The 144179-nt window shown below is 38.3% G+C and overlaps 1 protein-coding gene across 1 annotated transcript; it reads left to right on the top strand.

The window, feature by feature from the left end:
* The first annotated feature begins 40042 nt into the window (after window positions 1-40042).
* On the top strand, window positions 40043-130788 carry LOC126267106 (dynein axonemal heavy chain 12-like). Its single transcript, XM_049972004.1, has 6 exons — window positions 40043-40122; window positions 49315-49515; window positions 62504-62673; window positions 82540-82819; window positions 124816-125055; window positions 129928-130788. The coding sequence occupies exons 1-6, from the start codon at window positions 40120-40122 to the stop codon at window positions 130114-130116; spliced, it is 1083 nt and encodes a 360-aa protein (XP_049827961.1). The 5' UTR covers window positions 40043-40119; the 3' UTR covers window positions 130117-130788.
* The last annotated feature ends 13391 nt before the right edge of the window (window positions 130789-144179 follow it).

The raw sequence follows: 144179 nt of genomic DNA, 5'->3' as shown, positions 1-144179 counted from the left end.
GGAAGGGAACTCACTGCCCCCTGGCCGCATGCAGCCGCAACTGACGCAATAATCTGTGTTCAATGACAACTATGACTAGCCGCGGGAGACCTGTACTTCTATTGGAGGATACCTTTCTATTGATTGAGAGGGATGGTCATCCGCAGTGTGTTGTATGTCATAAAGTATTTAAATCTAAGAAGAGGTACAATATGCAATGACATTATACATGTCTTCAAGTAAATGAAGCACTCTCGGATTTGATATCACTTGATTACACCGCAACAGGATGTGACATTTTTCAAGCTGTTTGTGAATCAGTGGACAATATGAATTTGCCGTGGGATAAGCTCCATTCTGTAGCAACAGACGGTGCAAACAAATGATCGGGTGTCACCAAAGTTTTGTTTCTCATTTGAAAAATAAACTCAGGGACAAATTCAGGAAAGACATTTTCACTCTTCAATGTTTTATTCATCAAGAGGCACTGTGTGCTGAAACAGTAGAGCTAGGTGGCGTAATGAAAGATGTCGTGAAGTGTGTGAATTTTGTGCGGCGTCACGGTATGAATTATCACCAATTCAAAGGATTCCTGAAAGATATGGAAGCAGAGTATGGGGATACACCTTACCACAGTACAGTTTGTTGACTGAGTCGGGGAAAAGTTCTTGATGTTTTCTTTACCATTCGTGAGGAAGTATCCCTTTTTCTTGAAATGAAAGAGGAAGAAATGCGTTGTCTGAAAGATATAAAATAGATATCAGACCTGGCATTCCTAGATGACATAACTATGCATCTGAAGAATTTAAATCTGTCATTGCAGGGCAAAGGGCAGCTAATCGTTGACATGCAAGACCAGATCAAAGCGTTCATGGGAAAGTTACGTTATTTTGAGAGGCAGATAAGTAATGGACATTTAATGTTCTTCAATAGTCTTGCTTCTTTAAAACTACATGAAGGTACTACTTTTGGCAATTGCCTAGCAAAGTTAAAGCAGCTCATCACGTTGTTTGAAACACGATTACGAGACCTCACTAGTGTGGAAATGGAACTTAAGGTGTTCAGCACTCCGTTTTCAATTTCCTCCGATGACTTGTCATCATCAGTTCAATTGGAGATTATTGATTTTCAAAATTCAAATTAGTAGAAATTGAGGTACTACAACACGTTGGATTTGTCATGATGGTATCGTTCATTACAGCAAAAAACTTTTCCCAAGCTACACAACAATGCGGCTCAGATCATGTGCATGTTTGGATCTACGTATTGTTGTGAGCAGCTTTTCTCAGCAATGAAAAGAGTAAAAAAGTAAGGAATGATCGTTTCTTCCGGATGCAACAATGAAGGCCATCCTCCACATTAGCGCTGTGAACGCTTTGACGATTGATATTTCCGATCTTGTAATGAAAAGAAAATTTCAAGCTACAGAGGCCCAATAAATTTAGTATGCAATTTCTTGTAAAACAGTTGTTTCTTATTTATTTCCTGAACATTTTATTTCCTTACGTAGCATGTAACCACAGCTTAGCAGCTAAGAGTATGAGGTTGTCGATCCTGTAAGAGGCAGCTGGCAAATCAAAACCCTTGCCTTGCCACCTGCCTCAGTCAGCCTTGCCACGTGCTAGCGTGCTGGCCCACTTGAATGGTCACAGCAAGCGACATGGCTCCCTGGAGCAGGGAGCACTCTGCGGCTCACAACGGAGCTGACGAGCTGGAACAGCCTGACTTAGAAGAAAATGGCTGTGATCTTGGAGGTTGGAACTATGTAACTAACAAAATCTGTGGTTCTGGTGTAATTTAAGGTCTGAAATTTGTTTGTGTTCTTCCTAAACAGTATTAGAGTATGAACTGCCAAATTAAAAATAAGTGATTTTTTTTCTTAGTCCTTATGATGACTTTGGCCGTGGGAGTGTGCATTTGTGCATGATTGTGTCATGAATGTGAGTACTATTGCTAGAAAATGAGCTAGTGGTCAAAAGCTAGTGTGAATGCTGTTTTCTGTTATGTCTTCCTCTGCTCCATGCATCAATCCACTGTAGGTGAGTGGTTGCCTCACCTGTATTTTATGTATTGCTCCATTCTATGCTTTGCTATGGTAAAGAAATTCATATGCATTTATTTTGTTGCAGGTTATTTTTCTTATCAAATGATGAGTTGGTGGAATTGATTTCTGAATCAAATGACTGGGAGGTGGTTGAACATTATATAAACAGGCTTTTCTGTGGATTGAAGACATTGATTTTTGATAAACATTTGAACATTGAAGCTATGCAGAGTGCAGAAGGCGAGACTGTAAAATTAATAGAAATCATACCAACAACCAGTGCTGGTAGTAATGTTGACATTTGGCTTACAGCTGTAAGTTTGCACAACATAATATTATAGAACAGGGTGGATGAAATTAAACATATCATAAAAAGTAATTTGGTGGAAATCTGCACACAGCCATCATAACATACTATAAATGAATTGCAAAAATATACCATGAGAAACAAAGAAAAATACATAGCACATCAATGATGTGACTCATACCAAATGCTCTCAAATCAGGAGAGTACTATCAATGTCATACATTAGCAATAAATACCAATAAAGCAACCTGAACTGAAAACACAAACAAAATGTCTAGTAGATGGCATTAATCAAATGACTACCTGTACTTGCCCACTCTTTATGCATATTGTAATCTTTCTAACATAAAAATACAACATGCTAACTGTAAAGCTTTAGTGAAGATCCAATAAAAAATATAAGAAACAGAAGAGTAAAAAAAAAATGCAAACAATTCCTTGCATATTTCCTACAGTACATGAAAATATATGAAACACAATTGCATTGAATGGTCATGAGTAAAAAGAAATAAAATCACAAAACTAAGACATAATGCATCTATACATTTTTATCCTTATCAGTATTATATGAGGAATTAATGGGACTGTTTTGACATGAGAGTATGCAACAACTGCTGTCTTTAGTTTATATAGTGATGCTAGCAATTTTTTTCTTGGCTTTCAGCTTAAGCTATTTCATTCTTTTACATTATCTGATGATTTTTGTGTCTGTATACATCTGCAACTACAACCATAATACACAGACTGCTGTGAAGAGCATGTCAGAGGCTAATTCCCATTGCATCTCATATTAGTGTTTGTTCCCTTTCCATTCTCATGTTGAGCAAAGGAAGAATGACTGTGCAAATACTGCTATAATTATTCTAATCTTGTCTTTTCAGTCCCCACTGACATTATAGGTAGGGAACTGTAATATATTCCCAGAATCTTGTATTAATACTTGTTCTTTAAATTTTGCACTTGAGCGGTAGTGGGATGGTCGATGTACATCTTGAAGCATATGCAAGTTCAGGTTTTCCAGAATACTCTTCTTCCTTTTATACATTTGGGTTCCTCTGTTATTCCTAACTGGTATGGAATCCAAATATTTTGTAGTCTGTCTCTTTTGTAGATTGACTTCATTTCCTCAGTATCCTACCAGTGAACCAAAGAGTGCCACAACCTTACCTACAATTGAGCCTATGTGGTCTTTCCATTTCATATTCCCATAAACAGTTACAACCATGTGTTCATATAAGTTGACACATTCCAATTGTGACTCATTGATGTGGTGGTCATAGTGGAAAAGTACCACTTGATTGTACATGTGTCACCACAAAATGAAAATGTACCATGAAAACAACAGCTATCAAGACTTTTGTGGCTTTGTTTACCAATAAAATGTTACTAAACTATCTTTTCTTTGGTATTGTGCCAATAATAAATTGTAGTTAGTAGCATTCTTCACCAGCAATCCTTAATGTCCAAGGAGTTCAACAAGATTCAGCATGAATAAAATAACGTTAATAATTTATCAAGTGGACTTCTTCACATTATGGCATTTTGTCAGATACAATAATGTAATACTCCTACCATCATAACTATAAAGTTATTGGCCATGAACAAAAACAGAGTTTTCGTAGTCTGATGACATAATAAATTCCTGCGGGGGGCAGTCCTTCAGTTGTTAAGCTAGTCCTTCAATTGTAAAACTGTGGCCAAAAGATTAACTTCCACTGGTGTCAAGTGATAGATGTCCTTGAAAGCCCTCCCTAAGTTCCCAGTTGAACGAGTACTGACCAGTAACAGTAGCAGCTCCAATCCATCGTGCAATTGCTTACAGCTGACGAAAGCATAAAACAAGGATTTGTCACAATAGAAACTTCCTAAGCATTTATTCCACCACTCCAGATTGACTTAAGCACCAGACAGCATTGCAAAACTCTCGGAAGATGTTACACACATATACTGATAGAAAAAAAGAAAGAAATCTTTCACAATTCTTTGGAATAAAATTAATATTAAATAAACATGCCTCAGCTGTAAGATAATAATTAATGTGAGAGACTTATCCTAATCTGAAAAAGCAGTAAAAAGTAATTAAAAGGCTCCAAACTCATTCATTTTGCAGTGTTGTGATGGTATGAGACGTGAATTACTTTCCGATGTCATCTTAAGACTATGTTTGGCAGGTCAAATCCAGAAGATAGCCTAATTGCTCAATGTTCTCCATTACCTAATTCCTTTTTGAATGGGAGTTCAGAAAGAAGTGGCAATCTTAATCATAGTGTTTGACTCATGACATAGATTAAAGTCTCATCGATTTCTTTTTGTGGTGCAAAGTCAATTAAATTCAAAAAAATTCAGAAGTGACAGTAGTATGAGTATGAATCATTGCTACACAGCTGTTTGTAATTGAAATGTCCCTCTGCAATCATAGTCATTGATAAACTAGAGTGACATCCTAAGATTATGTCATTTAAGATGTAAATGTTAACTATCTGCCATATGTTTTCATTTTTCATCCTGAGCCTCTTTGTCACCCCCTCTCCTCTCTCCCATAACCCAATAGAAGAAATCATATGTGGAGATTTTGACTCTACATTTATCCTTGATAATGAGGACCACATAGAAATGTGTCAACAAGGATCTTCGTCACCCGTCCTCCTCACAACATGTGGATCCCACTTGTCCTGGCGTCTTCACAACATACCCTCCCTCTTCTCTGAGGAAGAAACAACTAGTTCTGAAAGCTAGGATAGTGCATTACTCTTAAATGTGTATGTTTCATTATTGGTGTTTCCCTTGGAGGTAAGTACTGGATAGCAATTTAGTACATCAGGATACATGCTGAACGGTTCTTGAATGTTGCATTGTTTGGTGTTGTGGAAACAGCATGATATTTCTGAGAGGCATCTGATCCCTGTTTTCAGGTGCAACTGTGGTGATCTGTAGTGGCGAGCCTATTTTTGCAATGGTTCACTAGAATAGCAAAAGCACTGGACAGTGGAACTATAATGTCATCGCAGTTGACATTGATATCCAGAGCTCCCTACCAGAGAAATGAGTCCCAGACTCCACATATGTGATACGGAGAAAGCCCTGTTAAATAGCATGCACTGCAGTATATAGCCAAAGATGTTGCTGTCCTGACTTCTATCCATCAGCAGGGTGATATAGTTGAATTTTCTTATGTGCCTTAGTGGCACCAGTGCAGGTTGCTGTGATAGATCTTATGTTGGTTTAGCTGTAAAGTATATGCCATTTAATAAGCACTGGAACACTGTGTGGGGCAAAGATGCAATATAGATGTGTCTGCTCCAAAAAGAGGTATGTACAAAGAGAAAGATGAACTTATATTTGTATTCTAATGTTTCCTTAAGCCTATACCAAATTTTCCATTCTTCAACCACCTGTCTCCGCCCACCTGTGATTCTGGGTGGATGTGTTGCTTGTCTGTTGGGCAGCTAAGTGTTTTTGTGTAAAAACTTTTATAATATAATCTTTGGAAAGAGAGGCAGTTTCTTTCACTTCTAAACTACTTATCCCGAAAATGGTACCTGGATACACCACAGCCTGCAATCTTTGTTTAGAATGGTGACATTATTTATGAATAGAATGGTGGCATTATTTACGATTGTATTATACTGTAATTATTTATTATGGAGAGGAACGGCACATCCTTTTCTTCAAGAAAGAACATGTAAATATTATTCTGTTAAAAGGAAAACTAATATATCAATCAATTTAGACTTTTTCAGTAGTAATCATAGTGAGAGACTATGGAGGTGTGAACTTAGATGTGTGAATTGCTGCTGGTGAAAGCATCCATCAGCCACACACCTTGAAATAATCCACATTATTCACATCTCCTTATGGTGCCAGTATGTAAGCAGCAGTATATTTCCATGCTTTGCCTTGCTGAAGTTCAATGTCTCTGTTGACTAAGTCATTTGGTGCGTGTTTTAACTGCTTCCATAGTATTGGAATTCCAGAAGATAGAGTTAAATGAGAAAATCTTGGTGTCTCTGAAATTTGTGGTATGTCCTGCATCATTGTTAACAACAGCACATTTTTCTGGCTGCCGTAGTTTGATGGGTCATTTGTGTTCATTGAATCTGCGATATGTCTAGCCATTTTATGATTTCCCACTCACAAGCAGTATCTTTTATATTTCTGATCTTCTTAGATCTAAATAATCAGTTTTGGAACCCAGCATTGTTTGCATTTTTGTTGAGGGACAGAAGACACTTTTTTTTGGTGATGTTTGGAGAAAATGCTGATCTAGAAGCAAACACTGCCAACATAATGCAGGGAATTCATCCTAGTGGAGTTCTATCTTCTGGCTGCTCTTTATGTTTAATATGTGCTGATCAACATGGATGATGAAGCTGCTTTTTTTGAGTATCCAGTTCGGATAAAAATATAACAGATGTGGCAAAGCTCTGTCGATAATCTCCTTGGATCTGAGATAACTCAGGCCCTGTGAATGAGTATCTGTAATACTCTGCTGCATTAGGATTTCTAATGACAGGTAGTAGCTCATAAATACAGGTCAGTGTATGTTGTTTTACAAAATGAACTTTTGCCCAAGCAGCTATCTTCTTTCTGTGAGTTGTGATGTCCGGAAAAGAGAGGTCTATTTTTCTCCCCTTCCAAGGTGAAACAAATCCTAGGTTTGAGAGAGTTAATAGTTTTCTAAAAAGTGGAGGAAATGTTGCAGATCAATGTGCTCATACAAAAAAGGTATCATATAGACATATTTAAATCATTCAGGCCTGAGAATTGATATTTGAAGTGTTTGACCTGTGAAATCTTCCATAAAAATCTTTGTTGCTGTGAGAGACAGAGGCCTATTCATAGCAACACTGCCAATTTGCTCAAATATTGATATTCAGTATAGGTGAATATCTGAAGAGACATATGATGTCCACTTTCAGTTTAGTTCTTATGAGCTGCAATGTGCAACATGCCAGGGGAGTTGCATGCACTATAAGAAATCCCTATTGTGCCTCCAAACTGAAATAAGACAGAGGAACCAATGCTAAAATCCCACCAAAGGGGCAAGTAAATAAGCTAAATGTTGGTAGATGGTTCGTCTACTAAGGGGAGCAGTGTCCACTATAGCATTTATGCCCTTATGTGCATGTTTTAATTTTAAACAAGCAGCCAGTGAAGTTCAATGATTGAAGAAAACTACATGTGAACAGGCCTGGGAAGACCAGATGATACCAACCAACTGCCGTGACATCCTCTGCTGACAGACTTCACTGGATGCAGATATGGAGGAGCACATGGTCAGCACTCAACTCTCCGCACAGTCCTGTCCTTTGCTACACTCTTCTCATAATTGTTTCCTATCGTTATACTCTCCAACATCTGGTATCTTCTGTGTCCTCTTCTTCTCATCATTCCTTCCACAGCATTCATTAGTAAACAAACACTTCTCATCCTGTGGGGAAGCCAATTGTGTTTTCTCTTCCGGATTATCTTTAAAATTTCTCTCTCTTTCCCCCAATCTTCTCAACATTTTCTCATTTTTCTCTTTATCTGCCCATTTTATCCCTTCCATCCTCCTCCAAATCCACATCTCAAATGCTTTGATTCTTCTTTCTTCCTCTGTTCTCAGCTTCCATGTCTCAACTCTTATAATGCCACAATACATATGAAGCACTCTGCCAGTTTCTTCCTCAGATCTCTGCCCATGCACCCACATAGAAGCCTTCTTTTCTTGTTAAATGCCTCCTTGACAATTGCTGTAGGTGTTTTCACCTCCTTATTACATCTCATGTCATCCATAATAATGCTTCCCATATATTTAAAAGCACCAACTGGTTCTATATCTTCCTGTCCTAACGTTGTAGTGGTCCTCACTTTTCTTGCACTTATCGCCATACATTTTGTCTTTTTCTTATTAATTCTCATTCCAAATACCTCACTAGTCTTACTAGTTCTTTTAACATTCCAATCACAGTTCTTTAGCTCTTTACCAATAACACCATATCATCCACAAATTGAATCCTCCTGCCACTGACCTACACTCCTCTAATCTGTTTCAAACGTTTCTGAATAATAAGTTCCAAATCTATAGGGTGTTCCAAAATAGTGTATACACTCTTCGAAACTGAACCTCTCTTTAATGAAAGGGATGAGAAACGCAATTTTAGTGGTGTTAGGTGCCTCATGGTCCAACTTAAGGTGGTAATTGTTCAGACTGGTATCCGTACATAGCAATACACCATGAACAATGACTTACGACTAAACTACATGCGAACTTTGTTGTTTCCAATGGAATAGCATCACAGGCTTGCTCAATTTGCTCTCTAAGATCACCCAGTGTGTGTGGTCTCGCAGCATTAACTGTGTTCTTTAGGGTACCTCATGGAAATAAGTCTAGAGGAGTTAAATCTGGAGATTGAGCAGGATACTCTACACTCACTCACAGTCCTATCCACCTGGCAGGGAATGTACGATTGAGAAATGCCCTCACATCCAGGTGAAAGTGAGGTTGTGCCCCATTCTGTTGAAAGTAATAATTTTCATTTCCAAACACAATGCTAAGACCAGGAGTTATCATTTCCAACATTTCCAAGTACAAGTGTCCTATGACAGTGTTGTCAAAGAAGTACGGCCCGATTAACCCACTGGAAGACAGAGCACACCAGACCATTACTCCTGGTAGATTATTGTGCCTTTGCTTGGTTACATATGGATTCTCCCTGGCCCAGTACATGCAATTATGGCAGTTAATTGTTCCATCAGGTTTAAACGTAGGTTCATCTGACCAAAGAATTTGATCTTTGAAATGTTGCACTTCTTCACATCTATGAATGAAGCACTCACAAAATTTGCTTTGCCTATCAGGATCATCCTCGTTTAGAGCATGGAGAAGTCTTGGATTGTAAGGCTTAAAGTTCTGAGACCACAAAATTCTATTAACACTTCTTTTGCAGATCGCCATCTCATGAGATCATTGCCTAACAGATTTCTTCAGGGATCATGTGTACACCTGGATTACTGAATCAACACTCTCGTTGTCTGTTGAACTTCTCTTTCATGTGCCATGTCCGTTCTTCATATTGTGCACCCTTCCTTCGGCTTCAAACTTATCTCTGATTCTTGTAGTTGTTACTCTTGTTAGTGGTGGTTTTCCAAATTCAACTCTCCAATGTTTGTGTACCGCACTCACATTCTCTGTTCTGCAATAACACTTCAGCACCCATTTCTGTTGTTCAAATGATAATGCCATGTTTGCTGACAATCCTGGAACAAAAGAAAGCATTGTTATGTTTTCCACTGTCTTCTAAATTATTACCCATATAAATTGTATTTCTGTCTCCTTTAATTAAAGAGATATTCTGTTTTAAAGAGTGTATACATTATTTTGGAACACCCGGTATGTTTAAGGGTATTGGGGTGAGGCAGCAGCATTGTCTCACTCCCCTTCCAATTGTGCTTTCCTCTGTCATCTCATTCCCAATCAGTACTTGTATTTTCTGTTTTAGGTAAAGGTTTTTAATCAGGCTTCTATCCCTCCAGTGGATACAATTCTTCCTTAGAATGTCCATTAATTTATTCCACTGCACTCTATCAAAGGCTTTCTACATGTCAATGAAAACAGTATAAACTTCTATTCCTCTTTCAATGTATCTGTTGCATACAATTTTAAGCAGCCCAATTGCCTCTCTTGTACCTTTCCATCTTCTAAAAACATACTTTCCTCTGCAGTACTTTTCTCTGGTCTTCCATGAAGTCTTCTATTTATCATCCTTAATAAAACTTTGGCTGCATGAGGAATCAAAATTATAGTTGTAAAATCCTCACATTTCTTGGCATTGCTTTACTTCTCAATTGGTATTATTACTGTCAACAGAAAGTCATCTTGGCATTTATCTTTTCCTTATATACCATTACATAGGTATGACAATTCTTTCACATCACTACTCCCAAGGTGCTTAATCAACTCTTCTGGTAATCCATCAGTTCTTTGTCTTGCTTAAAGCTTTTTCTACTTAATCTTCCAAAAAGCAGCATCCCTTGTTTTCTTGTATAATTCTCATCTCTTCTTCTAATTCAGTAACTTATGGTTTTTGATCAGCCTCATATAGGCACCCTACATATCCTTGCCAGCTTCCCAACTCATACTCTGCTTAATGAACCATAGTACCATCACTTCTTTCTGTTTCCAACCTTTCCCTTCTTGTTTTTTCTTCAAAGACTAGGTCAGCGGCTAATCTATAAATAATTTCATATTTTCCTTCATTTTCTAATTTTTCTATTTCTTTACATCTGTCTTTCATCCATGTCTTCCTTGCCTGGTCTGTTCTTTCTTTAATTCATTATTCAGCTTTCTGTATATTCTTTTTCCTTCTTCTTTCCATCTTATCCACCACTGTCTTTGTTGACCATAATTTCCTTACTTTTTTTAAGTTCCTTATTCCTACAATTTCTTCTGTGGATTCCTTAAGGTTTTGTCTCATCCTCTTCCATTCCTCATTTGCACTCTCTTCATTTGGCCATCTCTCCCAATTGGCATAAATGCTCTGGCATTCTTTAGGCAGATTTTGTACCTATTCTGATTTATGATACATATAATCACTTTGGTATCTGTCATCATTCAACCTAGATATCCTTGTATATCTTTGTCTTCCGTGGTGTTCAAACAATGTTTCCAATCACAAGAGAATTTTCTTTGCAGAAATTAATGAGCCTTTCACTCCTGTTGTTCCTATTATCCAATTCAAAGTTTTGCTCTTCTTTTCCCTCTGCTACCACTGCATAAAATGATGCAGGCATTTCTTGTTTCGTTATCCATAATTTCTTCAATCTTTTCATGATATTCCTCAACTTCTCATCAGTGTGTTGAGTTGGTGGCATGTGTATCTGAATTAAAGCGTCATCCTTTGTCTCGCCTCTTTAATCTCTTCATCAGTCTTCGGTGTGTTTTTCATCAGCCGCTTTCCTATCATAATTGCTATGCCATAGTGGCCACTTTTCCTCCTGCCTCAGTAAAACAATTTGAACTCTCCACTATCCAACTCTCCTTTACTCTGCCCTCTCACTTCACACATATCTAATACATTCAGTCTACTCTTTATCATTTACTGTTTGGCACTTAATAATTTGAGAGCCTACAATAGTGTGAGCACATTCCAAGTGCCAGTCCTTGACTTTCCCTCCTTCTTCCTACTTATTTCCTCTTTTCTTCTTCTACATCAACATCTACATTTCATCTGCATAGATACTCCACAAGCCAGTATACGGTGCATGGTGAAGGGTACCCTGCACCACTATTTGTCATTTCCTTTCCTGTTCCACTTGCAAATAGAGCAACAGAAAAACAACTGTCTGTATGCCTCCATATGAGCCCTAATTTCTCATATCTTACCTTCATGGTCCTTATGCACAATGTATGTTGGCAGCAGTACAATCATTTGGCAGTCAGCCACAAATGCCAGTTTTCTAAATTTTCTCAATAGCATTTCTTAAAAAGAATGTTGCCTTCCCTCCAGGAATTCCCATTTTAGTCGCCAAAGCATCTTTATAACACTTAGGTGTTGTTCGAATGTACCGGTAACTAATCTAACAGCCCGCCTCTGAATTTCTTTGATGTCTTCTTTCTATTGACCTTGTATGGATCCTAAACACTCGAGCACTACTCAATATAGGTCACACCAGTGTCCTATATGTGTTCTCCTTCACAGATGAACCACTCATTCCTATAATTATCCCAACAAATGAAAGTTCCCTACAACAGTTCTCAGATACTTGTTCCACCTCATGTCGCTTTGCCAAGATATTTGAATGACTTGAGTGTGTTGAGCAGGACACTAGTAATACTGTCTTTGAACATTACAGGTTTGATCTCCCAACTCATCTGCATTAATTTACATTTTTCCATATTTAGGGCTAGCTGCCATTCATCACACCAACTGGAAATTTTGTCTAAGTTGTCTTGTATCTTCGAACAGTCTCTCAACTTCAACACCATACTGTACTCCACAGTGTCATCAGCAAACAACCACAGATTGCTGCCCACCCTGTCAGCGAAATAATATGTGTATAAAGAGAACAACAGCAGTTCTATAACACTCCCTTGGACACTCCTGATTATAGCCCTGTCTCTGATGAACACCCTCCATCAAGGACAACATACTGGGTTCTGTATTCAAGAAGTCTTCGAGCCACTTGCATATCTGTGAACTTATTCCAGATGCTCATACCTTCAATAACAGACTGCAATGAGGCACTGTGTGAAGTGCTTTCCAGGAACCTAGAAATGTTGAATCTGCCTGTTGCCTGTTCATCCATAGTTCTCAGTATAGCAAGTGAGAAAAGGACAAGCTAAGTTTCACATGAGTAATGCATTCCAAAACCATGCTGACTTGTGCACACAGGCTTCTCAGTGTCAAGAAAGTTTATTATATTTGAACTGAAAATATGTACAAGGATTCTGCAGCAAACAGAAGAAGATTTTGCAGATCTGTCCTTTTACCTTTATTATATACTGGAGTCACCTGAGCTTTTTTCCAGTCACTTGAGAATGTGCATTGAGCAAGAGATTCACTATAAATGCAAGTTAGGTAAGGGTCCAATGCCATAAAGTACTCTTTACAAAATTGAACTGGGATTCCTTTCAAATCTTTTAGTTGTTTCTCTACACCAGTGTGCTTATTACTGTGTCATCCATATGGGAGCCTGTCCAATGGTCAAATGATGGTATATTTTATGATCCTCCTCCAGTGCTTCTGTATTTGATTTCAATGTAATGCTCTCTGAGAGATCTGATTGACGGGAAATTTTGTGTGCACATTCTTTTATGAAGAGAACCACACCACGTGTTTCCTGGGGAAAAAAGTAATGTGATAGTATCTCATTTGGGTTATTTAGTGGTCAGTCAATGTGTGATAGTGTCCGTGAGTGTTAGTCAAAGCAGGAATGTATGTGTGCTACTGTGTGAACATGACTTATCCTCTTGCAAGACAGGAGTGTCCACATCATACTCATTGTGAAGATGTAGAAGAAAAGGCAACATTTGCTCATACAGAATGTTGAAACAAGCATCCTGGCTCATATCTGATGGTGAGTAAATAAGCTGCTGCATGTGCAATAACATCAGCTGCACTCACTTGTATGCCTGTTTGGGTAGACACAGCTCATGATGTGCACTCCACTTTTTCCCCTCTCATACTGTCCCAAAGCATGATGTGTCAGCATACACAGCATTGCTGCTGAGCAGTGCATATAGAAGAACAAAGTTAGGAGTGCACATTGTGCATCATGGTATTGAAGTAGCTACCTTATACAACACATACATTATGCAATAAATAGTGTGGAAGTACAGATTAAACACGCTGAAGAATGTTAAAGCGTTGTATTTATTACTTTGTATCATATCACCTGGTACATATCAAACAAGCATTTTCTCAAACATGATAAAGACTATAAGTCAAAGAGTGAAAACCTTCTTCAGAGAGTAAATATTTTACCCTAATTCAAGTATTATGCATCAAATAAATAAATATCTTATACTACATGCCTTCTGAAGTAGTCTGTGTTCTTCCTCAGGGTTCAAGCTAACTCTGCACCGTACATCAGAATTGGTTCAGCGGGTTAGTTGTGAAAATTTCCACATTTATAATATCAGTATGGATAAAACTTTCAATTACAATGTTTTTTCCTTAGATCTGATTTTGATGAAATAACACTTGCACATTGTCCCATGCATTATGGGATGCACTAGCTCCAGAATAACGTGCAAAGTGTTGTTTGCTCTTAGCCTGAGTAATTTTCACAGTTTCACGATTTTTTGCTATTGATGTGTTGTCAATTTATCACACTTATTAAAAATAGGTTTTGATTTCATAAGTATTGCTTCTTTGCATCAGTAATGTAGGTTGTAATGGAAAATACCTAAATAGTGTTTTAGATAAATCTTTAAATCATAATGTCTATTTTCTTATGTGATCTGATTTTTACAAAATAAAACCTATATGGTGTCCGAAGCTATGCTCAAGTTACATTTGAAACCCCGTGAAAATTCATCTAGTTGTTTCGGAGATTAGTTCATTCAAATGAAGAAACAGATAGATATGGCAGTTTTCAGTTAAATTTTAAGTAACAATATCGCTTTTCCATGATCTGATTCTGATGAACTGAAGCCTATATGATGCCTCAAGCTATACTCAAGATATTTGCAAAAGGACTATGAAAATCCATCCAGCAATTTTGTAGAAGTGTGTTCAAACTGAAAAACAAACAGACAGACACAACAGTTTTACAGATTCGTACTACATGTAATCTGAATGAGTGTGCCCAAGTCATGCTATGAGAAGCACCCCCAAAATAAAATGTCACACAAACCACTGTGACCTGAACTTTCCTCCATTGAGTGTGTGTTAAATGCCTCACTAGTCAGTGCAATTAACACCCTGGATTATTTGTAAAGAAAACCACACTATGGGCTTTCAGTCAACTGCTGTCTTGTTTCTGTGTTGTTTGGCTACTGAAGACAATGCAACTTTATGTCCTGCTGCGAGCAATAGCCATTTGCTATGTACTTTCCTCCAGATATCCATTGTAAGCAGTTCCCTTGAGAATCTTTCTTTCAAAACTGTTTGAAATAACCTACATTCACTGACAGAAATTTCTGTTGCGTTTGAAACCTGTAATCAGTGATAATGTGAATTAACTTACTTGGTTGTAGGTTGAAGTTTCACTGTGGCATTAACAGAATTGAAGACTCATAATCTGAAATTGCTTATTTTAGTAGTCAAGCAGTTCAATGACTAACACAACATGCTTGACTTAAATTGTTCATGAGTTTATGTTTATTCACATCAGACTTTTTTATTGGAGTGATGACCAGTCTCCATCTGGTAAATTTTGCAAAACTCTCCTACTAATTTTCATTCAAAACAATGTCATTAAACAACCAAGTAAAGCAATCTTACTTCTCGAGATTATAAACAACAGTAGCATGTAGTGATTGCTCATCTGCACAGTCCATTCTTGTTGTCTATACTTATTTCACTTTTATATAACATTAGTTTGCAGTCTAGTGAATTCACTCTCAATAAGATAATCATAATAAGTCATTAACAGAAGTTCAGTAATTAGTGATAGCAAGCCTAATTATCTTTTGAATCACAGTTCATCAAAGTAATACAACACACGAATCCTATTCACTATAGAATAGTTAATAAGTTACTAGCCACAGATGAGCTGTAATAAACATTACTGCTAGTAATGAGTCATTGTTTCCATTGAAATAAATACCACAAAACTGTAAAAGTGGTCATGATTGTAAGCACACTTTCACAGAGCTGTTAGATTGATAATGATGGTATGTGGTATCTCAGTAGATGTTACTGAGTGTGCTGCTGACATGAACACATGATACATATATCTTACTGTAAACACAATAATCAATTATTGACAATATAATATAAATGGATATATAAAAAATCTACTCACCAAGTGGTGGCAGGGGAACATACTCAAATTGGTTTAACATTTACAAGCTTTCAGAGCCAGTGGCTTTTCCTTCTGGTAGAAGAGTTGAAGAGGAAGGATGAGTGGCGAAGGAAAAGGACTGGAGAGGTTTAGGGAAAAGGGGTACAGTTCAGAAATGTCACCTAGAATCCCAGGTCCAGAGAGACTTACTCTGTGGGATGATAAGCAAAGATTTATTGTTGGGGACTGCACTGGACAAAATTTGAAACCCTGAAAGCCAAAAAGTGGAAGACAGGATAATATGCAACACACAGATTACTACTAAAACTGTGCACAAGTTAATAAGAGTGAGGAGCTAAGTCCATTGTATGTAACAGAGGTGAGAGAGGGGATGGTGAAAAATAGACAGGTTGGAAAATGAAAGACGTAGAAAACTAAAATGGAGTGAACAAAAGAGTAGTACTGAGACGGAAAAAATTAACATAAATTAAGGCCAGGTGGGTGGCAAGAACCAAGAACGTGTTGTAGTTGCAGTGTACAGCAGTAAACCACCACTCTGACTTCAGTCTTTACTGGACATAATTACCCCAACAGTCTAGTTCTAATAGCAGATTTTCTGGCCATCACATCCAATCATCGCACTGCTGATCCCTCCAAAAAAACAAATTCGGAGCACACCACTTGTCACTCAGTATTATCCTGGTCTCGAAAGTATTAATCAGCTACTTCAACTAGGCCATGTCTTCCTAAAATCATGCCCTGAAATGAGATCCATTCTATCTGAGATTTTGCTCACCACACCTAGAATAGCTTTTGTCATCCTCCCAATCTCTGCAATATCCTTTTCAGATCACCTAGAATAGCTTTTGTCATCCTCCCAATCACTGCAATATCCTTTTCAGATACAATGCTCCTTCTGTACCCATCTCCCTACCTTATGGCTCCTATTCTTGTGACCGTCCCCACTGCAAGACTTGCCCTGTGCTCCTTCCTACCACCACCTATTCCAGCCCTGTAACTGGCAAACCAGGGATAGCCTGACACAAGTCATATTGTTCGGCCTTTTACATCAGCATGGAAATTATCAATCAGGGTGGATGGGCAGGCACAGAGGCTGTATACAGGCAACACACCATACCCTGGTGCAGAACATGCTGTACAACATGACAGATACGACCTCGGTTCCTGTTTCACCATATGCATTAATGGATTCTTTCCTCAGACACTAGTGTCTCAAAACCCAGCAGGTGGGAACTAGCACTACAACATGTCCTTGGTTCTCACCACCCACCTGGGCTAAATTTAATTTTTTCCATCTCAGCACTACTACTTTCTTTGCTCCATTTTAGTTTTCTACATCTTTCATTTCCTGACCTGTCTATTTTTTACTGTCCCCTCTGCCATCTCTGTTACATACAATGGACTTAGCTTTTCACTCTTAATTGCTTGTGAACAATGTTTTAGTAGTAATCTCTGTCTTCTGTATTATCCTGCCTTGCACTTTTAAGCTCTCAGGGTTTCAAATCTTGTCGCTTGCAGTCCCCAACAATCAGTCTTTCCTTCTTGTCACATCTACTAAGTCTCCTCAGACCTTGGATTCTAGGTGACATTTCTGAACTGTACCCCTTTCCCTAGACCTCTCCAGGCGTTTTTCTTCACCCCTCTTCCTTCCCCTACAACTCTTCAACCAGAAGAAAGAGCCACTGTCTCCGAAAGCTTGAAATGTTCAACCTGTTTGTGTGTGTGTTCCCCTACCACCACTCGGTGAGTAGATTTTTATCTACCCACTTACATAATAGATCTTATTGTGCCAGAAGCTACCCACAGACTGATGGATAGGTCTTATTCTTGTGATTTCTGGGCACAGACTGAAAATTTTTGGGAAAGGAGGGTTACTTATAGACTTTTGTAATGATATTTTTTGATCATGAAAGTAACATATTGGGATTGAAGCTGAATAATGTTGACTTACCATGATATTTTGTTTGACAACCATTCATCCATCTTCAGTTGAGTGCTTTGCATTAGAGATTGCTACTTCACGTCACTATCTTTATACCAAAAATTGGTGCAAAAATGCAGGTGCATAGGCAGCTGCTATGTGTGTGACCTCTTGTCAAGTTTCACACCCTCTTCAAATATTGTTTCACCTATAGCACACAGCCACATTTGTAATGTGAAACTGCTTGTGCATTCATGGAGTTAAAATTCAGATGTCAGATTTGAAATTAAAGAAACCACCAGATCCCATGCATTATCCAATTCAAAGCCACTATCACAATTAATAGGATGTCATACCAAATGTATTTCCACTGATCCCTTAATAAATAAATCCCAGAAGGATCTCACCGAGATCAAGATTTCTGTGGCAGAATAATGCATGGAATGTCCTGTGGAGAAACAATGCTCAGCTATGGGTGACTTACTGGGCTGCAAAAGGCAAGTGTGCTAATACTGTATGTTCAGTGCATATTTCATGTACTGTGCATGTGTCTGACCAACCTAGGCTTTGTCAAACTGGCAAGAGATTCTGTAGATTACAGTCTTCCACAGTCCAAGATCATCCTTTGCCGAACTGAGAAGAGCGCAAGTCTATGTAGGTGGGTACAAAATTACTTTGACATGACGTTTCCTTAAGATTCTACCTAATTTCGACAATATATTGCCTATGTATGGGAGGAAAGCCCTGGCAATGGAACACCACTTTAGGAGGAAATGGAAGTATCTTGGTTAAGATGTCCCTCATTTTAGGCCATGATAATAGGCAATCAAAGCCCTGGAAAAGGATGTGGTTCAGTTGTTCCAGGCCAGGCTGGTACCAGGTGATGAGGGGGACACACTTTTGTGGCTGGTACTCTGCTGATTTCTGGTGACTAGAGGGAGCAGTGTGGTGCTGGTCTGCGAGGGTCACACTCCCACTTTATTATTGAGCTTACGTGGAGTTGTTTTGCCGATCTTCTTTTCATTATAGCCAGCTGCGATTGTCTGCCCAACTTCTTCTCAGAAGATAAGATGCTGTTTGGGAGGAATTTTTTATACTCTTAAAATAACTCCATACACTCAGGATACTTTTAAACAAATCTCACTATATTTTTACTTCCACAAACAAGACACCATATAAATTACTCATTTTTTGTAAGCCCAACAATGACCGTCTGACAGATACTCTTACGTACTTTATAACAAATACAATCTAGAAAGTTCTAGCAAATCCACCTCATGAAAGTAAGTGAATAAGTAGTGTCTTTTCTTTTCTTTAACAACATTCATCTGTTCTATTGAGAACGTAACACCATCACAGAATATGGTGCATTTCCTCCTTGTGCTGGGCATCTAACTTCTGAAGCGAGCGCTGCGACTACCTGCTCATGCTGATCAACCACCCTATACACGCCAGTCCTGCACACACATAATTGTTGCGCAGTAGACACGGTTTCACTTTCACCCACTCATCTTTAAAATAATGCATGTTTGAGATGGTGGAAATATGAGTGTTTCTAGAATTTACCCCAAAATTCTTGAGTCACTACATATCCCTCCCCTTAGCTCAAGAACCCAATATTTTATACATATTTATTATGTACATTAATATTGTATTCATATAACATTGATTTATAGTTCAATCAGTTTTCATGACATTTCTTTTAATAATTGTGTACTTAATCTATAGCTCTCCTTTTTTCCGCTTTACTACTATTATAAAACTTGAGCCTTTTGATCAATATTGGAGTCAGCTCTTTCAAAATCTAAAATTTGTGAGAACATGAATGTTTTTGTTTTCTGTTCCCTTTTCCAATCGTAAATCCAAGTGCGCATGACCCATGCATATTCTGTTGTTTGCTCTTAGTTTTCTTACTGCTTTTTCTAAGTATGTATTTATGCCTTACTTATTACAATTTAGAGGAACTATGGGTAAATAAAAGTGCTCTTTTTGAGACTTGTAACTTCACACAACACATAACAATGCAAGTGGAAAAGAGAATTCAAGCATACCAGAATAATCTCTACAAAATGTGTGACTTTTGTCACAATATGGACGAAACGATGTGGGTTTTAAGAGAGAGGGTAAGGAGTCATTCCAACCCTGGGAGCGGAAAGACTTACCTTAGGGGAAAAAAAGGAGAGGTATACACTCGCACACACACATATCCATCCACACATACACAGACACAAGCAGACATATTTAAAGGCAAAGGCAAACTCTTTCACGCCGATCACCTGCCACCCTACCTAAAACCTCTTTCCTCATTGCCTTAGCCAGCTTCATCCTAACTCACAATGTCTACACTTTTGAAGGCCAGGCATATCAACAATTAAAGGGAACAGCCATGGGTACCAGGATGGCCCCCTCATACACCAACCTATTTATGGGCCACTTAGAGGAAGCCTTCTTGGTTACCCAGGCCTGCCAACCCAAAGTTTGGTACAGATTTGTTGATGACATCTTCATGATCTGGACTCACAGTGAAGAAGAACTCCAGAATTTCCTCTCCGCCCTCAACACCTTTGGTTCCATCAGATTCACCTGGTCCTACTCCAAATCCCATGCCACTTTCCTTGACGTTGACCTCCATCTGTCCAATGGCCAGCTTCACACATCCGTCCACATCAAACCCACCAACAAGCAACAGTACCTCCATTATGACAGCTGCCACCCGTTTCATATCAAACGGTCCCTTCCCTACAGCCTAGGTCTTCGTGGCAAACGAATCTGCTCCAGTCTTGAATCCCTGAACCATTACACCAACAACCTGAAAACAGCTTTTGCATCCCGCAACTACCCTCCCAACCTGGTACAAAAGTAAAAAACCAGAGCCATTTCCTCATCCCCCCAAACCCAGAACCTCCCACAGAAGAATCCCAAAAGTTCCCCACTTGTGACAGGATACTCTCTGGGACAGGATCAGACTCTGAATGTGGCTCTCCAGCCGGGATATGACTTCCTCAAATCCTGTCCTGATAACCATGTGCGCATACCCATCATTATATCCACAATTTTCACCCTCCAACACATGATGGTTCTCACACACATTGCCTTTTCTGTTTGTGTTTTTGTGTTTCATTGTGTGTATGTGTAGGGGTAGTTGTGTAGCCTGATTCTTCAGCCTGCTTATTTAAAATAATTTGAAGGTTATAGAAAATCACAGAAATTGTGGACCTCAGTGATAGAAGTGTATGCATATGGAAAGAGGGAAAGATAGACCGATATTCAGATGAGAAGTAAGTAAGAAAGAGATAGAAATGGTTGCTAAGATCGAAGAAGTGAAAGAAGATAGCCCCAAAGACAGGAAACCCTTCCCATCCCCCTACTTCGTCTGTACTTGAGTGAGAAGCCGGAGGATGTATGATGTTAAACATCTCCTGCAGAACAGACATTCTCACCTTCACATTTGAAGTCCACGAAGAAAGATCTTAGCAACTCCCACAGAACAGCAAATGGTGAAGAATCAGTCACACTTGTATGTGTGGGTTGTCTGAAAGGTGGTGTGTGTGTGTTATGTTAGCCATGTTTGTGTGTACAATACACACCACTTTCAAAATTTATGTAAACCCTCCACATTCACTTCGCATCTAACAAAAGGTATAAAATATTCAGTAGTAAGTAGAAAATCCCCCCCTCCCAATGAACTAAGGACCTTGCCGTTCGTGGGGAGGCTTGCGTGCCTCAGCGATACAGATAGGTGCAACCACAACGGAGGGGTATCTGTTGAGAGGCCAGACAAACGTGTGGTTCCTGAAGAGGGGCAGCAGCCTTTTCAGTAGTTGCAGGGGCAACAGTCTGGATGATTGACTGATCTGGCCATGTAACACTAACCAAAACAGCCTTGCTGTGCTGGTACTGCGAATGGCTGAAAGCAAGTGGAAACTACAGCCCTAATTTTTCCCAAAGGCATACAGCTTTACTGTATGGTTGAATGATGATGGCCTCCTCTGCGGTAAAATATTTCAGAGGTAAAATAGTCCCCCATTCGGATCTCTGGGCGGGGACTACTCAAGAGGATGTTGTTATCAGGAGAAAGAAAACTGGCGTTCTACAGATCCCTTAATCAGGCAGGTAGGTTAGAAAATTTAAAAAGGGAAATGGATAGGTTAAAGTTAGATATAGTGGGAATTAGTGAAGTTTGGTGGCAGGAGGAAGAAGACTTTTGGTCAGGTGAATACAGGGTTATAAATACAAAATCAAATAGGGGTAATGCAGGAGTAGGTTTAATAATGAATAAAAAAAATAGGAGTGCGGGTAAGTTGCTACAAACAGCATAGTGAACGCATTATTGTGGCAAAGTTAGAGATGAAGCCCACACCTACTACAGTAGGACAAGTTTATATGCCAACTAGCTCAGCAGATGACGAAGAAATTGAAGGAATGTATGATGAAATAGAAGAAATTATTCAGATAGTGAAGGGAGTCGAAAATTTAATGGTCAAGGGTGACTGGAGTTCGTCAGTAGGAAAAGGGAGACAAGGAAATGTAGTAGGTGTATATGGATTCTGGGTAAGAAATTAAAGAGGAAGCTGCCTGGTAGAATTTTGCACAGAGCACAATTTAATCATAGCTAACACTTGGTTGAAGAATCATAAAAGAAAGTTGTACACATGGAAGAAGCCTGGAGATACTGACAGGTTTCAGATAGATTATATAATGGTAAGACAGAGATTTAGGAGCCAGGCTTTAAATTGTAAGACATTTCCAGAGGCAGATGTGGACACTGACCACAATCTGTTGGTTATGAACCATAGATTAAGACTGATAAAACTGCAAAAAGGTGGGAAATTAAGGAGATGGGACCTGGATAAAATGAAAGAACCAGAGATTGTAGAGAACTTCAGGGAGAGCATTAGGGAATGATTGACAGGAATGGGGGAAAGAAATACAGTAGAAGAAGAATGGGTAGGTCTGAGGGATGAAGTAGTGAAGGCAGCAGAGGATCAAGTATGTAAAAAGATGAGGGCTATTAAAAATCCTTGTGTAACAGAAGAAATATTGAATTTAATTGATGAAAGGAGAAAATATAAAAATGCATTAAATGAAGCAGGCAAAAAGGAATACAAACGTCTCAAAAATGAGATCGACAGGAAGTGCAAAATGGCTAAGCAAAGATAGCTGGAGGACAAATGTAAGGATGAAGAGGCTTATCTCACTAGGAGTAAGATAGATACTGCCTACAAGTAAATGAAAGAGACCTTTGGAGAAAAGAGAACCACTTGTATGAATATCAAGAGCTCAGATGGAAAGCCAGTTCTAATCAAAGAAGGGAAAGCAGAAAGGTGGAAGGAGTGTATAGAGGGTCTATACAAGGGCGATGTGCTTGAGGACAATATTATGGAAATGGAAGAGGATGTAGATGAAGATGAAATGGGAGATACGATACTGCTTGAAGAGTTTGACAGAGCACTGAAAGACCTGTGTCGAAACAAGGCCCCGGGAGTAGACAACATTCCATTAGAACTACTTACAGCCTTTGGGGAGCCAGTCCTGACAAAACTCTAACACCTGGTGAGCAAGATGTATGAGGCAGGTGAAATACCCTCAGATTTCAAGAAGAATACAATAATTCCAATGCCAAAGAAAGCAGGTGCCGACAGATGTGAAAATTACTGAACTATCAGTTTAATAACTCACCGCTGCAAAATACTAACGTGAATTCTTTACAGACGAATGGAAAAACTAGTAGATGCTGACCTCAGGGAAGATCAGTTTGGATTCCATAGAAATATCAGAACATGTGAGGCAATACTGACCCTACGACTTATCTCAGAAGCTAGATTAAGGAAAGGCAAACCTATGTTTCTTGTATTTGTAGACTTTGAGAAAGCTTTTGACAATGTTGACTGGAATACTCTCTTTCAAATTCTGAAGGTGGCAGGGGTAAAATACAGGGAGCGAAAGGCTACTTACAATTTGTACAGAAACCAGGTGGCAGTTATAAGAGTCGAGGGACATGAAAGGGAGGCTTAGCAAGATGGCGCCGATAGGTCAGTGTAATAGTGCAGCTCTCTCAAAAAAGCAATCGTTTAGCAGTGCAATGTGCAAGGAATGTAAAAAACGTGTCGTAAAAGGAATTCTGTGCGTAAAGTGTCGCTTCTGGCTACATGAAAAGTGTGCAAAATTGAACTTAAAATTCATAAATGATGATTTCTTGTGGTGCTGCCAGGATTGTTTACGGACCTGTTTAAGTGAAGAAAAGGCTGATCTCCAAAGTGAAATGTCTGCAAAAGAAACTGTTATTGAAGTGCTGCGGAAAGAAATTGAATCCCTCAAGGACAACTTGTTAGCGTTACAAAACGAAAACAGCGAACTTCTGCGCCAAAAAGTCTGTGACTGCGGGGACTACATCGCCAGAAACGATGAAAATCGGCGGATGCGGAGTGATACAAGTTGTGTTTCAATAAACGGAAATAAGGCACCCTGTGAAACAATAAAAGGGCAACCAGAAGTATTGACGCTTAGAAACGAATATGTGGATCTTATTCGTGAAGAAAACTGCGATCCGAAGAAATCCCGAAAAATGATCGATGCAAACAATGAAGCACGCCATTTGCGGAGGGATACAAATAGAGTTCCCTGCAAGACAAGCGCTTCACGTCACGTAAATTAAAGCAAAGTGCAGACTCAGTAGGCATAAATACTACGTACAAATGGACAAGTGAAAAGTTCGAGAACAAAAGATGTCATAATAATAAAAATGTAGCTGAAAAGGAATTTCTCATAATTGGCGATTCCATATTGAAGAATGTCGTAGTGCCAGCCTGTGAAGTTGAAGTGCGCCCAGGAATTAGGTCCCATCAGCTCAGTAACTATTTTAAAAACATTACAAATTCAAGAGAAAACATCGAAAAAGAAGCGAACAAAAATTACAAAGCCGTTTTCATCCATGTTGGGACAAACTCCCTCCGAGGATACAGCGAAGAGGAAATCATTAACGAATCAAGAAATATAATCCGATCAGCTAGAAATATTTACCCCGCTACCAGGATAGTGGTCAGCGGTATCGTAAACAGGAGGTCGGTGAGTGACAGTTATATCAATCGAATCAACTGCAGAATAAATGAGTGCTGTGACAGACTAGGTGCTATATTTATAGACTCAAATAAGTTTTTGGGCAAGGAATGCCTAGCCAAGGATGGACTGCACCTAAATAGACTAGGATCGATGACCCTAAGCAAAATGTTTATGAATGTTTGCAAAATCATTAAAACTAAGGGAAACTAATATTTACTGGAGGGGATGTAAAAGAAAAATGTGTGTTAGCTGAAAAGAAAACTGCTGAAGTATGTCTTCGAAAATGTATGCTTAATAGCATTAAAACAAGCGAAAATCCTTATTTGATGCACTGGAATATAAATGGCTTAAATTCTAAATCTTCCAGTAGCCTAGGCTACAAACTCGATGAGTTACAAATCCTTCTCTCAGAATGTAAAAACATAAAAATTATTTGTTTAAATGAGCATTGGCTTAGCTCTAATACAATAAATATTTTAAATAGAATTGAAAATTTCAATGTTGCAAGCAGCTATTGCAGGGAGAAAAAATCTCACGGAGGTTGCTGCATACTCCTGGACTCTTCTATAATCTATGAAGCGAAAACAGATTTTAATTTTTTAAATGAAGATTGTATATTCGAAAGTTGTTGCATAGAACTTAAAGACCTTAATATGTTAATTATTTCAATTTAAAGGATTCCAGACAGGGCTTTAGTGACACCATTCCTCTCTAAATTCCAGTGCTTGCTAAACAAACTAAAGAAAGAAAAGAAGAAAAAAATTGTAATAGCAGCAGATTTTAATATAAACATTGCAAATGACAATAAAGAATCAACAAAATTTATTGATTCAATTAAAAAGTCTGGTTTTAAACTAAATTTTTCGGAGTCCACCAGAGAAAATATTCACTCAGTAACATGCATCGACAACATTGTAACAAATTATAACTTTGATAATGTAAATAAATTCTGTCTAGACTTAGGTCTTTGTGATCACTCTGCCTTGTTTGTGTCACTACCAAAAACTGACAAACATAACATAAAGAAGACTTGTATCAAAAGGAGTTTCAATAAAACAAATATTGAAATATTCTATGAAAAACTAAGTAAAGTTAAGTGGTGTTTCAGGGATGGTGATTCAACAAAAGAAAACTTTAGTACATTCTTAAACAGTTTTATTGAAGTATTTAATGAAACTTTCCCGCCAAGATCATATTGCAACAAAACATCAAGTAAGATAAAATGGATCACACCAGGAATAAAAATATCGAGTGAGAGGAAAAGGAAGCTACACAATCAACTGAAGTACAACAAAGATCCGATTTTGTAAAATATGTTAGAAACTAAAAAACTATTTTCAAAAAAGTTGTGAAAGCTTCAAAACAAATGGCAAATAACAAATTCATTCTAGGGCAGAAAAATAAAACAAGGGCAGTATGGTCTGTAGTTAAGTCTGAATTAGGTGTCCAAAACCATAAACAAGATATCTCAGAAATCAAACTTAAGGAAAAATTGGTTGTAAATCCAGCTCAAATATCTGAGTGCTTCAATGAATACTTTATAAATGTAGCACAATCTGATTTAGACATAGCAAATTATGAGCAGAAAGTAAATAGTTTTGGGTTAAAAGACAACACCACTGAATGTCTTAAAAAATTCAACACAGTCTCAGCAAAACTTGTTGAAAATATCATACTTTCCTTGAAAGACAAAAACTCGGCTGGCTGGGATGGGATACCCACCAAAATAATTAAAAAAGTTTACAACGTAATAGCTCATCCTCTCTCTCTCATAATAAACAAATCCTTTGAAGATGGTTACTTCCCTGATCTCTTGAAATATGCGGAAGTAAAACCATTGTATAAAAAAGGTTCAAAAGATGATATGGGAAATTATCGCCTCATCTCTATACTTCCTGTCATATCAAAAATATTTGAAAAAATTGCTGCTTTACAGATACAAAGCTTCATCACACAGAATGATATCATTTCACCAAACCAATTTGGCTTCCAACAAGTCAAAAACACAGTAGATGCAATAAATGAGTTTATTGAAAAAATTACTTCATCACTAGATAGGAAAGCTAAGGTCGCAGGAATATTTTGTGATCTTACAAAAGCATTCGACTCTGTAAACCATGCCCTCATGCTTTTCAAACTCAACAGGTATGGAATAAGGGATATTGCTTTGAAATGGTTTGAATCATACCTCTCGGAGAGGAAGCAAAGGGTAATAATCACATCAAATGGAGCAGATTACTTCTCAGAGTGGAAAACTGTCACACAAGGTGTTCCTCAAGGCTCAATTCTTGGACCCATTTTATTCTTGTTCTATGTAAATGACTTGCCTCTCAATATAAATACTCATTTAACTTTGTTTGCAGATGATACTTCTGCCCTAATTGAAAATGAAAATTCTGAAAATGTACCACATTGTGTCATGAATACGTTAAGAAACCTGGAAACATGGTTCAGTCTAAATGGCTTAAGGCTAAACATTTCAAAAACCCACATGATGAGTTTTAAATCCAAAAAGTCAAAAACTGAAGAAATCTGTATCACTCACAACAATCAAAAAATGAAAGAACTTGACTCAGTCAGGTTCCTGGGAATAAACTTAGACAAAACTTTGAGCTGGAATTCTCATATAGAATATCTAGCAAATAAATTAAACAGCCTTGCTTTTGCAATGGAAATTTTAGCCTGTGCCACTGATATGGCCACCAGGAAAATAGCGTATTATAGCTACTTCGAATCAGTTATTCGATATGGCATAATTTTTTGGGGAAAATCTGGAAACGTTACACGGATCTTAAAATTGCAAAAAAGAATCGTTCGCAACATGTGCTCTGCACAGCCGAGGGCATCATGTAGACCATTATTTAGAGATCTAAAAATATTAACTGTTCCCTCTCTATACATCCTTGAGGTGATTCTTTTCCTACGCAGGAGAGCTGATCTATTCAAAAAAAATCATTTTGAACACTCGTATGACACGAGACATAAAGAAAACTTTATGCTCACCTCTCATCGCTTAAAACTGCGTGCTCAGACTCCTCAGTATATAGCCATGAAAATTCACAACTCTATAAAAGGGTGTGGCATGATGAGTATGAAGGTAAATATTTTAAAAAGCAAGTTACATGATTTTCTAATTAAACGATGCTACTACTCTGTGGAAGATTTCATGAAGGATGAAGTGATACTTTGAGCTGGATCCCTAAAATGGAATAAAAATTTCTGATAGTTATAGTAGATGTAAATGCTATAAGTTTGACAAATTTTAAGTAAGTAAATTCTTCACAAAGTATGACAAAATTGTAAATAAGCTAATTGTAACCTTGACGTGTCTCCTGTACATCAGACATATGTTCTGAAATATTGTACGTCATGAGATAAATAAAACACATTTAACATTTAACATTGGTTGGGAAGGGAGTGAGACAGGGTTGTAGTCTCTCCCCGAAGTTATTCAATCTGTATATTGAGCAAGCAGTAAAGGAAACAAAAGAAAATTTTGGAGGAGTAATTAAAATCCATGGAGAAGAAATAAAAACTTGGAGGTTTGCCGTTGACATTGTAATTCTGTCAGAGACAGCAAAGGACTTGGAAGAGCAGTTGAATGGAATGGATAGTATCTTTAAAGTATGATATAAGATGAACATCAACAAAAGCAAATAGAGGGTAATGGAATGTAGTCGAATTAAGTTGGGTGATGCTGAAAGAATTAGATTAGGAAATGAGACACTTAAAGTAGTAAAGGAATTTTGCTATTTGAGGAGTGAAATAACTGATGATGGTAGAAGTAGAGAGTATATAAAATGCAAACTCTCAATGGCAAGGAAAGCGTTTCTGAAGAAGAGAAATTTGTTAACATTGAGTATAGATTTAATTGTCAGGAAGTCGTTTCTGAAAGTATTTCTATGGAGTGTAGCCATGTATGGAAATGAAACATGCACAATAAATAGTTTGGACAAGAAAGGAATAGAAGCACTCAAAATGTGGTGCTACAGAAGAATGCTGAAGATTAGATGGGTAGATCACATAACTAATGAGGAGGTATTGAATAGAATTGGGGAGAAGAGTGGCGCAATTTGACTAGAAGAAGGGATCAGTTGGTAGGACCTGTACTGAGGCATCAAGGGGTCACCAATTTAGTAATGGCTCTGAGCACTATGGGACTTAACATCTGTGGTCATCAGTCCCCTAGAACTTAGAACTACTTAAACCTAACTAACCTAAGGACATCACACACATCCATGCCCTAGGCAGGATTCGAACCTGCGACCGGAGCGGTCACGCGTTTCCAGACTGAAGCGCCTAGACCGCACGGCCACACTGGCCGGCACCAATTTAGTATTGGAGGGGTGTGTGGAGGGTAAAAATCATAGAGGGAGATCAAGAGATGAATACACTAAACAGATTCAGAAGGATGTAGGTTGCAGTAGGTACTAGGAGATGAAGAAGCTTGCACAGGATAGAGTAGCATGCAGAGCTGTATCAGACCAGTCTCTGGACTGAAGACAACAACAACAACAACAACAAGTAGAAAATATGTATCGTATCATCACAAATATATAAATATTCATATTATATCATATCGTTAAATATTTTAGGCCCGAATCAGACCTAACTGTACGTTGGTTGGCTAGGCAAAAATATGACCTAAGTATACACGGATGGCAGGAGAGACTGGCTGGTTAGGCAAAAATTTGACCTCACAATCTGGGGAGCCTGCGGCGGCTGCTGTTGACACTACAATAGAGACCCCAGGACAAGTCACGAAGTCCATCAATGGCACCCCTGGAATAACTGAGGAGGATGTCATAAAATGTTCCAGCAGGTATATATTTTTTTATCCGTTGCCATCCATGAATATCTCTGCACAGAGTTTCGTATGGAAAAATGGTAAAGAGAGTATGTTCAAAGACTACTTTTGGCAAAAATAATACCTAACTATGATCAGATTCGAGATCCTTGATAGCTAAGCGGAGCATACTCTCAACTCACCTTTACATCGAGACTACACTGGAGCATAGTGTCAATTCACTTTTTCATTGAGACTAGAGCAGAGCATGTGTTTAACTTACGTTACCAAAAAATTCAGTCTTCACTCGATATAACAACAAATCCATCAAGGTGATTATATAACTGGGGATCCCCGTAAAACAAGTAAGACTGCGTATAATGACAAGATCACTTGCTGATACCTCTACAAGAAGCAGTATGACCTTGATATCAGTGATTTGCTACAACTCTTGCTTGTCTGCCATGCTAAGACGAGTATACTGAAGTACTAAACTATATGACAGTATAAGAGGATGAGAACAGAATACAGGATAGTATAAGACTTGAAGAGAATTCAGTTTGGGAAAACGAATATGGAAGTAACTTAGAACACAACTTGGGATCCGACAGTCGTCGCTCCACCCTTTAACACAAAATGTTAACGTCTCTGGGGAATAGATGTGACTTCGGCCGGATCCCATGGATCTGATATTAACCTCACTTGAGCAAAAGCATACCAGTACCTCTCGTGAAATTTTGTGTGAAAGTCTCCCCACAACAAAACAATCACCACTTTACCAGGTAACGCAACATTCTGTGAAGCCACCCCTTTCTCTACCTTATTCTGGATAAGTTTAAACTCTTTCCACAAATTGTCCATGCCTTTCTTAGTATCATCAAGTTCTGAAGCTAAACATGATGGAACGTTGTCTGGGTTTACCCTCTCGGCAACTTTTCGGTTAATCAACTCCTCTACCTGTTCCTCCAGACCGCTTATATTTATGGTGTCTGAGGTTGCTAGCTTTTCCTTAAAATATCAAAGTGTTGGCTTGTATATGTTATGTGTGGATGGATATGTGTGTGTGCGAGTGTATAACTGTCCCTTTCCCCCCCCCCCCCCCCCCCCCCAGGTAAGTCTTGCTCCTCCCGAGATTGGATGACTCCTTACCCTCTCCCTTAAAACGCACATCCTTTTGTCTTTCCCTCTTTTTCCCTCTTTCCTGATGAAGCAACCTTGTGTTGCAAAAATTTGAAATTTGTGTGTGTGTGTTTGTGTTTGTTATTGTTTCTATCAACATACCAACGCTTTTGTTTGGTAAGTTACACAATCTTAGAAGGATACATTCCACATGGGAAAAATGTATCTAAAAATAAACATCCACACCGGCTGTTCAAAGCATCCTCCTACAGGCCAACCGCAAATTAGAACAGCATGCCTTCCTACACCTCAAAAAACTATCCAATCTCCTGGTTTTCCACCTCCAGAAAGGCAACTCACTCCCTCCACAACCTTTCCAGCAAACCTCAACCTCCTCTCATTGCACACAAACCCAGTCTCTCCCATCTACTCAATCTCCCACTTCCAGCTTCACTCCCCCCAAAACCTCAAAGTTCTAATCAACACAATCTGGAACCACAACACCCCAATTCAGTAGTTAACCTTTCCTCCAAACCCCTCTCCCAATCCGAAACCTCTGTCCTATCCAAAGGCCTCACCTTCAGCCCCACTCCCAGGTTCAACCAAACTGCCCTTGTCAAAGATTTACTGTCCTACACTCGTAGTCTCTGCTGGAAATATCACTTTGCCACGAAGAAAAACAATCCTGATCCCACTCCTAATGATCCAACTCCCCAAGACATTATCCAAATTGAACCCTCCCTGGAACAGTTCCATCCTCCGTCACAGCGGGACCCATCTCCTCTTCCTCAAAATTACCCTCTCCAACCCTTCCAGGAATTTCTGAATTCCAGCCTTGCCTCTCAATCCTTCTTGAAAAACCTTAATCCTATTCCCAACATCACCACAGCTGAAGCCCAGGCTATCCATGGTCTGAAGGCTGACCGATCCATCGTCATTCTTCCGGCGGACAAAGGTTCCATGGCTGTGGTACTTGATCGTCGGTAGTATGTGGCTGAGGGACTGCGTCAGCTTTCAGACAAAACTACATACAAAGTTTGCCAAGGTAATCCCATTCCTGATGTCCAAGCTGAGCTTCAAGGAAACCTCAGAACCTTAGGCCCCCTACAAAACCTTTCACCTGACTCCATCAACCTCCTGACTCCACTGGCACCCCACACCCCTATCTTCTACCTACTTCCTAAAATTCACAAACCAAATCATCCCGGCCGCCCCATTGTAGCTGGTTACCAAGCCCCCACAGAATGTATCTCTGCCTACATAGATCAACACCTTCAACCCATTACATTCAGTCTCCCATTCTTCATTAAAGACACCAACCACTTTCTCGAATGCCTGGAATCCTTACCCAATCGGTCACCCCCGGAAACCATCCTTGTAACCATTGATGCCACTTCCTTATACACAAATATCCCGCACGTCCGGGGCCTCACTGTGATTGAGCACTTCCTTTCACGCCGATCACCTGCCACCCTACCTAAAACCTCTTTCCTTATTACCTTAGCCAGCTTCATCCTAACTCACAATGTCTACACTTTTGAAGGCCAGGCATATCAACAATTAAAGGGAACAGCCATGGGTACCAGGATGGCCCCCTCATACACCAACCTATTTATGGGCCACTTAGAGGAAGCCTTCTTGGTTACCCAGGCCTGCCAACCCAAAGTTTGGTACAGATTTGTTGATGACATCTTCATGATCTGGACTCACAGTGAAGAAGAACTCCAGAATTTCCTCTCCACCCTCAATGCCTTTGGTTCCATCAGATTCACCTGGTCCTACTCCAAATCCCATGCCACTTCCCTCGACGTTGACCTCCATCTGTCCAATGGCGAGCTTCACACATCCATCCACATCAAACCCACCAACAAGCAACAGTACCTCCATTATGACAGCTGCCACCCGTTTCATATCAAACGGTCCCTTCCCTACAACCTAGGTCTTCGTGGCAAACGAATCTGCTCCAGTCTTGAATCCCTGAACCATTACACCAACAACCTGAAAACAGCTTTCACATCCCGCAACTACCCTCCTGACCTGGTACAGATGTAAAACTCAGAGCCATTTCCTCATCCCCCCAAACCCAGAACCTCCCACAGAAGAGTCCCAAAACTTCCTGACTTGTGACAGGATACTCTCTGGGACAGGATCAGACTCTGAATGTGGCTCTCCAGCAGGGATATGACTTCCTCAAATCCTGCCCTGAAATGAGATCCATCCTTCACGAAATCCTCCCCACTCCACCGAGAGTGTGTGTCTTTCTGCCGTCCACCTAACCTTCATAACCTCTTGGTTCATCCCTATGAAATCCTCAAACCACCTTCCCTACCCTCTGGCTCCTACCCTTGTAACTGCCCCCGGTGTAAAACCTGTCCCATGCACCTTCCCACCACCACCTACTCCCGCCCTGTAACCAGGAAGGTGTACACGATCAAAGGCAGAGCCACGTGTAAAAGCACCCACGTAATGTACCAACTGACCTGCCTACACTGTCAAGCTTTCTATGTGGGAATGACCAGCAACAAACTGTCCATTCGCAAAAATGGACACAGGCAGACAGTGTTTGTTTGCTAATGAGGATCACCCTGTGGCTAAACATGCCTTGGTGGACGGCTAGCACATCTTGGCACAGTGTTACACCGTCCAAGTTATCTGGATACTTCCCACTAACACCAACCTGTCAGAACTCCGGAGATGGGAACTTGCCCTTCAGTATATCCTCTCTTCTCGTTATCCGCCAGGCCTCAACCTCCGCTAATTTCAAGTTGCTGCTGCTCATACCTCACTTGTCTTTCAACAACTTCTTTGTTTCTGTACTCCCGCCTCGACTGACATCTCTGCCCAAACTCTTTGCCTTTACATATGTCTGCTAGTGTTATGTGCAGATGGATATGTGTGTGTGTGTGTGTGTGTGCCAGTGTATACCTGTCCCTTTTTCCCCCCAAGATAAGTCTTTCCACTCCCGGGATTGGAATGACTCCTTACCCTCTCCCTTAAAACCCACATCCTGTCATCATTCCCTCTCCTTCCCTCTTTCCTGATGAAGCAACCGTGGGTTGCAAAAGCTTGAATTTTGTGTGTGTGTTTGTGTTTGTTATTGTTTCTATCAACGTACCAACACTTCCGTTTGGTGTGTGTGAGTTGTAAACCGTGGTTGGTCTTTTCCATCCTTAATTCATTTACTAAGCACATACTTCTACAGAGTGGAATTTTAATCACTTTAACCTTTCCCTGTAATTCCTATATGTCCATCATGTTGGAACTAAATCACATTCATTCACTGTCTTAAGTAAGACTCTTGTATGGTCCTCCCTGCATAAAACCTCACCTAGACTTCTTGATCATGGCTATAATAACATTGTGACTACTCCCTTTGTCTATACTGACAATGTTGACAAGGAAGGCCTATCTGTAACTAGAGGCCTTGGATAAAAATATGTAAACACCATGAGAAATGCATGCTTCAACATAAACGCAGATGATAGCTGAGCATGCAGGTTGTGCCGATATTTGACCACGATCTTTATCTGTGTGATGTCCTTAACACGTTTCAAGTGTTTCTCATTATCAGAACATTGTTCTGTACAGTTGTGAATGCATAAAATCAAACCTCTGTGATTTCAAACATGAGCAAATTGTTGGTGCTCGTGGGGAGGGAGCTTCTGTAACCAAGGTAGCCAAAGTGTTTGGTGTTTTGAGAAGCACTATTTCAAATATTTATGTCACATACAGGGAAAGAAGAAACAAAATCATCATCTTCCAAGTCACAATGTGAGTGAAAGTGTGTTGAGTGATAGGGACAGATAATCATTGAAGAGGATTGTGATGAAAAATAGGACTACCACTGTAGAAGTCTTTCCAGAACTGAATGAAGCACCTGCAAACCATACCTGCGCCAAAACAACATGAAAGGCGCTGCATAAATGGGAATTGCAGGATGAGCTGGAACTCGGAAACCACTCATCTTTGATACACATGCCCTTAACAGGAAAATGTAAAGTCAAAGCTATAAAACATGGGCTGTGGGGTAATCGAAGACTGTCAGATGAGTCTTGTTTCACACTGTTGCCAATAGCTGGCCGAATTAAGACTTCAAGAGTCAAGAATGGTGGGAGTTCAGTGATGATTTGGGTAGCTGTATCTCAGTATTCCATAGGCCTCATGATTTCTCTGCAAGATCGCAATACTGCCAAATATGATGTAATCATTTTGGCTGATCAGGTCACAATGGTAAATTGTTGCATCTCCCCTGGCCACCACAGTCACCAGATCTCAATATTGTTGAACCTTTGTGGTCTCCTGTGGAGATAATGGTGCACAATAACTACCCATCTCCATCATTATTACCCGAACATATCACCTTTTTGCAGGAAAAATGGTGTAAGGACCTGTATTTATTGATTCTGAGGTGACTGGACATGTGTTTTGAATACTGACAGTTTTCCTACACTGTATTAGGCATGATAACGTGTTGGGTTTTTGGTTTTGCCATATTTTTGTCCACCCCCTGTTAAGAATAGTCTTAGGAGAATGTGTTCAGAACTTCTTCACAAGACTGACTGTCCATGGTGCCTGCGCTGAATCTGTAGATGGCCCAGTCAATACTCAGTAGAAAAAGTCACCTCCAAGTAATATTGTGTTACAAGGGTACTTCTACACTACTGAGTGAAGGCTTTCTTTGATAGATTCAACTGTTACATTGGAATCAGATGGACAGTAAAAAAAATCTAAGACTGATTTGAGTGAACATAGTGTGGTTAGTCACATCCACCTAACTTTGTAGTCAGACTTTATTTCAGACTTACCAGATGTAGTTAATATCCCAACTCTTTGCCACAAGGATCACATTCCTGTGGAAGACCCAGGTGCAAGACCTTCCCAATCCATCCATCCAACACTTCCTATTCCAGGCGTGTCACAGGTTTATCCTACCCTATCAGGAGACAGGCCATCTGTGAAAGCAGCCATGCTGCAATCGTTGTACAGCTTTTTATATTTATGTGACAACTAAGCAGCTGTCCATCAGGACAAATGAACACCTTTATCGGGGATGCTTCGGGATGAAATATGGATACTAAAATGTGTTTGATTTGGTTAGAATCTACAAACTCTTTCCATTTACATCCCACAAAATATGAGGCATTATCTGTTAATGTGACTTCTGGTTTTCCTACTCTTGCAAAATAATCCTCTTTAATTCATCTTATAATTGAACTGGCTGTAGCTTTCTGTATAGCATACAGTTTTACATATTTAATGAAAATATCATACAGGCCTACTATATATTACCTCTGAGAAAGGGTCCAGCCACATCTAATAATACCTTTTCTAGAGGTTTCTTAATCACAATGGGATGTAGTTCTGTCTGTTCGGAGATGTTAGAATGTTTTACTTTCTGGCAAACAGTACACTTTCTTACCACCTGTAGTACTCTTCATCTAAGGGGAAATAACAATAGCTATTTTATCAGTGCATTTTGCAATGCCATAATGGCCCCAAGCATTGTGTGTGTATAGGATAAAATCATCCACATATTCCTCTGGCAAACACATGTGCAATTGTTCTAGTTCGGGAAGTTTCCTAGCGAACAGCACACCTTTGTGAATAGTAAAAAAACTTTTTTATTTTTCATCTTCGTTATGAGTAAGTTTTGCTCTTACCTTACTCCAGCGTGTGTCTTGCTGCTGTAATTGCTTCATATGTTTACACATGTGGATGCAGTATGGTCAGAGCCTTTTGTCCTCCATCAGCGTAGCTCTTATTTCACCTTACTGCTCTAAAAGATCCGTGAATTAAGATTTGTGATAGTTAAGAAAGAGCATCAGCTGTTACATTTTGATTTCCTTTTGTGTATACTATTTCAAAGTCACATTCTTGGAGATACATACACCATCTGGCTATCTGTCAGTGTAGCAACTTTCAATTTAACAAAAATGACAGGGACTGATTGTCACAATACACTGTTGTGTGTTTACCTGAAAGGAAATATTCAAACTTTTTAAAGGACCAAATTACAGCCGAACCCTTTTAACTCCATGACTGAATATGAATGTTCAGCTTCAGATAAGGTGCGACTGGTGAAGCTAATTACTTTAGGGATGAGATTTCCTTCTTCTTCTACCACTTGAAAAAGGCATGCACCCAGACCATGAAAAGACGCATCGGTGCATAAACAAAAATCTTTTTTCATGCCTGGTTGAGATAAAATATTAGCCTTAATTACGGCTCACTTAATGTTTTTGAAATTGGTTTGACATTGCTTACACAGGGGCTGTTTTTCCAGAGAAACATAAAAATTATCAACTGCTCTGTTAAGTTGTACTGTTGTCACAAAATTTAAACTATGCCAGCTGCTGTTGCTAACGAAGTTTGGAGTCAACTATGGAGAAGTCATGACGACATGTAGTTTTTACATGCTAAATGAATCTGTAACACAATAGGTGGCGAATGGGTCCCTATAGTTTGGTTTCGTTTACTTATTGGTTTGGTTTGGAACACTTAGTGTCATTTGTTCTGTTTTTATTATTACTGTTATTGCCAACACCAATAAATTAGCAGTTGCTGTATAATAAGTGTGTGGTAAAGCTAAGCATTGCAAGGTGTGCTGGCAACACCGATTGTGGAATAAATCAGCCTTTCCTCTCTCATGTCTTCCCTCAGAGCACCTCCAATCGGCCTAACACGTAAGCCCACCCTCGCTCCAAACTTTATTCTTACCCACCACTCGTATCTATACTTTATTTGCCCTTAGAATAAACCTGATGTTGCAAATCATGTTCCTGGGTATTGCTACGGAAATGGAAGTAGCATCTGACATTATAAAAGATTGTTTTAATTTTTTGTTGCATTACTGGGAATATTTCCAAGTTTTAATAGCAATATACAGTTTTCCTAATTGATGAGTCCAAAGCTCAAACCAAATATTTGTGTACACTTGACAATGATCTTCGCAGTGTCAATGGGGATATACAATTTTTGCCTAAAGAAGCGGTACATTCCACCATGAATGCTCTACGAGTATAATCTAAGTTTTCATTGTTGTATAAAAACTCAATGCATTGTTGAAACTGTTGTAATGTTGTAACAGTCAGTTGAGATGTTACTATGGAAGTGTGATGTGATTATGTTGTGTACTACGTGCAGTCTTCATCAGTTTATAACATAAAAAGAAGTGATAGTGCTGAAATACAATGTCAAAACAATAAATTTTAATTTCTTTCTTTCTTTTCAAAAGACACAGACAAGTATGAAAGAAATGCTAGTGATTGTGACGATGAATTGCATAGGTCTACCAAGTCTTCAGTTTCCCTTCCACAGTTAGCAAACGATAAATGTGCTAATTCTGGAGGACTGATGACCACAGATGTTAAGTCCCACAGTGCTCAGAGCCATTCTACTAATTCCGGCCGATCCACAAATCGCAGTTCTAAACAAAGTATTGAACGCAAGATTAAGTATCAGCAAAAATGGGAGTGTAAGTGCAATTGGTTGTACTTTGATCACAAGCAGGGTGGGACTTTCTGCAATCGTGTGAAATGCATTTAAAAAATGATATCGAAGCTCTACAGAAAACAGGAGGAGTATTCTTTTCTGTACCTTTAACTAAATTTAGAAAAGCTACCAGAAGCATGGGAAAACTAGAAAAGCATGCCAACTCAGAAAAACGTGCAAGAGCCATTGCACCTGAAAATTGTAGGTTACAGGGATTAAGTGCTCCAATTCATACACAGATATTTAAACAAAATGAAAATGAAAAAGCTTTAAACTGCCAAGCGTTGTCATCGTTAATTCAAAGTCTGTATTTCCTTAGTAAGGAAGAAATACCCCACACAACAAAATATGAACCTCTAATTCATAAGGTAGTACTGGAAAGTGACATTAATCTTGAAAAGTGGTTAAAATTTCAGAGCAAAAGATCCACATATCTTAGTAAGTATACTGCGTCGCAACTGTTGACTTGTTTGGGAAAGTCTTTAGACTTTCAAGATGAAACACTTCTCCATGACAAATATTTTTCATTAATGGCAGACGAATCTACAAATGTTTCCAACCAAAGTGAACTGTCTTTAGTAGTTCGATATGTTGCACTGTCTCCATTGTTTGAAATGAAGGAAGGGTTTTTATGTCTTGTTGAGCTGAAAAGCACTTCAGCTCAATCCATATTTACAGCAATTGATACTGAACTAAAGAAAAGAAAACTTTCTTATGACAGATTATTTTCTTATTCTTTCGACGGTGCTGCTAATTTTATTGGTTCTATCTCAGTAGTCCGCACTTGGTTGTCAGAGAGAAAGTGCCATAAGCTGCCATACATTCACTGTAGAGCACATGTTTTGTCAATTGCTGCAACAAACTCTAGGAATAAACACCCCATTATAAAACGCACATTACATGTTGTTAAAGACATTTACAAACGTTTTCATGGTACTTCCAAATGAGAAAATGTTTTGCATGAAATTCAGTGTGCTTTAGAGCAACCTGTTTTAAAATACTCGAAGCTGTTGAAATCTGATGGTTAAGTACCTATCACACAGTACATGCTATTTTACTAACCTACAAATCCATTATAATGGCATGTGAACGTATACACAAGGACGGCGCGGATTTAACAAGTTTAGCTGGAGGAATCTTGTTAGGAATGATGAATTCCAATTTCATTGTAGGTTTAGTTGTTTTATACGATACATTAAATGCAGTCTCAAACTTATGTAAAGTTTTGCAGAGACAATCACTTAAAATTTCACAAATCCCTCTACTTTTTTTCTGGAACTGTGGAACGTTTAAGACACATCAACTGTCTTTGTGAGTGCGATGGACATAGTGTAGAAAATGAAACTCTTAATAAAATTGAAAAACTGCAGGAGGACACAACAGAAGTTAAAGGTATGCTATTCACGAATGTAGAGGAGTAGATTCAAGCTATGAAAAGTGCAAGGAAATTTGTTAAAAGTATGATTGATGAAATTGAGCAACAGTCTGATGAGAAGGCAATAAACGTGACAGAACTAAGTGCAAATTTTGAAAGTTTTAAAAAATTTCTAGAGTTTAGCGATAAAGATTGTAAAGAACTGTGCTTGATTTTGGGATTTACAAAAGTTGACGCTGCTACTACAGACTTGCATTCTTTTAGGTACGTTATTAGTAGTAAATTAGACAATATGTCTTCTGATGCTGCTTCTTTCATTCAGAGAGCCGACATCAGCTACAAAGTACTAAGGACAATCACTGAATGTGTACTGTGCATTCCCATTTCGACTTGCAGTTTGGAAAGGTCATTTAGTACAACAAACAGGGTGATGACAAAATTAAGGAATAGGGTGGGTCAGGAAATGCTCCAAGCTTGTGTGAAGATTTCAACTGAAGGGGACGACGAGCCAACAGAAGGAGTTATTGATGAAATCATCAAGAGATATGCTGTAAAAGAGCCTCGAAGTATTAGTTTGATGTAAATGGTAAATGTGAGTTTTTGTGCATGCAATAAAATTATTTTATTATTTAATATAATTAATAAGCGCTGCTACATCTTTAGAACGCTATAACTTAAATTTTAAGCCTATAACTTTGTTGTCCCCCCCCCCCCCCTCCACTTAAATTTTAAGCCTATAACTTTGTTGTCCCCCACCCCCACCCCCACTGTCAAGCTATATATCCCCTCCCCCCCCCCCCCCCCCCCCAAGGGGAAAGTGGCTGTATTCATCACTGACTGTTCATAAGTTGGTTGGGGATGAATTTTCTGAAAAATGACACTACGCCTAGGTATGCCTTTAATTGTTTCTTGTTTGGTGGAACAGGGCAGTTCCTAATGGCATCAAGTTTCTTAGGCTCTGGCAATATGCCTTCCGAAGAGATTATTGTGTCCTAAAAATTTTACCTTATCTTCTCCGAAATTACATTTCTTGAGATTTGCTGTTACTCCATATTCGGAAAAATGGCTCAATACTTGTTCAATTAATTTTAAATGTTCTATCCAAGTGGGTGTAGCAACTAAAAGGTTATCCACTATACTGTTACCTTTCTCAAAAGTTTGGCCCCTAGTACTCTGTCAAGTGCAGAGATAAATACGCCTGCACTTACATTCAGTCCAAACGGTAATACTTGAAATTCGAAGCTCCAACCCCACATACAAAAGTGGTACACTTCCAACTTTCTTCATGTAGTTTTATTTGCCAATATGAAGACTGGAGGTTGATTATAGTAAGAAATTTAGCATTGTGCAATTTCATAAGCTGTGCCTCTAAATTATATGGATATGTTTGTACTGGTACAATAATCTTATTAATGTTACGTGTGCCAAAGACCAAGCACACCTTGCCATATGGCTTACTCACAGCCAAGATAGGACTACAATTAGAGAAAAATGATGTTTGTACTATATTCCATCCAAGCATTGTGTAATCTCTTTTTCTTACTGCTTCCCTCTTTGCCCATGATATAGAGTATGAGGTAGAACAAAAAGTTCCATTTTGTATATGAAATCCTTAATAAAACCTGGTTGGTTTTCAAATACATGTACATAAGCAAGTATCAGTTCCCTAAGTTCCACTTGCTGTTCTTCAGAAAAGGACTTAGATTCACTCACTTTTGTGCTTATTGTGTCAATGTTTATTTCTTCTGCTGATGACTGTTCATTATTGTATGTGTTGTCAAACATTACTATGGGATTTACCAATTGAACTTTAAAATCATGATTAAGTTCAGTTTTACATCTATTAGGACTTCCCCTGATTAGGTCTCTTACAAATAATTGGTTATTTACAGTGAAATGACATTGGCCTTTTCTACAAAAAAATGAGTTGCGTGAGCAAACATGTTTCAACTAAGCTTTACTCCTAGAAACTCCTGTAGCATATTAATAAACTGTCAGAACTGTATGCTTAAATCATTTTACCTATCAAATCACTCAAATCACTGATTATTTATTTTACTAATAAACTACACCATGTCAGAAATTCCCATAATAAAATCATATGCGAAAAAATGCCATCACCGAATAATTGACCCTATCAGTATGCTGATCTGAAGGAAAATTACAGGTACCAAACTAAACATTTTACTTGCTCCCTCCATTTTACACATAGTATGTTGTTGTTGTTGTCTTCAGTCCTGAGACTGGTTTGATGCAGCTCTCCATGCTACTCTATCCTGTGCAAGCTGCTTCATCTCCCAGTACCTACTGCAACCTACATCCTTCTGAATCTGCTTAGTGTATTCATCTCTTGGTCTCCCTCTACGATTTTTACCCTCCACGCTGCCCTCCAATGCTAAATTTGTGATCCCTTGATGCCTCAAAACATGTCCTACCAACCGATCCCTTCTTCTAGTCAAGTTATGCCACAAACTTCTCTTCTCCCCAATCCTATTCAATACCTCCTCATTAGTTACGTGATCTACCCATCTAATCTTCAGCATTCTTCTGTAGCACCACATTTCGAAAGCTTCTATTCTCTTCTTGTCCAAACTAGTTATCGTCCATATTTCACTTCGATACATGGCTACACTGCAAACAAATACCTTCAGAAACAACTTCCTGATACATAAATCTATATTCGATGTTAACAAATTTCTCTTCTTAAGAAATGCTTTCCTTGCCATTGCCAGTCTACATTTTATATCCTCTCTACTTCGACCATCGTCAGTTATTTTACTTCCTAAATAGCAAAACTCCGTTACTACTTTAAGGGTCTCATTTCCTAATCTAATTCCCTCAGCATCACCCGATTTAATTTGACTACATTCCATTATCCTCGTTTTGCTTTTGTTGATGTTCATCTTACATCCTCTTTTCAAGACACTGTCCATTCCGTTCAACTGCTCTTCCAAGTCCTTTGCCGTCTCTGACAGAATTACAATGTCATCGGCGAACCTCAAAGTTTTTACTTCTTCTCCATGAATTTTAATACCTACTCCAAATTTTTCTTTTGTTTCCTTTACTGCTTGCTCAATATACAGATTGAATAACATTAGGGAGAGGCTACAACCCTGTCTCACATCTTTTCCAACCACTGCTTCCCTTTCATGCTCCTTGACTATTATAACTGCCATCTGGTTTCTGTACAAATTGTAAATAGCCTTTCGCTCCCTGTATTTTACCCCTGCCACCTTCAGAATTTGAAAGAGAGTATTCCAGTCAACATTGTCAAAAGCTTTCTCTAAATCTACAAATGCTAGAAACGTAGGTTTGCCTTTTCTTAATCTTTCTTCTAGGATAAGTCGTAAGGTCAGTATTGCCTCACGTGTTCCAACATTTCTACAGAATCCAAACTGATCTTCCCCGAGGTCCGCATCTACCAGTTTTTCCATTTGTCTGTGAAGAATTCGTGTTAGTATTTTGCAGCTGTGACTTATTAAACTGATAGTTTGGTAATTTTCACATCTGTCAGCACCTGCATTCTTTGGGATTGGATTTATTATATTCTTCTTGAAGTCTAAGGGTATTTCACCTGTCTTATACATCTTGCTCACCAGCTGGTAGAGTTTTGTCATGACTGGCTCTCCCAAGGCCGTCAGTAGTTCTAATGGAATGTTGTCTACTCCTGGGGGCCTTGTTTCGACTCAGGTCTTTCAGTGCTCTGTCAAACTCTTCACGCAGTATCTTACCTCCCATTTCGTCTTCATCTACATCCTCTTCCATTTCCATAATATTGTCCTCAAGTACATCGCCCTTGTATAAACCTTCTATATACACCTTCCACCTTTCTGCCTTCCCTTCTTTGCTTAGAACTGGGTTGCCATCTGAGCTCTTGATATTCATACACGTGGTTCTCTTCTCTCCAAAGGTCTCTTTAATTTTCCTGTAGGCAGTGTCTATCTTACCCCTAGTGAGATAAGTTTCTACATCCTTACATTTGTCCTCTAGCCATCTCTACTTAGCCGTTTTGCACTTCCTGTCGATCTCATTTTTGAGACGTTTGTATTCCTTTTTGCCTGCGTCTTTTACTGCATTTTTATACTTTCTCCTTTCATCAATTAAATTCAATATTTCTTCTGGTACCCAAGGATTTCTACCAGCCCTCGTCTTTTTACCTACTTTATCCTCTGCTGCCTTCACTACTTCATGCCAAAGCTACCCATTCTTCTTCTATTGTATTTCTCTCCCCCATTCCTGCCAATTGCTCCCTTATGCTCTCCTTAAAACTCCGTACAACCTCTGGTTCTTTTAGTTTATCCATGTCCCATCTCCTTAAATTCCCACCTTTTTGCAGTTTCTTCAGTTTTAACCTACAGGTCATAGCCAATAGATTGTGGTCAGAGTCCACATCTGCCCCTGGAAATGTCCTACAATTTAAAACCTGATTCCTAAATCTCTGTCTTACCATTATATAATCTATCTGATACCTTTTAGTATCTCCAGGATTCTTCCATGTATACAACCTTCTTTTATGATTCTTGAACCAAGTGTTAGCTATGATTAAGTTACGCTCTGTGCAAAATTCTACCAGACGGCTTCCTCTTTCGTTTCTTAGCCCCAATCTATAATCACCTACTATGTTTCCTTCTCTCCCTTTTCTACTACTGTAGTAGGCATGGGCTTTGTGTCTATCTTGACCACAATATTGCGTTCACTATGCTGTTTGTAGTAGCTTACCCACACTCCTATTTTTTATTCATTATTAAACCTACTCCTGCATTACCCCTATTTGATTTTGTATTTATAACCCTGTGTTCACCTGACCAAAAGTCTTGTTCCTCCTGCCTCCGAAATTCACTAATTCCCACTATATCTAACTTTAACCTATCCATTTCCCTTTTTAAATTTTCTAACCTACTGGCCCGATTAAGGGATCTGACATTCCACGCTCCGATCCGTAGAACGTCAGTTTTCTTTCTCCTGATAACGACGTCCTCCTGAGTAGTCCCCGCCCGGAGATCCGAATGGGGGACTATTTTACCTCCGGAATATTTTACCCAAGAGGAAGTCATCATCATTTAATCATACAGTAAAGCTGCATGTCCTCGGGAAAAATTACGGCTGTAGTTTCCCCTTGCTTTCAGCCGTTCGCAGTACCAGCACAGCAAGGCCGTTTTGGTTAATGTTGCAAGGCCAGATCAGTCAATCATCCAGACTGTTGCCCCTGCAACTACTGAAAAGGCTGCTGCCCCTCTTCAGGAACCACACGTTTGTCTGGCCTCTCAACAGATACCCCTCCCTTGTGGTTGCACCTACGGTACGGCCATCTGTATCGCTGAGGCACGCAAGCCTCCCCACCAACGGCAAGGTCCATGGTTCATGGGGGGACACATAGTATATAAAAAGATTAAGCCTCAGTTGTTCTTCTATCAAGTTACAGAACAACATTTTTCAGCCATAACTTTGTGACACCAAAAATATATCAAACTGAATACAGTTGTCTTCAAAATGATTATGTGTGCTTAATAGACCAAACACAATGAAATGAAATGAAACAACTATCTCCTTTGATATTGAATAACCTCTGGTACCTTATGTAGATAACTCCTCTCCTTCCTCATAATTCTTTCACAATAAAATAACTTCTCCTTGTGCAAATTATATAATACCCTCCTCAGTATTATCTCAGAAACGTCAGAGCACACGAGAATTCATAATCTTCTACACTCAACTGCAACAAAAATCTTATAAAGAAATTATTCATTTTTTCCTCATAATTTATTCAAGACTGGTAAACAGTTCAAGAATTTAATCAAGACTGGTAAAAAATTTATGTCTTGCCCCTATTATCAGTAACAGTGAACCATTTACTTATAAAGAGGACATTTCTTTAAATTATATATGAGTTGTACAAAGATTAGTTATGAAATTTATAACTCAGAAATAACACATTTGCATTTTGTATGTTGTGGACAAGTGAGTAATTGATTTATAGGTTAAAACAGCTCCAAAATTTGTGATGTCAAAGAAAATTCAAATTTCAGGCTTGTTGTTGATTGCCCTTAACTACAATATAAGTTACTTCGACTTCATCTTCAGGTGAGCGATTGAAGACTGAAGAAGGCTTCCCCCATCCCATGTTATGTTAGCACACTGTGTGTATTCTTTTCATGCATTAAGGTAATGATGGCTGACTGACCACACCACTTTTGTGCAGTGTTCTTGGTGGTGGATTTACAGAACTTGGGTTTGTCTCACTGTGGTGATCAATGTGCTGTGTCTTCTTTGTGCCTAGTAAATCATGGAAATGCTGGGACTCCATGCATTATTCAATTGATAACTGCTGTAACAGTTTGTCACATTTTCTGTCATGCACATTTCCTTGGATTCTTTAATTATAGAGTCCCAAAATGGCATGATTTTGACAAAAATTACTGTTTTATCCAATTCATTCATTATAAAGTCCCAAAATGGTATCATTTTGACCATGTTGAATGTCTGCTGCAGATACAATGTTAAGCAATAGCAGACTTGGTTGTATGCACAAGGGGAGTGCATCATTCATGTTTAGTGCAGTCTGCATGGTCTGGCCTCTGTAAGCCATACCACACTGGCAAGGAATTTTGTAGATTCTAGCCTTCTGCAATGACAGATTGTACTTCACTGATTCCCTGAAGTATGGAAATTTGATGCTGAGTGGAAAACCACTTTAGCTTGAAATTTCTGGAGGGTGTTGGCGATTGTGAATGAAACATTGCCAAGAAAGGAAGAAGGAAGAAAAGCAATGGATTCATTCTTCATTTGTGTGGCCATATTTTCCGTAGTTGCTTTATAGTTCTAAAGGGTATTTTTGTTCTGTTGTTTCAACTACAAATATGTGTAATTTTTTTCATCAGATGTGTTTCACTTTATTGGTGCTCCTTGATATGATTTATGTAAACATTCTGCTGCCTTGTTGACCATTAATGGATAAACGCTCACATCATATTCAGAACTTGACTGATTTTATGAATAGATTGGGAGCTGTTTGTCTAAGCAATTCAGACTGTTTAGTTAGTTTTGGTGTAGTATCCCTCTGCAGGGTCCTTGGGCAATTTTTTTCCTTCATCCTATTTCATCTTCAATGAAGAATGTTTTGAACAACCTGAGGGGTCATCATGGATAGCCCTCTTTCTCCCCTGGTGGCAAACTTACTTACTCTTTTTTTTTTTTTTTTTTTTTTTTTTTCCCTCCCCCCCCCCCCCCCCCCCCCCCCCCCCGGCTGGCTTTGAAGAGCGAGCGCTGGAATCAGCTAGCCTTAAACCAACTGTATTTTATACACTGATCAGCCAGAACATTATGACCACTGACCTACTATCAATATAAACCCATCCAGGCAATAGCAGTGTCATCTGTCAAGGAATCACTGCTGGTCAGACACACACATGGTAGTACTGTCTGTATGTTCTTCAACACATGATGAAACCAGCGTGAAATCATGTCCAGATGTCATGGGGTTGGGCAGCCAACCGTCAAACACATGCCAGACATCGTAGGGTGCGCAGAGTAATAAAACAGGACACATGTGAACAATGATGGAACTAACATCAGACTTTAATGCTGGGCAGAGTACAAGTGAATCCAAGCACACAGTGCACCAAACACTCCTAACAAGTAACCACTGCAGTCAACCATCCATGCTTGTGCCAAAGTTAAGATCACAACCTTGGCAACTGTGACTGAAATTATGCTCTTGCAAACATTCACGTGGGTGTATACAGGTCCAGTGGAGCTTGTGCAAGGTGACCATGATGGCTGAGGAGCATCATACACTGGTTGCAGTCCACCACATAATGGCCACTTCATGACGATCATGTATCCCGATGACAGTGGCATTTATCAACAATATAATGCACTATGCCACAAGGCCAGGAGTGTGATGGAGTGGTTCAAGTAACACAGTGGTAAGATCCAATAGATCTGCTGGCCCCCAGCTCACCAGATCTGAACCTGATTGAACACATGTTGGATATGACTGAATGAGTTATCAGAGCTCATCACTCCCCTCCTGACCTGCCAAGGCGTCATTGCTTCCATGCCATGATGAGCTGCTGCTGTTTTCCATGCCAAAGGTGGATATAATAGCTATTAGGTAGGTGGTCACAACATTCTGGCTGATCAGTATAGGTTGCAGCCCTATAATTTGCTTTCATGGAGGAAATAAAATAACTGAGTTCGACATCTCAACTCCATAAGAGCATTCAGTTCACTATGGAAATAGGAAGATAGTTGTCTACCTTTCCTGATTCTTTCTGTTAGTCAGAAGAATTATGGTTCTTTGTGGCATTCAGTTGATTGTGGACCCACTAATACTGACTTTTAGTTGCAGTTATCAGGTTGTCACCACTAGTTGCAAATCATGAGTGTGCTCGAAATACTTGGAAACAGTGTACATTGTCTCAGGCCTGGTTTGTTTGCCTAAAGGACTTGTCAATCAGAAGGCAGTGTTCAGAGAATATGGATGTTCCAGACAGCAGATTAAAAGGGCACAGTATTTTAAAGGCATAAACCAAGAAGTGTTTCAAGAAGATCGTACTTGAGCTAAATTCCTAGGTTTTCTTCTGTTTGTTGGCAGTATTTCATTCAAGATAGCCAGAATCCTCTCTAAATTTCAAGCTAAAGCGTTTTTTTCATGCAGCTTTTAAAATTCCACACTTCATGGATTCACTGAAGTATGATTTGGCATTGCAGAAGGCCAGAATCTACAAATTACCTTGCCATGCGTGCTGTGGAAGAAAACTGCACTGAACATCATTTCTGCATTCACCCTATACAAACAATGAAATCTGTTATTGCTCAACATCATATCTACACTGGACATTCCATGAAGTACATTAAAACATAATTTTGGCCCGAGCAACATCATTTTCAGACTCTATTATTAAACAGTTAATGGAAATATACATGGCAGAAAATCTAATGAACAATTCATGGAAATATACTTGGAGGAAAATCTAATGAACCGCAATAATGACTACCAGTTGGGTGGAGAATAGAACCCCAGTATTTCCATGATTTGTTCCAGATGAAGTACATAGAGTACACCAATGGACATGATGGCGACAACCCTGAGGACTGCTGAGTTCAGTATTCACCACTGGGGTCAATGTCTGGAGGTAAAAGGGTCATCTTCCACTGCTGTATTAATGCATGTGCAGAATACTCACGTCATGCTAAAAAACTGCAGGACAGATAAGTATTCTTCAGTTTTCAATGGTGCACCAGAAGGTGAATGTGAAGGTGAAATATTATGAAGACCAGTTGCAAGCCTGAAACTTCTGTGAATATTCAGTGTGGTTGGAAGATTTTAAAATTCACGTTATGTCATGTTATATGGCACCTATGACACTGCTAAAATTAATTGAAATTGACAGCAAGAAGGCTGAACTGCTTGTACCAGTTATACACTAATGGGATCATGGCATTGTGAGCTCCCACAGTGTTGTCGCTGTTGCTGCTCAAAGCATGGAACCTACTAAAAAAATAGAGAAATAATTTATTTTCAGCTGTATTCACTTCCTGTAGTTATAAAATTATGAGAAAGAAAGACTGGTCATTATTTGGCTTCTGATCAAAGTTCTTAGTGTTGACAAGAGACACCCTCTCCTATCTTTCAGAGACATTGGTCCAGAAAAGAGTGAAAAGTTTGAAAAATATGTAAAGCAGAAGCATAGCATCTGTGTAAAATTGTAAGATTGATTGTATGTTATTTTGTTATGGACTACTCAAATAACATGACACCATTTCCATTTCACAGCTGCAGACACAAATGGTGAAGACAATGAAACAATTGATAAAGGACAATATTGATCCTTCTGATAAATTATCACCACAAGAATTACTTAATAGTGTTCCAGGGCAGATTGCCCTGGTTGTTAGCAGGCTAATTTGGACCAGTAAAGTACATACTTCCCTGGAGGCACATCGTAAACTCCAGGAGCATTTGATAGCCATGCAGGTGTGTATTAATTAATGTCTGGGGTGTTTTTGGTGTAATGTGTTTTGTGCATGAGAATTTTACTAAAGGTGTATAACAATGTTTCTTTCTGACAGTGTATTAATTCTGTAAATAATAGCAGTTCCAGTCTACTGTAATATATTTGCCTATTTTTGAAGTCTCCTGACAAATGAATAGGATAGTAATTATTGTATTCAAAGGTTGTATGTTTTTTTATATCATTCTTTCTGACATGCTCCAAACCTACAAGAATCATCTCATTTTTGGGCCTATGAAATGAAAACTGAATCTAATGTAATCTAATCTAAGTCAGTTATGTGGTGTTCATTCAATGTATTTTTCTACTTTTTAACTGTAGCATTTATGTAATTAGCCAAAATCACTAAAGGCAGTGAGAAAACATTACATAACCTTTGAAAAAAAAATCTACTCATCAAGCAACTGCACGGGAACACACCACAAAGGGATTTAACATTTACACGCTTTTGGAGCCAGTATCTTCTTCTTCTGGCAGAAGAGTTGAAGAGGAAGGATGTGGGGTGAAGGTAAAGGTCTGGAGAGGTTTAGGGAAAGTGGTGCAATTCAGAAAAGTGACCCAGAACCCTAGGTCAGGACAGACTTACCGGATGGTATGAGAAGGAAAGACTAATTGTTTGGGATAGCACTGGATGAGATTTGAAGACCTGAGAGCTTAAAGGTGGAAGACAGGGTAATATGCAAAACAGAGATTACTACTAAAACATCGTGCATGAGTTAATAAGAGTGAAAAGCAAGATGCATTGTATGTAACAGTGGTCGGAGGGGAATGGCAAAAAATAGACAGGTCAGAAAATGAATGCTTTAGAAAAGTAAAATGGAGAGAAGAAAGAAGTAATTACTGTGAATAAATGATGACAAAAGGAATTAATGTAAATTAAGGCCAGTTGAGTGATGAGAACCAGGGACATGTTGTAGTGCTAGTTCCCACACACGGAGTTCTGAGAAACTGATGTTTGGGGTAAGAATCCAGATGGTGGATATACTGAAACAGGCACCAAGGTCATGACAGTCATATTGTACAGCATTCTCTGCAACAATATATTGCGTGTTGCTTGTGTCCACCCTCTGCCTGTGCCCATTCATCCTGACAGATAACTGGGTGGTAGTCATGCCAATGTAAAAGGCTGAACAGTGTTTACACAGGGAGTATATGCAGACAAGGGAAAAAATTCTTGTTTTTTTTTTTGCAAATTTCCTAGTTAAAAATACAGTATCTCCTGGGTGAAAACACTTTTTCTTTGTTAAGTGACAGTATTTTTTCCCTTGGATCTGTAAAATGTGTCATTTCTTTGAATGGTAATGGTTTTAAACATGGCATAGAATTTTCCAGCATTATAGAAAATGAAACTAAGGGAGAAAAACATATTTTGGGGAGATCTTTGATGTGCAGCAACATTTAAACTGCATACTTTCATATTACAAAAGTGTAAATTTGAATTACTTCAAAAAGTGCATGTTACTTTCTGAAGCATTGAAATCGAGTTTGCGTTACACTTTTGTAAGCCAGTCATAGCTCATATGTGATCTGGCCAGCCAATAACAGTGGATGTTCAGAGCATAGGACATGTGATGTAGTAAGCTAATACCAAAATCACTGCTAACACACAAACAGGAAAAGTTAATGACTTAAATTACTTTTCACAATGTTGCTACAAGAAAAGCAAAGCTTTCACATATAATATTGATCTCTAAGATTAGTACGCTGCAAGAGAAGCTAATCTTTCATGCAAGAGAAGCTAATATTTCAAATATAATGTTTATCTTTTTTGTGCGTATTAGACTTTAAGATACATCACAAAAATGTGGCAGCAAAATTTTTAATAACGACATAAATGTCTGATCTTCTGGGCTCATCATCAACAAGTTGATTTTTAAATGGGAATGAAATGCTCTGTGATTTAAGAAATTCATCATACATTCTCACAAACAGCTCAACATGCATAAAGGGAAATGTGCTTTGAAAATAATGGTTTTCAAACCATCATTCACAATATTTTCCTGCAACCTGTTAGAAACAGGTTTGTTTCTGCATTTGCCAGAGAATGCCAGATAAAATGTGCCATCGCACTTGCACAGCAACAATGATGTAGAAGGCCCATATGTTCGTACATGTAAAACATTAAAAGATCTTACATTATATCATAAAAGAAACAAGACATTAGGGGATACTCAAAGATCATCAGAATTTCGTGAACCATACTAAAATGTGCACAATTGGAGTGTACATTTGTATGTCCAGATGCCAAGTGAAGTAGGCCTTGAACTGATATTAAGCAATACAGTGTGGTTTTTGGGATCTAAATTTTGTTGCAGTACCAGTACTTATTATCTCATGTTTGTTTCTTTATTATGGCATAATGCCATACATCCTAGAAGATGAAATTATGCACTTGAAATGCAGCAAGCAGTTGAAACTAGCCAATAGTGTGGAATTAAACACTTTGTTCCAAATACACTGACTGCCTCAGCAGCAAGATTAATAAAATTCAAAGTTCTTTAGCAAACTGACAAAAATAACTTCATTGTTCTGCAAGGTAATTAATGCTTGACTGTCAGAAAGGTGGGAATAAAATAATATCTGAAACTAATAACATATATTAACCTTATGAAAATAGGTGAATGTATTTTCATTCACTTGATAGCTCTTGGCCACAGAAATCCATTTTGTTTTCATTTGACGTGAGAGCAGTAAAGAAAGAGAAAACAGCAAAATCACTAAATGTGAACATGGGCGACTTGGAGACTACCCACTTTCCCCCTATAATTCAGGCTGCTCTGTGCATCAGCCCCAGATCTACAATATTTCTGAACTGGGGCAATACTATATATTGCCAAATTCTTATTCTTGAAGGAAAAACCTTGTATCACAAAGCTCTTTGCATCCAGCGCATGTTGGCCTATCGATTATTCATGTGATTTTGAAATGCATCCTTGTTGGTTTTTTAACATTTTTGCACACATTTTAAGTTGATATCTGAATGAATTATAAGTTGACTTGTGAATGCATGATGACTCTGTCAGGGAAATCCTCGTCACATCTACAAATAAACTTTCTTGGAGACAAAATGGGCGATATGAGTGGAGCAGAGTAAAGCCAAGCAGATGAATGCCAATCACTGTCTGACTAAATGTTTGATTGGGTTTGCAAATGATCTGTGTTAATAATAATTACTGGCCGAATCCATAGATTCCGTCTACCAGAGTGGAGATAAATGACTAACAGGAATAACAGCTAAGAAAGATTATGTATTATTTTCTCTGTGTATCCAAGTAAATGACATTTTGACGAAAAATGTTTGGCCAGATTGCTGTCTTTCCCCCATGAACCATGGACCTTGCCGTTGGTGGGGAGGCTTGCGTGCCTCAGGGATACAGATGGCCGTACCGTAGGTGCAACCACAACGGAGGGGTATCTGTTGAGAGGCCAGACAAACATGTGGTTCCTGAAGAGGGGCAGCAGCCTTTTCAGTAGTTGCAGGGGCAACAGTCTGGATTATTGACTGATCTGGCCTTGCAACATTAACCAAAACGGCCTTGCTGTGCTGGTACTGCGAATGGCTGAAAGGAAGGGGAACTACAGCTGTAATTTTTCCCGAGGACATGCACCTTTACTGTATGATTAAATGATAATGGCCTCCTCTTGGGTAAAATATTCCAGAGGTAAAAGAGTCCCCCATTTGGATCTGGGGGTGGGGACTTCTCAGTAGGACGTCGTTATCAGGAGAAAGAAAACTGAGTGTGGAATGTCAGATCCCTTAATCAGGTGGGTAGGTTAGAGAATTTAAAAAGGGCAGGAACAAGACTTTTGGTCATGTGAATACAGGGTTATAAATACAAAATCAAATAGGGGTAATGCAGGAGTAGGTTTAATAATGAATTAAAAAATAGGAGTGCGGGTAAGCTACTACAAACAGCATAGTGAACACATTATTGTGGCCAAGTTAGACACAAAGCCCATGCCTACTACAGTAGTACAAGTTTATATGCCAACTAGCTCTGCAGATGATGAAGAAATTGATGAAATGTATGATGAGATAAAAGAAATTATTCAGGTAGTGAAGGGAGACGAAAATTTAATAGTCATGGGTGATTGGAATTCGTCAGTAGGAAAAGGGAGAGAAGGAAACATATTAGGTGATTATGGATTGGGGCTAAGAAATGAAAGAGGTCTGGTAGAATTTTGCACAGAGCGTAACTTAATCATAGCTAACACTTGGTTGAAGAATCATAAAAGCAGCTTGTATACATGGAAGAATCCTGGAGATACTAAAAGGTATCAGATAGATTATATAATGGTAAGACAGAGATTTAGGAATCAGGTTTTAAATTGTAGGACATTTCCAGGGGCAGATGTGGACTCTGACCACAATCTATTGGTTATGACCTGTAGATTAAAACTGAAGAAACTGCAAAAAGGTAGAAATTTGAAGACATGGGATCTGGATAAGCTGAAAGAACCAGAGGTATACAGAGTTTCAAGGAGAGCATAAGGGAACAATTGACAGGAATGGGGGAAAGAAACACATTAGAAGAAGAATGGCTAGCTCTGAGGGATGAAGTAGTGAAGGCGGCAGAGGATAAAGTAGGAAAAAAGACGAGGGCTGCTAGAAATCCTTGGGTAACAGAAGAAATATTGAATTTAATTGATGAAAGGAGAAAATATAAAAATGCAGTAAATGACGCAGGCAAAAAGGAATACAAACGTCTCAAAAATGAGATCGACAGGAAGTGCAAAATGGCTAAGCAGAGATGGCTAGAGGACAAATGTAAGGAAGTAGAACCTTATCTCACTAGGGGTAAGATAGATACTGCCTACAGGAAAATTAAAGAGACCTTTGGAGGGAAGAGAACCACGTGTATGAATATCAAGAGCTCAGATGGCAACCCAGTTCTAAGCAAAGAAGGGAAGGCAGAAAGGTGGAAGGAGTATATAGAAGGTTTATACAAGGGCGAATAAGTCACAGCTGCAGAATACTAACGCGAATTCTTTACAGACGAATGGAAAAACTGGTAGATGCGGACCTCGGGGAGGATCAGTTTGGATTCCGTAGAAATACTGGAACACGTGAGGTAATACTGACCTTACGACTTATCTTAGAAGAAAGATTAAGGAAAGGCAAACCTACATTTCTAGCATTTGTAGACTTAGAGGAAGCTTTTGACAATGTTGACTGGAATACTCTCTTTCAAATTCTGAAGGTGGCAGGGGTAAAATACAGGGGGCAAAAGGCTATTTACAATTTGTAAAGAAACCAGATGTCAGTCATAAGAGTCGAGGGACATGAAAGGGAAGCAGTGGTTGGGATAGGATTGAGACAGGGTTGTAGCCTGTCCCCGATGTTATTCAATCTGTATATTGAGCAAGCAGTAAAGGAAACAAAAGAAAAATTCAGAGTAGGTATTAAAATTCATGGAGAAGAAGTAAAAACTTTGAGGTTCGCCGATGACATTGTAATTCTGTCAGAGACGGCAAAGGACTTGGAAGAGCAGTTGAACGGAATGGACAGTGTCTTGAAAGGAGGATATAAGATGAGCATCAACAGAAGCAAAACGAGGATAATGGAATGTAGTCAAATTAAATCGGGTGATGCTGATGGAATTAGATTAGGAAATGAGACACTTAAAGTAGTAAAAGAGTTTTTCTATTTAGGAAGTAAAATAACTGATGATGGTCGAAGTAGAGAGGACATAAAATGTAGACTGGCAATGGCAGGGAAAGTGTTTCTGAAGAAGAGAAATTTGTTAACATCGAATATAGATTTATGTATCAGGAAGCCGTTTCTGAAAGTATTTGTTTGGAGTGTAGCCATGTATGGAAGTGAAACATGGATGATAACTAGTTTGGACAAGTAGAGAATAGAAGCTTTCGAAATGTGGTGCTACAGAAGAATGCTGAAGATTAGATGGGTAGATCACATAACTAACGAGGAGGTATTGAATAGGATAGGGGAGAAGAGAAGTTTGTGGCACAACTTGACTAGAAGAAGGGATCGGTTGGTAGGACATGTTCTGAGACATCGAGGGATCACCAATTTAGTATTGGAGAGCAGCGTGGAGGGTAAAAATCGTAGACGGAGACCAAGAGATGAATACACTAAGCAGATTCAGATGGATGTAGGTTGCAGTAGGTACTGGGAGATGAAGAAGCTTGCACAGGATAGAGTAGCATGGAGAGCTGTATCAAACGAGTCTCAGGACTGTAGACAACAACAACAGATTGCTGTACTTGTAAGGGTCAGTTGCACAGTCCCCAGTTAGCAGCCACTTGAGTTGTATTCTGGAGTTAGCGCAGAAAACATGTTGTGCGAACATGTAACAATACCTAACCAGAGAACAGTCGCGGGATAACTAAGCTGTTAATTCTCTCAGGTGTAGTGAAGTGAACTGGTGAAGAAGTTTTGACAATGGGAGGAATAGTTACAGAATTAGCGATGACAAGATTGTTAAAACGAGGAAGGAGGAGAAATGAGGACATCACCCAAATTATGGAAGAATATGACAATTCCAAATTTATAAAAAAAATTTGTACTACCACATTTCAATCTGATGCTTGAGAAACTGGAGCATTTTTATGAAATGTGACTCTTTTTCCTAATGTAAAGCTTTCTTCTTGTAGCAGGCCTAAGAGCCATTTGCTGTTGGTACTTCGAGAATTATATTCTGACGCGTTATAAAAGTGACCATTTGTGCCAAAAAAGTATCATTTTTTTGGAGTGTGTTACAATTTCTGCAATATTAGAATGGCCAGTTTCATTTTATCTAGCAGAGGGTGACAAAATAGATAGAGAATAATCAGCTCTAGAAACCACTCCAATCTTGGCTCCTAATTGTACTAACAGCTTTTTCAGTATTACACAATGATATTTTGATTTTTCATGTAGCAAAATGTCTGACCAACTTTGATGAGGTAATAGATTCTTTCACACAAAGGAAAGCACACCATGTAAAGCTGTAGCAAAATTAGAGAGAAAAAAATGCTAGGGGCTAAGGATTGATGAAATGTGTACAGTCTTGCCCGCCTCTTGTCCTTAATGGTTTTATGTATCTGTATTTAATTTTATGTCACGCAGAGCAGCAAATTATTAGCTAATATACAATAAGAAGTGCAAATTTTCTGAAGAGTTCTTGTTCTCCCAATTACAAATAATCCCATCTAGTATTAATTGCTGTGGGGCAGGATGTCAAACCAGCTGACATGGAACAGGAGAGGCACCACACGACATTTTAATTTCCACTGTCATGAATGTAGTTTGGTGCTATCCTTTACAAAATATACATGTTTCAGTTCCACAGAGCAAAATACAGTGACATGCAATAGAAGAACGCTATGGGAAGAGGCATGGTGCTGCACTTTGCACACTTAAAACCATATAATGTGTCTTAACATTTCCTTGAACACATACACTATGTGATTAAAAGTATCTAGACACTGGCTGAAAATGACTTACGAGTTTGTGGCACCCTCCATCGGTATTGCTGGAATTCAGTATGGTGGTGGCCTAACCTTAGCCTTGATGACAGCTTCCACTCTCACAGGTATATGTTCAATTAGATGCTGAAAGGTTTCTTGAGGAATGGCATCCCATTCTTCATGGAATAATGCACTGACAAAAGGTATCAATGTCGGTTGGTGAGGCCTGGCATGAAGTTGGCATTCCAAAACATCCCAAAGGTGCTCTGTAGGGTTCAGGTCAGAAGTCTGTGTAGACCAGTCCATTACAGAGAAGTTACTGTCTTGTAAGCAGTCTGCCATGGGCCATGCATTATGAACAATTGCTCGATCCTGTTGAAAGATGCTATCGCCATCATTGAATGCTCTCTAACAGTGGGAAGCAAGAAGGCGCTTAAAACATCAATGATGGCCTGAGCTGTGATACTGCCATGCAAAGAAACAAGGGGCGCAAGCCCCCTCCATGAGAAACATGCTGGCAGATGACGTTCACCAGACATTCGCCATACCCACACCCTGCCATGAGATCACTACATTATGTACTGTGATTTATCACTCCACACATTATTTTTTCACTGTTCAATTGTCCAATGTTTACACTCCTTATGCCAGGCAAGGCGTTGTTTAGGATTTACTGCCATGATTTGTGACTTATGAGCAGCATGTGGACAGAAGTGTGTAACTGGCCTTTGGTGAGGATGAGATCAGCGACACAGAAAGTGGCTTGGGAATTAGAATAGGACAATTTGAAATGTAATTGGGAGACGGTATTTAGAGATTGCAGGAATATTAACAGATGACCATGACACTGAATCCATACAGCAAAGATGTCATCAATGTATCTAAACCAAACCAGGGGTTGAAGGCTTACAGATCCCAGGAAAGCCCCCTCCTAGTAACCAGTGAAAAGGTTGATGTAGGAAGGAGCCATCTTGGTTCCCAACAAACCTACTAACAAAGCACAATACTTACTTGCACGTAATGGACAATACCTTTAGATTCCAACCAAAGATGCTCTGTACTTTCATGTCTCGCAGTGAACTCTGCTTTCTCAGCAACTTCCTAATATGTTTGTTGTACCAAGGTGGATCCTTTCCCTCCCCTATATTTTTGCTATTCACATATTTCTGTAGCTAATGGTGGGCGATACCTTTAAATTCTGACCAAACATGCTCAATAGCTTTGTGTTCCACAGTGAAGGCTTGGAGCTGACTATGAAGATATTCATTAATGACACTTTTATTTGCTTTCCCAAACAAGAAAACCCTATGCTGTGTATTTGGTTTTTCTGCAACTCCCACTGACATGGAAACCACAATGACATTATGGTTGCTAATACCTTCTTCTGGATTAACTTCCGCAAAAAGATCAGGTCTGTTTCTCGTCAAGATATCTAAGATGTTCCCATCTCAAGTTGGTTTTCCGACCAATTGCTCAAGGTTGTATGTTGAGAGCACTCCTAGAATAACTTCACATGAGTCTTAGCTTCTGCCCCCTGTGATAAAAATGTAATTTTCCCAGTCAACTATAACTAATGGATAATTTGGATATTTATTTCCCATGTGCTCAAGACTTTCCCTGAAACATTCTGCGATGTTTCTTGCAGATGCTGGTTGTCTATAAAAATATCCTTATACAATGGTCACTTCTTATCTGATTGACAGCTTTATTCAGACTATTTCACAGTCTGACCCAGTATCAACCTCAACTGCATTTAAACAGTTTCTAACATTTTTCGGATGATAAGAGACAGTGTGGTATTGGGTTGCAAGGCACACACATCTCTCAATTCAGTTACCTTGCACATTGTGTGTAGCCAATCCGCTTCTCTGGGTAATCAGCTACGTTGATCTCCCAAAAGCTTCTTCTCCAAAGACTATGGCTGGTTAAAGGGATTTATTAAAATACTTCTCTATCCTTGAAATAATTTGGGTACTTGAAAAATACTTTTCAGTTCAATCACTATATATTTTCAACTTTCACAGACAATAACTCCTACAAGCTAACTTATTCTTTAAACATTAGACTCATTTACACATACTCAAATAGCATACATGTATTTTGCTTCGTTCACAGCCAAGACCTGAAGTAATTCAAAAGTCCCTAGTCACAAGCAATTCCAATACATGAATGAACCTATAAATCTATATTCAATTGTTCATTAGTCTTTTTACAATCAACAAAGACACTAAAGAGGACAGAATACTACATAAAGTTTCCATGTTCTTCTTGACCTGTACACGGAGACTCTGTGGACTGTACAGCAGGCACCTGTATGCTGCCGTTTGGTCACCAGGTCCATCTTTTTCTGGTAACTGTTTTTTATTTTTTTAGTCTAAAATACCAGGTGTTTGAAACAGTGGAAGGCTTAGTGGTTCTAGAATTTACTCTGAAATTCTTGAAGCACTACAAGCTTTTAACTGCAATGAACACAAAACCTCCAATAGCATCAGTCCTATCCTTCCTAAACATTGTCCAAATCCAAGTTTAAAATATCACTGCTGTTTATGTCTGGTTTCAACCAGCTTTCAGTACCTGATACAATATTGGCATTACTACTGTTCATTTCGGAGAGTAACTCGGAGATCTTGCTACAGACACTTCGAGATTTAGCATATTGAAATCTTTCGGAATGACCTAATCTAAAAAACCCTGATATGCACACCACAACTACTGTGCTACCCATGTGGCTGCTTCCTGTGGGTAGTGCACTCCTGATCTATCGAGGGACGTCTTACAACCTTCCTCCCCGTAGTGTAGGTCGAGGAATCTACAACCATTTTCCTCACAGAGTTGACGTAGCGTCTGGTTTAAGTTCTCCACTCAACTCCAAACCATCAGACCCTGGTCTACCCTGGGTATAATACCAAAGCAGGAATTATATCAAAATGTTAGAAGTAGTCACAATCAACCTATAGTAGCCCATTACAAACAGTATTGTAAGGTGCTTATAATGTTATTAGGAAGGCAAAGAGTATGTGGTACGCAAATAGAATAGTTAAATCACAGGATAAAATTAAAACCATATGGTAGGTTGTGCAGGAAGTGTGTAGTCAGCAGCGCAAGGTTCATGATATAAAGTCAGTTCATAGCAAAAATATTTCTGTTACTGATGAATCAGATATAAGTACAGTATTTAACAATTATTTTCTGAGAATTGCTGATGAATAAAATAAAAATTTAGCTTCTACAGGGAATCATAAAACTTTCTTGGTAAATGGACTCTCATGGATATGATGAAGTGCCTAGCAGAATAAAAGTACTGTGCTGCACATGTTAGCCCTGTATATAGCCATATTTTTAATTTTTCCTTTAGAAATGGTCAGTTTCCTGAATGATGAAAGTACTCACTAGTAAAGCCACTTTATAAAAAGGGAGAAAGTGATAATGTAGACAATTTTAGACCTATTTCTGTGTCATCACTGTTCGCCAGAGTTATTGAAAAAGCTGTGTATGTAAGGATAATTGATCATTTTGTATCACATGATTTGTTATCAAATGTACAGTTCAGCTTTAGAGGTCATTTAACAACTGAAAATGCTATATTGTCTTTTCTCTGTGAGCTACTGGATGGCTTAAACAAAAGGTTTCAAATGCTAGGCATATATTTTGATTTACCTAAGCCATTTGTTTGTGTTGACCACAAAATACTGGTCCAGACATTGGACAATTACGGAATACGGGGAGTAGCTCACAATTAGTTCATCTCTTACTTTAGCAACAGACAACAAAATGTCATTATTCACAGTGTTGACAAAGGTTGTGATGTGGGGTCTGAGTGGGGTACAGTCAAGTGGGGGGTGCCCTAGGGATCATCATTGGGGCCAGTCCTGTTCCTTATTTCTATAAATGATTTGCCCTCTAGTATTACGGGTAACTCTAAATTATTTCTGTTTGCTGATGACACTAGCTTGGTAGTGAAGGATGTTGTGTGCAACATTGGTCCCTTTTCAAATAGAGCAATTCATGACTTGTAGAATATAAACTAACACTAAATCACAGTATGACTCAGTTTTTACAATTTATAACACCCAATTCTAGAAAACCTGACATTTTAATTTCACAGAATGGGCATATGATTAGTGAAACAGAACAGTTAAAATTTATAGGTGTTCAATTAGACAGTAAACTGTCATGGAAAGCTCACGTTCAGTATCTTGTTCAAAGACTTAACGCTGCCATTTTTACTATTCGAACGGTATCACAAGTGAGTGATCGTCGACACAAAAATTAGTCTACTTTGCTAAATTTTCATTTGCGTATGTCATATGATATTATATTTTGGGGTAACTCTTCCCATTCTAAAAGGATATTTTTGGCTCATAAACAGGCGGTTTGGGCAAAAAGTGGTATAAGTTCATGAATTTCTTGTCGACTCCTGTTCACGAGTGTGGGTATTTTGACATTGGCCTCTCACTATATATATTACTTACTGTCATTCCTTGTTAACAATATTAGCTTATTCCCAAGAATAAGCAGCTCTAACTCAGTTAATACCTGGCAGAAATCAAACCAGCATTTGGATCGGAGTTCCTTAACTCTTATGCAGGAAGGTGTGCAGTACATTGCTGCATCCATTTTCAATAAGCTACCACTCGAATTCAAAAATCTTAGCAGTAATCCATGCGCTTTCAAATTGAAACTGAAGAGCTACCTCATGGGTCATTCCTATTCTGTTGAGGAGTTCCTTGAAAAATTAAGCTGATTCTTGTTGTATTGTTGATTGCATTTACTTAAACTTATGGATTGAGATTGTTTGGGTTCATAAACATTTTGTTTTTATCTGTTCTTTTATGTTGTAATTTCACGTACTGACATGTTCCATGACCTTGGACATTTTGCTCCTCAAATTGGTCCTATGGAACTTGTAAATAAAAATAAATATATAACAAGGCACATGTCTCTATGAACTGCTTGTATGATACTGAATTACTCTCATGGCCAGCAGTAACCCAAGTTCTGCTCTGACAGAACACATATGGGAGCAGCTCAGATGTCAACTCCATGCTAGTACCCAGGGTATCATGGAGAAGTTACAACAGTTGTGGGCCACATTGCCTCAGGATGGGATCCAATAGTTTTATGTCATCCTTCTCAACAAAACCAGTACTTTTCCAGCCCAGAGGGGTTCAACATCATGCTGATGAGTGGGTTCATACAGACAAGTACTTTGTAAATTTGACTCAATATTGAATCTCTGCAATAAAAATACATAAACTCTCCATCAGTAAAATTTCAGTTCTTTTCCTCCTGCCCTTCTGGGAGCTTCACTTTTTTTGTCAGGCAGTTTATTTTTTGTTCTTAGTACAATCTTTGATGAACAAAAAGGGAAAATAAATGCTTTGCTGGACACAGATCTCACAATAACCATTTTTTTGGATGGACCTGTGTTTTTATGGTTTGTGGATGTAACACCTCATCAATAAAATGTTCTTGTATGTTGTCATTCCAGATTCATGTTTTAGATTCATATATAATTTTCTACTGTTTTTGCTCTAGGGTCAAATGGATATATTTACAGTTGCTGTGACTGAAAATCTTACGAGACTCAAAATGCTGAATCTTCATTGTCTAATTATTCAGACATTACAGCAAAGAGATATAATTCAGCAGTTCCTGGATATAGGTGTTACATCAGATTCAGACTTCCTATGGATAGCACAAATAAGGTTGGTGTGCCATGGTTCACCAGTTTGATTTACAAGTGTAATAATTGTTTGTATACCACAGTTCAACTGAACATTTTTATGTAAGTAAATTTGCATGCAAGGAACAAGTAGTACAAATATGTGAGGCAGTTACACTTAATGATCATAGTAAGTCATGGATGTGTAATGTTACACTAAACATGTAATATATAACATGTGAACTCAAATTTCAAAACCACTAGACATTCACTTCAGAATAAAGTCTTTAAATTACAAGAAGAGAGTGATCCATTCTCCCTTATTAAATACATTAATCCCTGTCATTTCATCTAACACACATAACTTGGATTTGTTTTCACCTTCCTTGAAAGTCATACATAATTAATACATTATTTTAAAGCTAATATTCATTCTTTACCCATATATCTAAAAACAAAGATGATGTGACTTACCAAACAAAAGTGCTGGCAGGTCAATACACACACAAACAAACACAAACATACCCACAAAATTCAACTTTCGCAACCAGCGGTTGCCTCTTCAGGAAAGAGGGAAGGAGAGGGAAAGACGAAAGGATGTGGGTTTTAAGGGAGAGGGTAAGGAGTCATTCCAATCCCGGGAGCGGAAAGACTTACCTTAAGGGGAAAAAAGGACAGGTATACACTCGTACACACACACACATATACATCTGCACATACACAGACACAAGCAGACATTTGTAAGGGCAAAGAGTTTGGGATAAACCAAGAGGTTATGAAGGTTAGGTGGACAGCAGAAAGACACTCTTGGTGGAGTGGGGAGGATTTCATGAAGGATGGATCTCATTTCAGGGCAGGATTTGAGGAAGTCGTATCCCTGCTGGAGAGCCACATTCAGAGTCTGATCCAGTCCCGGAAAGTATCCTGTCACATGTTCTCATCGAACCCCTGCCCTCGCCAATAATATTGGACTCTAAATGCTGCCGAACCCTTGGTGAAAGTTTACGCTTAATGATCAAGTCTCTTAATTCACCTGAGGTAGCCTGTACGTGCAAGGCCTCAGAAAGAATTACACTAAGAAGCCCCTTACATAACGGATACAAAAGACATTACACAATCACTTGGGGAAACTGCAGGGCAATAGTATGTATTTCAAGGCTAACAGTAAGCCACAAAATTGTTTGAACTTGACTTAAGTCATCAATCATTAACTCTGAAATCCCTTGCAATAAATTCAAAATAGGATTGGGCAATTTTGCAAACACCTCCAATCCCTGACCCTTAAACACTTGACTACTAAAACCCTGATTATTGTTACCCAGGAAAGCCAAACTCTTGTCATCTTCATCATGAACATCTTCCAATCCTAATACACTGGCCTTAACCTGCAGTTCCTTTACTCTTTGGGTAAGTTGGCTAACTGATCCCTGCTGTTCTTCATTCAAAGACAACAATTGTAAGTCCTGTAAACGAGAGTGCCAATAGCACAACTGGGCCTCAACCGTCCCCTCTTTCTTGAGGTAACATGAGTTCCATGTAGAAAATTAATATTCTGATTTTATTCATAGACAGCACTACTAATGACATGTAGAGCATTTGTGACCTGCTCAATCAGTTCACTGGAAATGACTACTGGATTGTTCAGTGCACCACACAATCTAATGACCAAGTCTGCCACCATACCCTGCATAAGCTGCTGACAAATAAGCAATTCGTAGACTAGCTTATCCTTCTTTAAGAAGGTCAGACCAGGACAATCATGTTGCCCCATCACAACACATGTCAAATTTACAAGTGACATATGAAATTGAAAATCTGTACAGTAAATGCAAGACAGTGAAGCAAATTTAAAATTTCCCCCCCTAACTCGGAAGGGAAGCAACCATGTTCTGCTACCATTGAGACCCACACACCTCCCTCCAATATTTAAACAATTAAATATTATAAGTTTAGATTAACCAATGCAGAGGTAGGAAATCATGGGAACAACTGAAATAGCACATCACTTCACTGCAATTTGTATTTATTGTAAAACTTGGTAACAGACCAAGAGAATGTCACATTACACTTGACTGATAATAGCACTAGAACAATAATAAACACCTGATTCAGTTTTCTGAACTTTAGTTAAAGTTCAACAGGGGAACACACTTTAAAGTTCTCCCATAAATGTAAATATGTGTGTAGGTACATTAAAGAACTGATTATGAAACAGTCACATATAACATCGAGGCAGGCACACTCCATGTAAAGAGAAAATAATTAACAAGCTTACACATTGACTAGAACATTAAAATGAATAACAGGAAAGTGCACCATCCACAACACCTTACGGTGACAGTTAACCTCCAATAAGTTCCTTTCTTTACGGTATGATATTAAGTACAGCTCAATAGTAATAAAAAATTTAGATTCCACCCATATATCTGTAAATATATATACGTACATAAGCACAATTAAAAACTGGTGGAAAAAACAATAAATTGGAAACTGACAAATCTATACTGAAAGGAGCCACGCTTCATCTAAACCCCCCAAAAATGGCAACTTAATGGATAGAGTAACAAATTAAGAGTAACACGCTTATAGATTGACTAGAATAAATGAAAAAATAACACATACATGACTTCTGATGGCCAACTAACTGTGTTGGGCTATTGATTAGTGATTAATTTAAAATAGCCACAACATATGCTAACCAGGTTAGCAGTGTATTTAAAAACAAGTGTCAAGCAAGAACCTTGGTCAGAAGGTAATCAATACAAGCAGGATTCCCTTACATGGCAGACTCGCAAGCAGCACACCCAGAACATGAACATAAGGTGATCATTAAATAAACTGCTCCTTGTTCAGTCATTTACACACCAATGAAAGAAATAATATTCGCCAAATTACTGTACATGCTGGAAGGCCCAGTTGTTTGCAAATAACGCAAAATAATGGTCAAAATGTCTTACTTTAAGTACGATGACATCTGTAGGATAGGAGTTTCAATGGAAAACCAGGCCTCAACCCCTTTGATCCATCTGCAACCAGGACAGTAAAATTGGTTGCTATCATGGCCTTAATGGTGCATTATACCTGACACTTTCATGCCAAACATCAACAAAACGGTGTGGCCTCCTGTACACTCCTAGACGTCCACAATAAGAGTTCCAACTGCAGACCGACACGGTCTCACAAACACAATATTCAGTCTGCCTCAGCAACGCCAGAGCACCCTCTGGCTAGGGTTAGGGAACAACAGAGCACGAAGGGGGAATTTCAAAAGGAACACACTCCAGACAAGGAGGAAATGCAGAGAACCAACTGTGACATCCCATCACAGTTCAGCCTCCATGCCAGCCTTTAACCCAATATTTGCCATCCTTTCTCATCTTCAGCTAGTTACTACCTATGCTAGCTGTTGTATGGACTGTGCCTAGTCCTGATTCCGACAGAGCCTGAACTGATGCCTTCCAGCTGGGACATAGTGTAAGCTGACATAAACCAAAAGCGTCCTTGGTTCAAAGTCCATCCACAGGTGCCTCCTTCACCTGAACCATAGTCAAATTAGGATTGTAGAGGAAAAATTAGTAAAAAGCTGGGATTTTGCACAGCCCTTCCTTATACCTTTCTAAACAATCTGCTAAAAGTCCACACCTATTGGGCTGGAGCTTCATCCATGACATTGGAAAATGGCAGCAAAAAATCACCTTTTCCAATTTTCATGGAATACGGTTGCATTTATGAGCAAAATACTTCAGTACAAAACTAAGGTCTTATGTAGTGTTTTCATGGGATTAACAGTTCAGCTTCAAAACTGTGTTTAGAAATATGTTCTGGCTGTATAATATTGGGAATTCCATTTCTGATTACAGGTGTCAGTGTTATTGTTTTAAAAAAGATCAAGAGATGATACATAATAAAGGTTTAATTACCATTTATTGATTAAATGTTCATTGTTAGTATCTTATGTAACATTATGTACATAAGATTGGCTGGTTATCTTCTTGCACCTCACTATTATAAACTTCTTGAGCATTGGGATCTTGGTCTGTTGTAACGCTGCTACTGTCAGGTGCAAGTGTTTCACTGTCTTCTTCTTTCATTGCAGTAGCGGACATTTGTTAAGTCAAGTTACACCTTGACTAAAGCTGCATATTTTGGAGCATTGTAGAGCAGCCTTTCTACTGTTACTGGTAGAACCATATCCTTTTGCACACATGCAGCTTATCAACTTGCAGGTGGTCTGAGGAAACAGGATGCTTAGTAGCTTATTAAAAGATATTCTCCACCACCACCTCTCAGGGGGCTTTGCAACATCCATCCAATCTTGCACTCCATGGTACACGCTTTAGGAGTGTTGTCTAGCAGCTTCGTCTGTTGGGAGGTTTCACTTTATTTCCAATTTCTGAGGTTATGAAGCAGTGGTAACACAACCTATTCAGTGACAAAATGGTTCGGAGCACTATGGGACTTAACTATTCAGTGACATTTTGTTGACAGAAGCCCCATACAGAACTGTAAACAATTGGCAGCTGGCCTCAAAAATAACGTAATGTGATGTACTGGGTCCTTAAACACTGATGCTGCAAGTACCAAATATTTTCATTTCTTCATTACTCTGAAGATTTTCTTTTTTCCTTTCATGAATGCTGATCATGTGGTGCTATATCCACTGAAGACATGTAAAAGCAATATGTATCCTGGAAGTTCTCATTTGCTTGCAGTTCTTGTGATGAGTATAATATTTAAGCCTTGTATATGTATCCTTGTGTAAAGAAGATAATGTCTTTCTGAGGATGAGTTAATGCTGTAATCAAAACCAATAAATCTACATCCTCTCCTACTACAACTACAATTTCATCAATTAGGTTACAGTTTGTGAACCTAACTGCTGTTTGCACTAATAATGTATCAGTATCATCCTTTGCTGGTCTCACTTTAATCTCCTGTAAAATTTTCAGATAGTAGGGTTATGAGCTGCATATTCTTTGAATCATTTCCTGAGAACTTACATTGACTGATCAGAACTGCTATAGTTTCAGTGACAATCACTTCCACTGAGTGCTTCATAGTAGCTCACAGGATGCAGGAAAGTGCTGTTTCATAATAAGATGGCAAACAGAATGCCTTAGCCTTTGTGATCAAACCATTTATCCTATGAAAACAGTATATACAACTTTTTTAGTAGATAATTTTGTGCTCTTTAATTTTGTATGATTTTGTGCTGAAGCATTTTGCTCATAAATGCAACCGTTTTCCATAAAAATAGGAAAAGGTGATTTTTTTTGCTACCATTTTCCAATGTGGTGGATGAAGCTCCAGCTTGATAGGTGGAGACTTTTAGTATGTTATTTATAGAGGTATAAATAAGGTTTGTGCAAGAATGCAGCTTATTACTAATTTTTACCCTAAATGTCAAAATCTGGCCTAATTTGACTGGGCTGTAAGAGCGTGGCTGGCTTGCACTTGAGTTTGCTGCCACTGCTTGACTGAAGTCTGCAGGCACTATGTAGCTGTATGCTGTCCGAGGCACCGACATCACTCCCTTGGTGTAGCTGCTTTACAAACAGGCATCCTTGTTGCAGCCTTATGCTACTTTGTGCTTCGCTAGGCAAGAAGCACCAACCAGTATCTTCAACACCACAGGGACACTGATTGCATCGACTGTATGAATTTTGTATACAGATGTGTTGTTGTTACCACTATAGTCATGATTTCATTAGGATTAAAGAATTGGTTCTTCATACCTGTTGCCCAGCCATCCAATCTGCAATGTCATTTTAAAATTTTTCAGAGTCAGTAATGCTTGGACCATCCTGATCCCTAATAACTAGTGTCTGAAATGAACTGTGATATTGAGCAACATCATAGGCTAGTAGACATCAGGAGGGTGGGATGAGTGGAAATAAACTGTTTTTCTCTGACTGCTGTCCCTTGAATATGGTGCAGGGTAAATCAGATCTGGAGGTCAGAGTTTAAGGTGAAATTTGTGAGGGTTAATAAGGGCACATACTTGAGTGAGTGCAGAGGGAATACAAGAGAAACTTATATTGGAAATTGTGCTTTAGATGTATGCAGTGGAACTTACTGTGGCATAGTGCCCCTTGTACTATTCAGTCAACATCTGTAAAGTGATTCAGTGTAGACGATATAGGCATTATGCCAAGGAATGTGATGACTGCACATTGTTAGCAGTCAGGCAGAGGCACTGAGTTGTATCAAGAGATGTTATGATAGTCATAAGATGAAGTGTGACTGTGTTTATCCTACTGTGTTTATGCTAGTGTGTTAGATAAAAGGCTTTACAGTGAGGGAATGATAGGCATGGGTTGTTACCACTTAGAAGCAGTTCAGTCTTTATTAGATTAAGTAGCTTAGAAGAGAGCAGATAATACTGGTTGTGAAGAGTGTTAGCTGCTTTGAAGGAGGACAGAGCCTTGTCCAGTTTAATGTTACTCATTTTAGATGTTGCTATAATTATCCTAGTTGATACTTTTTCAGGAAAACCAGGAGAGGATGTCATAGCCGTTGTGGATAAGCTGTTGACAGCCTCAAAGCTGGGTTTTTGGACAAACAGACATTTGTTGCAGATGGCCAAATTATGTTTAACAGGGGACACAAAAACTTGCGTAATGCACCATGAGCACCTGAGAAAGGCTCAGACATTGATATGATAAAAGAGCTTCTGCACAACGATATAGAAGGCAGAATAGCTGTTGGTACTATTGCAAGCTTTTAAATGCAGGCAGGGAAATTCCATTAAATGTTTCATGGATGGAACAAAAAATGCTCAATGTCAATACCTATGTGTTAATATGCAGTGACAATTTGTATGGAATTCTTCTGCAGGAAGCAGAGCAGAAGGTACTGGAGGCTTTTTATGGTGGTTGTTACCAGATGTGTCAAGGAAAGCATGCATGGATTTTCCAAGGAACTTATCTGGAGCTGCAGACACAGATGGCTATAGAAGAAATAGATAGGGTAACTCAACTCTGTGACAGAAATATGTTTTTGGCTGGCAAAAAGTGTTACTGTTGTGGTTGTTGGTACCACATATGTTGAAGTTATCATCAACCACAGAATAGAAAATGTAGTCACGTTGGACATTGAGACTGTGACTATAGACAAAGTAAAGACAATAAGAACAAGTAAAATGGGATTAACCATCCATTAAATGGCAATGGGAGGCCCAGGCATGCCAGGCAGTGCTCCCAGTAAATTTTAACACTACAGAAAGGTATGCAGAGGTAAAATTTTGCTTGATTGGCATAGTGGGCAGTAGCAAACACAATTTTTTATTGAGCACAAATGTGCACATGTCTGTGGCAAGTTTGAAAAGGCACGTTTAAACCAGGCATGGTATATATTATGTGGAGTAGGGGATAATGAATTGCGTTCACTGAATTCAGTAACATTAAACTACAGATGGGAGCAAAATATTTCTGGCAGTATATGGAAGTTTTTCTCCTTGTATTTGATAGTCTGTGCACATTCCTAGTGTAAGATTTCCTATGTAATCATCATGCTAAAATTTGCCTTGGAAAACTTGTTGTAGAACTTGGTGGAACATTGTTCCACCTGGGGAAAGCATTGTCAGTGACATACTGCTGCAAGTCTGGATGTAAGCTGACCAATTAAGCTGCATGCAAGAGCCTTAAGGACCTGGCCCCTTGATAAAACACCTCATGGTACAGAGAAATTGCTATGGATGAGTGTAAGATCAGAGCTACCTATAAACGTGTTGTGTGTGATTGAAGATGGAAGGAAGAACCTTTAGGGTTTAACATCCCATTGACATCAGGACCATTAGAGATGGGTGTGAGATTGAGACACTGGGAGAAAATGTTGAGTTAGATAAGGCATCGTGTTTTGTGTGCAAGAGTATTGTACACATACAGGAGATAGATGGTGAGCATGTATTGCCCATTCCTCTTAGCTGTATTTAAGTAATGTTTATGTAATGAATATATTAACAGAAGTCAGCAAACACTAATGATGTTTACTTAGCTCTAGATACTTGACTAGCATATGATGGTACAACAGATAAAAAAGAAGAAGAAGAAGAAGGGGAAAAAAAGCAGAGGTGCAGAGTGGGGGTATGGAAGGAGAGTGGAGAGAGAATGGGTTGTGGGATACTGCCTTGATTGTTAATCTTCCTTTACAGTAAAAGTATGTAAATAGACAGTCCTTCAGTGGTGGGGAGGAGGTCATTACAAAAATATTAATGGAGTTAATTATTTAATGGGACTAATGGATAAACATTCTTAGGTTCTGAACATATTGCTTTAATCATGAATTATGCTTGTTAGCAGAAACATTGTAAGATGCCTGGGGGATAAAACAACAAAAATGACTGGTATTTCTCATTTAATGACTGAGTTATGAAAGGTTTCCAGAAAAAGAAAGAAAAACCATTTAAGTATGCATATTAGCAGTAAGCTTAGAACTTAGCAAAAGACGTTAAGTGCAAGTTGCTTTTGTCAGTCCATTAAGAGGTCACACACATTGGGAAACCACTAATTATAGACTGTGATGAATAATTGAACCTAACAGTTTGATTAGAGCAATAGAATCTCTCTCTTCCATGGTTCACGGTCTGTAGTAATGTATGTTACTGTGTGTACCTGTGTCTTGGTGAAGTTATAGGTCAGGATGGCCACTTGCCCTGGTAGCTGACTGGAGAATCTAGTAAGCCTCACATATGTTTTACACTTAAGTTAAGAACTAGTGTTTGTATTCTTCTACATGTTAAATGCAAACATGTGAAGAAGCTATAAAAAGCATACCAGTACAGCAACCCAGAAATTCATTTCCTTATCATTGACATATCTACCTCCTTAGCCTAATGTCCAAGTCATTATGTAGTGTCGCCAACTACAGAGACCTGAAAAACCAGAGCTTGATGCTGCCACCTTTTCACTCCTGTCTGCAACTGCTAAGGTACCAAGAAACGGAGAATCTAAAATTGCACACCATCTGTGATCTGAGCATGAACTACTAAGTAAGTATGTTGTGAGCCACATCAGATTATGCCACTTGGAATACTGCACAAGGTAATGCAAACTTAGAACCAGGGCTAGATATTTAACGACTGCATGCCTAAACCCAATGTACCTGGTTTCCTCATGGCGGTTGTCCTCTTGTTACTCTCACTGCCAGCTAAAAGTGCAGTTCTGGTATGTTTATCATTTTACAGATTCCAAAAAATTACAAGATCCAAGTATGTTCAGATTATCAAATACTTTAAATTTTGGGCTGCAGTGTTCACAAATAATACATCATATCAACAGTGTACTCATTTATTGACACTTCGCCATTGTAGGCAAAATATACCAAAGTCTACTATCAACTGATTCATCACTCAGTTCAAATGTATGGAGCATGAACACATGAAATCCACTGTTTAAACAGACTGTTACAAGTTTAGATGAGTGACACTGATCAAGCAATTGGCATTAATGATTTCTAGTGCCAAAACAGATTATTTTCATCAGCAATACATGACCAATCTCACAATGTGGTTGTTTGTAGATTCGGCAGTATGAAACTCAAACAGAAAATATCTATGGTCTCAATATTTTATCAACATATCAATTATATATCTTCACATTGCACTTGCCAGAGGGATAACTTGTTGATATCAGCATGCAGGATAGGCAGTGACAGTACAAAATGCAACCTTAATTTGATTAAAATATATACAAATCTGTACAGGAAAGGGAAATGATGTAAACTACAACCAAGTTGACCTTGAATCCTAATATACTGAGAGTTACTAATATTAAATGCTTTTTTGAAAAGGGATGAAGATTGTTTTGAAATAGGATTGACATAGATATGAGTTAGCTACACGCATGACTCTCTCAGTTATAGGGGTGGCATGTGTATTGGAAAGGGGAAAAAGGAGGATGTATAATTTGATCACAACTACTGTTGCAAAGTACAATTTGGTCACAAGTACTGTTGCAGTTCCTGTAATTCAGATTATTCAGTGAGCAATGCATTATCATGAATGCATATATTTGTGTATTCATTATGTTTATTAACTTTTACTCATATGCTCTTTTTCCTTTGGAGTCTCTTGTGTAGTAAAAACAGTAACACATGTCATGTGACATGTTGGATGTGTTGTAATTACAAAACATCAAACTGAAGAGGGATCACTATGAAAGACATCCACAAGCTTTCCTTAACAACTGCTATAAATAAATGAACTTTAAGAAAATACCGTGGCAGTGTCATTTATTTTAACCTTCTGTGCTTAATCCAACATTAGGTTTATGTGTTTTTGTTGCATAATTAGGTGCATGAATGTTAATGAAATGGACTTTTTTTCATGACCGCTGAACTAGTTCCAAGCATGTTACACAAATGTCTTTTTTTAATGGTTTCCACACATCTGTCTCTTAGTATTTATTTATTTATTTCGTGTTCCGGTGACCCATGTTCTGAATACATCTCAGGATATGGAACATGTCAGTTTTACAAACTTTTTATGGTATTTTGTAAGTATTGCTATTATTCATATTAAAATTATATGGCTTAGATTAACGTTACAAATTAAAATCACAAAAAAATAAAAGTTACAAAGTTAAGTATTACACACTCTATACACATACATACAGAAAATATACTACTGAAAACTTAAGCTGTTTACAAGTAATAGATATACAGGATCACAAATGAAGAGTGGGAAATGTATCTGAGACTTATCCGTACAGGTACTAGGGTACTATTCATCGTGGTTCAGGAACTCTTCTATAGTATAAAATGACCCTTGCAATAGGAACTGCCTTAAGCTTTTCTTAAACGAGAACTCATCATCTACTAAACACTTAATTTGTGAAGGGAGGGCATTAAAAATCTTACAACCACTGAAGTGGACGCCCTTCTGTACCTTACTCAGGTTTGCATGCTCATAGTGGATATCATCTTTTCTTCTAGTATCATGATTATGATAAACACTATTAGGTTTGAAGAGGGGCTTTTTTTTTCTTATGAAACACATCAAGGAGAATATATATTGTGCAATGGATGTGAAGATTTGAAGTTCTTTAAAAAGATTTCTGCATGTTGCTTTAGGGTGGGCTCCACTCATGATTCTTATGGCTCTTTTCTGTGCAGATAGCACTTTCCTAGCAAGTGGCTGATTTCCCCAGAATATGATCCCATATGCCATAATGGCATGAAAATAACCATAATAAGCTGATTTACTGGTTTCCATATTTCTGTAAGAGCAGATAATACGTAAAGCATAAGTTGCCGAATTCAGCCTTTTGCAGAGATCCAAGATGTGGTTTGACCAGTTTAGTTTGCTATCTATATGTAAGCCAAGGTACTTTGTACTATCGACCTTAGCTATCTGCATGTCACCTAGTTTTTGTTCTTGTTCATCTTCTTTAGAGACTGCCTGAAACTGGACATAGTTTGTTTTACTGTGATTAATAGAAAGACCATTTACATTAAACCAGTTCACAATATCACTAAAAACCTTGTTAGCTGTCACCTCAAGTTCATCCACTGAGTTATCAACCAGTAGCGTAGTGTCATCAGCAAAGATGGTGAATTTACAAAAATCTGTACATAGAGGAAGATCATTAATAAAAATAATAAAAAGTAGGGGGCCCAGAATGGAGCCTTGAGGCACTCCACAGGTGATTGTTCCCCATTCCAATGATGCTGATGCACCTTCTTGACTATCCAGTACAACTTTCTGTTTTCTGTTTGAAAGATAAGAATGGAGCCACTTCTTTGCTGCCCCACTTATGCCTAGATATGAAGCTTTATGCAAAAGTATTTGGTGACTGACGCAGTCAAACGCTTTTGAAAGGTCACAAAATATTCCAACTATCTTCATCTTTTTGTTGATGCACTCCAAAACATTGGTAGCAAATGCAAATATTGCATCTTCTGTTGATAACCCCTTCTGAAATCCAAACTGACTTTTACTGATGATCTTATATTCAATGAGATGATTAACAATCCTGGCATGCATTAGTTTCTCTAAAACCTTAGAAAAACTCGCCAGTAGTGAGATTGGCCGATAGTTAGCAGTATCTGCCTCATCTCCCTTTTTATACAGAGGTTTCACAACTGCATACTTAAGTCTTTCGGGCACTATTCCTTGCTTAAGTGACGCATCAAAAATGTGGCAAAGGATTCTACTTAAGTGGCCGCAGCAGTATTTTAATAATTTGCGAGATATGTTGTCAACTCCAGTAGAGTTTTTACTTTTCAGGGATCTAATTATTCTTTCAATTTCTGGAATAGTGACTGTTGTTATTTTGATTTGTGGTACTGTGCCAGGTAAGCTGGGTTGCAGAAAACTAATGGCTTGATTTATGGAGCCTTGCGATCCAATTTGTTCTGTTACAGTTAAAAAATGTTCGTTGAACATATCAGCAACTGTTTCTGGATCACTAACAATATGATCCTGATTTTTTATTTGAATATTTTCACTGTGAACTGCACTTTTCCCCGTTTCCTTCTTTACAAAATTCCAAATAGTTTTTACTTTATTGTTCGAGTTATCAATTTCTGCCTTTAAGAACATGTTCTTTGATGCCTGTATGGTTTTGTTAAGAATTTTACTGTACAATTTGTAATGCTTAATCGTATGTGAATCATCTGATGTCTTGGCTCCTGCATAAAGCTCCCTTTTTGTTCTACAGGAAATTTTGATACCCTTAGTAACCCAAGGCCTGTGATCTGTTTTATACAGATTTTCTCTAATTAACTTTTTAAGAAATGTTTCTTCAAAAATACTTGTAATCTCGTTGATAAATATATTAAATTTGGAGTTTACGTCAATAGCAGCATACACAGAAGATCAGTCCATGTGCTGTAGTTTATGTTTAAAGTTTTCCATGTTGTGTGTGTTTGTAATCCTAATGTTTTTCCAAATGAAATTTACTCTCCTTTGTACTTTTATTTGGTTTATGGTGAGGAACTGTCCATCATGATCAGATAGGCCATTTGTAACATTTTTTACACTTAAATTATTCAATGCATCCTTATCTATAAATATATTATCTATTAATGTACTAGAACTGGCTGTTACTCTAGTTGGACTGTTTACCACTGACACTAAATTGTAAGAGCACATCAGGTGTTCAAGATCTGTTCTATTCCTGTTTTCTGTTAAAAAGTCCACATTAAAGTCACCCATTACAATGACTGATTTAGTTTTTCTAGACAGGCGGGACAAGAGTGATTCAATATTTCCCATAAAAACGTTCAGATATCCAGCAGGAGCCCTGTAAATTGACAGCACAATAACTGTTGCACTGTCTGTTGTTATCTCAATACCACACACCTCAAAGTGATGTTCCACACAATATTTGCTTAAATCTAGAGATTCATACACTACATTATTCCTAATAAATATTGCGACACCACCCTTTCCCATATTAGATCTACAATAGTGGGCAGCTAAACAAAAGTTTTCAATCTGTAACATGTTGATTCCGTCTGTGAAACAGAGAAACACAATATATCAGGTTCACTTCCACATTCTTCATCACTTAGGTGAATTAACAGTTGGTCTATTTTATTTTGCAGACCTCTTATATTTTGATGAAATACAGACAAAGTTTGAGACTTGCTCACCTTTACATTTGTATATTTGTTTGTGGTATTTTTTCTCAGTAGACTAGTTAGTTCTGCTTGTGGCGCTGGAGTCCCATGTTTAATACACGAGAGAGATGTTTCACATGATTTTGACTGTTTTTCTCTTGTGTCACTCAACATAAAAAACGACGAGTTACCTTCCTGTTTTGTGTAGGACGAGCTGCTGCTTCCGCTGTGTGTGGTTCAGCTGCTAGTTCTCATACTGGAGGCACTGCTATTTCAGATGATGATGCTGTTTCAGTTGAGGATGATGTCAGTTCCACACAATGGGATAGGTGGTTTGGCCATAAAAAGTTTTTGCAATTAAACATGCTATACTCATTTGCATTTTCAGTATGTTTTACACTGTATTTGTCTTTGGGTACAATGTTTTCCTCACTGATGTTTGGTTCTTTATAACTGAGTGGTATTATGGGCCCACTTAGTGCTTTTTCTTTCATTACAGTCTCTAATATGAAATTTGTGATTTCTCTCCTCCCAAGATTGTTTAGGTGAAACCTGTTTTGTGTATAAAACTTTCTGTGAAATTCGCTTGCTTTAATTATCATAATATTTGCGAATTTTGAGCACAGTTTGTAGATCTGCAAATTTACACTGGTCACTTCTGTGTAGTGTAGTAAAAACAGTAACACATGTCACGTGACATGTTGGATGTATTGTAATTACAAAACATCAAACTGAAGAGGGATCACTATGAAAGACATCCACAAGCTTTCCTTAACAACTGCTATAAATAAATGAACTTTAAGTAAATACCGTGGCAGTGTCATTTATTTTAACCTTCTGTGCTTAATCCAACATTAGGTTTGTGTGTTTTTGTTGCATAATTAGGTGCATGAATGTTAATGAAATGGACTTTTTTTCATGACCGCTGAACTAGTTCCAAGCATGTTACACAAATGTCTTTTTTTTTTTTTTTAATGCTTTCCACACATCTGTCTCTTAGTAGTGTAGTAAAAACAGTAACACATGTCACGTGACATGTTGGATGTATTGTAATTACAAAGCATCAAACTGAAGAGGGATCACTATGAAAGACATCCACAAGCTTTCCTTAACAACTGCTATAAATAAATGAACTTTAAGAAAATACCATGGCAGTGTCATTTATTTTAACCTTCTGTGCTTAATCCAACATTAGGTTTGTGTGTTTTTGTTGCACAATTAGGTGCATGAATGTTAATGAAATGGCCTTTTTTTCATGACTGCTGAACTAGTTCCAAGCATGTTACACAAATGTCTTTTTTTAAACACTTTCCACACATCTGTCTCTTACATTTCAAGCAGTATTTCTTTGTAGGATACTAGAAGTGGATTAGTTGCACACATATATTGAAAATGTCAAATATATCACCATGGGTCATATCCTTGTGGTCCTAGAAACATCTCTTTATTTTTGTTTATTTTTTTTACACATCTAATCTACCAGATCAATTCCAATTTTTTGCTATTAAAGAGACATTTGGAAAAAAGAGAGCCACTTGTGTGAATATCAAGAGCTTAGATGGAAACCCAGTTCTAAGCAAAGAAGGGAAAGCATAAAGGTGGAAGGAGTATATAGAGGTTCTATACAAGGGTGATGTACTTGAGGACAATATTATGGCAAGGGAAGAGGATGTAGATGAAGATGAAATGGGAGATACGATACTGCGTGACGAGTTTGACAGAGCACTGAGAGACCTGACTTGAAACAAGGCCCCGGGGGGAGACAACATTCCATTAGAACTACTGACAGCCTTGGGAGAGCCAGTCCTGACAAAACTCTACCGTCTGGTGAGCAAGATGTATGATACAGGCGAAATACTCTCAGATTTCAAGAAGAATATAATAATTCCAGTCCCAAAGAAAGGAGGTGTTGACAGATGTGAAAATTACTAAACTATCAGTTTAATAAGTCACAGCTGCAAAATACTAACACGAATTCTTTACAGACGAATGGAAAAACTGTTAGAAACTGACCTCGGGGAAGTTCAGTTTGGATTCCATAGAAATATTGGAACCCGTGAGGCAATACTGACCCTACGACTTATCTTAGAAGAAAGATTAAGGAAAGGCAAACCTATGTTTCTAGCATTTGTAGACTTAGAGAAATCTTCTGACAATGTTGACTGGAATACTCTCTTTCAAATTCTGAAGGTGTCAAGGGTAAAATACAGGGAGCGAAAGGCTATTTACAATTTGTACAGAAACCAGATGGCAGTTATAATAGTCAAGGAGCATGAAAGGGAAGCAGTGGTTGGGAAGGGAGTGAGACAGGGTTGTAGCCTGTCCCTGATGTTATTCAATCTGTATATTGAGCAAGCAGTAAAGGAAACAAAAGAAAAATTCGGAGTAGGTATTAAAATCCATGGAGAAGAAACAAAAACTTTGAGGTTCGCCAATGACACTGTAATTCTGTCACGGACAGTAAAGGACTTCGAAGAGCAGTTGAATGGAATGGACAGTGTCTTGAAAGGAGGATGTAAGATGAAAATCAACAAAAGCAAAACGAGAATAATGGAATGTAGTCGAATTAAGCCGGGTGATGCTGAGGGAATTAGATTAGGAAATGAGACACTGAAAGTAGTAAAGGAGGTGGCTTACAAAACACTCGTTCGACCTATACTTGAGTATTGTTCATCAGTGTGGGATCTGTACCAGATCGGGTTGACAGAGGAGATAGAGAAGATCCAAAGAAGAGGGGCGCATTTCGTCACAGGGTTATTTGGTAACCGTGATAGCGTTACGGAGATATTTAGCAAACTCAAGTGGCAGACTCTGCAAGAGAGGCGCTCTGCATCGCGGTGTAGCTTGCTCGCCAGGTTTCGAGAGGGTGCGTTTCTAGATGAGGTATCAAATATCTTGCTTCCCCCTACTTATACCTCCCAAGGAGATCACGAATGTAAAATTAGAGAGATTCGAGCGAGTACGGAGGCTTTCAGACAATCGTTCTAACGGCAAACCATACGCGACTGGAACAGAAAATGGAGGTAATGACTGTGGCACATAAAGTGCCCTCCGCCACACACTGTTGGGTGGCTTGCAGAGTATAAATGTAGATGTTGATGTAGAAAGGAGTTTTGCTATTTGGGAAGCAAAATAACTGATGATGATGGCTGAAGTAGAGAAGATATAAAATGTGGACTGGCAATGGCAAGGAAAGCGTTTCTGAAGAAGAGAAATTTGTTAACATCGAGTATAGATTTAAGTGTCAGGAAGTCATTTCTGAATGTATTTGTATGGAGTGTAGCCATGTATGGAAATGAAACATGGACGATAAATAGTTTGGACAAGAAGAGAATAGAAGCTTTCAAAATGTGATGCTACAGAAGAATGCTGAAGATTAGAGGGGTAGATCACAGAACTAATGAGGAGATATTGAATAGAATTGGGGAGAAGAGGAGTTTGTGGCACAACTTGACAAGAAGAAGGGACCGGTTGGTAGGACATGTTCTGAGGCATCAAGGAATCACAAATTTAGCATTGGAGGGCAAAAATCGTAGAAGGAGGCCAAGAGATGAATACACTAAGCAGATTCAGAAGGATGTAAGTACTGGGAGATGAAGAAGCTTGCACAGGATAGGGTAGCATGGAGAGTTGCATCAAACCAATCTCAAGACTGAAGACCACAACAACAACATCTTATTTTAGATCATTACCATAGTAAAATGTAGACGAACAAGATGCAGCCATATTACCAACTTCAGAGGAGCTGGATCTACTTTCCACATCAATCACCCCTTCTACCAATTCAATGTTGTGCTCAGTTTGTGACGAGGTGGTTAAATAATGGAGAAGAAGTGCGGTTGCAGAGTTCTCACACGAAATATCCATATACAAATGTTGGTTAAAAAAATGTTATTGCAAATTTTGGCTCTCACGTAAGTATCAGGCCATGATTTCCACACTTGGTGCATTAGTACATTTCCACACCCACGCATTTGTTATAGTTTTTTAATTAATTATGCACTCAGACATAAGTACAAAAAATGGGCGGTTATTATAGAAAAAAATCAGTTTTTCATGACACAGTTCAATCACTATTTATGGGCGTTGTCCTTTTCTTTCACACAATGAAATTAGTACTGGTGAGACGGTTTACAGGTTTACTTTAATAATAATTTGACTTCAAGCCACCAATAGCAGTAATGTAGGCTGCTATAATCTAAAGTTATTCAATCAATTCGAACAGAACCACAAGTCCCAGTGTCGTCTTTGTTCCAACAGTTTTGGCGCGAAATAACAGTTCGCCACATGTTCACTTACAACGATGTGTACCTCGTAAATCATACTTACACAAATAATCGTAGCACTTCTTGTTCACCAAATATATGCTTGCACACTTTCACTATTACAAAAATTGTCTCAATAAATCGGTGCAAAAAATTCTTACTCAAATGACCACATGGGCCACCCTCACAGGGGGCTTGCTCACCATGCACCCTAAAAAATGACTGACCAACGACAATTTTTTTTTTTTTTTTTTTCATCTATCACTCCTTTCCGAGATGGGGGAAGGCAGGCATATGGGGAGCCTATTGCTCTTTGGTGCCTTAGCTTAGCTTATTTTGTTCTGCTGGGACTACATTTATCTGTTGGGCTCAGGAAATTTTCTCTTTAGGTTCCTGTTAATTCCTTTGTTTTCTGGTGAGAGGAAGTGACAACCCTGGCATTTGCCCAAGTGCTAAGGGAAACCTCTTGAAAACCTTAGCAATGGTCATTGTGTTTGCTGTTGTTATCTTCTGCCTTGGTCTTCTACTTACTATATGTGTTAATCTTCTATGAGGTGGCTGATTAGGTTCGCTCTGTTGTTGTTGTCATTGCTGTCATCATTGTAAGCAATGCATTCTTTTATTGTTTTTGGTGGGAAAGCGTATTTGTGTTCTGGAAAGTTAAATTTTGTTGGTGTATAGTTGAGTAGTTTAGTCGTTAGTGTTCTGTTGGTTTCTCTGTTTTTTTTTCCCTATTTTTGTTGTAAGTTGGATCCATCTGTCTTTTATTGGGGGGACCTTCGTGCTTTGGTAGACTGTGTTATTGTCTGTTCTCCTATCTAGTCTTTCTGCAATGTGAAGGATTTTCCTTTCTAGAGCTTGTAGCTTCTGCGTTTTATTTTTGTTTGTCATCCAAACTGGGGCGTTGTACTCGAGGACTGGGTGTATAAACGCCTTATAAGTGTGGATTAGAGTGTCATTGTTGGCACCATTTACTCTGCCCCTTATAAGTTTGATGAGATTACATCTGTTGTTTGCTTTATGGGTAATTTTACGAGTGTGCAGGATCCATGACATCATGTAATCAAGGGTCGTTCCTAGGTATGTAGCTGTGTCTTGTGGTTTGATGGTCTCTCCCCATAGGCTTATTTTGAGTTTTTGTAGTTGTTGTTCTCTCCGTTTTGAGAACTGTTTGTGATTGAATAGTACCAGCTGCATTTTTGGGTGTTTGGTTTGATTCGCCATTCTTTGAGCCATGTTTCTAATTGTGTAATTCAGTTGTTGTTCTTCCAGTTGATCTCCTCTATTGTTTGTGCTTGGCACCTGTATCATCAGTGTAGAGGGCCAGCTCTTCGTTCCAACTTGTTGGGTGCGGTACATCTGAAGTATATAGACTGTATAGGAGAGGTGACAGAATTGCTATTATCACCACAAAAAACCTGACCCAAAAAATTCAGATATTGAAAGGCATGGTTCTGAATATCAACATGCATTAACTTGTGACAAGTAATGCTGGGGGACAACTGTCACCCACACACTTAATTGAGGGTTAAGAAGTGAATATGAATGATTGACCAGTCTCTTATTCCACATCTTCACATGAGGATCTTGATCCATATTGTGTGTTCTTTGGTAAAGAAGAGTAATATTTTTATTTTTTATGTTTTCATGTTTCACTGTCTGTTCATTAGCCCAAAAAATTGAAGAGAAAGAGAACAACAGTGATGCTAAAGTTCTGCAGTTGAGCTCCTAATTTGTGTGGGTGTCTTCTAAAAGTTCACTAAAGGAGTCCAGACCTGGTGGCAATTCCCACTGCACTTCCTCTGTTTATGTGTTTGTTAGACTTGCAGTGATTACTTCTTAGTCAGATGTTAATATGGTGGTAGTTCTTTTCATTACATCTACTGTTACCTGTGGGCTTAAATTACATGCATCCTATTTATAAATAGAATGCTAATTACTTCATTTTTATAGTAAAATTATTATGAACTTCACTAACTATGTAATTCATGCGTACATAGCACTAACGGAACTTATGCTGTAACATTATGTCAAGTCATTGTCAAAACTAAAATGTTGATAACTATTTCTGTTAAATATAGGTACTACTGGCAAAACGATGTTATAATTAACTGCTTGGCTGCCGTTATAAAATATTGTTATGAGTATCTGGGAAATTCCTCTCGTCTTGTGGTTACTCCTTTGACAGAGAGAAGTTACAGAGCATTACTTATTGGTTATACACAACACTTATTTGGTGCAACAATAGGAGCAACGGGTACTGGAAAGACCGAAATAATAAGAAACCTAGCAAAAGATATAGCAGTACATCACATAGTATTTAACTGTACTGGGTCTTTGGATGCTGCATCAGTGACAAAAGTAAGTATTCTGAAAGCCCCATGGCCATTTTTACTTTTATATTCTATTAATATTTAACCATCTGATTGGTGGACTGATAGCAGAATCACATCTGAACATTACAGTTGTTGTTAACAGTAACTGCAAGTATTACCAAATGTGATAATAGTTAAATTTCTTGTTTTAAATTATGTGTTCATTTTTAACGAAAGGAGATCTTGAAATAAAAATAGTCTTAACAAATGAGTTTCACTACATATTTAGGGTGAGTTTAGTTTCTTGCTTCTGTCACTCATGGTCACAAAACTTTATAGTCAAAATTTTAACAGTATTCAAAAATCATTCTATAGCATTCATTATAAGCTTGCACTTGCAACTGAGAAATTTGATTTAGAGCCACAGAAATGCAGCCTGTTATTAATGCAATGCAGTTGTACAACTTTTAATACTCTTGAAGACATCATAATATAAACTTTTGTTGAAGATTAAATCATTATGAAAAATTCTTGTGACTTTTGCTGCACCTCTCATATACGTTGACTGTGCTACGTGAAGTCACTTGCTAGACACCCTTCATCAACATGACCATACAACTTGTTCCTAAACCATATTACTGTCCAGTGGTGACAGTATCAAAACTCATACTAGCGGTGTGGCAGTTTAGAGGAAACCACCTTGGCCAAACATAAGAATCCAAAGTACACGTACAAAATACAAAATAAAAAAATTGTAAGTAACTCTTTTTTTGTGTAGTGCCAGTTGCAGATAGCTTTATCCTGGAGCACTTATAAGAAAATTGGCGTGAATAAAAGTTTTTTAGGCAAGAATGGAAGCTGTAGGCAATTAACAATCCTATTCTTAAGCTGAAATCCCTAATAAATGTTATGTTTTCTTTCTTTTTTTCTTTTTATTTGTTCCTGTAGCTCATAAAATACAAATACATTTTTTTATTATCACAAAGTGAACAAGAAAATGAGTAGTCTTGGATAGAATATCCCATGTGATTGTACCTTTTCATATTGATTGAAACTGTTACACCTAAGTATTTTTATAAGATGACTGACTCCAGTTGTTACTGATTGATAGTGTAGTGATAGGATACTACATCATTTTCTTTTTGTGAAGTGCACACTTTTACATTTCTGAAAATTTAAAGCAAGTTGCCAGTCCTTGCAACACGTTTAAATCTTTTCAAGATCTACATGAAAATTTGTGCAGCTCTTTATCAGACAATGCTTTGTTATAATCATGTAATCTGCAGAATGTCTGAGATTACTACTATTAATATACAACATGAACAGCAGGTATCACTAGATATTTTCCTGGGTGTCACCTTACATTCCTTCTGCACCTGATGATAACTCTTCATCGAAGACAACATGCTGCATCCTCCCAAGAAATCTTCAACCTAGTCATAAATTTAGCTTGATACTTCATATGATCATACTTTCATTAATACATGAAGGTGTGGTATTAATTGTGAGTCAAATACATTTTGGAAGTCGAGAATACTGTATCTACCACACTGCCTTGATTCGGGGTTTCAGGATATCTTGTGATAAAAGTATGAGCTGGGTTTTACATAATCAGTGTACTTAAAACACATTTGGCATGGAGGAAATCATTCTTTACAAAATGTCTGATTACACTTAGCTCAGAATATGTTCTAAGATTATGCAACAAATGGTAGTTCTGGGAGTCAGTTCTGTATCCTTCCTGTAGGCAGTTGTGATCTTTACTTTCCTTGAACTATTAGGCTGACTTTTTGTTCAAGAAATCTATGGTATACTATTATTAATAGAGCGGTTAACTCAGTACAGTTTGATATGGAATGTGATGTGCATTTCACAAGGCCCAAGAGCTGAATTCAGTTTTAGTACTTTCAACAGTTTGTTAACACTACTGACACTAATATTTATATCACTTATCTTTGCAGTGATGAGAGGTTTCAATTTAGCTAGTACTTCTGGATAAGTCTTTTTAAAGGAAAATCTGAAATTGGAATTCAGCATATTTACTTTTGCTTTATTACTCTCAACTTCAGTTCCTGTCTCGTTCATGAGTGTCTGGACACTGCCTGCCTGTCCGTCTGTCTGTCTGTTAGTACCACTAACAGCATTTACATCTGACAAGAATTTATTTTGACCAATTGCAAACTAAGAGGCATTCCTCAAGACCTAAAAGCTGGACCCCTTGACTTGGTAAAGGTTTATTGATATTTATGTGATCTGGACTCATACTAGGAATGAACTCATCCTCTTGATGCAACAACTTTCCCATCTCAAATTCACCAGTCCTTTTGTCTACCAAAAGTCACCTATCATGATGTTGATCTCTTATCTCATTGAAGTTTATGTTAGTTCAACAGTTACTATAAAACCAACCAATAAACAAAAATAACTACACTCTGATAGCTGGTAGCACTTCTACGATAAATATTCCCTTCCTTACAGCCTAGGTAGCCACAGCAAAACTATCCATCCCATCAGTGAATTCATCAACACCTACACCAAAAAACTCTTGCACAGAAATTTATTTGCTGTGTGTTGTTTTTTAAAAGACCAAATGTTCTCCATTGACTGTACATTCATTAGAATGTCCATTATTGCCATTTCGATCTTTAGGTCATTTTCAAGTGGTTAACAGAGCTGAAATTACAGCATTAGTCAGGATTTAAAGAATGAAAGTGATGTGATCCTCCATAGCTTGCGACAGACTTTGTCACATACACTACCATTATGTGACAGATGCATGAAACTAAACACATGCTTACTGGATGTTCAGCAAGCATGATTTTAATTTCCTGTATGTTTATCTTATCTGTTACATAGTGATGGTGTATGTGACAAGGCTGTGTTTTCAGCACCTGTTAACTACCTGAAAATGACCAAAAGGGCAAAATTGCACTAGTGGTCTTGTAATAAATGTACAGTGAATGGCAAACATGAAGTCTTTTAAAAACCTGCCCCTACTTTCCTGTTCTGCAATCTGTTATCTCCCTGATCTTCTTCTTTACACTACTCTGTCATGTGCAGTATCGACAACGATTATACACTGATCAGCCAGAACATTATGACCACTGACCTACAGTCGATATATACACATCTAGGCAATAGCAGTGCCATGTGGTGAGAGATTACTGCTAGTCAAACACATGCACAGTGTATGTAGTATCAATGAAAGTGTTGTCCATGTATAGAATGGGGAAGGTGCACAATCTATCTGAGTTTGGCTGAGGGCAGATTGTAATGGCCTGAAGGCTCAGCGCGAGCTGTTCAGAAACTGTGTGATGTGTTGGGTCTTTAAGGAGTGCTGTGGTGAGTGTCATCAGAATGTGGAAAACCCAAGGTGAAGCCACATCCAGTTGTCACAGAGTTGGGTGGCCACCCCTCAATAGAGATATCGGACATTGTAGGCTAGGCAGACTGGTAAAACAGGACAGGTGGCGAGCTGTGACAGAACTAACATCAGAATTTAATGCTAGACAGAGTACATGTGTGTCTGAACACACAGTGCACTAAACTCTCTTAACGGTGGGACTCCGCAGCTGATAACCTATTCATGTGCCAATGTTAACACCACCACATCAGCAATTATGACTGAAATTAGCATGTGACCATCAGTACTGGACATTGGTGCAGTGGCAGAAGCATTGCATGGTTGATTAATCTCAATACCTTTTCATCAAGTTGATGGGAGTGCGTGAATCTGTCATCTTCCAGGGGAACAGCTCCTTGACACCTGTACTGCGGGGCAGAGACAATTTGGTGGCAGCACCATTATACTCTGGGGAACATTCATGTGGACGTGGGTCCAGAGGAGCTTGTGCAAGGAACCTTGATGGCCAAAGATTATTGTACACTGGTTGCAGACCTTGTGCATCCCTTCATGATGACCATGTTCTTGGTGGCAGTGACATTTTTCAGCAAGATAATGGACCATTTCTGAAGACAAGGAGTGTGATGGAGGGGTTTGAGGAACACAGTGGCGAGTTGCAGTTGATGTGCTTGTCCCCTAACTTGTCAGATCTGAACCCAACTGAACACAGACAGGGTATCAACGAATGTGGCTTCAGAGCTCATTGACCCCTCACAGGAGTTTATGGAAATCAGGTGACTTGTTTGTGCAGATGCGGTGCCAACTCCCTCCAGTGACTTATCAAGGCCTCATTACTTCCATGCCATAACACGTGCCAGAGGTGGTCATACCTGTTATTAGGTACGCGGTCATAATGTTCTGGCTAATCAATGAATACATAGAGTATCTGTAATTCATCAGTCTTGTTTTAAACAATGGAAAATCCACAATGTAAAAGTAATGGTCTTATTAAAAGGATAGATTGCTACTCACCATATCAGGATATCCTGAGATTCAGACAGGCACAATGAAACAGCTGCTTTACTTTTTAGTTTTCAGCAAAAGGCCTCCTTATGAAGTAGAAAACACACACATTCACACAAGCAAAACTTACTCACACATGAACACTATGGCTGGACTGAGTCATTACTGCACCTGATGGGAGCAGCAATCAGGTGGTGCAGATAAGGAGGAGGCATGGGGAGGGGGAGGGGGGGTATAGCAGGGTGGGGTGTGGGAAGGTGTAGTGTTGCTAGTGGGAATGGTAGTGTGCAGGGACATGGTAGGGCAGCTAGGTGCAGTCAGGTAGCTTTCTTTTGGGAGGGGTGGGGTATGGAAAAGAAGTAGAGAAGTGGAAAAGGATTAGTGGGTAAATTGGTGAAATAGCAAGCTGTGTTGTGCTACAGGGAGACCAGAGAGGAAGACAGGTAAGTGGGAGGGGGGGGGGGGGGGGGTAAAAAGAAAAGCACTCCACTTGCATGATTCAGCTGGTGTCAGTAGGAAGGATCCAGAAGGAGCACACTGATTATAGAGTAGTTTGAAGACCAAATGACTGCTCTTGTGGAATAGAAAATGCCTATGACTGGACTGGAATATGTGGTGGTGAGAGGATGTATGGGACAGTTCTGAGATCTAGGTGTATTGCAAGAATATGACCCATATATTGTGTTGGTTTGGTGGGCAGTGGAATACCACTGTAGGAGTCATGGGAAGGATATTCCTCATTTCAGGGCATGATGACAGGTAGTCAAAACCCTGTTGGAAAATGTGATTCAGTTGCCCCTGTACTGAGTCATGAAGGAAGTGCTCCTGTATAACCAGACAGTGGGTATGTGGGAGGTGATAGATGACTGGAGAGGCAAAGCATGTGAGATCTGTTTATGTACAAATTTGGGAGGATAGTTTTGGTCTGTGAAGAGCTCAGTACATATAGAGACTGCTTCTAACTGCAGATGTGACGATCATGAGTGGCTACTCTGTATCAAAGGTACTTCTTGATGTGGAATGGGTGGCAGCTATTGAAGTGGAGGTATTGTCCTGGAGTGGAGAGTATCCTGCCCACTATCCTTCCCATCCCTCCCACATGGTACTCCACTGCCCACCAAACCTACAAAATGTCCTTGTACATCCTTACAGTCCAGTCACAGGCCTCTCCTATCCCATCAAAGGTGGGAGCATCTGTGAAAGTAGTTATGTGTTGTACAAACTAAGCTGCAGCCACTGTACTGCTTTCCACATGGGCATGACAACTAACAGCTGTCTGTCCACATGAATGGCCGCTGACAAACTGTGCCCCAAAGGCAGCTGGATGAACTTGTTGCTGAACATGCTGCCCAACAGATTGTGCTTCAGTGACTACTTCGCAGCTTGGTCATTTGGATCCTTCTTACCAATGATAGCTTTTGTGAACTGTGTAGATGGGAGTTCTCACAGTGGTCAGAGAGTGGTCGTGTATGTGTTTGTTGTACTTGTGTGAATGTGGGTTTTCTATTTCAGAAAAAGACCTTTCAGTCAAAAGATAGAATTTATGGCAGTCTTTTTGTTGATCATTTCTGTGATTCAGTCTTTTATTATTTGTATTTATTTAATTTAGGTTTATTTATCAATTACCCAATGTCATCTTGCAAATCTGATGCTGGTGTTGTTTTAATCTTTCTCAAGTTTCCTCTATTGCCTTAATTTCACTCAACAAATCAGCTTTCACTTTCATAGTTTTCATTAATTTGTATGACAGTTCATCTATTAGTTTCACAGCTATTTGTACTTGTAGTATTATATGAGGGTTGGAACTTAAATAGTGGCAACTATTTATTCACAACCGATACAAAAGAGTTACATGTTTGCACCTGTTATTGTCCTTCAAAGTAATCACTAGCGTTGTGTAGAATCCATTGCCAGCAATGCGGAAGGTGTAGAATACTGTTAGCAGAGCCTGTTCTGTTGATGGTGGGAATGGAGCGGTCTACTGCCTATAGAATCTCTGGAACAGTTCTGAAGTGAATGCCACGAAGTGATTCCTTTACCTTTGGAATCGAATCAAAGTCACAAGGACTTAAGTCTGGGTAGTATTGTGGATGGTACAGTACCTTCCAGTCCCATCGACCAAACAGAGTAGCCACAGCTTGCGCGGTATGTGCCCATACATTGTCATGCAAAATGATGGGTGGGTTGCGCAGAAAGTATTGCCGCTTCTTTTGCATAGCTGGTTGCAGGTGATGCTCCAAAAACGCACAGTAATACTGTGCATTGATGGTCTGACATGGGGGAATGTAATGCGTTAGGATAACACCATCACAGTCATAGACGAGAATCACCATAACTTTCACCATACAGGGGCTCTGCGTCCTATCCACTGGCCAGGCACATTGTGATCCAGGTATGCTCGTACGTCCTTATGATAGTGTGGTGGGGTGCCATCTTGTTGGAAATAAAACTCATCATTACCATATAATAATGCACGAATGGCAAGGCATATGGAGTCAGCAAGCATTGTTAGGTACGTTTCTCCAGTAACAGTACCTTTAAAGCGGAAAGGCCCAATGAGTCCCCTTGCAGACAAACCACACCACACATTTACACCAGGCAAATTCACAGCCTTTTCAACCGTAATGTGAGGATTATCTTCAGCCCAGTACACACAATTGTGCCTATTGACAGTTCCATTGAGTTTGAATTGGGTTTCATCCGACCAAATTATGCTACTCATAAGTCCCGGTTCATGTCTCACCATCTTCTGAACCCATTCACAAAATTCTAACCTTCAATCTGGATTGTCGTCACTTAGCTATTGCACCAGCCTTGGAATGTACACACGAAACTTGCCTTTCTTCAGAATGTGTAGCATACTACTAGCACTTACATTACTCTCACATGCCACTTGCCTTGAAGATTTTTGAGGCAAACACTGAAACAGTTACAAGACCACAGTAGTGGAATCATCACTTATAGCTGTACGAGGTTGCCCTGATCGACTTTTATGCACATCACACACTATTCCATGAATTTCGAATTTGTCTCGTAGATGTGTAATTGTTAACCTTGAAGGTGGTTCTGTACCATACTCACTTCTCCACTGCCTGTCAGTGGAATTATTATCATGAGATTACCAACCTCAGCAGTATTAGTCACTGCACTGCGTAAAGGGTGGCGGTGGTGTCGAATAACTGCGAATGCCTGGACGGCCAGTCATAATTTATCCTCGAGTGACACCATGGTATGGTGAAGCAAATGTAACTGTAGTTCTTGTGGCAGCTTCAGCAACCACAATTCCCTGAGCTCTAAGTTCAGCAAGATCTCAGTACTGACCTGCACACGCAAGTGTCACTACAGCTATGAGAGGGTTTTGTCGCCTAAAGTCTTGTCATAAATAATGTTGTGAACAGTATCAGCTGGCGGACAAGAAAGGTATTCTATGAGTAATGCAAAAGCAGAGGCATATTTGTTGCTCTTGGGTGGGTTCAGCAACTGATGGGATCAGGTTGGTCATGCAGCTGGTTCACTAAACACACAGAATGAGTGCTGTCATTCACAATGCTGTGTATGTCCAACATTTTGTCCACAAAGGTAAACCACATCACTGGGTTGTCCAGTTGTAATGGCAGCAGCTTCGGAAAATGAGCAGGGGTTGAATTGTACGGGAATCCTGCACAGTGTTCACTGACGTGAACTGTGCCTCAGTGACGGGTGATGTGGTGTGTCGAATGTCTGGTAGCTGTGCAGGCGAGACGTGATATCCAGTCCTTGTAGGTGGGAAATCTGTACGGGCGCACAACAAGCATGGCACAGTAGGCAAGGAAGGATCAATGGCTGATGCAGACAAAATCTCGAGCACAGGCATTAAATCACGATTGAGCACCGAGAACAGGGTGGAACTGTGGCAGGTGAATCGCCCGAGGTGTGCACAGGGTGGCAGGGCGGATAGACCTATACGTGGCCCGGCGTAGATGATGCAAGTGTCCCATCGACTGGCACAGAGGGAGACACATTAAATGACGGGCTGCTCTGAAGAGGGGGTGGCCATGCGTGTGGACCATAAAACTGGACAGCCACATGATCTCCTGTTTTAGGGGCCAGAAACATAGTACAGTCTTCTTTATATGGCAGTTTACTGGAACACAACCTCTTTGCTACAGCTGACAGAGTAAATGTAAAGTTGAGACCAGTATTCTTATCTGACAGCATGATAAAGCTCATTACTTATTGACATTGACGTTTAATTTGTGAGTAATTCAACTAATTGTTGATACTCCCCATGCTAACAGCACATGAGCTTTAGTTTCACTGTGATGTGACAGTGGCACAGGTTTGCAAAACTAATTTCCACCACTAACCTCCTATATTAGTATATAATTTAGAGCAATCTGTTCAGAAGTCATTCTGAGCTATGTTAAACAGTAATCACTTCATAATAACCTATTTCATGTAGTTGGCTCATTATAATTTAAAAATGAATTTATACTCAGAGTGTTACTGTACATAACTGGCAATGCTAATTGACAATATTCTTTGATGAGCAGCAGTTCTACTCCATTTCAAAAAGAGGGAATTACTGCCTCTTTTTTCCCATTAACCTACATCTACCCTTACTCAACTCAATAATGATGAACTTATGGTTTATTGTTCTCATTAAAATTACATCCCCTAAAATGTATGTGAACCCAACCAGAAAATTGAGAAAATTACCACAACAGACATGTCAGTTTTTGTATCTTCTTCATCTGTCACTTTGTCTATTGTAGTGAAGCAAACATCAGAAATTGTTAGGGGAATGGTGAAACTTAATACAAGGTTGATTCATACAGCAGATAAACTGTGGTGTCACCGCCAGACACCACACTTGCTTGGTGGTAGCATTTAAATTGGCCGCGGTCCGTTAGTATTCGTTGGACCCGTGTGTTGCCACTATCAGTGATTGCAGACCGAGCGCCGCCACACGACAGGTCTAGAGAGACTTCCTAGCACTTGCCCCAGTTGTACAGCCGACTTTGCTAGCGATGGTTCACTGCCTACTTACATTCTCATTTGCCGAGAAGATAGTTTAACATAGCCTTCAGCTACGTCATTTGCTACGACCTAGCAAGGTGCCATTATCAGTTACTATTGATATTGTGAACTATGTACCATCAAGAGCGACGCTCATCATTAATGGATTAAAGTTAAGTATTCCACCAGCTATGTCCGTTGTTTCTAAATTCTAATTTCCTTGTCCTGTTCCAGACCTCGCCCCAGCCTGCGTGAGCTAAATCGCATGCCTTTCGGCCTCCTCTAGTAACACGGTGTTGGCTCTCCTGCCAACCACAAGATAAACTCTGCACCATAGCCTGTTTCATTCACTTATAGTGATAGTATCATTGATAACTATTCTCTGCACCAGAATTTCTCTAATCAAGACCACCAGTTTTACCAGTATATAGTTATTTAACTGTTTAGGGCACTTCATTGCATGTTGGCTCTTTCCTAGAGGTTAATAGTCATTAGACTCAAAAAATGATGTAGGTATAAACATAAATCTGCCATTTATGAGTCAACTACAACCCACTAAGAATCGTTACCATGCTGTTGTTCTCTTAGTCCTATCTCCTTAAGTTACTCAAAAGAAAACATATAGTATACTCATATACATATCGTGTTTCTCAATTGTGATTAAACAAACTCAAACATTTCTGATCTCCCTCTGTGCCACGAATAGGTCTCCAGAACACACTTCCGTTTTCAATTTATTAGTATATTATTTATTTATTTAGCCTGATTTGATTAGGCCCATCAGGCCCTCTCTTACATTGACTTAGGTTTCACACTTACAGTATCCTTTTTGATGTCATAGTTAACTAAGAAATAACAATTTTAATGTGACAAATAGTGTTAAAATGATTTGGGTGTTGTTAGAGACAATGTGAGTAAATAGTAATATTTATAAACTGATACTAGCAGTACTTCCACTACTGCTGCTGTTGCTACTAATAATGATGATGATGATAATAATAATAATTATACTATGTCAATGCCAATAATAATAATAATAATAATAGAGGCAGATACAAAAAGCACTTATGGGTATACAGAATAGACGTTTTCTGGTAGATAAAGTTCTGGGGAAGGGAATTTTAAGAAGTCAGACCAGCCAAGAATACTAGGAAATAAGGAAGATATGCTTTGAAAGAGGAGTTAAGAGAGGTAATGAGTGTGTACAGAGACAGTGGTAATCATTACTGTTGCTTCAGTAGGTATGTCATTTACTGTTTCTTAAGGTGGAGTTGTTATTTAGTTCTAGTATGTTGTTGTTGTTGTGGTCAGTCTGGAGACTGGTTAGATGCAGCTCTCCATGTTACTCTATCCTGTGCAAGCTTCTTCATCTTCGAGTAACTACTGTAACCTATATCCTTCTGAATCTGTTTAGTGTATTCATGTTTTAGTCTCCCTCTACAATTTTTACAGTCTGTGCTTCCATCCAATAATAAATAAAATGTGTCCTACCAACTAATCCCTTCTTCTAGTCAAGTTGTGCCACAAACTTCTCTACTTCTTAATTCTATTCAGTACCCCCTCATTAGTCACGTGATCTACCCATCTAATCTTCAGCATTCTTCTGTAGCACCACATTTTGAAAGCTTCTATTCTCTTCTTGTCCAAACTATTTATCGTCCACGTTTCACTTCCACACATGGCTGCACTCCATACAAATACTTTCAGAAAAGACTTCCTGACACTTACATCTATATTCAATGTTAACAAATTCCTCTTCTTCAGAAACGCTTTTCTTGTCATTGCCAGTCTACATTTTATATCCTCTCTACTTCGGCCATCATTAGTTATTTTGCTCCCCAAATAGCAAAACTCATCTACTACTTTAAGTGACTCATTTCCTAATCTAATTCCCTCAGCATCATCTGATTTAATTCGACTGTGTTCCATCATCTCTGCATGTCATCTGCATGCAACCAGGATAGCTGTGAATTCGAAGATGAAATGTGATCAAAGAGTTGAACACCACACATATAATGAACACAGGTATTCATATCCAGTGCCAGGTGCTATGAGCTTTCCTGAGAAAGACCTTGCAGGATTACATCACACTAATTAGTGTTTGAAAGTATAAGTGCTTGTAGGAGTTTTTTTCAGTTCGAGAGGGAAGATTCTTTTATATTTTTCTAGGGCTTGGATTGATGCTCATGCCTTTTTGCACATTGCAGTTATGTGCTCAGTCCAATTTAGATTTTCATCTACTATTACTCCTACAGTCTTTGCTGAAGGACACATGCTGATATTGGTTCCATTTAGAATTAAACATTATAGGATTTCCCAAATTTTCAGGCTAGTTGGCCTAGAATGACCAAACAGTACTGCTTCAGTTTTGGATGGGTTGAACCTTAACCCTATATTCTGTTCCCATTTTGATAATGCACGCAGGTCAGTATTAATGTTGTTGATAGTTGTCTGCAGGCGTACTGATTTTGGAATTAGATACAACTGAAGGTCATCAAAATATGATGGTTGGAAATTAAATGGTGCCACCTATTTATTCACAACTGATACAAAAGAGTTAAATATTTGCACCTTTTACTGTCCTTCACAGTAGTCACCAGCTTTGTTTAGAACCCTTTTGCCAGCAATGTGGAAGACGTAGTATACCCTTAGCAGAGCCTATTCTGTTGATGGTGCGAATGGAGCAGTCTACTGCCTATCAAATCTCTGGAACAGTTCTGAAGCCAATGCCATGAAGTGGTTCCTTCATCTTCAGAATCAAATCAAAGTTACAAAAACTTAATTCCGGAGAGTATGGTAAATGAATGCTGTGTGGCTAGGGCCTCCCGTCGTGTAGATGCCTGTTGCAAGTCTTTTGAGTTGACACCTCTTCGGTGACTTGCATGTCGATGGGATGAAATGATGATGATAAGGACAACACAACACTCAGTTCCTGAGCAGAGAAAATCTCCGACCCAGCCGAGAATCGAAACTGGGCCATTGGGTTTGACATTCCGTTGCACTGTCTCATTCAGCTACCAGGGGCAGATAGGGAGTATGGTAGATGGTACAGTACTTCCCAGCCCCATCAACCGAACAGAGCAGCCACAACTTGTGCTGTGTGCATCCATGCATTGTCATGCAGAATGATGGGTGGGTTGTGCAGAAAGTGTCGCCGCTTCTTTCTCAAAGCTGGTCGCATTTGATGCTCCAAAAACAAACAGTGACACTGCACATTGACAATCTGCCAAGGAGGAATGTAATGTGTTAGGATAACACCATCACAGTCATATGTGAGACTCACCATAACTCACCATACTGGGACTCTGACACACTTTCTACTTTTGCAGCGACCCATAATGAGGCCACTCATTGGATTGGCGTTTCAGTTTTGGTTCGTATGATGTGGCCCATGTGTCATTCATTGTTACGATATGGCATAAGAAAGCCTCTCGTTTGCACTCATAGCACTCCAAGTTCATCTGAGCAGTGTTGTAATGCATCTATTTCTTTAATTCCATCAATTCATGCAAAACCCATTGTGATGCAATTTTTTGCATCTCCAGGCATTCCTTCAGGAAGCAAAGCACAGTTGTATGTGTTAATCTGGTTCTGTGGGAGAGCTTATGAATCGTATGGCATCAATTGCTGTCAACTAATGTGGCAACAGCATGCACTTCTTCTTCAGAGATGCTAGGATGACCTGCCCAATGCATGTCTGCCACAATTTTCCCAACCTTTGTTTAAGTATTTTACCTGACGTGCCACTGTTATGTACGGCAATGCCGATTCCCTGCATGCCCCTTGAAGACCTTGTATGACCTCTGGCACATTCAGTCTTGATCCAACTCTGTTGTTCCTGTTTCAAAAACGTTGTGAGACTGTTACGTTAGACCGCTCGCTCACGAGTGACTGTGTTTCCTTTGATTGTGTGCATGCCAGTGACATGGGATGGGCAAGTCCATTTGCTTGGAGGTAAGGTAGGTATGTTGACAATATGTGCTATCAGTGACAATAGTAGATTCCATTGTATATTGTCTCCACAGCAGTGTTACCACTGTTTAAGTTCCAACCTATGTACATGTGGTATTTGCAGTAGGACAAAACATTGACACATTGTGAGGTACAATGGAAATGCTGAACCCAGGGGATGCCTGATACTACTTACCTTCACTGTGACTTTATGGTGTCAGAAATGACACATTGCTGGTGACACATCAGGTATGAACAAAATCATAGCATTTCTATTGTCAAGAAATTTAGGCTCCAATGTTTCCCAAATAAGATGTTGGAGTTGACAGTCTGGAAGGCTTTGTTTGAATCTAAGCAGCATCTATGGCAAGCTCCAGCTCTTCTGTCACCTTTATTAAACCTAATATTATGCTACAATATTTACAGAAACATGACTGGTATTAGCCTAGTGGTTTGTAGGTATGTAGTTTGTTGGCCAGTTGTGGGCTATGTTTTACATGTCCTTGGATAGTGCATGAAGAATGCAAATGAATCAGCAATCGAAAGATGCTGTAGCAATGTCCCTACTAGGTAGTGATTTAACTAGTCATTGTTTCCAGGCATTGGGGTAAACACTTGGAGTTAAAGACTTGGTTGAAGGTGTTTCTTAGAGTGGGCAGTAATGGGGTCAGTGGGGTCAATAATAAGCTTCATCATTTTGACTGTGACCTTGACATTTCCAGTAGATGCTGATCTGATATACACAATGGCTCTTTTGAAAGTATTGCAAGTAACATGATTTAGATAGAATTTTTTGTAGTTATAGTCATTTACCCTCATCGAGTAATCAACAAACCTCTGTTTCGTTTGTGGTCCAGTTGTGGTTGTAGGTGATGTGACGTAGTGATTCAGTCCTTTAGCTGGGACTTTGTATGGGCAGGCCTGAGTTTAGCATTTCTCCTAGATTGACTGACCTGTAAGCAATTTGATTTTCAGTCATAAGACATAGTTTGTATGACCAGTGTGCAGCATCTCTGAGATTCATGAGCTGTTTTAGTAATTCAGTTAGACAAGGTGCAGGTTTACTTCTTAATTTTCTGGTTTTTAAGGGAGCATATTTGTCATGTAGTTGAGCAGTTTCGTCAGTAAATCCTTGAGGTTGTTCATTTATGTCTCAGAAGGGAATAGAAGATGTCCCCCAACCATTTTTTGCACCTCAGTTTTAAGTTCAGATAAATTAATAAGAAGGTATGTGTTAAAATATGTTTTGCTATGCACTGTCTTAAATCTTGTGTACTGAATTTATCCATTCTTCTGGTTATAGGGTCAGATAGTACCGTTACTTTGGAGTGTCTCATTTTATTTCCAAAAAGGGTCCATTATACAATGGGCAGATCTTGCATATTGACTTTTCAGTCTTTGAACTTTTCTATTGGTTCTTAGCACTTTAGAGTCCGACCACTTAGAAGAATATTGGGCCTGGGAAACCACCCATTTATGCCATTCCATCAAAGCTTACTGTCATATGTGTAACTGATGCAACTTCAAGAAAAATACATACCAAAATGGGCCAAGCCTCAAGATTTATTTTTCATATTTACTTTAGGTTCTTGATAGATTACATATTTTAAAGTAATGATGACAGAATGTATAAGTATGCTCCCAAGAAAAAAGTGTGAGTAAGTTATTGAGAATTTATTCCTCTTGAGTGTTCAAAATTTCTTCCTCACTCAACATATGTGACAGATTTGTAACAGAATTACAGAAAACTGCGAAACCTAATGAGCATATGCAGAAAATTATGTCACTGCAACCATATTGGTTCAGCCATTCACAACATCAGCTCTTATGTTCACTAATTTTCTTTCCAAAATAAGTATAAGAATTGATAGCAAATAGCAGGTCTAGTCAATGGGCAGATAGTGAAATGTCCAGATGTTGTTCTCATATGAATTGAAACAAGTTTTCAAGCAATAGAGTGTCTTTCCCCCAATTCATTATTCTCTTTTCTACTTGTCTGTGTAGCAATTCGTTGATGTTATTTGCCCCTGGGTCAAGGAGGAGGGAATAATCCACAGGTGGCAGGATTGTGTACTCTTACCCTCCCACACATCACCATTAAAGTTCTCATTCATTGCACAAATTTTGAAAACTTTGAGAGGAGTAAGAATGAAACTCCTTTATAATTAACACTAAGCTACACATGAATTGAAGTAAACAGTATTAGTGGATAAAGAAACATGACAGTACATCTATGATTAGTCAGTACACATCGTGCCCTTAAAATAAGAGTTCCTTGGCAATTAAACCATGATTATACAAGTAACATTTCCTCATAAATCCTTGAACCAGTAAATTAGTATTTCCTTCCTTCCCTCCCATGCAAAGGAGGCAGTGCCAAATGTAGTTAGGCCAGCAATCGGTAATGTTTTAGTCCTATTTTAAATGTTTTCCTCACTTCTCTACCTAAAGAAGAAATGAGCTCCCATAACTGATAAAAGCGTATCCGTAAAATGAAGTATAAATATGTCATATGCATGTATTGTACCATAATGTAATTAATTCGTATATGTGAAGTGAACAAAGATAAGTTGTTGTGGTCTTCAGTCCTGAGACTGGTTTGATGCAGCTCTCCATGCTACTCTATCCTGTACAAGCTTCTTCATCTCCCAGTACCTACTGCAACCTACATCCTTCTGAATCTGCTTGGTGTATTCATCTCTTGGTCTCCCTCTACGATTTTTACCCTCCGCCCTGCCCTCCAATACTAAATTGGTGATCTCTTGATGCCTCAGAACATGTCCTACCAACTGATCCCTTCTTCTGGTCAAGTTGTGCCACAAACTTCTCTTCTCCCCAGTCTTATTCAGTACTTCCTCATTAGTTATGTGATCTACCCATCTAATCTTCAGCATTCTTCTGTAGCACCACATTTCGAAAGCTTCTATTCTCTTTTTGTCCAAACTATTTATTGACCGTGTTTCACTTCCATACATAGCTACACTCCATACAAATACTTTCAGAAATGACTTCCTGACACTTAAATCTATACTTGATGTTAACAAATTCCTCTTCTTCAAAAACACTTTCCTTGCCATTGCCAGTCTCCATTTTATATCCTCTCTACTTCGACCATCATCAGTTATTTTGCTCCCCAAATAGCAAAATACCTTCACTGCTTTAAGTGTCTCATTTCCTAATCTAATTCGCTCAGCATCACCCGACTTAATTCGACTACATTCCATTATCCTCCTTTTGCTTTTGTTGATGTTCATCTTATATCCTCCTTTCAAGCCACTGTCCATTCCATTGAACTGCTCTTCCAAGTCCTTTGCCGTCTCTGACAGAATTACAATGTCATCGGTGAACCTCAAAGTTTTTACTTCTTCTCCATGGATTTTAATACCTACTCCAAATTTTTCTTTTGTTTCCTTACTGCTTGCTCAATATACAGATTGAATAACATCGGGGAGAGGCTAAAACCCTGTCTCACTCCCTTCCCAACCACTGCTTCCCTTTCATGTCTCTTGACTCTTATAACTGCCATCTGGTTTCTGTACAAATTGTAATTAGCCTTTCGCTCCCTGTATTTTACCCCTGCCACCTTTAGAATTTGAAAGAGAGTATTCTTTTCATCATTGTCAAAAGCTTTCTCTAAGACTACAAATGCTAGCAACGTAGGTTTGCCTTTCCTTAATCTTTCTTCTAAGGTAAGTCGTAAGGTCAGTATTGACTCACGTGTTCCAGTATTTCTTCGAAATCCGAACTGATCTTCCCCGAGGTCGGCTTCTCCTAGTTTTTCCATTTGTTTGTAAAGAATTCGTGTTAGTATTTTGCAACTGTAACTTATTAAACTGATAGTTCGGTAATTTTCACATGTGTCAACACCTGCTTCCTTTGGGATTGGAATTATTATATTCTTCTTGAAGTGTGAGAGTATTTCGCCTGTTTCATACATCTTGCTCACCAGATGGTAGAGTTTTGTCAGGACTGGCTCTCCCAAGGCCGTCAGTAGTTCCAATGGAATGTTGTCTACTCCGGGAGCCTTGTTTCGAGTCAGGTCTTTCAGTGCTTTGTCAAACTCGTCACGCAGTATCGTATCTCCCATCTCATCTTCGTCTACAATTTCTTCCATTTCCATAATATTGTCTTCAAGTACATCACCCTTGTATAGACCCTCTATATACTCCTTCCACCTTTCTGCTTTCCCTTCTTTGCTTAGAACTGGGTTTCCATCTGAGCAGTTGATGTTCATACAAACAGTTCTCCTATCTCCAAAGGTCTCTCTAATTTTCGTGTAGGCGGTATCTATCTTACCCCTCATGAGATAAGCCTCTGCATCCTTACATTTGTCATCTAGCCATCCCTGCTTAGCCATTTGCACTTCCTGTCATTCTCATTTTTGAGACGTTTGTATTCCTTTTTGCCTGCTTCATTTTCTGCATTTTTGTATTTTCTCCTTTTATCAATTAAATTCAATATTTCTTCTGTTACCCAAGGATTTATACTAGCCTTCGTCTTTTTACATACTTGATCCTCTGCTGCCTTCACTTCTTCATCCTTCAAAGCTACCCATTCTTCTTCTACTGTATTTTTCCCCACATTCCTGTCAGTTGTTCCCTTATGCTCTCCCTGAAAGTTTGTACAACCTCTGGTTCTTTCAGTTTATCCAGGTCCCATCTCCTTAAATTCCCACATTTTTGCAGTTTCTTCAGTTTTAATCTACAGGTCATAACCATTAGATAGTGATCAGAGTCCACATCTGCCCCTGGAAATGTCTTACAATTTAAAACCTGGTTCCAAATCTCTGTCTTACCATTATATAATCCATCTGATACATTCTAGTATCTCCAGGGTTCTTCCATGTATACAACCTTCTTTTATGATTCTTAAACCAAGTGTTAGCTATGATTAAGTTGTGCTCTGTGCAAAATTCTACCAGGCGGCTTCCTCTTTCATTTCTTAGCCCCAATCCATATTTACCTACTACGTTTCCTTCTCTCTCTTTCCCTACTCTCGAATTCCAGTCATCCACGACTTTTAAATTTTTGTCTCTCTTCACTATCTGAATAATTTCTTTTATTTCATCATACATTTCTTCAATTTCTTTGTCATCTGCAGATAAGTTAAAAGTACAAAAAACTACAAAAAAAACTGTAGTAACAGAAATCAATTAATGAAAAATGAAAAGTTTTAAAACTTGAGAAATGCATCTTCATAGTATAAGTGATGGATGGAATGTCAGACATAGGTATAAGCTATCCTGTTGTATATTATTGTAACTCAATACTCCTATGAATTTTCATTGGAAACCAAACTCCATGCAAAGGAGTGAATTTTAATGAGAAACAATTTGTAAAATATTTTGGATGGCAATGTGAGTCTTTCAACATTGTGGGCAGTTAAGTGTTGTGCCATTAACATAGGTGTGCAATGAAGTAATCTCTGAGTATTGTGTCTCACCACACCTGATACATTAATAAGTGATCAATAGTTGTTCGAGCCAGTACTTACCTTGTCGATGGATGCTGTTGGCTAGGGTTCTCTTCAACGAAAATGCAAGTACAACAGATAATAGTGGAGATGTTCTGCCACAGTGTCGCATTTTTAACAACAAGCACACACACACTGCACTCAGAATGAAAACAAATGCCATGGCAATTCTTTAATATTGAAAGGTGAAAGTGTGACTCTTAAAGTGAAATTAAGAAATGAGTGCATGCAGATACAATGGTAGCAACTAGCATATTGACCATTAGTGACTTGTGCTTAGCCCCAAACCTACTAGTGTGCAGGAAAAAAACCTGGCAGTGAGGCCAAAGCAAACTGAACATTTTTGTCAGCGCATTAAATTCGAATATGTGATGAACTATCATATTATGTATGTAATCTTTTAATTCTTGTAGAACTCGAACATACATAGGATAAGCTGACATATCCATTTCCTTAAATAAAGGAGAAGCTGACAAATAAAGGGTATCAACTCCTACTGGTAAATGTAAATGTAAGTTATATACCTGCAAAAACACTGTACGTCTCCATACTATGTCAACCTAAAGTGTGGGGGTAAATTGTGTAGGTACATAATGAAAGACATCCCCCCCCCCCTTTTGGTAAACTTAAAATTTATTAAAAAATGAAACAGTAATAATGACAGAACCAAACACCAAACGTTGGCAAAGACAAAAACTATGAATGTGTAATAAGGTGCATACAAATGAACAATAAACAATATTCACTTTTTCATACACAATTTTTGTTTCATTATCTCGTATGTAAAATTATGGTTAATATGTATTGCTCGGAATATGATGTGCTTTGAGTGTTTTGTTTTATATGTGATTTTTAATAAGAGTAGACTTAATAACAGTGTTAAGTATTTTTACTAAAGTGAAGTGAAGCCAAGTTGGGGTGAAATCCTTCATGTTTTATATTATCTTGAGAGGCACTGTGTTCCCTGGAGTTTGCTGCCACCATCTGTAATTGAAATGTAGGAAAGGAAGTCCATGGACATATTTTCACATGATTAACAAGAAGCTGAAGCTTTCAGAGGATGACAAATATAATTAAAATATATATAGTGATGGACATAGAAGAAAAAAAAAAGAGGAACAATGCAAGGTGAAGTGAATGAATAATAGCATAATTTCGTAGACACAGAACATTTAATAATAATGCAATTGTACTGTCCTTTAATTTTTTTCCATTTTAATGATGTATGTATCCATTTTTTATTATTGTAGTACAGGTAGCAGATGGATGTAATAGAAGTATCTGATACACAACATATTATAGAGAACATAAGAAGAATATCTACTATAAAAATCATAATCTATACATATATCAGGAAATGGGATTCAGATTTTCAGATCTGTGGAACATAATGTCACAACGGAAATAATACAACTACAACATTACATCATTAAACTATAGAGATAATTATAGAAAGAATGTAAATTACTGGAATTTATAAATTTAAAGTTAAGATCTATACAATCAAACCTTCAAAAGGGAAGAGAAAAAATTTCAGAGCCTAAGTGTACAACGAGTGAGCCGACTCAAGAAACTCACAATGATGGGTGCAGACCAGATGAATATACTCAATCATGAGTAGGGATATTGTACAAAGTCAATCAGCCACATCAACCAGAGTACCTACAGATGTGTTGACTTATAAAAGAACAAAATAATGGAAAAATGTATCCATACTACACCGGGTACAAACTAGCAAAAAATGCTTCGACACAACAAAATGAATAAAGTTGTAATCATGTCAGTAAGTTCAATCATATGCAAAGACTAACTGTGAAAACCATCTACCTTCAATCAGTGGTTGTGCGCTCTCCTTGAGTACACACTCTCCCAGTTGCGATGACCAGGGGTACCCAAAACAGAGTCCACAACTCAAGATCCAACCAGATACAATACTGCAATACTCAGAATAAATTCAGGTAAAGATAGTCATAAATTAGCTTTGAACGATGACACAAGCCAGTAGCTTGAGAACCAAAATCAGAGTATGGAGCCAAAATCAGAGTATGAAAGCAGACACATATACATCTTGTTATATGGTCTGTTTTAGTAAATTCCTTCCACAGTAACTTAACATACACAAAAGCCAGAAAATTTATTTACAGCTGAAAAAAAAAAATTGTACTGAGTTAAAGTTATATAATGATTGGAGAGTCAATTTGCCCCCCCCCCCCCAAAAAAAAAAGAGACCAAAAAAATGTATTTATTGTGAATAACACTGTCTTTAGCAGTTTTGTATAACAATTAACTAATGTCAGTCAGAATACACATTCCATTTCAGCTTTCTCCTTAGAGTTATAGAGTTATCATCACATTCTCCAACAGGTAGGTAACTTCCTGTCTAGCATTCACATCATATCCTGAAATGTTTTTTTATGTATAAATATGTTGTTCAATACTTCCTTCACATCACACTTTATATGTTCTCCTTGGATATTTTCCATAGTCAGTTATGTGGGATTTATGTCAGGTGCAATTAAAAATTGTTCACATATGAAACATTAATAAACAGAGTAAAATGCAGTAAAAAATGGACTAATAAGGTAATACACACAGATATGCTCAGATACTATTCCTAATTTCTACAGTCCAAATTATGAATATTTTCCCATTTTAAAATTGCAAAAGGATCTACTCACTTAGTCTCATGGCATATATGTATTAAATTATAAAGAACAAATCTATTGCAGAGCATAATTAAATAATGTATCATTGATTTCAACCCACTCAACAGATAAGACAAAACTTTAAAAATCACATCTTACGTACTAAATTCCAGACAAACAAAATGAAGTTATATAGTCTTATGCATCTATAGTTACATTTAAGTTCAGTCAATGGATAAAATAGAACTCTAGAAATCACATCATCTTACATACTAATTTCATGGCAATGGAAAAAAGAACAAACAAACAAAAATCAGATACTTATGGATCATGTATATCAACACTTTGGCTTTCACCAACACAAGACCTCGTAATTCAAATTTAGAAAATCTACCTTTACCATCATGTCTCTGCTTCCTCCTATCCCCCTGTTTTATCATCATCTGCCTCAATCAATAGATAAGACTACATGATCTTTCACATGAAATTCATGGCAAATAAAACATAATCACATAGTATTATAAATCTACAAACATAGTGAATATTTCCTTCTAAACTAGGTCTCATTATGCATCCATGTTCATATATCTTGACCTCTGTACTAAATGTTAACATTTAACATACTTGCTTTACTTAGCAGTAGCTCCTCTTATCTTTACATGTGCAGTGAAGATTTCCACAAAATTCTTACTATACCAGATCTCATCTCTAAATTGTTCAGATATACAACAAATCAGGCTACCTGCATCAATCAAACAGTTGCCTTCCCACTGATGAATCTTAATCTTAATGTAAAGACATCCAAAAACTGAATTATCATCTCTGTTATTAGACACTTCATGTAAAAGATCACTTTCAATTTCATCAAATTCTACGTATACACTCCTTTTGCAGAGTTTCATCAACTTTATTGGTATCATAACATTACTTTGGTTACACATGCTGTCAGGTAAATATTGAAGACATTGAATGGAGTCCATAGCACAATGAATATCATGCATTACAGAAGGAACACAAAATACCTTACTGTCAAAAGTACAATTTCTACTTAGATCTTCTTTCACTGCATTCCACCAATTTGGATACAGATTTTGACTAATGACAGCTAAATTATTCCAGAATGCACATTAGTCTACATTACCATCAATTTGGTTCCATACAAATTTCAAAAAAAATTTCACCTTTATTCTCTCGGCTTACAGATAACTCACATTTACTGTTTGAATCATTACTCTGCATGACATTATTGAAAAATTGCTATGACTGGAATGGTATTCCATGACTCTCACTTAGATCACCACAAACATCACTTACCTGACCTGTATTCACAGATAACTCTGAAACTTCATTATTCTTAAACTCCACAAAAACCTGATACTCACCACGGTTATCCCCATGGTTATCCCCAATATTCCTATTCTGTTGAGGTTCAAAATTTCTGTCTATATTACCATTTTGACCCTGATTAAGTTACTAGTATTTCTGTTTCTGTAGTTGTTACCATTCTAGTCTCTCATCATTTCAGTTATTATGTACATGTTTCTTTCTGCTGCCCTATCCAGCCTGTCAACTCCAACACCTGAGCAATTATCAACTGGAGTTACAGGTAACTACAATAACATAAACAAAACAGAAAATTACTCGTGTTCTATCAACTATTTTGCTGATGAAGGTTTGCTGAGAAATCGACAGTTTCCTACATCTGGTGGCAGAAGTTTAGAAATTCCATGTTCTACCTTTTGGACTGAACATTGGCACAGGTGTGTTTATATCTGAATTCAACAAGGTCTTAGGACCAGAATTATTTAGCAAAGTCACTATGTATGTAGACAACATGCTAATAGCCACCTCAGTTATAGCAGGTAGTTCAATGATTTGCAGAATACAGAGTAACAGCCAATTTTTAAAAAAGTCGAGTTTTGGCAAGGAACAAGTCAAATTTTTATGACAAGTTATGTCAGAACAAGGTACCTAACCTGATCTGAAAAAAACTTGATGTCATACCCAATTGTCCAGCTCCAAAGCATAAAAAACAAATAAAAGCTTATTTAGGACTAGCATCTTTTTTCATAAATTTGTAGCACAGAAACTGGGAAAAGGCCAGAAAAATTGTTAGCTATTTTAAGACATGTTGCAATGCTACTGAAAAACTCCATGAGATCCAGGATCTAATGAAAAAACCTGTTCATAAATTGATTCAGGAAACTGAAACCCAATGGAACAGTATGTTTTATATGCTACAACGGCTAGTGCAGCAAAAGGAATGCAGTGCAGCCTGTTTATCATCTTAGTATTTACGTGTAGATAACCTCACAGCTGATGAGTGGTGAATTTTGAACGAATGTTTATGTTTACTGGAGTCATTTGAAGTGGTAACAAGTGAAATTTCAACAGAAAACTATACCTCTCTTTCGAAAGATATTCCAATAAAAAAAGTGGTTCAAAAGGCTCTGAGCACTATGGGACTTAACATCTATGGTCATCAGTCCCCTAGAACTTAGAACTACTTAAACCTAACTAACCTAAGGACATCACACAACACCCAGCCATCATGAAGCAGAGAAAATCCCTGACCCTGCTGGGAATCGAACCCGGGAACCTGGCAATTCCAATAATCAGACAGCTAATCCTAGCCATATGCAATGGGAATTGGGCTACCACCACAGTTCAAGAGCTAGAGCAACATCTGCATAACTCACTAATATCCCGGCTACGATTAATAGAAACAAACAAAGTACATGCCATTGCCACAGGTCTCAACCCAAGATTCTAAACGTTACCATTTACAAATCTCATTCATTCAAAACATGCCATTGCAAGCCTAATTGCAGAGTGCACAAACGTGGTATTGACCATAGGATCTAATCATTTGGCTGCTAACAACACTAGCCAGGAGTACGATTTCGTTCAAAATGCCAGGAGTTCCTTATGGGCTTCTTTTGATGAAGAGGTTTCTAGTAAAAATCTAATGAAAAGCTGTTGTGATAGAATAGACCTGGAGGTACAACAATATTTGGAAGAACCGTACCTACAATGCCCAAATAATTCTTAACACTACCGGAAAAAAAAAGAAAACAATTACCCGGGTCTAGCTGTCATGGCAAAAAAATGTTTTGTAATACCTGCAACTTCTGTTCCCAGTGAAAGAATATATTCGAAAACAGGACTACTTATAAACAAAACAAAGAAGCTGACTAAAAGGCCAATTGGTTAATAAGATCATATTTCTAAACAAAAATTGACGGCAGTGCAGCAATGGGTTGTAAAAATGCCTTCTGCTGAACAACTTTTGTTTCCTTTCTTTCTTCAGTAAGGTCTAGATTGGTTTTTATGTTATGTACAGCTGTGTGTTCTATAGAAATCTTGTTGGATTTACTAGTGATCAATTTAGGACAGGAAGGTGAGCGCACATTGGAAGTGAAGAATTCTTATAAGGTAACCAGGGGATGTCTGTGGAAGGGGGAAGGGGAGGAGGATCACAGTTGTTGGAGTGTTTGGACAGTTTAACACATTTTTTTTTATTTTTTTTTGGAGTGGTGGGAGGAGGATTTGATGGGCTGTTGCAGTGGGATGTGTGGGAAAGAACTGTTTCCACTGCACAGAAAGGTAAAGGAAAGAAGGCCCTTTTCAAGTTAAGTATTGTTGAATTTAGGTTTTGGGCTAGAGGGGAAGCCTTTTGAAAGTGCTGAGACTTCTGCAGGGGTCAGAGTTTTGGCAGACATATTGCCATCTGTGTTATGGACCCTTCTCTCTTCAGTCAACACCGCTCCATCCCCATCTCCAGATCATCTGCTTCCTTCTGCCTGCACCCCAAGCCCCCCCCCCCCCCCCATGGAGGCACTCTCTCTCCTCCTCCCTCCCTCCCCCTCCTTCTCTCTCTCCCTCCCTTGCTTCCCCTTGTCTCTCTCTCTCACCCTCCCTCTCTCTCCCTTCCTCCCTCCCTCCCTCCTTCCCTCTCTCCCCCTTTTTTCCACACCTCCCCCTTACCATCTCCCCTGTTTCTCTCTGTCTCCCTCTTCATCACCTCCTTCCTCTCCTTTTTTCCCTTCCCTCTCTCATCCTCTTCCTTTCTCTGTCCCTTATATGCTGTATGCTCTGAATCCCTTTTCTGTTATGTGGCAGCTGTGCTGAGTGATCTGCAGAAGATCTACCTCCTCCCCCCCCCCCCCCCTCCTTGCCTCATGCATCCGTCCCTACCCTGTACATTTTCCCCACCTCCATCTGTCCAGGCAGTTGCTGTCAATAATCGATAGTCAATAATCACCTTTGCCACAACCACAAATCCACAAATGGGTATGTTTGGGTGTGTGTGTGGTTTTTGGGTGTCTGTGTGGTTGTATGTTTGTATGTGTGTGCTCTTGAATTTAAAAAAAAGGGGGGGGGGGGGGGTTAGGTTGCCTCTCCTTATTCTACATATTTTTCCATTCTGGAGGTTCCATGATTATGTGTTATCAAGCTGAATTGAGGTCTCCAGCTGCTGCATGTTGTCACAGGAGAACTTCAAATGTAATAGTACCAATACCCACAGAATTGTTTCAACAACCTTAACCAGTAATTACTTTATTTCAGTAGTTTATTATTGAATTGTAACTCACTTTCTCATTTATGCCCAACTTTGAGTGTTCCCTGTACCTTCACATACACTGGCCCCATAAATGAATAAGCGTGAGAACTATTTATCTACTTAAGTAATCAATAGCTGATGCAAGACCACAGCCACTTAGTCACCTAGTTCATACCACATCACGACATAACTTATTGAACATTAAGTATACGTAAAATTTTGTCAGTCAGCAACCTGGAATAAAGGTGCTACAAGGCTAATTTTAAAAAAATCAGACTCTCACTTTGGGAATACTTCTAATATAACAAGAATCTATTGGAAAGGAGCTTTTCTTCAGTGCTAATAACATACACTGGTGTGCAAAAAGGATGAAAGTAACTTACGCATGATGTGTCATCATCAAGTAACATAGCTTGGTGAAACTTGAACCATGCATAGTGAGAAATGCTACAGTACACTACACTACATACAGAAAGTAACAGAAAGAAATAAGCAATCTGATGAACATAAATGAGACTTATTTTTAAAGACAATAATTACAGTAAAATCATTGTGATGGTCCCCTGGACATTACAAAAGGTCAGACATGGTACTTGATAGGGTTTTTGTTCACCATGGATGGAAATGCTCTGAAATGTGCTCCCAGGCTGGCCATGATGTTGATAAGGAGTTCATATTGTAGGGCATTCCATTCCCGCACCAGCACTGTTGTCACCTGACAGGATCATTGGTGCATGTGGACATGCTGCAAATACATTTATCCAGTGCATCCCATACATGTTCAGTGGGATTTAAGTTGGGGTAATGGGCAGGCAAGTCCAGTTGCTGAGGATCCTCTCATTCCAAGAGCTCCTCAACCTGCACAATTTGATGTGGCCATCAGTTTTATGTGGCCATAAATCAGTGTCAAATCATGAAATGGTTTAAAACCAATAGGCCAGAAAGTAAGATTCAAACTGGGAAACAAACTCAAATTGCGAAATGGTTCAAGCCAAAAAGAAATGTAGCACAAATTATGCAAGCTCCAAAAATACTGGAAGACACACAAGCTGCTGTACTTGTGTCTTCCAGAACAAGGAAAGCTCCAGAGAGGAACAGTGGTTTTTTTTGCCTGGCACCAGGGAAATCACTTCAGCACCATCCAGATCCAAGGCCATCAAGAATGTAGCTATGGATGTAAGTACACAATATCAAAGTGACAAAGAAAAGTACAAGCCAAGTGAGCAAGCTGATTGGCTGCTACAGATGAATCCAGACCTACTCTTTTGTGAGGATGGCTCATTAATAAATATTCGGTCTTTAAAAAGTAAAACTGATCTTAGTAGTAACTATATAATGCATTGTAATATAAATGGTTTAAGTGCTTAATACTCATGTGAAAGAAGCTCTAAGTTAGATGAGCTACAAGTTTTTATCTGAATTTCTAAATGTTAAAGTAATTTGTTTAAATGAACACTGGCTTAGTAGTGAGACCATAAAAATCTTAAATAAAATTGAAAACCTTCAAGGTAGCTACCAGCTTTTGTAGGATAAATAAGTCTTGAGGAGGTTCATGCACACTCATTCATTCTGAATTAGATTACCATGTAAGATGTGGCTTCAGTTGTTTTAATGAAGAGTGTATTTTTTAGGGTTGCTGTGTTGAGTTAAAGGACTTAAATGTTGTTATAATATCAATTTATAGAATCCCAGGGAAGCTGACAACATGAGCATTTCCTACGTAAATTTCAGAGTTTGTTAGAATACCTCAGTAAAGAAAAGAGGGAAACAATTGTAGTTGTTGCTGATTTCAACATCAATGTGCTGAATGAAAGACGTGAAGTATCAAAATTTACAGACTTAATAAAAATATGCCTTCAAATTAAATTTTTCTGAACCTACAAGAGAAAAGGCTCAGTCAGCTACATGCATTGACAATATTTTAATGAATTACTTATTTGAAGATGGATATAAAAAAAATGGTTCAAATGGCTCTGAGCACTATGGGACTCAACTGCTGTGGTCATCAGTCCCCTAGAACTTAGAACTACTTAAACCTAACTAACCTAAGGACATCACACACGTCCATGCCCGAGGCAGGATTCGAACCTGCGACCGTAGCAGTCACACGGTTCCGGACTGCGCGCCTAGAACCGCGAGACCACCGCGGCCGGCAGATGGATATAAATTTTGACTATATCTAGGAATTTCTTATAATTCAGAATTATTCATTGAGCTACCCAGAGCAGGCAGAGAAGTCCCATGTAAAAAAAGCTTATGTAAAAAGGATCTTCAACCAAGAAACTTTGACTCTATTCCATGATAAGCTGAAGGAGACAGAATGGCACTTTGATAAAAATATTTCATGCACAGCAAATTTTGAAGCGTTTCTAAGGGATTTTCTAAGTGTTTTCAATGAAATGTTTCCACAAAAACTTATTTTAATAAAATGACAAAATTAAAATGGATCACTAAAGGTATAAAAATCCCCAGTGCTAAGAAAAGGCAGCTACGTGAGGAATTAAGACATAATAAAAAAAAATTGAATTTATTGAATATGTTAAACGATACAAAAGTACATTTAAGAAAGTTGTCAAAGCAGAAAATCAAATGACAAATAATAAATTAATCGTAAAACATGAGAATAAATCAAAGGCAGTGTGGTCAGTTGTAAAACACGAATTAGGTATCAAAGCCTCTAGACATGGAATTAGTACAATTAAGCTTGAAGATGAGATCACTGTAAATCCACCTCAGATTTCAGAATGCTTCAATCAGTTCTTCATTAATGTAGTGAAACCAGAGGTTAATGTTACTGGTTATGACAACAATGTATGTCCCTTTGGACTAAATCTTAATTCTCAATGCCTCACAAAATTCAAAACAGTTTTAACAATAGATGTAGAAGAAATTATATTAATACTAAAAAACAAAAATTCAGCAGGTTGGGATGGAATACCACCAAAAGTCATTAAATTTGTGTGTAAAATAATAGAATACCCACTATCTAAAATAATAAACCAATCCTTTGAACAAGGAAGCTTCCCAGAGGTGCTGAAGTATGCAGAAGTAAAATCGTTGCTGAATAAAAGGGTCAAGAGAGGATATGGGGAATTATCGTCCCATTTCCCTCCTTCCAGACCTATCAAAAATCTTTGAAAATGCTGCTGCTATGCAGATTCGAAATTTTATGGAGAAATATGATATTATTACAGAAATCCAATTTGGTTTCCAGCGTGGCAAAAGTACTATTGATGCAATTAACAAGTTTATCGACAAGATCAGCAAATCATTAGACAACCATAATAAAGTTACAGGAATCTTTTGTGACCTCTTTTGCCTTTGTGATCTCCTTTGACTTTGTAAATCATGCACTGCTCATCTATAAGCTTGACAAGTATGGGATCAAGGGTAATGTTCTAAATTGACTTACTTCATTCTTATCAAATAGGAAACAAAGAGTGATTGTCTCATCAAATGCAGCAAAGCAAATTTCTATTCAAAATGGAAAACAGTAGCCCAAGTTGTCCCTCAAGGCTCGATTTTAGGGCCTATTTTGTTTTTGTTCTATGTTAATGATTTACCGAACAATTTTATTTGCAGATGACACATCTGTATTAATTGAAAACCAGGAGCCAGAAAACATGCCTCTTTACATCATAAACACAATGAACAAACTAGAAACATGGTTTCAACTGAATGGATTAAGATTGAACATCCACAAAACCCACATGGTCCAGTTCAGAACAAAACAGTCAAAGCCCCAAGAAATGAAAATAACTCATAAAAATCAGGATATAAAATAAGTAGATTCTGTGAAGTTTTTAGGGTTAAACCTAGACAAAAATTTAAATTGGAATAAACATGTTGACTACCTGTTAAAAAAATTATGTGTCATTGCAATTGCTATGCAAATATTAGCTGAAGCAACAGACATGAATACAAGGAAAATTGCATACCACAGCTACTTTCAATCAATTGTAAGGTATGGTATTATTTATCAGGGAAATTCAAGCAATATATTGTGCATACTAAAGTTCAGAAAAGAATAATAAGGCACATGTGTACTGCCCATCCAAGGACATCATGTCACCCACTATTTGAAAAACAACAGTTATTAACAGTTCCCTCCTTATACATCTATGATATTATCATCTTTCTACATAGCAATTTAGAGTTATTCGAGAAAAACTGTTTCAATCACGCTTATAACACAAGAAACAAAAACAATTTTATGCTTCCCACTCATCACTTAAACCTATATGCGTAGTCTCCTGAGTATATGGCAATGAAAATTCATAACAAGTTAAAAGGAAAGAATGTTCTAAGTATGGACCTAGAGACACTGAAAACAAAGCTATATGATATACTTTTCAAACACTGCTACTACACTGTTGAGGAGTTCGTGAAGGATGAACCGAACATTTGAGCAGGATAAATTTACATATAGTCCTGTGTGTAAATGTATCTGTCCTTCACAAAAGGGAGAAAAGAAAAATAAAAGTTTATATTAATGTTACAATTCTTTGTAACAATTAGGGCTACGTTGTGTTATCCCTTTTTCAAACGTGTCTCCTGTACACTAATCATATGATTAGAAATTGTATGTTATGAAACGAATAAAACGCTATTCACTATTCGCTATTGTCATCCAGAAAAATGAACTCAGGATTTATTGCACCCTTTGAAAAGACAGACTTGGGGAAGGATGGTTGTGTTTAGTGGTGGTGGTTAGTTTTTAACGTCTCGTCGACAACGAGGTCATTAGAGACGGAGTGCAAGCTCGGGGTAGGGAAGGATTGGGCTCGGGGTAGGGAAGGATTGGGAAGGAAATCAGCCGTGCCCTTTCAAAGGAACCATCCCGGCATTTGCCTGAAATGATTTAGGGAAATCACGGAAAACCTAAATCAGGATGGCTGGAGACGGGATTGAACCGTCATCCTCCCGAAATGGGGAAGGAGTACAGTGTCATAACAATACTGATCAGTGTGTGCACTGTGTTCAAAGGTATGGAGGTCAGTACCTTCATGCAACTTTATGCTTCCTCACAACATGATGCCTGGACCACAGAAACTATAATGTTCAATAGTGTTCCTGGGTACACTATGTTTCCCCCCTACCCTCTCACTATGCTAGGGTACATAAAAAATCGCTACTCAGACAGGATTTACTCATATCCAAGAACAGCATATGACTTCACTCCTCATTAGTCCAGTCACTATAGTCTGGAAACCATTGCAGTCAGTGCTGTTGATGTATAGGTGTCAGTACAACACAATGTGCGGGTCATCAGACAGAATGTGACTGTCACACACTTTTGCTGTTGCTGTGCCACTGTCCAGGTGAGATTCTGTGCCTTGCAGTCTTGTTAACTGTGGCTGCAATTAGACTTACTATTTGACATGAAGTAGTGGACACCTGCCACTGTAGTTCACTGTGGTTGACAAAAAATCCTCTCCTTTGCACTGAAGTGCCTGTGGTTCAAAGTACTCCCTATGCACAGGAAACAATGCTGTGAGCAATAGCAAACCCCAGACTATGCTTGTCTCACTTCATTCTTCTTCCAGCTTCCCAATATTTCTTTTCCATGTGAAGTCATCCAGACGTTGTCTCTGGACCATGTTACAATGAGGAATCCCACCACAGTGCTCTGTAACTACCTGCTGATTGTCACACGCTTTTATACTTGTTTTTTCTCCTGCCTTATGTTGCAGGGTGAGCCCCATTTGGTGCTATCATCATGGTGACCTCACACCATATGAGATCCAATTTCTGGTGCACGACTTGGAGAATTCTGTCAACAACCTCTCGCACCCTCTTTTATTTCCAAGGAGTTATGTTACTTTATCTGTCTCATCTGTAAGTATGCAGAGAGGTGTATTTACACTTATATTGCAGTCTACAGTCCAGAGACTATTTTGATGCAACTCTCCATGCTTCTCTCTCCTGTGCAAGCCTCTTCATCTCTGAATAACTACCGCAATCTGCATCCTTCTGAATCTGCATAGTGCTGTACGATTTTTGCCCTCCACACTTCCCACCAATACTAAATTGATGATTCCTTGATGCCTCAGAAAGTGTTCTACCAACCGATCCCTTCATCTAGTCAAGTTGTCCCACGAATCCCTCTTCTCCCCAATTCTATTCAGTACCTCCTCATTAGCTACATGATCTACCTAATAATCACCATCATTCTTCTGTAGCGCCACATTTCAAATGCTTCTACTCTCTTCTTGTCTAAACTATTTATCATCCATGTTTCACTTCCATACATGACTACACTTCATAAAAATTCTTTCAGAAAGGACTTCCTGACCCTTAAATCTGTACTTGATGTTAACAAATTTCTCTTCTTCAGAAATACTTTTCTTGCCATTGCCAATCTACATTGTGTATCCTCTCTACTTCGGCCATCATCAGTTATTTTGCTTCCCAAACAGCAAAACTCATTTAATTCTTTAAGTATCTCATTTCCTAATCTAATTCCCTCAGCACCTGATTTAACTTGACTACATTCTATTATCCTTGTTTTTCTTTTGTTGATGTTCATCTTATTTCTCCTTTCAAGATGCTGTCCATTCCATTCAGCTGCTCTTCCAAGTCCTTTGCTGTCTCGGACAGAATTACAATGTCATTGGCAGACATCAAGGCTTTTATTTCTTCTCCCTGGACTTTAATTTGTGCTCCAAATTTTTCTTTTATTTCCTTTACTGCTTGCTCAATATACAGATTGAACAGCATCAAGGATAGGCTACAACCCTGTCTCACTCCCTTCTCAACCACTGCTTCCCCATCGTGCTCCTCAACTCTTGTAACTGTCATCTCGTTTCTGTATTCATAGCCTTTCTCTCCCTGTATTTTTCCTCTGCCATCTTTAGAATTTGAGAGAGAGTATTCCAGTCAACAATGCTAAAAGCTTTCTCTAAGTCTACAAATGCTATAAACATAGGCTTGCCTTTTTTAAGCTATCTTCTATGATAAATTGTAGGGTCAGTATTGTCTCGCATCTTTGTACATTTCTCCAGCATCCAAACTGATCTTCAATGAGGTCCACTTGTACCAGTTTTTCCATTCTTCTGTAAAGGATTTGTGTTAGTATTTTGCAGCCGTGTCTTATGGTAGTTCAGTAATATTCACACCTGTCAGCACCTGCTTCCTTGGAATTGGAATTGTTATTATCTTATTGAAGTCTGCGGGGATTTCACCTGTCTCAAACATCTTGCTTGCCAGATGGAAGAGTTTTGTCATGACTGGCTCTCCCAATCTATCTTCAGTAATAATGGAATATTGTCTTCTGCTGGGGCCTTGTTTCAACTTAAGTCTTTCACTACTTTGTCAAATTCTTCATACAGTAACATATCTCCCTTCTCCTCGTCCTCTCTCTCCTCTTCCATGTCCATAATACTTCCCTCAAGTACATATCCCTTGTAAGATACTCTATATACTCCTTCCATTTTTCTGCTTTGTCTTCTTTGCTTGGGACCGGTTTTCCATCTGAGCTCTTGATATTCATACAGATGGTTCTCTTTTCTCCAAACATCTTCTTAATTGTCCTGTAGTATCTATCTTACTCCTAGCGACATAGCTTCTACATCCTTACATTTGTCCTCTAGCCATTCCTGCATAGCTATTTTTCACTTCCTGTCAATCTCATTGTTAGACATTTGTATTCACCTTCACCTACTTTATTTATTGTGTTTTTGTATTTTCTCCTTTCATTGATTAAATTCAATGTCTCTTGTCTTACCCAAGGATTTCTACTAGGCCTCATCTTTTTACCTACATGATCCTCTGCTACCTTCACTATTTGATCTCTCAAAGCTAACCATTCTTCTTCTACTGTATTCCTTTCTCCTGTTCTTGTCAATTGTCCCCTCCCTCTGTAACCCTCTACAACCTCTGGTTCTTTCAGTTTATCTAGGTCCCATCTCCTTAAATTCCTTCCTTTTTGCAGTTCCTTCCATTTTAATCTGCAGTTCATAACCAATAAATTGAGGTCAGAGGCCACATCTGCCCCTATAAATGTCTTACAACTTATAATCTGGTTCCTAAATCTGTGTCTTACAATTATACAATCAATCTGAAGTCTTTCAGTGTCTCCAGGTCTCATCCACATATACAAACTTTTTTAATTATTCTTAAACCAAGTGTTAGCTGTGATTAAATTATGCTCTGTGCAAAATTCTACCAGGCAACTTCCTCTTTCATTCCTTTCCTTCAGATCACTACTTTTCCTTCTCTTCCTTTTCCTACTATCGAATTCCAGTCCCACATGACAATCAATTTTTCAGCTCCATTAGCTATCTGAAAAATTTCTTTTATCTCCTCAATCTCTGTGGAGTTAGTTGGCATATAAACTTGTACTACTGTGATGGAAGTGGGCTTCATGTCTATCTTGGCTACAATAATGCATTCACTATGCTGTTCATGGAGTAATTCATCTGCATTCCTAATTTTTTAATCATTATTAAACCTACTGTAGCATTATGCTTAATTGATTTTGTATTTATAACCCTGTATTCACCTGAGTAGAAGCCCTGTTTCCCTGGCCAATGAATTTCACTTTTCCCCACTATTTCTGTTATCCCATTTATATATATCAAAAGGTCCTAATACAAGAAGGAGTTGTGTGAGATGATCAGAGATTAATATGTGTGTTTCTATGTCTGGAAGAAGATGTCTACTCAAATTTTGCCAGAGCTGAATAAGAGTGGCACTAGTAGTGCCTCTGTGAGAATGCAAATCAGGTTTGCTTTAAATATGCGCTGCACTGGTCATGGGTGTTAGTTACCTTTGAGACTGGGCATAGTGAGTTTATGGTAGTGAAGACTGTCTCTAAGGTGATGAAGACACCTTAATAAACAGCTCACTGTGTTTGAACGAGGTCATGAAATAGGGCTATGAGAAACTGATTCCTTCTGCAGTAGTGCAGATAGACATGGCAGGATTGTACCCACTGTACATGAGTTCTGGGAGCAGAAGTCACACAAGGTACTTTCGCCAGAAGACCAGGCTTCAGATGGACACATGGCATTACCAAGAGGGATAACTGTCATATTAGGCTTGTGGATGTGGCATATCATGTTGCATCTGTAGCAGCAATTGTAACAGCAGGGGTACCACAATGACACAACAAATCAGTTACTTCAATGACAGCTCCAAGTCAGAAACCCTGTAGCAAGAGTTCACTGATGCCAAACCATCACCATTTGTGACTTCACTGTTGTGCTGCCATTCATGAACAGCATTCAATGGGGTGTTTTGCAAAAGCATAACACTTTCCCACATGCTGCTGAAGTAATTCAAAATTCTCCACAGTGTATTGACATGTTGCCTTCGCCTTCTCAAGCATCAGATCTGTCTCCAGTTAAGAACATATGGGACATCATTGGACAACAGCTCCAGCTTCATCCACAAACAACATTAATTGTCCTTGCATTATGATAAGTTGCACAGGCATTGAACTGCATCCCATAAACTGACATCCATCACCTGTATGACACTATACGTGTATGCCTGAATGCTTGCATGCAACCTTCTGGCAATTACACCAATTATTAAGGTATCAACAATTTCACATTTGGATTGGCTTTTCTTGGGCTTGTGAACTTGCAACGTCAAATCATTTAATGTTACCTATATACATGTATTCCCTAAATTTCATTACTCTACAATAATTATTTCTTGGTATTGGGACTTTTTTCACTTCATACTAGATATCAAGCATACTTTTAGACACTAGCAAAATAATACAGTCTTCTTATATGGAAATTGTTGTCTCACTCAAAGTGCGTTTAGTGAAACGTAACCACTTTGATGCATCTACCATATTTATGCATATTGATCACCATGAAAATAGTTCATTACTTATTTTATTTATTTATTTATTGTTACATGGTACCAAATTAAGGAGAAGTCTCCATGGTCATGGAACGAGTCAATACATGAAATTATAACACAATAGTAGAAACATATAAAATGAAATATAAAAATCATATTCAGGTGACAAGTCGTAAGTTTAAATAAAGAAAATCAACAATGTAACACTGGAATTTGCTGAATTTTTTAGCTCTTCCAGCAGCTCCTCGACAGAATAGAAGGAGTGAGTCATGAGGAAACTCTTCAGTTTAGACTTAAAAAGAGTTTGGGCTACTGCTAAGATTTTTGAGTTTTTGTGGTAGCTTATTGAAAATGGATGCAGCAGAATACTGCACTACTTTCTGCACAAGAGTCAAGGAAGTGCATTCCACATGCAGATTTGATTTCTGTCTAGTATTAACTGAGTGAAAGCTGCTAATTCTTGGGAATAGGCTAATATTGCTAACTACAGATGACATTAAAGAAAATATGTACTGTGAAGGCAATGTCAGAATTCCCTGACTATTGAATAGGGGTCAACAAGAGGTTCTCGAACTTACACCACATATAGCTTGAACAGCCCATTTTTGAACCAAAAATACCCTTTTTGAATCAGAAGAATTACTCCAAAAAATAATACCAATACAACATAAGCATATGAAAATATGCGAAGTAGACTACTTTTCGTGTTGAACTGTCACTTATTGCAGATACTGTTCTAATGGTAAATAAAGCAGCATTTAGTTTCTGAACAAGATCCTGGACATGGGCTTTCCACAACAGCTTACTATCTATCCGAATGCCTAGGAACTTGAACTTTTCTGTCTCGCTTATAATATGCCCATTCTGTCTGATCAAAATATTGGTTCTTGTTGAATTGTGAGTTAGAAACTGTAAAAACTGAGTCTTACTGTGATTTAGCATCAAATTATTTTCCACAAGCCATGATTATTTCATGAACTACATTATTTGATACTGTTTCAATATTACACAAAAGATCCTTCACTACCAAGCTGGTGTCATCAGCAAACAAAAATATTTTTGAATCACCTGTAATACTAGAAGGCATATATCACTTATATATATAAGAAACAGCAGTGGCCCCAGCACCGACCCTTTGGGAATGCCCCACTTAACAGTGCCCCTTTGGGACTGAACATCACAACCACTCTCAATATTGCGGAGAATTACCTTCTGTTTTCTGTTCTTAAAGTAAGGGGTGAACCAATGTAAGCTACTCCCCTTACTCCATAATGGTCCAACTTGTGCAGTAATATTTTGTGGTCAACACAGTCAAAAGCCTTTGTTAAATCAAAGAAAACACCTAGCGTTCACAACCTTTTGTTTAATCCATCCAAAACCTCACAGAGAAGAGAGAATAAAGCATTTTCAGTTGTTAAACCATTTCTAAAACCAAACTACATTTGACAGCAAATTATGTGAATTTAAATGCTCCAGTAACTTTGTATATACAACTTTCTCGATAACTTTAGCAAACACCGATGGCATTGACATATGTCTAAAATTGTCAACGTTATCCCTGTCTCCCTTGTTATAAAGTGGCTTCACTACCGAGTACTTTATCTGTCAGGAAACCGACCACTGCTAAAGGAAAAGTTGCAGATATGGCTAAGTACTGGACTAACACACATAGAGCAATACTTCATTATTTAGCTAGATACCCTGTCATTTCCATGAGAGTTCTTGGTCTTTAGTGATTTAATTGTTAACTTAATCTCCCTCTTGTCAGTATCATGGAGGAGCATTTCAGGTAACAGTCTCGGAACACTTTTTCTAAGAGCGCTGTATGATTCCCTGTTGGGGCTAGGTTTCTATTTAGTTCACCTGCTGTATTCAGAAAGTGATTATTAAATACTGTACATATATGCAACTTATCAGTAACACGGACATTCCCACTATGCACTGATTCTATATCCTCGACCTGTCTCTGCAGACCAGCCACTTCCTTTACAACTGACCATATGGTTTTAATTTTATCCTGAGACTTAGCTATTCTATCTGCATACCACATACTTTTTGCCTTCCTAATAACATTTTTAAGCACCCTACAATACTGTTTGTAATGGGCTGCTTCATTTAGATTTTGCCTGTTTCTAACATTTTTATGTAATTGCCCCTTTGTTCTACAAGATATTCTTATCCCTCTAGTCAGCCACCGAGGCTGCCTGTTTGTGCTAGTGCCCTGTTTTGAATGTTCTAACGGAAAGCAACTTTCAAAGAGCATGAGAAAAGTCTTGAGAAAAGCATTATATTTATCATATACTGTATTGGTGCTATAAACATCTTGCCACTCTTGTTCCGTGACAAGGTTAACAAAGGTCTCTACAGCAACTGGATCAGCTTTCCTAAACAGTTGATAACTATACTTAACATATGTTGCAGCACAAAAATCTTTTAGAGTTAAAATTTGTACATCATGATCTGAAAGGCCATTCACCTTTTTGCTAACAAAATGCCCTTCTAGTAATGACACTAATGAGAGATTCAGCTACTTGTAGATATGTCTTACAGCGTCAACATGTGAGCATTATGTTCATTCCAATCTGACTGTTGCACAGGTTTTGTGAATACTAATTTCCACTACTACTCTAAACACTGATTCTATCTCTGTATAGGTTTCAGAAAGACATGTTTGAAAATCATCCTGAGCTACATTAAAGAGAAACTTGCTTCATAATAATCTGTTCCATTTGAATCACTCATTTCATTTAAAAATTTTATGACAAGGTAAGTTTATAGTATACTTTGGTAGGCAGGATTTCCCCTCCATTTAATAGGTGATAGGATTCCCCCTTCGTTTTTCATCAATTACATATATCCTTACTTGGTTCTTTAAAGCCATACTTACAGTTAATTGTTTTCATTATAATTCCTTGCAATATGTAGAGAAACATTTAAATTTAACTTAAACAGAAATGGAACTTTGAAACAAAAATAGTGAATTTGTTTGTTGAGCTGTACGAGTAATTGATAGTATGTTGTGAATAAAGATAACTGTTTTGTACTTTTTTGTTTCTGAAATTATGTGTTCACCTGTCATCACACTACATTAATCCTTGCAACTTTTATCACTGTATCATCTGTCTGAATCCTTATGCTTTACCTCTTGTACTAAAAATGGTTTACAAACCAATTAAGCACATTACTCACTTAAGTGTGTGTATCTATATTGGCAGAAGAGTTTCTCTGTATTTTGGTTGAATAAAAATGTGAGGGTGCCACTTTTATTTGGAATGAGCTCCTATCTCATGGTTAAACTGTTACAGATTAAGTGTTTACAATTCATCAGGCTGACCATAACAATCTAAGAAGCAAATTGTGGTGTACCTGTGTATAGCACAATGCAAAAGACTTTAAAGAATTTTGTGACTTATAGGAGTGACTTATGAGCTAATCACTATCTTCTTTTCAAAGACGTACATGTTTTATACTTTTTCTAATTTCAGCTAACAGATTTCTAATTTCTGAGTTCCACTTTGAACTATAGAAGTAGATGTTTTCTATTGCTGTTTAGCATTTACTGAAATTTAGTGAAATTTACTGAAAATTATTACTGTAAATGGTTTATGATTGATAGTACAGGGTGACATATGTGAGACAGACACTTTTTAAATAAGAATGCTTTGTCAATCTTAAAATTAATGTATGGTTATCAACATTAAATCCAAGCTTACCTTTTAACGTAAGCCAGAATTATTTGTGAAAAATAATGTTCTCAAGCTGATGTCCATTGTTTCAAATGCACAATTCCCCAAATCCTCCTTCACACAGACCAGTGTCTCTTCAGAGATGGCAGCAATTTCTTGAATGATTGCATTCTTCAGCTGGTCAAAATTTCTTAGTTTGTGGTTAAAGACATAGCTCTTGATGTATTGCCACAGAAAAAAAGTCACCCGCCAATAAGTCTAGAGATCTGGGAGGCCAAGAAACATTGCCAAAATGTTAGATAATCTGTCCAGGAAACATGTCGAAGAAATGCCATTGAAGTGCTCATGGTGTGTGATGTATGGCCTTCCTGTTAGACCTAAACACATTTTAAAGTGATTCTTCACTGCCTCAGTTTTGGTTTGAAGGATGTTTCAAGCATATGAAAGTACTGAGTGGAATTATCAGTGACTGTGGCTGGGTTTTCTTTGTGAAAAAAAAGAGGAAAAAATCATCCAATAATGATGAAAGAGGCAAGAGCACACCAGACTCTAACTTTTTTGGCAGTGTAAAGGACACTGGTGGATAAGATGTGGATGCTCAGAAGCCCAGTAATGCAGATTCTGTTTTAAATGAATATGATCTTCATCACTCATCAATAAAACCACATTATCACTTAAAATCACTTTTATCCTACAAGCAAAGTCTTCAGGTACAGCAAAATCATTTGGCTTTGTTTTTGCATAATAATGGAATTTTAATGTATGCAAAATTCATCTAAGAAATTCACATCTGATTCCTGGGTCACATCTAGCTGGTCGTACTGGACTTCTGACTATCACTTCCCTTGCAGTTGCAAGGGCATCTGGCATCATTGCACCATGTCTTAGGCTTGTATGCTTCTTATCCATTATTTTCCCAGTGAAGTGTTCCACCCATCTGGGGACTGCGTTATGGCTCGGAACAACTCTGTGTTGATTGAGGTTAAACTGTATACATGACATTTTCTGCCTAGTTGTAAAAGACTGTCGTAGATAAATAAACGGTATTGCAAGTCCCACTGCTCCATTGTAATTGAAACAGCATCTTGTGTGGAGAGGAACCATCCCCACCATGATGTTTTCCCATCACCACATTCTCAGTACTACGCAGTTCAAAACACTGTCTTCTGTGTGTCACCCTGTACCACTACTAACACTTCTTCTTCCATAAAACATGTAGTTTGTCAAATCTGTAGTTTTGTGCCAGAAAGGTGACACTTGTGACAAAAGAAAATGAACAGACATAAAATTATTGAATCCTAAACTCACATTCAATTGAGTTGTGTGATTAGCCATGAATTGGGTTATTACATTTTAGCTTTTTATACACCTCACTATCTCTTGGGTGTATAGTTTTCCTTTGTCATTGATCATTAATGTCAGTATCTTCAGTGTAAAATAATAAGCTGATCACCTAAAGTTTTAGTGTTTTAACAGGTGTATGTCTGAAAAACTTATATTTCTGGGTTTTAACTGTAAGCTTTGTATTTGTGGTGTTTTACTTATCTGCTAAGCCATCATACTGCATTTCAGCAAAGTGTATTTTTTGTGTTTTGTAACTGTCTTTTTAGATATAGTTAGTTTCATATTTTATTGACAATGGGACTTTGATATTTGGTGTTAACCAACTGAAATTGTAAAAGTTTGGAAGGTAGGAGACGGATACTGGCAGAAGTAAAGCTGTGAGTACCGGTCGTGAGTCGTGCTTCGGTAGCTCAGCTGGTAGAGCACTTGCCCACGAAAGGCAAAGGTCCCGAGTTTGAGTCTCGGTCGGGCACACAGTTTTAATCTGCCAGGAAGTTTCATGTCAGCGCACACTCCGCTGCAGAGTGAAAATCTCATTCTGGAAACATCCCCTAGGCTGTGGCTAAGCCATGTCTCCGCAATATCCTTTCTTTCAGAAGTGCTAGTTCTGCTTGGTTCGCAGAAGAGCTTCTGTAAAGTTTGGAAGGTAGGAGACGGATACTGGCAGAAGTAAAGCTGTGAGTACCGGTCGTGAGTCGTGCTTCGGTAGCTCAGCTGGTAGAGCACTTGCCCGCGAAAGGCAAAGGTCCCGAGTTCGAGTCTCGGTCGGGCACACAGTTTTAATCTGCCAGGAAGTTTCATATCAGCGCACACTCCGCTGCAGAGTGAAAATCTCATTCTGGGAACTGAAATTGTACTTCATGTATGTTGTCAGTAAGATGCAAACACTACCATAGTGCACAAATCACTCTGACAAAAATACAAATTCACAGTTGTCCTTTATATTGATTTATCTGTGAAATCATTGCTTGCACTGTAGTGTAATCTGTCTAATACTTCAAAATAACACATCTACAGCACAGTCCTGAAACTTGAATTTCACTGAAGCAGAATCTGTGTAGCACTCTTGCAAACAGAATTTACTGGATGTTATATGACCAAGGACACTTTTTTAGAATTTTTGTTGCTCATATTCATTAAGATAACCATCGGAAATGTTATTAGATTCCATTTAATACTCAGATATTCTTCTTTCAGTTTTTCAAGGGTGTGGCAGTATCAGGTGCTTGGATATGTTTGGATAACTATAACACAATTGCTGTAGAAGTAGTATCTGTTCTGGCTCAGCACACAAGTGCAGTAATCCATGCTCTGCAATCAAATATGAAAGCAGTTATTTTTGAAGGTCTTGAACTTCCTTTGAAAACCACTGGATTTCTGTGCATTACTGTGGATGTACAGTGTGAAACATGCTCTGCATTACCTGCAAACTTGAGGGTATTGTATGATTTGTAATGCCTCATATTAACTATTGGTATCTGAGATGTGTAAATAAGTGTTTATGAAAAATTGTAGTCATAATTTAGGTTCTTATCTTTGCAGTAAACTAATGAATACCTTTACAGGTTTCACACATAGCTGTATAATTTATGTTGTTGGAGTGTGTATTTGTTTCTTGTAATTTTCAGTCCCAAATAATTTATGATAATAGAGTACTTGAAGACTGTGAAGCATACAGCTCAAATTTCATAAGAAGATATTCAAGTAACTTATGTTTTCAGTTTCATACTCCTTACTAATGCTGTGCTGGTAGAAATTCATGAACACTGTTAAAGCCTTTTTGAAAAGATACAGTGTTGTCATCTTTGTCTGTATTGTGGTTTAGTTGAGTGGAGTACAGAGATCTTAATTTTTTACAAATGTATTAGTTGTAAATTAAGTGGAATAAATTTCAGTACATACCATAGCATCGTTCATAGTTAACGTTGTGAACTAACAGCATTTCTTCACTTCTCAGTCCTTTCCTTAATACTCGAGAGAGAGAAATCTGAAGCTGCAAAACATGAAGGTTTTCTACCATTCCTCATTTTCCTCTATTCATTGTGCTTGTAGCTTTGTTATCTGTTTTCAGTGATATTTGCTGAATTTATCTCTAAGATTCATCCATAACTTATTTTATTTACATTTCTTTGTCTTGTATTGATCAGTTTTTTGCTTTGTCATCCCCATTGTTTCATCATGTTCTTTTTTCTGTTTCTGTTTATTTTTCTTATTTACATAGTATTCACAACAAACACAACATAAGTTAATATACACTTATGCTTTGACCCACATGCTATAGATGTATGTTGAGAAGTGAAAAAGTGATTATTAGGACATAGAAACTTTAGGTAATCAACATCACTGAAAAAATTATCTTAATAAAACTCATATGATTCATTAGCCACACACCGTCAGGTGGCTTGCGGAGTATGGATGTAGATTTAGAACTGGTGACCTTAGAATTTAAAGATTAATGCTAGTGCTTTGTAGACACTCAATGCACTATTTGCTACAAGGTTATCGCAACAAGCAGATAACATTTGTGAAGCTTCAGGCCATCCATTAATGCATATCTGTTCTTTTATTGTCACATTGCATGAATCAAATTCCATAGATCCATGGAAAGGGAACTCAGATTCAAAGATGTATGTTTTATGGTAAACTGACATTGGCAGCAGGAGGGTAATTTCTGAATTTCAGAAATGTAATCTTCTTACTAGAGAACTTTTATTTGCCAAGATCGCAATAAATACATACATAGACAACTAGTTTCATCAATTTAAACTGCCATTTTCAGATTTGAAAAAGTAATAAAATTTTCTTTTTTAAATACTGAATCAGTCTAATAATCAATATTCTTTCTGGAAAATCCAATCTCACTATAACAAACAGAACATGCTAGAGGTATTGAAGAAGATGCACCAGTATAATGCAATATATTGTGCAATAAAAAATGAGTGGTACAAACTCAGAAAATATGTGACAAACTAAGTGGACTGTAGGTTATTAGTGTGTAATACCAGATGGCAGCAGTCTTTTACACCGTAACATTGGACTGTAATACATACATACTGTGCTTGTCTGTATTATAATCCAAAGATGACATTAATCTAAAAGTGGAATTTAAAACAATTGCAGTGCAGTTTCTCATCTTAAAAGACAGGAAATGACAGTGCTGATCAGCTGCGGCAAGAGTATAATTTAGGAGCACTGCACATATGATGCAAGTTAATCAGAACATTTTTCGAAAGAATGTATAAACATTTTACAAAATTCTATGATTAAAAGCAAGAAATAAAGGTGTACTTCAGTGTGGAGCCTTTCAGGAGGTGGTTTGCCTCAGTTGTTGAGACAACATTGTCCTACATTTGAGCATAACATATACAAACATTTGCAGTGTTTTTACATACATCAATAGTACAGCAGTAAAATACAAATAGTGTTCATGATTTTTGACAAGTTCCATACAGTATGGAGCACACCTATGATCCAAATCTGCCAACAGTAGGCTACAGATTTACAGAGAATATGCCTATACGACATAACAATATGAGAGAGGGAAAGTTGCCTCACCATACAGTGAAGATGCTGAGCCACGGTAGGCACAATAAAAAGATTCACACAATCATAGCTTTCGCCCATTAAGGCCCTTGTCAGCAGTAGACAAAACACACACACACACACACACACACACACACACACACACACACACACACACACACACACACACACACACAACGCAAGCACAACTCGCACTCACACATATATCTGCAGTTTCAGAGAGCTGAAACTACACTGCGAGCAGCAGCACCAGTGCATGATGGGAGTGGCGACTGGGTGGGGGTAAGGAGGAGGCTGGGGCTGGGAGGGGTAGTATGGTGGGAGTGGCAGACAGTGAAGTGTTACAGTTTAGACGGAGGGTAGGAGAGAAGGTGCAGAGCGGAGGAGGGTGGGGGGGTTAAGTAGCAGAAAGGAGAGAAATAAAAATTAAAGAAATTAAAAATTAAAAGACTGGGTGTGGCGGTGAAATGACAGCTGTGTAGTGTTGGGATGGAAACAGGAAGGGGGCTTCATGGGTGAGGACAGTGATTAACGAAGCTTGAGGCCAGGAGGGTTATGGGAATGTAGGATGTATTGCAGGGAAAGTTTCCACCTGCACAATTCAGAAAAGCTGGTGTTGGTGGGAAGGATCCATATGGCACAGGCTGTGAAGCAGTCGTTGAGATGACGGGTGTCATGTTTGGCAGCATGTTCAGCTACAGGGTGGTCCACTTGTTTTTTGGCCACAGTTTGTCGGTGGCCGTTCATGTGGACAGACAGCTTGTTGGTTGTCATGCCTATATGGAATGCAGCACAGTGGTTTCAGCTTAGCTTGTAAATCACATGTCTGGTTTCACAGGTAGCCCTACCTTTGATGTGACAGGTGATGTTAGTGACCGGACTGGAGTAGGTGGTGGTAGGAGAATGTATGGGACAGGTCTTGCATCTAGGTCTATTACAGGGGTATGAGCCATGAGGTAAGCGATTGGGAGCAGGGGTTATGGAAGAATAGACAAGTATATTGTGTACCACCAACTGAAATTCCACCATCTCAGCCATCCAGTTTGTCCCTAGGCAGACTATGTAAGTGTGCCTAGATTTTATAGAGCTGTGGTGACAGTTTACAACTTTGTCTGACTCCTTTTTTCACATCAAAAAACTCAAGAGTATTCTCCATCCACCTATTTGGTTGCAGTATGACTAACATGAAGACCATTTACTAATGATACTAGGTGTTCTGGAAGCGAAAATTCATTAAGCACATGGAAAAATGGTCCCTCATGATGTAATCAAAGGAATTTTTTATAATCTAGACAACAAATGCAGACAGGGACACAAAAATAAAAAAAAAATTGTTATCTGTGTCAAATTCATGTGTCCCTCTCAGTTACCTATACCTGTCACCAGCAGAAATCTAAGATTGCAGAAATTTCTTTAACTATTGACTAATAATATACAGGGGAACTCTGCTAGCATGCGATATTAATAACTGGAGCATGTATCTTCTTTCGTGAAGAGGAATTGGAACAGATGTAGTCCAGTCTTTAGGCCATTCACCACTGTTTCATGCCATATTACACATTAATTGCAAAGCATGTATGCCTTCCTCCACATATCAGTCAGCATTTCTCTGGAAATTCCATCTATACCTGAGACTTTATTGCTTTCAAAAGCTTCATGGCAGTCTCGATTTCACTGAATTGAGTACCAGGTTCTCTTCCTCAGTGTTATTTCCTTTGCAATACAAGGTTTGATAGTGTTGTTTCCACCTAAATATTGACTCAGTAAGAATATGTTATGACATAAATAAACTACAGTTCACTATATTCAAAAAGAGTTATTTGGAAATCCTTAACATCTTAACCAAACCAAAAAGACTACCTGAAGGAAGAGTGAGGAGAGGACACTGGAAGACATGCAGGAGCAACATAGAGGCATGTAGCTTAATATGATAATGCATGTAAAAGTCAGGAGTAGTTCTTTATACATTAGTGAATGTCAAATTCCAGATGACGATGATGACCTATACATTAACATCTCTTTCCCTGTGTGCCTCAGCCTGATCTACCTTTTGTTTGTATGGTAGTGTTTTGGTAAAACTTATAGAGGGAGACCAAGGCTTGAATCTTGACTATAGTAAGCAGTTTCAAATGAATGTAGTTTTTGATAGTTATTCATAGATGAAGAGAGTTGCACGGGATAGAGTAGTGTGATGAGCTGCATCAAACCACTCTTCAGACTAAACAACAACAACTACAACAATAACAGTGATAACACAGCTGAAACAGTTTTGTGTGGGAGTAGGATGTCTTTGATATATGTTAAACTTTCAGTATTAGCCTCTGCGAACAGCAAAAATCTGAAGTGTTAGTTAATATGTTACAAAAATTAATTTGTAGCCAGAGTGAGTGAGTTAGTCATGACAATTGTGGTATGAAATACAGGAGTGTCAAGCCTTATGGTACCAAAACTTGTAAGACAACTTATCTGAAACGTACCTTGTGAGTATGGTCAGGCAATGGTAACAGCAACATTCTTTGACAGATGAGTTTGAGGGCTATGTTTAACTTTGTTTTGTTTTCCTCCCATTCATACATAGACTAATAACATGGCTTTCTTTATGTAAGAATACTGGTATTTTTTTCAGTCATATGTGTATTAATTTTGTTGTGGGCATCACAGTCTAATAGCATCAAACAATAGTGTGTTAGGACACATTTAGACTACTTAATATATTGGATTTAATTGTAGGTGAAAATTGTAATTCAGGTATTACTAATTTTTCAGGTTTTCCTCCGAGGTGTAGCAACAGTTATTCCTGAATGGTCACAAATTGCACAAATATTGTTATTTTCGTATGGCTACAAGGAAGCAGGAAGTTTGGCACTGAAGTTAACAACTGTGTATAAGTTGTGTGATGAAATATTTTCATCACAAAAACATTATGACTTTGGTTTGTACTTCTGTCTAGAATAATGTAGTAATCTTTGAAATATCAACTTATTTGCTATTTTTGTATAAATTAGGTGTGATGTTTATGAAACATCTGTTGTTTCCTGTAACTGTTGTTAACTTTGCATTATAGGTTGCAGTTGTTACCCTATGAGCTATGTCAATAATATTAATTAGTGAGTCTACTTGAAATGACTATATAGGTGAATGCTGATTACAGTTTTCCCTGTTTATGTCTTTTATTTTTTTCTGGCATGATGTGAAAAAATGAAGGAATAGAAGTGCCACAGGATGACAATTATTTGCCTGATGTAAAGATGTCACAGATGAAATTTGTGGCATTTAGAAGATATGTGGCATAGGATATATGTCTGTCTCAGTTGCTGAAACTAGTGTTTTTTTACTGGACAGAGGTGTCTAGTGTTTATGTAGGTCAAAAATGTTCTGTTTACTGCATCAGTGCAGCATGTCTTGAATGTAATATTTAATGAAAGGGCGTTACTGTAAATCTATTCTAACAAACTGGACTACAGTTGTTTGTCTCATTTCTCCTATGTGTACAATAATTCAAAATCATTAATTTACTTGTATCAGGCCATCAGTTTCTGTTGTCAGACAAACAACATTAAAAGTGTCTTATAAAAGAGAAATGCAGTTGATGAACCTAATAAATTTGTGACTGGTTCACTAACCTGTACCTACTTACAGTTGGGGAATGTGCAATAAATTAGCCGGTTTAAGGGAAACTGAATTTTTACCAACCAATGCTTAGTGATACGAGTTTGCCACTTAAAGTTTTTGGATCTACTCATCTAACATTTCACACTGATTATTTACAAGTGAGAAAATATGTATTGAATAGGACCTATAATAATTTTTCTGAAACCTTGTATAGTGGCCACTATCTGAAGTTTATGGGGTGAAGTGACCAGTACACACATATGTACTCCAAAAGTGAAAAACAAACCTCTTTCTACTTGCCATCTTCCTTTAAGTGCAAATACAATTGCGTCCTTGGTCTGCAGTGTTAATGATTCATCTAAATTACAGATGCACTGTCTTAAGAATATCAGAGAACTTGTCTGTGCTGGCCTTATTAAAAACTAATTGGTAATCCATTTAGGTAGGTTACCTGATATTAATATTAGAATCTTGTTTTTGTTTGCCATCTCCAACTCTTTGCTAAAATGATGTAATACTTTGTGCCAACTGGAATGCCAATCTGTAAATTCATAAAATCACTTTTCCATTTCAAAAACATAATTGAGATTTCTTGTTCTTGTTTTTTGCTGAAGACACTCCATAAGCTTCCCATGATTTTTTTGCCACCTATTGCACCACTATTTTTTTTCCCCTAGAGATCTTCTTAATAATCATCAAAAAGATATAGAATGACAGACAATAGCTGTGTATCTGAAAGGATTAGAAGTAAATCAGTAGTATAATGTGTAATATGTGGAAGTAACTAGCTGATTTGGGTTAAGTACCTCAGTTACTTTTCTCAATGATTAGTGCAGCCACTTTTCTCAGTCGGATGCTATGTCAGTATTAATGTTTGACAGACTATCAAACTGAAAGAAATAAAAGAAACTGTGAATGTAGGCAAAAAGATGTTGTTTAAACATTGATATTGTAAAAAGTATTACATTATGTACGTGATTGTAAGACAAGTCTTTTTTCAAAATTTGTCGTTCAAAAAATACTCGGTCATCTTGTATTCACAGGTTAAACTACTGCTGCTGATGTTAACATTTTTATGTTGTTTAATAGAGTATATAGGAGTCATCTTTCATTTACAAATGAAGCTTTGCATATTGATGTCAATGCATATTTATTTTGAAGAATTTGGAGGGACAAATGACACTTGTATTTGAACAGGTTTAACATTTTCTGATACACTGTAGTGCTCGATACAGTATCGACATTGCTCGAACAATAATGTGACATCTGACATGTGCCGTGCTAGTGCAAAGGATAGACGAGAAGCTATGAACTAGTCACTACAACAGTCTATTGCTCTGCTTAAAATTTGACAATTTTGTGAAGCACAGGAGGAAATCACAGTAAATTCTGTCATCTTACAAACTGTTGTTGCATTTGAACAGGTTTCTGATAAAAATTCTCATACATTTATGGATATCATGTATGAACATCACTGTTGATTTTTAACTAAAAGGTAACATGCAAAAATGGAAGTGTTGTCCTTCAAAAAACATTACTTTATTCTGAACCCAGATCAGTATTTTATTTGATTATGAGAGACTGTAATGATTTACTAAGTGTGTTGTAAATGAGAAATTCAGTCATGGTTCACATACTGGGTAAATACATCACCAGCTTTTAATCAGCTTTAGAACATGATGGTTACATTCAGGTGAAACAAGAAGGAAAATTAATGCAGTATGAAATGTCTGACAAATAAATCATTTGTATTAAACTGACTGTAATTATTGTGAGAATAAATTACAGCAGCAAGACACACCTGTAGATATACAGTAGTACCATAAGACATCAGTAGATTACGGGAGGAGCAGATGTTTGAGAACTGGACTGAACAATGACTATGATCTTGTATTTATCTATTAGTTGCTGTTGTTATGTATATTGGAGTCTGTGCTTCACAGTTGCTCAAGCACACCACTACAGAAGGGTTGGAGCGGGAGCACTGATACCAGCTTGGCTGAGATCTAGATGAGAATGGGGAGGGCAGTAACTAGATGAATGTGTGAGTGCAGTAATGAGTCATCAGCACATTACATCATGTTTCCAGCCACAGGCATGTACACAACGTACCTGGGCTTTCAAGAGCATCTACCAAATTCCAGCTGCAGTTTGCCTTAGTCCATTTATAATCGGATTGATTGAATTTAAAATTAGACAAAGACTCAGAACATTAGTAATCGTTTCTGCAGGAGATAGTAGAAGTCTAGATAGTGGCCAGTGGTGTGCTTACATGCTCCATGCAGTAATGTTGTTGATGGTTACCACTACATATGACAGGAATGAAAGAGAGTGCGTCAACTGCTGTTTCTACGTAGCCAAAAAGATAGCGGCTGCCAGATGATATATTTGGAAGCAGGTGATATTGTAACATTATCACATCAGTACAGAAGTGAAATCCAATATGTAAACAATAAAAACAGCTGTATTCTCTGGTCCCACAGTAACTATAACATATTCGAAAGAAACAACCAAGTATTTGTGACAAAGAAGACACAGCTGTTCAATTAGGATGATGATAATGAATAAAAATAGTGTCACCACAGATGACAGGGTTAGTAAGCAAAAACGTAGAAAAGAAAATGATACACAAATTATTGTAAACCATTTCTTTTTGCTTATTTTTCCTTGTTTTATCAAAATATAGACAACCAATAAATGGTATAAGTTTAGAATAGGTATAATGTTAACTTTTTAGTTAGATACTTTATGTCTGTAAAACAGTAGTTTGTAATTTTGATTGGTCAGAATATGTTAAAAACATTTTTCTCAAGTAACCTCTTGAAAAACAGAGGAGGTCTTATAAGTGAGGTCATCTTATACTGGGGTACGTATGGTGCTGTGTGTTTAAGTGAGGTGGCAAGAATAATATGATGACTTATCTTACATCAGATGTCTGAAATTCAGAAAAGTATGTATGAAAAAATAACAGGACAAGCTTCCTCTGTCAAATTCACTGATTACAATGAAGATGTATTAGAAATAGTTTGTCCAATTCTCGATAGTCAGCAACAGTGTCCAGAGCAAAAAATATGCAGTGACCACTTTTCTCACCCTGGCCACTTTACCCTTACTTCCCTTACTGCAAATAGAATACGTGTGGAGTGCACATGTGGGTTTTTTTAGGTTAGAGAATTCCCTCTCTAGGCCTGACAAGACTCCTCCTGAGATGCGGCAAGGTAGGAGTAGGCAAAATGTAACAGGGAATAATAATATTAATTTGTTAATAGTAAACTGCAGGAGCGTCTATAGAAAGGTCCCAGAACTGCTCTCATTAATAAATGGTCACAACGCCCATATAGTACTAGGAACAGAAAGTTAGGTGAAACCAGACATAAATAGTAATGAAGTCCTAAACTCAGATTGGAATGTATACCGCAGAGACAGGCTGGACAGTGAAGGCGAAGGCGTGTTTACAGCAATAAGAAGTGCAATACTATCAAAGGAAATTGATGGAGATCCGAAATAAGAAATGATTTGGGTGAAGGTCATGGTTAAAGCAGGCTCAGACATGGTAATTGGATGTCTCTATAGGCCCCCTGGCTCAGCAGCTGTTGTGGCTGAGTACTTGAAGGATAATTTGGAAAATATTTCGAGTAGATTTCCCCACCATGTTATAGCTCTGGGTGGAGATTTTAATTTGCCGGATGTAGACTGGGAGACTAAAATGTTCATAACAGGTGGCAGGGACCAAGAATCCAGTGAAATTTTTTTAAGTGCTTTATCTGAAAACTACCTTGAGCAGTTAAACAGAGAACTGGCTCGTGGCGATAACATATTAGACCTTCTGGTGACAAACAGACCTGAACTATTTCAAACAGTTAATGCAGAACAGGGAATCAGGGATCATAAAGCGATTATGGCATCGATGATTTCAGCCGTAAATAGAAATATTAAAAAGGGTAAGAAGATTTTTCTGTTTAGCAAAAGTGCCAAAAAGAAGATTTCAGAGTACCTGACGGCTCAACACAAAAGCTTTGTCTCAAGTACAGATAGTGTTGAGGATCAGTGGACCAAGTCAAAACTACCGTACAATATGCGTTAGATGAGTATGTGCCAAGCAAGACCGTAAGACATGGAAAAGAGCCACCGTGGTACAACAACCGAGTTAGAAAACTGCTGCGGAAGCAAAGGGAACTTCACAAGAAACATAAACATAGCCAAAGCCTTGCAGACAAACAAAAACTACATGAAGCGAAATGTAGTGTGAGGAGGGCTATGTGAGAGGCGTTCAATGAATTCGAAAGTAAAGTTCTATGTACTGACTTGGCAGAAAATCCTAAGAAATTTTGGTCTTATGTCAAAGCGGTAGGTGGATCAAAACAAAATGTCCAGACACTCTGTGACCAAAATGGTACTGAAACAGAGGATGACAGACTAAAGGCCGAAATACTAAACGTCTTTTTCCAAAGTTGTTTCACATGGGAAGACTGCACTGTAGTCCCTTCTCTAGATTGTCGCACAGATGACAAAATGGTAGATATCGAAATAGATGACAGAGGGATAGAGAAACAATTAAAATTGCTCAAAAGAGGAAAGGTCGATGGACCTGATAGGATACCAGTTCGATTTTACACAGAGTACGCAAAGGAACTTGCCCCCCTTGTTGCAACGGTGTACCATAGGTCTCTAGAAGAGCGTAGTGTTCCAAAAGATTGGAAAAGGGCACAAGTCATCCCCGTTTTCAAGAAGGGACATCGAACAGATGTGCATAATTATAGACCTATATCTCTAACGTCGATCAGTTGTAGAATTTTGGAACATGTATTATGTTTGAGTATAATGACTTTTCTGGAGACTAGAAATCTACTCTGTAGGAATCAGCATGGGTTTCAAAAAAGACGGTCATGTGAAACCCACGTCTACGAGACTCAGAGGGCCATAGACACGGGTTCACAGGTAGATGCTGTGTTTCTTGACTTCCGCAAGGCATTCGATACAGTTCCCCACAGTCGTTTAATGAACAAAGTAAGAGCATATGGACTACCAGACCAATTGTGTGATTGGATTGAGGAGTTTCTAGGTAACAGAACACAGCATGTCATTCTCAATGGAAAGAAGTCTTCCGAAGTAAGAGTGACTTCAGGTGTGCCGCAGGGGAGTGTCATAGGACCGTTGCTATTCACAATATACATAAATGTCCTTGTGGAAGACATTGGAAGTTCACTGAGGCTTTTTGCAGATGATGCTGTGGTGTATCGAGAGGTTTTAACAATGGAAAATTGTACTGAAATGCAGGAGGATCTGCAGCGAATTGACGCGTGGAGCAGGGAATGGCAATTGAATCTCAATGTAGACAAGTGTAATGTGCTGCGAATACATAGAAAGATAGATCCCTTATCATTTAGCTACAAAATAGCAGGTCAGCAACTGGAAGAAGTTAATTCCCTAAGTTATCTGGGAATACGCATTACGAGTGATTTAAAATGGAATGATCATATAAAGTTGATCGTCGGTAAAGCAGATGCCAGACTGAGATTCATTGGAAGAATCCTAAGGAAATGCAATCCGACAACAAAGGAAGTAGGTTACAGTACGCTTGTTCGCCCACTGCTTGAATACTGCTCATCAGTGTGGGATCCGTACCAGATAGGTTTGATAGAAGAGATAGAGAAGATCCAACGGAGAGCAGCGCGCTTTGTTACAGGAGTCAAGCAGTATATTGCTCCCTCCTACGTATATCTCACGAAGAGACCATGAGGATAAAATCAGAGAGATTCAACCCCACACAGAGGCATACCAACAATTCTTCTTTCCACGAACAATACGAGACTGGAATAGAAGGGAGAACTGATAGAGGTACTCAGGGTACCCTCCGACACACACCGTCAGGTGGCTTGCGGAGTATGGATGTATATGTAGACATACAAAAGTAAAAGTGACACACTGCATAACTTTCAGAACTAATAGTTCCTTTCATAGAGAGAAGAGAGGGATATGCTACTGAAGGTTAAAAACAAGGGACAGTTGACTCAGATTTCAGAATGAGAGGTTCAAAACGTCCACATCATGCATGACATTTCTCATTTCTGTTTATTCTTCTGTGCTACAAAATCTATTCACATTAAATTTTGCAGACAGTATCCAAATATGGTACTAGATGCATGTTATGGTACCACACATAGTTCAGTAGGTGTGACATCATTAAAATTGAGATGCATGAAAAACTGCTGCATTGTGCGTGAGATTTAAATTTATTACTTCTTTGCTGCTAACTCTACTTGCAAAAGACCCACCAAGCGGGAAAGCGCCGGCAGACAGGCACACGAACAAAACACACAAACACACACACAGAATTACGAGCTTTCGCAACTGGCAGTTGCTTCGTCAGGAAAGAGGGAAGGAGAGGGAAAAATGAAAGGATGTGGGTGGGTCTTGGAATCTTTGTTTTTAATATGTTTTTCCCATGTGGAAGTTTCTTTCTGTTTTATTTACAAATATGTTTTCATGAATATATGAAAAAATTCTTTAATATTATACCACAAACACAATTCATTTTTTGTTTTATTTCTAATAGAAACTCATCAAAATGAATACCCAGGCAATGCTGGGTTTTCCATCTAGTTATATATTTAAAAGGTTGCTTATTTGGCATACTCTTCATCATTTGTATTGTTTCTCAGAAAACATTTAAGGTGTTTGTATGCAAAACTTTTCATTTTTCAGTCCTTGAACAGATTTATTTGTTATCCAGAGCAAACTTACATCAGGAATTCTCAGATCTGTTTTACTTTGCTTTTGGTTTTATAATGTCTTTCGAAGCAACTATCAGGGATGTCTAGGTTTTTTTTCATGTCTATCCCAACCCTCAAATGTGGTACTGATGGAATTAGATTCTTTCTTCATTTGAGGAGTAAAGGAGCTCATCCTCTGTGTGGGACCACTGTTGTTGTGCTAGTTAAAATGTTAAACAGAACATCATATATTAACCATGATTTGAGAACCGTTGTTAATGTCTTAGGAGTTATGTATTCCTGTTTCACATTGTCTGATTCCGAAGACATGCTACTTTCCTTGATGTTGATTTCTTCCTTTCTGGGGGACAGCTAAACACTTCTGCTCACAATAAACATACTAACAAGCAACAGTACTTAATTTTGACAATTGCCATCCTTTCTATATGAACCATTCCCTCCCATACAGCCTTGGCAACCAAGATGCACAATCATTACAGCTATGTACCATTGTTTTCACCTTTTCATCTGTATCTACCTTTACATCATTACTCTGTAATTCACAATTAAGTGCCTGGCAGAAGGTTCATTGAACCACCATCAAACTATTTCTCTTGAAAAACATGCCGAAAAAACAAGCAATTAAATCTTTCCATGTGGGCTTTGATTTTTCTTATTTTTTATGATGATCATTTCTTCCTATGTAGGTAAACAGCACCAAAATATTTTCACACTCTGTGGACAAAGTTGGTGATTGAATGTTCATGAGAAAACAATGCTGCAGCAAAAATCGTCCTTGCTTTAATGTTTTCCACCCCTATTCACACTTTGACCATGGAATCTTCTTCTCTAGTTTGTGATAATACAAAACAAGCTGCCCTCCTATGAAGTCTTTCAATGTTGTCTGTCAATCATGTCTAATGCAGGTCCTACACGAGGCAGCACGATTCAAGAAGAGGATGGACAAGTGTAGTGTGAGCAGTCTCTTTAGTAAACAGTTGCGTTTTGTAAGAGTTCTCTGAATAAATTGCAGTCTTTGGTTTGCTTTCCCACAACATTATCTAGGTGATCACTCCAGTTTAAGTTGTTTGGAACTGTAATCCCTAAGTGTTTAGTTGAATTTACAGCCTTTAGATTCTCTGTTTTATCCTGTAACCAAATTTTTTGCAGATTCTTTGTAGTATGACTTCACACTTTTCATTATTTAAGAGTTTCGTCAGGATGTATTTACTCCACCAGCCTAGTTGAAAAGCAGATTTCCTGGACCATCACACCCAATCCTTGTACTGCTGTTCCTTCCAAAAATTGACTTAAGTGTGCACCTCTTGTCACTCAAATGTACCATGGTCGTGAATGTATTAATCAACTGTCCGCGGCATGATCTTGCAGTAGCATTCTCGCTTCCTGAGCATTCAGTCAGGGGTTTGATTCCCGGCGGGGTCAGGAATTTTCTCTGCCTTAAAATGACTGGGTGTTGTGTGTCTTTCATCATCATTTCATCCTCATTCACTTGCAAGTTGCTGTAGCGGCGTTTAAGAACTTGTGGAGTGGTGGTTGAACCGCCCTGCAAGGGGTCTCCCAGACACCAATGCCATACGCTGATTACCATTATTTATTAATCAACTACTTTGACATGGTTATGACTTCCTAAAATCATGCCCTGAATTTAGGTCCAATTAATTTGATATTTTTCCCGCCACACTTGGGATAGCTGGCCTTATATTGGCATGACAACCAGCAAGTTATCAGTGAGAATGAATAGGCATAGACAGAGGGTATATACTGGCAGGACACAATATGATAGATCTTTGTTACTTAGGAAAATTCAGTTAATTTGCACTAGCTATTTGGTCCCTGCCAAATTACATTATTACATTGAAAACTCTACCGCTTGACCTGAATTTTGACAATTCATCCTAGTTCCATATCTTATTCTTTATCCAAACTACACCAAGCGCCAAAGAAACTGATATAGTCTTGTGTATTCAAGTGCAGAGATATGTAAACAGGCAAAATATGGCACTGCGGTCGGCAATGCCTATATAAGACAACAAGTGTCTGGCACAGTTGTTAGATTGGTTACTGCTCCTACAATGTCAGCTTATCAAGATTTAAGTAAGTTTAAACATAGTGCTACTGATAAAGTGGGGATTTTCCCATACAACCATTTCATGAGCGCACATTGAATATCAGGAATTCGGTAAAACATCAAATCACCAAAATTGCTGCACCAGAAATAGTTCCTGCTAGAATGAGACCAATGGTGACTGAAGAGAATCATTCAACATGACAGAAGTGCAACCCTTCTGCAAATTGCTGCAGCTTTAAATGGCGTGTCAGGGTGCAAACCATTCAACAAAACATCATTGATATGGGCCCACTCATATACCTTTAATGACTGCACGACACAAAGATTTACAACTTACCTGGGCCTGTCAACACAGACACTGGACTGTTTATGACCGGAAACATTTGCCTGGTCATTTTATTTATTCGCTTTTGCAAATCGATTTCAACTGATCAACAGCCATAATCGGCGCTTTCAACCAATATGTGCCCTGAGTAGTAATACTGTCTTAAGCAGAGGTCAGACTTTACGTTTGACCTCTGAATAGTGAAAAAGTGAATAAATAAAACATGATTTTGCCACTGGTTGCTGCATATTTGGTAATTTTATGGTTTATGGTCACTGCACAACTTGGGAACCACATGGAGCCCACCATTCACATTGTGTTGTGGCCATTCTGTGTTCTTGCGGGGGCCCTAGATGCTATTAGACAATGTACAACTGTAGTGCTATGGTATTTTCCATTATGCGTTTCACTTAATGTTTCTCAATAATTTACTGTCCTGTAGTTTTGCAACAATGGCCTGATCACTTGCTTCCTGGTCGCATGTCACCTGCACAGCGTCAAGTGCAATGGCAGAGGAAAAGATGCACTTCTTCATCAGACGGCACACAATCTGTGACACACAACAATCCAGAGAGCTCTGTGTCTCTGTTTGTATGTGAATAGTGACTGTGTTTTTCTTTTTTACATCTCTATTTACATCTATACTCTGCAAACCACCATGAAGTGCATGGCAGAGGATACATCCCATTGTACCAGTCATTAGAGTTTCTTCCCAATCCATTCAGTTTGAAGAGCAAGAAGAATGACTGTTTCAATGTTTCTGTGCATACAGGAATTATGCTAATCTTATCCTCACAATCCCTATGTGACCAATACCATGCTGGTTATCATATGTTTGTAGAGTCATCATTCAAAGCTAGTTCTTGAATTTTGTTAATAGACTTTCTCAGGATATTTAAGTCTTCATGAGATATTTAAGAATATTCAAGAGTCTTCCAATTCAGTTCCTTCAGTGTATCTGTAACACTCTCCCATGGACCAAACAAATCTGTGATCTTTTGTGGTACCCTTATGTGTATACATTCAATATCTCCTTTTAGTCCTATTTGATATGGATCCCACAGACTTGAGTAATATTCTAGAATGGATCATAGAAGTGATTTGTAAGCAGTCTCCTATGTAGACTGATTGCAATTCCCCAGTATTCTACCAATAAACCAAAGTCTACCACCTGATTTACAAATGACTGAGCCCATGTGATCATTCCAGTTCATATTGCAACCAAATGTTACACCCATATATTTGTACAAGTTGGACAATTCGAACAGTGATTAACTGAAATTATAGTCATAGGATAATACATTTTTTCACTTTGTGAAGTGCCCAATAACACATTTGTGAACATATAAAGCAAGCTGCCAGTCTTTACACTCCTTTGTAATTTTATCCAGATCTGACTGAATATTTATGCAGCTTCTTTCAGACAGTACTTTCTAGCACTGTGGGACTATAAGAACCAGTGTAACTTTGGATTGCAAGAAAAATCCACACCTCTCTCACATCAGTTAACTTACTTGATATGCACAGCTGATCTTCTTCTCTAGATAGCTGACTACATCGATCTCTAAAACCTCCTTCTCCAAAGAATAATGCTGGTTATAGTAATTTATCAGGGTCTCTCTCTCTCTCTCTCTCTCTCTACTCTTAAAATAAGCGGATACTCACAGAATACTTTTAGTTTAGGGTTGGCAAGTCAACCGATTCATCTAGCAGTAGATTTGATTGTTGTTGTTGTTGTTGTGGTCTTCAGTCCTGAGACTGGTTTGATGCAGCTCTCCATGCTATTCTATCCTGCGCAAGCTGCTTCATGTCCCAGTACGTACTGCAGCCTACATCCTTCTGAATCTGTTTGGTGAATTCATCTCTTGGTCTCCCGCTATGATATTTACCCTCCATGCTGCCCTCCAATACTAAATTGGTGATCCCTTGATGCCTCAGAACATGTCCTACCAACTGATCCCTTCTTCTATTCAAGTTGTGCCACAAACTGCTCTTCTCCCCAATTCTATTCAATACCTCCTCATTAGTTAAAGCGATCTACCCATCTAATCTTCAGCATTCTTCTGTAGCACCACATTTTGAAAGTTCTATTCTCTTCTTGTCCAAACTATTTATCATCCCTGTTTCATTTCCATACATGGCTACACTCCATACAAATACATTCAGAAACAGCTTCCTGACACTTAAATCTATACTCGATGTTAACAAATTTCTCTTCTTCAGAAACGCTTTCCTTGCCATTGCCAGTCTACATTTTATATCCTCTCTACTTCCACCATCATCAGTTATTTTGCTCCACAAATAGCAAAACTCCTTCACTACTTTAAGTGTCTCATTTCCTAATCTAATTCCCTCAGCATCAGCCGAGTTAACTTCACTACATTCCATTATCCTCATTTTGTTTTTGTTGATGTTTTTCTTATATCCTCCTTTCAAGACACTTCCATTCCGTTCAATTGCTCTTCCAAGTCCTTTGCTGTCTCAGACAGAATTACAATGTCATCGGCGAACCTCAAAATTTTTATTTCTTATCCCTGGATTTTAATACCTACTCCGAATTTTTCTTTTGTTTCCTTTACTGCTTGCGCAATATACAGATTGAATTACATTGGGGAGAGGCTACAAACCTGTCTCACTCCCTTCCCAACCACAGCTTCCCTTTCATATCCCTCGACTCTTAATACTACCATCTGGTTTCTGTACAAATTGTAAATAGCCTTTCGCTCCCTGTATTTTACCCCTGACACCTTCAGAATTTGAAAGAGGGTATTCTAGTCAACATTGTCAAAAGCTTTCTCTAAGTCTACAAATACTAGAAACGTATGTTTGCCTTTCCTTAATCTATTTTCTAAGATACATCATAGGGTCAGTATTGCCTCATGTGTTCCAACATTTCTATGGAATCCAAACTGATCTTCCCCGGGGCTGGCTTCTACTAGTTTTTCCATTCATCTGTAAAGAATTCGTGTTAGTATTTTTAAGCCACGACTTATTAAACTAACAGTTTGGTCATTTTCACATCTGTCAACACCTGCTTTCTTTGGGGTTGGAATTATTATATTCTTCTTGAAGTCTGAGGGTATTTCACCTGTCTCATACGTCTTGCTCACCATACAGTAGAGTTTTGTCAGGACTGGCTCTCCCAGTGCTGTCAGTAGTTCTAATGGAATGTTGTCTACTCCCTGGGCCTTGTTTCAACTTAGATCTTTCAGTACTCTGTCAAACTCTTCACGCAGTATTGTATCTACCATTTCATCTTCATCTACATCCTGTTCCATTTCCATAATGTTGCCCTCAAGTACATCACCCTTGTATACAACTTCTATATACTCCTTCCACCTTTCTGCTTTCCCTTCTTTGCTTAGAACTGGGTTTCCGTCTGAGCTCTTGATATTCAAACAAGTGGTTCTCTTTTCTCCAAAGGTCTCTTTAATTTTCCTGCAGGCAGTATCTATCTTACCCCTAGTGAGATAAGCCTCTGCATCCTTACATTTGTCCTCTAGCCATACCTGCTTAGCCATTTTGCACTTCCTGTCGATCTCATTTTTGAGACGTTTGTATTCCTTTTTGCCTGCTTCATTTACTGCATTTTTATATTTTCTCCTTTCATCAATGAAATTCAATATTTCTTCTGTTACCCAAGGATTTCTATTAGCCCTCATCTTTTTACCTTATTCATCCCCTGCTGCTTTCACTACTTCATCCCTCAAAGCTACCCATTCTTCTTTTACTATATTTCTTTCCCCCATTCCTGTCAATTGTTTCCTTATGCTCTCCTTCTGTACAACCTCTGGTTTAGTCAGTTTATCCAGGTCCCATCACCTTAATTTTCTACTTTCTTGCAGTTTCTTCAGTTTTAATCTACATTTCATAACCAATAGATGGTCGTCAGAGTCAACATATGCCCTGGAAATGTCTTACAATTTAAAACCTTGTTTCTAAATCTCTGTCTTACCATTATATAATCTATCTTGAACCTGTCAGTATCTCCAGGGTTCTTCCACGTATGCAACCTTCTTTCATGGTTCTTGAACCAAGTCCTAGCTATGATTAAGTTATGCTCTGTGCAAAATTCTACCAGGCAGCTTCGTATTTCATTTCTTACCCCCAATCCATGTTCACCAGTGGCGTAGTATGAGAGGAGACTTTGAGACTTAGTCTCCCCTGTGTTCGTGTTGAAAAAAGATGCAGTAGTAATTCATAACAAAAATATAAACAACTTTCTACTAAGAGCACTAAATGTGCAAAGACATCAGTTTTGTAGCCCGCGCCGCCGCAC

The sequence above is a fragment of the Schistocerca gregaria genome, chromosome 4 (assembly GCF_023897955.1).
Source record: "Schistocerca gregaria isolate iqSchGreg1 chromosome 4, iqSchGreg1.2, whole genome shotgun sequence".
NCBI classification, from domain to species: Eukaryota; Metazoa; Arthropoda; class Insecta; order Orthoptera; family Acrididae; genus Schistocerca; species Schistocerca gregaria.
Note: the sequence above shows the minus strand (reverse complement) of the source record. Positions and strands in the feature narration are given on the sequence as shown.

Coding starts and splice junctions, on each gene's coding strand:
- LOC126267106 (XM_049972004.1), top strand. Junction 49,516..62,503: donor AGCATTTGATAGCCATGCAG/GTGTGTATTAAT, acceptor TTTTTGCTCTAG/GGTCAAATGGATATATTTAC. Junction 82,820..124,815: donor ATGCTGCATCAGTGACAAAA/GTAAGTATTCTG, acceptor TTCTTCTTTCAG/TTTTTCAAGGGTGTGGCAGT.